The sequence below is a fragment of the Culex quinquefasciatus genome, chromosome 2, assembly GCF_015732765.1.
Source record: "Culex quinquefasciatus strain JHB chromosome 2, VPISU_Cqui_1.0_pri_paternal, whole genome shotgun sequence".
Lineage (NCBI taxonomy): Eukaryota > Metazoa > Arthropoda > Insecta > Diptera > Culicidae > Culex > Culex quinquefasciatus.
The window spans coordinates 184,720,352-184,864,530 of NC_051862.1; the positions used below are offsets into that span (position 1 = coordinate 184,720,352).

The 144,179-nt window shown below is 37.5% G+C and overlaps 6 protein-coding genes across 7 annotated transcripts in view; 3 read left to right on the top strand and 3 right to left on the bottom strand.

Moving 5' to 3' along the window:
* Positions 1–4,458: 4,458 nt before the first annotated feature.
* On the bottom strand, positions 4,459–110,040 carry LOC6031275 (serine/threonine-protein phosphatase 6 regulatory ankyrin repeat subunit B). Its single transcript, XM_038252714.1, is given in 17 exon segments — positions 4,459–5,398; positions 6,831–6,963; positions 9,285–9,413; positions 16,194–16,423; positions 21,560–22,253; positions 25,020–25,226; positions 25,387–25,923; positions 26,011–27,438; positions 27,638–27,940; positions 27,998–28,293; positions 28,352–28,565; positions 46,219–46,311; positions 55,891–56,007; positions 82,225–82,326; positions 99,338–99,439; positions 108,589–108,921; positions 108,924–110,040. Coding segments are annotated over 17 exon segments (5,304 nt in total). The 5' UTR covers positions 109,041–110,040; the 3' UTR covers positions 4,459–5,129.
* An 11,462-nt stretch (positions 110,041–121,502) lies between these two features.
* LOC6031271 (medium-chain acyl-CoA ligase ACSF2, mitochondrial) lies at positions 121,503–129,160 on the top strand. Its single transcript, XM_038255550.1, is given in 7 exon segments — positions 121,503–121,750; positions 126,360–126,582; positions 126,765–126,893; positions 127,651–127,877; positions 127,930–128,292; positions 128,348–128,848; positions 128,850–129,160. Coding segments are annotated over 7 exon segments (1,824 nt in total). The 5' UTR covers positions 121,503–121,661; the 3' UTR covers positions 129,142–129,160.
* A 509-nt stretch (positions 129,161–129,669) lies between these two features.
* On the top strand, positions 129,670–130,933 carry LOC119766437 (medium-chain acyl-CoA ligase ACSF2, mitochondrial-like). Its single transcript, XM_038250986.1, has 3 exons — positions 129,670–129,884; positions 129,939–130,609; positions 130,830–130,933. The coding sequence occupies exons 1-3, from the start codon at positions 129,670–129,672 to the stop codon at positions 130,931–130,933; spliced, it is 990 nt and encodes a 329-aa protein (XP_038106914.1).
* On the top strand, positions 130,896–132,986 carry LOC6031270 (medium-chain acyl-CoA ligase ACSF2, mitochondrial). Of its 2 annotated transcripts, none has more exons than XM_038255055.1 (5): positions 130,896–131,046; positions 131,110–131,264; positions 131,330–131,458; positions 131,523–131,749; positions 131,809–132,986. In XM_038255055.1, the coding sequence occupies exons 3-5, from the start codon at positions 131,339–131,341 to the stop codon at positions 132,971–132,973; spliced, it is 1,512 nt and encodes a 503-aa protein (XP_038110983.1). In that variant the 5' UTR covers positions 130,896–131,046; positions 131,110–131,264; positions 131,330–131,338; the 3' UTR covers positions 132,974–132,986. The 2 variants fall into 2 exon arrangements, with proteins under 2 accessions (XP_038110983.1, XP_038110981.1); XM_038255053.1 differs by having other exon boundaries at positions 130,904–131,046; positions 131,096–131,264.
* An 8-nt stretch (positions 132,987–132,994) lies between these two features.
* On the bottom strand, positions 132,995–138,871 carry LOC6031269 (medium-chain acyl-CoA ligase ACSF2, mitochondrial). The gene is made up of 8 exons (XM_038250987.1): positions 138,795–138,871; positions 138,417–138,741; positions 138,138–138,346; positions 137,979–138,080; positions 135,494–136,435; positions 134,642–134,864; positions 134,455–134,583; positions 132,995–134,396 (listed from the first exon to the last, which is right to left on the bottom strand). The coding sequence occupies exons 1-8, from the start codon at positions 138,818–138,820 to the stop codon at positions 133,008–133,010; spliced, it is 3,345 nt and encodes a 1,114-aa protein (XP_038106915.1). The 5' UTR covers positions 138,821–138,871; the 3' UTR covers positions 132,995–133,007.
* A 957-nt stretch (positions 138,872–139,828) lies between these two features.
* Positions 139,829–144,179, bottom strand: part of LOC6031268 (medium-chain acyl-CoA ligase ACSF2, mitochondrial) — an 8,447-nt gene continuing 4,096 nt past the window's right edge. The window contains exons 2-5 of the mRNA XM_038256371.1: positions 141,537–141,747; positions 141,348–141,476; positions 141,065–141,288; positions 139,829–141,008 (exon numbers count right to left, since the gene is read on the bottom strand). Of these exons, the coding sequence (XP_038112299.1) occupies positions 139,835–141,008; positions 141,065–141,288; positions 141,348–141,476; positions 141,537–141,747 (1,738 nt within the window). The 3' untranslated portion in view covers positions 139,829–139,834. The remainder of the gene's footprint in view (positions 141,009–141,064; positions 141,289–141,347; positions 141,477–141,536; positions 141,748–144,179) is intronic.

The following is a 144,179-nucleotide window of genomic DNA, read 5'->3' on the forward strand; positions in this document are numbered from 1 at the left end:
AACCGCACATTTTTGGCATAGAAATGACGAAATTAAGCTTGACCACCCCCTCAAACAAAAGTTCCATCCATGTTTGCTGAGCTGCTGCCACTGCTGTAACTCGGAGACCAAAAAGGGTCGTCATCTCCGAGATTCATTTTTCAAATGGCAATTTGGATGAATACATTATATTTCATAAATGTTTTATCTCTTCCCATTTCTGGGGGAGGGTTAGGTTTTTGCCGTTGGTTTTAGCTCCTTGCCAAAAGCAAGGGATTCGTCTCGGGCCAAAACAATAACTAGCAACAATCAGCAAAAGCTGACCAGGAGAGGGTGGTTGCTTTTTTTACTGGGATTTTTCCCAGCTTCGCAAAAAAGATGATAAAGAAGATATCGGGATTTTGGAGATCATCGTTTGGTCAGCGGGACCAGCCCACCCTCCACGTCAGGACGAGGGTGCAGAATTGGACCGGACGGAAATTTGGCCCCGGAGAAGTTTCTAATTCGATTTAACGACATATGGGAGGCGGAGGAGAAACCTTCTACTAAAGGTGACTTCTGAGGATGGTTGGTCCCCGTTGGGTCAATTTGCTGATTCGGGGATTGGTAGGTTTTTGTTGTTGGGTGAAATAAAAAATGAAACGATGAAAAATTTGATTAGGATTGCGGAATTTTATGCAAATTATATTCTTGAAGGATTTGTATGGAATCGACAAAAATGAGCAGAGGATTCTATGTTTTATTGTATTGGGCATTTTGATAAATAAATTGCAGCTTTAGTATTTCTCTGTGTATAAAATGTTTACATAAGATCAAGGGGTTTCCAGCATCGTGTCAAACTGGTCACTAATCCGGAATTACTTGGAATTTGAGCAAGTAATTCTGTAATTCCAGAGTAATCCTGGTAATTCCTAATAATCCCAGTAATCCTGGTAATTCCATGATTCTTGTTTGTGGAAACATACTTCAGAAAATAATAAAATATTGAAAAATAACCGTTAAAAAGATAATTTCGATAAACCTTTTATGATTCAATTTATTGCCTGTTAATTTTCATGTAAGAATCCAAAGTTATAGCTAGTACGGAATCATTTGGATTTTGAGAATTACTCCGCAATTCAGCAGTAATTCCTGTAATTCTGGAATTACCTAGTAATTCAATAGTAATTCGAGTAATTCCGTAGTTACTCAGTAATTCGTGTATTTCCCATCAATTCAAGTAAATCGGCAGAATGCATTTTGCTTTTCCTTGATGCCTTTTATGGTTGTAAGAAGTACAGAGCGGATTCGGAATGTCCGCAAATTTGGATGCTCTCTAATTCAAATGTATTCGGATGAAAAACAACTCAAACGTCAAAACCAGTTGTCAAACTGATGTTGATAATTACCCCATTATTCGACGATTTCCAAGTAGGGCGTCCAAGTTTCCCGGAAAACGTAAAAAATATATTATTTATTCCCGGGAAATTTTTAAAAACGTCATAAAATCTATGTTTTCTTTATATTTGTTATGTTTTTAAAATCATACGTTTAGCTCAATACTATTAATAGGATTGCACTTTTAGATAGTTTAAAACGTCAAAAACAGTTGTCAAACAGGTGTTGATATTTACCCAATTATTGGATGATTTTCAAGCAGGAAAAAATATTTATTTATTCCCGGGAAGATTTTGAAAAAGTCATAAAATCTATGTTTTCTTTATATTTGTTATGTTTTTCAAGCTTTAAATTCATAGAATTAGCTCAATATTAATAATATCAATCTAAACAAGGATAGCAGTTTTAAGATAGCTTAAACAAATTTGTGCTTTGTTGTGCTTTGAATTTTATATGCACTACGTTTCTAATTCAAATTAAATAAGTATTTTATTTTTTAATTATTTCTATATGACATGACTTAAACAGCTTAAAAATTGGTTTAAGATGTATAAAAAACAAAAATGACAACAAATAAAATGGTACCAATTTATGTAAAATTTTAGAAAAGTTTAAACATATTAATTTTAATACTAATGTTATTTCCAGGCCAAATTAAGATTTTTGTTTAATTCCGGGAATTCCCCGTACAACATATAAAAATCCCGGGAATTTTGTGCACTATTGCCAAGCACGTGGTTTTGTGCGTTTGACAACTATCATTCGATCCAATTCCAAAGACTTTTCTCAATATGCTGGACAGACATGCATCGGCACTATGAGCTCTTTCTAACGGCACTCAGCTTGTTCTAGATGGCATTTTCGTTTAAAGCAATGTTATGCTTGTTGCTAGGTAAAAATCTCTTGGTTTTGGCTTGAATAATGTGTAGAAAACATTGGTTCATTGGAAAACCCGATTTTAGCTATATTTTCATGTAAATGTTCTCTTAAGCTCTCAAGAAGAACGTCTTAAAAGCTCTTTGAGTGCAATTAAGAGTTCTTAACCTATATCTCAGTTGGGTTTCAAAATAATCTCTCAGGGTCTTCGGGAGCCTTGAAGACAAGCATAATTAGCGTATTCTAATCACTGGCACAACATGCTGGGTATCTTCTACGTGAAATGCCAAGCAAGTTCTTCTAAAAGAGGAGTTAGAGCGGATGCATGTCTGATGCTGGATGCTAGGCAGTAATTCCAAGTTATTTTTTATAATTTTGAGCAATTCTAAGTGGTTTCTGGAAAACCAAAGTAATTCTGGGAACTCAAAGTAATTCATGACATATTGCCAGTAATCTTGCTAATTCCATTTAGACTGGTCAGTAATCCTTGATGCTGGAAGCCCCTTGCATAAGATTATAAAACCGAAACAAAGAGAAACGCAAAAACGTTTCGTTTTCAGCAACTAAAGGTCTTATCAACAAAATTCAAAATAGCAAAATATAGAAAATTTTCTCAGCTGTTCAAAAATATTTTTTTCAAGGGTGGGCCAACATGTGCACTAATTTAAAAAAAATGAAAAAATGCGACTATTTTCAAAAAAGTTACATTGCAAATTGGATTTTACATCGAAAAATGAAGTTGAAAAATTCATAACTCGGTCAAAGATTTTTTGCATAACCTGCAAATTTTTGAAAAGTTGGCATTTTATGTCCCGTAAAACATATAAAAAAATAAATAAAAATAGTGTTTTTTTGGCAAATCTAGTTTAAGTGACAAAAAGTTAAATTAAAAATCACCAAAAATTTTTTTACCGTGCATCATTTTTTTCAGTGTAGTCTATATCCATATCTACCTCTTGTCCAAGACACCAAATCGATCAAAAAATTCCTTCAAAAGATACAGATTTTTGATTTTTCATACATCGTTTTTGTATGGACAGCTGCCAAATTTGTATGGAAAATTAAATGGACAAACTAATGATGAAAATGGTTTCTTCGGGCATACCGAAGGCACCAAAAAATTTTCAGTCGGATTAAAAAAATACAAAAATTAAAATTCTAAACAAAGACCGATTTCGTAGAGAATTACTGAAATGGATTCATTATTTTCCTAACAATAAGAAAAACATTTTTATTATTTTATCTGAAATTGTAGTATTTTTTAAAATCATAAGTCTGTTATATGCAAATCTACAAACAATTAATGATTTAAATCAGCCATGCATTTATATTTTAAAATATACGAAGAAACCATGATCGGTTCACGGATCGGTTTTGTATTTTTTTTTCAGACATTTTTAAAATAAAAATGTCATAAAACCAAGCATTAACCGGCTAGACCCTATGCATGCAATTCCTGTTTAGTATGTTTGTTATTCCTATCAGACAGTAACAATAACTTACGGCATGAGGTTAATAGTCAGGACCCGGTGCCTGCAATCCCCGTTACAGTTTATATGGAATTCCAATAAGAATGTAACAGAAAAATCAGGCTTCGGGTCCAGACTGTTAAGACTATATAGGAAATCTTATAAGAATGAAATATTTCTATTCGTTTTCAACCATATTTCCAAAACGAACTTGCTTTGTTAGAAGTCCCTCGTTTCATACTTTCAACATTCAGCAAACCATAAAACTTTATCACGAAATATTGCCACTGCTTTGACGACCATCTTGAAGATGGAGCTGATGCTGATTATAGCAAATTTTCAGCAAGCTATAATAATATACTGTGAAGAGCCCAATTCCAAGCGTTGGTTATAGCATGTTTCTTGGCTTACTTCGATTGTGTGATGTTTTCTGTTCGTGCTGTTCTTTGTTTCCACTTAGCGATGTTGAGCGTTTGCTAACGCTTAACCCTCTAACGCCCATGGTTACTCCAGAGCACCACTCATTTTTGGATTCAAAATTAAATTCCTCTGCAACCATTCATTTTTTCAACCTGGTTCAATCTGCATTAGTTAATATAGAATGTTAACCAATTACCATTAATTTTTTTTCCAATTTGGTCGATCCAGTTACGAGTAATATGGAAAAACGTAAAAAATCTCGATTTTGCTCTGGGCGGGAAGGGGTTAAACTTCAAGAGCAACTATGTTCAGTATTGAATCCATATTGAAACAACCATTTAAATGTTTTCATCATTGTAAAATATATTATTTTCATCTTGATCTTCCAAATGTACAAAGGTTTTTCTTTTTACAAATTTCTCCCACGAGCCAACCTCACGCTTCGCTGTATATTTACAAAGAAAAATACGCACTCTAAATTAATTTGTTCCAATTTGCCTAGCTGTGAACAACGCGCTCCCAAGAGAGCGGAAAGCGTTTTCGATTTTGCTTTAATTTGCATCTAACTAGCCTACTCAATTTAGAAACAGCATCCAAAAAACGACACGATTTTCTACAATTCCCCTGTCTGTCTGCCCTGGTGACAAGATAATTTCGTCACAGAATTGACATTTACTCTCCTGCTCTGAGTCCGAAAAGTTCGACCTAACGCTAGTTGCGCGAGATTAATGAAACGAAACTTTGGAGTTTTATTTACAAATGTTTTTACATGATTTTCGAATGATTGATGCTTTGAGGTACCTCTGCGTAGCAGGTAATTTTGAGCATTTTCTGACAGTTCAGTGTAAGCAAACTGTCAAAAATGCTTCAAAACCATCCGCCACGATCAGGTAGAAAATGCCGCAAGACCCCGCTAGTTTGACAGTTCGCTTCGCTTACACAACCATAAAATGTCAAACTCTCGAGTTCCTACTGTGGGTGACCCTAGCCTGCAAACTCATGGCCTGCCTAGACCTGGTTGGCGTTCACGTTGTTGCCCATCTGGCCCCCGCCACCGGCCTGCACGTTGACCTGCGACCCGGCCACGATCGAGTGGTTGTCCCCTTCGGAGTCCTTCATCGAGCCGCCGTCCTCGGAGTCGATTCCGACCAGCGCCCGGTACTTCTTGGAGATTTCCACCCAGTCGGCGACGTTCTCGATCCGGGTCGTATTGACAGTGGCGAAACTGACTTGCGAGCCGAGAGGAGACAGGTGCATAGCGGACATGGCGGTAGAATCTGTTTTGTTTTGTTTTTTTTTTTGTGCGTTTATTTTTTGTTTTTATTTGGTTTGAAGTTACGGGGGAGTAAACAACGGAAATAGGTTAGAAATCGTCGAATTGGCCGAAGCCGGCGAGTCCTCGACCGAGGCCACGGGTCCAATCCGAAAAGCTGACAGTAATGGCTCACTGGCAGCCTTTCAAATTTTGATTTCCAATGCCAATTAAGTGGGGAGGGGCTTTTCACCGTGGCGTCATGCGTGGACGGTCCATAGGACCGAGACACACAAAATTAAAAGCGGCCACCGTCAACTTTGGCCGAGCGCATGCAAAGCTGGCTTTTTATATTTTTTTGATTTGCAAACGCACCAGGCGGACACTTTCAAATTTGTGTGCAAATAAAAGTTTGGAGGAAGAAAAAATTGAGGAAAGAAAAAAGTTCAAATCAAATTACACAAACGCAAACGCAAAGCCTACTGCTGACTAGTTGTTGCACAGGGGAAGAAATCTGTCAATGGGAGTGCAAACATGGATTTACAAATTTTGAGAAAAAATGTGTTTTGAAATTATAAAATACACTGATATTATGCTTGTTTCAACTTATTTCCATCAAAATAAAGTTTTACAGGTAAAAATAGGTGCAGGTGGCTATGTTACACATGACCAATATGACAAAGAACTTCTCTTGTTACAACTTTACCAAACGCACCACATTGATCAGAAAACATTTATCTCAAGGTTCATTTTTTGATAAATTGTACATTTGATCTTTTATAAAACTGCTGCTTAGTCCACAAATAAATGTTTTTTTTTTTACAAATTTTGAAAACAATGTCATCGTGTTAAAAACCGTAAACGCATGTTTACAACAAACCAAAAACGCCGACAGATTCCTTTCCGTGCAGTTACAGTACCATGACATTACACTGGAGCTGCTTAAGGTTCCTAAAATATAGAGACAAACCAAACACGAATGCACTGAAACAAATCAACACTAGAAATCTAACGAGCGATTCATACTCAAATTGCAGTTACACAAAACTAGCGATTCGACTGAAGACAAGACAATGGATACTCTACTTGAGGTGTGTGATTGCAACTGTCCAAACGTATATTACTCCTAAGATTACAGAAATACCAAAAAACGGCTTCGGTAGTCTCCAAAAAGGCTTTCAAGCTACAACCTGCGTGTGACGATCGATCCCTACTAAGAAATCCTGCGGGAAGTATCTCTTTCTCAGAAACGGAAAATTGAAAGGAAAATATTGTCAAAAAGTTTAAAGAAGTTCATTCCAAAAATTATATCAAATGAAAAAAAAACATTCGAAGAAAAAAAAACATAAAAAACAAAAACAGGTTAGACGAAGGTAGAAAGGCAGAAGGATCTCGTAAAGCCGAAGAATAGTTTTTTTTTTCAGTATTTTGCTGCATGCTACCGAACACGTGCACACCTTTTGGAGCCACCTGACCTTTCTTCACTTTCGACAACCATTTCGCACCGGCTTTCGAGCGGGGACTTTGCTGGCCCCGGTGGAGGTTCATCATCTGCACCAGCGACGGTCGCTTCTTTTTCACCAGCTTGGCCTGCGGGATTAGAAGAACGGGATTGATTGTTGCTTTTTTTTTTGCTTTTCTTTTTTGCTTGATAGATGATCGCACGCTGGTGGAAATCTTTCGAAAGGTAAGTTGAAATTTCCTTTAAGCTTTTCCGCGTTGAATCGACATCAACGAGGAAATTTCAAGGTGCCAATCTGGGTTGGAAATATCTCAGCCAGCGCAAATCAAAAATATTTGTTAAATCAGAGTAGCTCTTGATCGAACAAATATTTTTGATACATTTCTACGGATCTAATTGTTCATGCATTAGTATCAACCCGACTTGAAATCGAGAACCTGCTGATAAGCTGATAAGAGACAGATGCTGCATTCTCTACACCGGGCAATTTCGTGCCTTTTGCATTGATCGTTTACTTTTCGTATAATTTTGAAAAATCAAACCAATATTAAATTAATTAAAAACAAAATATTTAACTGTGAATCCATTTCTCATTTCAAAATCTCTAATTATCATATTCATATCTTGGCACAAAATAGATGATTTATGTTTTAAATATTATAATTTTAATCAGAATAGCAAAGATAACATCTCACAACCATGTAGTTTAAAAAACTTTGAGTTTGACACTTCTAAGTTGTAACCATATTTGAGAATCCTGGTTTGAACTAAGAAATTCTTTGATGAATCATGAACCAAAAAAAAATATTTTTTTTTTTCAAATGTATTGCATTCCTATTTTCGGCCAGAATCAATGGCCTATCTCCGATTTTTTCAACATTTTCTTCTGAATTTTTCAATACATTTTTCTTTTTTTGTCTTCCTAAGCTTTCAAAATATTAATTTGTTAATTCTTTCTGAAATCAAATACGATTTAAATCTCGTAAATAAATAAAACTTCAATTGTTATTTTTGTTTAAAGCATCAATTTTGATTATTACGTATTGCTGTATGGTCCCATAATCCATACCAATTTTCCTGTAGGGTTTTCGTTGTTTATGGATGTTTTACAAGCGTTTAATCATTCTTTCTTAGAACATAACATTTTTGAAATTTCTCGCTTTAATATCATCCCAATTTTAACAACATTAAATATTGCCAATTTTGCAAAAAAAAGGGAAGGCACCGTACTTTAATTTAAGTTCAAAGCAATATTGAAATCTGTTTTAAAAAAATAAGTGCATTTTTAAAACACAAATTGAATTTATAACAAACCGATATTTTTAAATTCCAAATACAGAAAAAAATTGTACAGAAAAACATTTGAGATAAGAACTCATACACTTTTTTGGAAACTCGTATTCGTATAAATTTCCAAAAATAGCATTCAACACCTTACTTTGTTTGACTCCGATATTGCAAATAATGATAATTTGACAGTATTTTGTGTAACTTTGAGATTCAACCCAACAAATTACGTTTTTTTTAAGCACTAAAATTTAACTTCTTAACTTCATTAGTATCATAAGTATTAAATACGATATTTTTTTCGAAGAAAATAATTTTCTATACAATAAACTTATCATGAAAAAATAACATTAGAATTTATGGAAATTGGAAACGTAATTTTCAGTCAACTAAAAAATACTTTAAGAATTTACAGACAAAAACTTAAAAAATATAAATTTGCCGTGTTTTTACATTGCATTGCAATTAAAAACAATTTAATAATTTGTGTGAAAACTTAGATGTTGGCTTAGATCACAAAACTTCGTTGGACACCCGTATTGTATTTTACAAAAGAAAACCTGTTAAGTATTACATATCAAAATAAATTTATATTTAAAAATTGCATGTTACGAATTATTTTGCTTAACTCCAGTATTACAAATAATGATAGTTTGCAATTCATCAAACAATGCGTTTTTTGTGTTTTGTTGAGACCTAATACAAAAAAAAATTGTGGAAATAAAAAAAAATCATCTCATGACGAAAATTTTACATAATTTGATTAGTACAAATAAATACTAGTTATAAAAAAATAAATAAAAACATATTTTTAAGAGTTGCCAAAATTTTAAACAACTTTAACTCGCATTGTGCTTCTAAGATAATTTGAATCTTAAATTAAAGTTTTCAGACAACTTAAAGAATCGATCCGAAATTATTTCTTCATGAATAAACCTAAAAAAACTTTTTTTCCTCATGGAAAAATCTGAAAATGTATAAAGAACATTAGTTATAATACTTTTATTCAATTATTTACAAAATATTCCAGCATCAAGACAGTTACACATGTCGTTGTACTTCTAAGCAGCTTTTATCAGGTTTCTTAAGCCCCCTTACCTGAGGCTCTAAAATACTCACTATTTCTGAACCAAAACTGGGTTTCCACGCTGCCCCTACTCACCCTTATCTTTTCCACTATCCACACGAACCACGTCGTCACCAGGTTCATCGGCGACGGCGCCGTTGACGTCCGGTGCATGTTCCTGATCAGCTTCGACAGACCGTACTTCCACTCGATGTCCGATTGTGCCTAGAGGGGTTTGCGTTTGGGCCCGAATTTTTTTCCGAGCATTTGTTTCGTTTTGTGGAAAATGCGGAAAAGTGGACGCATAAAGGGGGAGAAATAGAGAAAGAGAGAGAAAAAAAGGGGAAAAGAGAAGCGGAAACGCTTGAAGCATTGAGGCGACTAAGCATTCTTAAGGGAGGGTACGTTCTAGATTGATTGTCAAAAGTTCTAAAATGGTGATTTTGAAGGTTTTTCGAAAGATAACAAATGATAAGAAAAAGGTGAGAAAATTGAAAGTGTAAAAAAGAGACACTTTTTCATAGAAGAAACAGCAATTTATTGGTCAATTAACGCACACCCACCAGGCCACTGACGAGTCGGAACAGACTCTAGGGTCTTGATGAAACTGGCCGCTTTTTTGAGGGTACGAGGCAGAGTTTAGAGGTCTTAGAGGCAGTTTAAAGGGGGGTGGGGTGTAGCAGTTAATTCCATCAACACCTTTTCCAACGAGGCGAAATCGTTCAAACTCGTCATTGATCCCACTTCGGCAATCGACAGAGACGGAAAATAGTCGGAAGAAGAAGAAGTGTTTGTGTGACAGTGGGACAGAACAGAAGAGGGGGAACCGGCGGAGTGGTGTGATTTTGGATTTGAATTTTGAAAAAGTAGATAAAAAAAATCATCGATTATTTGATCAATTTGAATTTGGTTTGATATCGTTAAGTTGTCGTTTAGTTTTTAAAAAATATGTTTTGGTAAAAATTCATCAATACATTTTAAAATAAAAAATATTCAAAAAACATAAAAACACTTTTTTTTGAATTAAAGAAGTGTTAATCAATTAAGGTTTCATCCATAAAGTACGTCACGCTAAAATCAGCCAAAATGTAAAAATGTTTTTTGTAACTTATAAGATACATTTTTTTGTTCTCCTAAAACATAACAATATGTTTTTTTAAGCCTAACAAAAAGTTTTAGTCAAATCAAAAAATTTAAAATAAAATATCATAAAATTTCTAAGAAAACAGCTCAGAAATTATATTTTTACCTGTTTTTAAGAATCTAAATATTTTTTCAAACATCTTTTGGTTAAAATGTGAGACGATGGAACAAACATTACCATTACTCTTTATTTTCAAGACTCGTTGTCTGAAAAATTGATAAAATAATAATTTTAAATAACAACAACAAATAAATCAGCTATGAAAAATATAATTATTCAAAATAAAAAGGACGGTACTTTAATTTTTTATTAGAACCAGAAGAACCAATTTTAAATTTTAAGAAACTGTATTATCTTCATGATTCACAATAAAACTATTGAGCAGTTTTCTACGAAATCGGTCCATTTTTTTAATTTTATTTTTTGTATGTTTAAATTCGGCTGAAACTTTTTTGGTGCCTTCGGTATGCCCAAAAAAGCCATTTTGCATCATTAGTTTGTCCATATAACTTTCCATACAAATTTGGCAGCTGGCCATACAAAAATGATACATGAAAATTCAAAAATCTGTATCTTTTGAAGGAATTTTTTGATCGATTTGGTGTCTTCGTCAAAGTTGTAAGTATGGATATGGACTACACTGAAAAATAATGATACACGGTAAAAAAAATTGGTGATTTTTAATTTCACTTTTTGTCACTAAAACTTGATTTGCAAAAAAAACAGTATTTTTATTTTTTTTTTATATGTTTTAGAGGACATCAAATGCCAACTTTTCAGAAATTTCCAGGTTGTGCAAAAAATCTTTGACCGAGTTATGAATTTTCGAATCAACACTAATTTTTTCAAAAAATCGAAATATTGGTCGCAAAAATTTTTCAACTTCATTTTTCGATGTAAAATCAAATTTGCAATCAAAAAGTACTTAGTGAAATATTCATAAAGTGCACCGTTTTCAAGATATAGCCATATTTAAGATTTTTTTAAAAAAATAGTCGCAGTTTTCAATTTTTTTAAATTAGTGCACATGTATGCCCACTTTTTAAAAAAATATTTTTGAAAAGCTGAGAAAATTCTCTATATTTTGCTTTTTTGAACTTTGTTGATACGACCTATAGTTGCTGAAATATTGCCATGCAAAGGTTAAAAAGCAGGAAAATTGATGTTTTCCAAGTCTCACCCAAACAACCCACCATTTTCTAACGTCGATATCTCAGCAACTAATGGTCCGATTTTCAATATCATAATATGAAACATTGGTGAAATTTTCCGATCTTTCCGAAAATAATACTTTTAAAATTTTCAAATCAAGAATAACATTTCAAAAGGGCCAGACATTTAATATTACGCCTTTCTGAAATGTAAGTCTTGATTTAAAAAAGTTGAAAACATATTTTTCGGAAAGATCTGAAAATTTCACGAATGTTTCACATTTTAACATTGAAAATCGGACAATTAGTTGCTGAGATATCAACGTTAGAAAATGGTGGGTTGTTTGGGTGAGACTTAGAAAACATATTTTTTTTTTGCTTTTTAAACCTTTGCATGGCAATATCTCAGCAACTAAGGTCGTATCAATTAAGTTCAAAAAAACAAAATATAGAGAATTTTCTCAGCTTTTCAAAAAAAAAATTTTTTTTTCAAAAGTGGGCAAACATGTGCACTAATTTAAAAAAATGGAAAACTGCGACTATTTTCAAAAAAGTAACCTAAAAATGACTATAACTTGAAAACGGTGCACTTTATGGAAATTTCTCTAAAGTACTTTTTGATTGCAAATTTGATTTTACATCGAAAAATGAAGTTGACAAATTTTTGCGACCAATATTTCGATTTTTTGAAAAAAATAGTGTTGATTCGAAAAATCATAACTCGGTCAAAGATTTTTTGCACAACCTGGAAATTTCTGAAAATTTGGCTTTTTATGTCCCCCAACCCGAGCAGACGGAAATAACTTGGGAAGAAAATTTTTTGATATTTGAAAAAACTACCCGGGCGGAAAGTGAGTTGGTGGATATAACTACGAACTATCTTGGCTTGTTTATTCGCATCTTGCTGTAAACTCTTCGAGTTATGACGACTTTTGAAACCGACTGCGTATCATGGAAAGTATATTCCATGATCATACTGCATTATCTACAAATGATATAGAGCTGTTAGTGGTAGTTTTTTTAGACTTAGCAAAAATTTCGACTTAGCAAAAATTTCAATTTCCGATACTTAGAATAATTTTCATGAGCTGATATTTTAAAGTTTGATTTTATTTTTGCTGGACTTTGACATTTTTGCGTATATTTTTTGATTCTTTACTTTTTACAGAAAAAGCATTTTTTTGGGACTTAGAAAATTTTCGGGAGTTTGGAAACATGATAAATTAGTTTGATGTTTATTTTTGCTTTGAACCAAAATTTCGGAAAAATCGACGAAATTACAGGAAATTTTTGTCCGATTTTTAAAAAACATCAGTTTGCTCCTAAAATAATGTCCCTAACAAAACTTCTTCATTGAAATTTTGAAATTCGAGAGTCGGTTTTTAATAATTATTGATATACCCCCTACAAAAATCGTTCCGGCACTTAGAAAATTTACGGGATCAGTATCACGACAAGATTTTCGGTAGAATTTATTTGATTTTTTGGACTTAGCAAAATTTTGGCTTTTAGCCAGTAAAATTTCGGAAAAATCGTCGAAATTACAGGAAATTTTCGTCCGATTTTTACAAAAACATCAGTTTGTTCCTAAAATAATGTCCCTAACAAAACGTCTTCATTGAAATTTTGAAATTCGAAAGTTGGTTTTTAATAATTATTGATATACCCCCTACAAAAATCGTTCCGGCACTTAGAAAATTTACGGGATCAGTATCACGACAAGATTTTCGGTAGAATTTATTTGATTTTTTGGACTTAGCAAAATTTTGGCTTTTAGCCAGTAAAATTTCGGAAAAATCGTCGAAATTACAGGAAATTTTCGTCCGATTTTTACAAAAACATCAGTTTGTTCCTAAAATAATGTCCCTAACAAAACGTCTTCATTGAAATTTTGAAATTCGAAAGTCGGTTTTTAATAATTATTGATATACCCCCTACAAAAATCGTTCCGGCACTTAGAAAATTTACGGGATCAGTATCACGACAAGATTTTCGGTAGAATTTATTTGATTTTTTGGACTTAGCAAAATTTTGGCTTGTAGCCAGTAAAATTTCGGAAAAATCGTCGAAATTACAGGAAATTTTCGTCCGATTTTTACAAAAACATCAGTTTGTTCCTAAAATAATGTCCCTAACAAAACGTCTTCATTGAAATTTTGAAATTCGAAAGTTGGTTTTTAATAATTATTGATATACCCCCTACAAAAATCGTTCCGGCACTTAGAAAATTTACGGGATCCGTATCACGACAAGATTTTCGGTAGAATTTATTTGATTTTTGGACTTAGCAAAATTTTGGCTTTTGGCCAGTAAAATTTCGGAAAAATCGTCGAAATTACAGGAAATTTTCGTCCGATTTTACAAAAACATCAGTTTGTTCCTAAAATAATGTCCCTAACAAAACGTCTTCATTGAAATTTTGAAATTCGAAAGTTGGTTTTAATAATTATTGATATACCCCTACAAAAATCGTTCCGGCACTTAGAAAATTTACGGGATCAGTATCACGATAAGATTTTTGGTAGAATTTTTTAGATTTTCAGGACTTTGCGAAATTTTTGCTCTCAGCCAGTTGAATATTTTTCAACATTTTGAAAAATTATTTTGATAAGAAACATTACCAGGCTTTTTGGAATTTTACTGTGGATTTTTTGACTTATGTAATTTTAGGAATATTTTCATAAACTTTTATTTTTAATTTAAAAAAATGGAATATAGAGACTTTGGATTTTTCGTGATTTGGAAAATTATTATGACATTTTGGCAATTCAACGCTTTCTCCACAATTTTTAATGAGTTTTTAAAGTAAAATAATTTTTCAACTTTGAAAAATCTTGTTTTGATGTAAGTGCGTATATTCCTGCAATATTACTCATATTTGTGAAGAGGAAGAAGGGGGGGGGGGGTGTCTGAATTGTGGCGGGGTGCATTAAAAACCAATAAAATTATTTTTGGGATCAAAATCTACTTTATGAACTTGATATGATTTTTGGAAGATTTCAGTTGTTTGCTACTATAAACTCAACTTGATGTGGCATTGTTGGTCAAATAAACTCAACAAGATTTTTCGCAGATACGCCTCGAACAATTTATGTTCGTGGCCATGTTCGGTTATCTCTTAACCATACCCTGGGGTGAACTTGACTTGTTCGTGTTTTTAAGAACATGGGTAGATTTTTCCAAGATGCAACTTTCTGCCCGGGTAGGCCAATAACATTTTATGTTATTTATAACAAGATTTGTTAATTCCCGTTATGATTTTTTTTTTTTTGTTATTGGATTGTTATTGTTATCACAGACTAATCACATTTTAAGTTATTTTTCGAACAAATCTTTGTTATTATTTTTTGTTATTTTAACAACTAATCCGATCATCCCAATAACAGTTTGAGGTATTCTTCCATAACAAAAAAAAATTTATTCCCAAGTTGTTCTGGCTTTCAATCAATATCAGACCGATAACAAATTTTGTTATGATAACATAAACTGTTTTTGAACTCTTATGCAAAACTTTCTGTTATTTTAACAGTATTTGTTATTGAAATGGCATGAATTTAGTTATTACCGTCTGTTCGGGAATATGTTATTTTTTTTTGCAAATCAAGTTTAAGTGACAAAAAGTTAAATTATAAATCACCATTTTTTTAACCGTGTGTCATTTTTTTTTCAGTGTAGTCCTTATCCATACCTACAACTTTCCCGAAGACACCAAATCGATCAGAAAATTCCTTCAAAAGATACAGATTTTTGAATTTTCATAAATGATTTTTGTATGGACAGCTGCCAAGTTTGTATGGAAAATTATATGGACAAACTAATGATGCAAAATGGCTTCTTTGGGCATACCGAAGGCACCAAAAAAGTTTCAGCCGGATTAAAAAGTACAAAAAAAATGAATGACCGAAATCGCAGAGAATTGCTCTATTGGAAAAAATGGGTTTAAAATACGTAATTCAATTTAAAAATATCATTTATGTATCATTCTTTTTAAGATATAGTTTTTGAAACAAAATCAATCAAATAAATCCAAGATCCAATAAAAAATACTTTTCAACATACAATTACCGTTGGATAATTCCAATAACACTTGAAATTAAATAGAAATAGTTAAAAGGTAACAGATAAAATGTTATACAATAATAAATGTTTTTTTTTATAAAAACTTCAATAAATAATTGAAAAAAGTAAGACGAACATTAAAAAAATTACCAAAAACCATTTTCAAAATAAATAATGAATTTTAAAGAATCTTAGATCATTGATCTATTTAATAATGTGCAAACTCCTTGACTTCATACTTGAAGTTTGCTCAAAAAAATTTCTTTAAATTTCCGTAATATCTTTTTACAAAATTGAACACACTTCCTTTAAGGTGATAATTTTTAACTGTAATAAAAAAAATGGTAAATCCCAATTTCAACATTGATCCAAAATAACTCCACTCGACGGTCCTAACAGAGGGTTAGAAGCCCGAAAGATGGGTGTGCGCCCTTACCAGAATAAACTACAAACTTTTTGATCTTGTTTTTTTTTGTGGGACGTCAGAACTTGTTCATGAGGATGGTGATGATGAATGAGTTAATGAATGATTAATACAGAGATAGCTAGTAGAGTGATGTGATGGAAAGTCGGGTGACGGGTGACGGGTGAAAATGTTTGAAAATTTTGTTGGATTTTTTTTTTCTCTAGGGAGAAACTTCAATTCGGTACCTGAATTCTCTGGTATGTATCTGACATCATAGCAATGAGCAGATTGATAAGTACAACAACTGATACCAACATGTAGATGCCGAAGACAATTTTGAACAAGTACTCGGTCCAATACGGTTGCGTTCGTTGCGTATTCGGTGTCATTTTATCAATTTGTGTTTGATCGGTGGTGGTTTGACCAAATACAGCGAAAAAGAGCAGCTCAAAGGACAGAATCGGATTCATGCGCACTGTTGTGGGTTTGCGGGTTGTTAGTTGGAAATAGAGGCATTTTGGTGTTGGCAGTGATGGTGGTATTAGTTGGTTGTTTTAAGAGTAGTAGAAGGAGGTTTGAGCAGCAAATCGGCATTCGGCAGGCGCGGTGGTAGTATTGGTGATTGGTGATGGTGGTCGTCGGACATTGGTCAATGGATTATTTGTATTTATTTTGGTTTTTATTCGGTGTTCCAATCGGGGAGGTTTTCAGCGGGTGGTGGTGGTAGGTAGTGGTGTCAGTAACACGCCCACGCACACACACACACGTAGTTGTAACAAGGGGAAAAGAGAAAAAAGAAGAAAAAGAAAACGGCTTTTAGGCACCTTTCCAAACTCGGGACGTACCTGGATGCGCTGATAAGTGTCCGACATCATCGCGATAAGAAGATTAATTAGCACTACTACGGAGACTAACATATAAATGCCAAACACTATCTTGAACAGGTTCTCGGTCCACTCGGGCCGGGTCGACCGCTGGGAGTTGATGTCGTCCGGCGAAGTCTGGCCGAACACGGCGAAGAACAGCCGCTCGAAGGCGATGATGGGCGTCATCGGAACTGTCGTGGAAAACTGGGCATTAGCTGGGGCACACTCACTTTGCTTCTTCCAGGATACTCTCTCTTTTTCTCTTTTCTGATTTTCCGAATTGGCTCTGATGATGTTGAAGTTTTTGTTGTTGTGGTTGGTGTTGTTGCAGGCAGGACAATCATTGTGCTGTTTTGTCCACGAACACTCGGTAAAGGCCAGTCAACACTGAAAGCATGATTCGAGCAGTTCAACTACGTCCTACATAAAAGAAGCATTCATAAATGGAGTACTTTAAGTTTTGGTACAAATTCCATTGACTGAATTATTGGGTGATTGAGACAAAAAAAATCAAACAGGAATAATTCCCCAGTATTAAGATACACATTAACACATTTGTCAAATAAAAAAAAAACGTTTTATAAATAGACAAAATATCCCGTTGGCATTAACAGTTTTTCTGTTTATTTCTAATAATAAATCTGTATCTAATCTGGGTCATGTCAAATTTGCAGACGAAGGTGATTTTTTTTTTACAGCAGATTTAAGCTTGTTGATCATATTTAAGCATAATTTGAATACTTAATTTTTAAAATTTTTAAATATTATCATTTTTTAAAAATTTGTACACACAGATATTTGTGATTTTTTGAGTTAGAAAAATCTGTAAAATACAAATTCATAAAAAATGCAACAAATTGTATTACCCAATCTCACTCCCATATGCAATGTCACCCTTATGACAATAGTTGGAAACTGGTCATTTTTCTGATATTATTTTTGAAAGGTCTAACATTTAAATGAAGTATCGATGAATGCAGTTTATAGAAAATGTCAATTCATTTTTTGGAAAATTGAAAATCAGAGCAAAATTTTTTGAGTTATCGGCATTTTAAAAATGAATGCTGTTCTGGTTGTCCCTTACAAAACTTACAAAAGTTTATTTTTCTTGCCTTCAATGTTTTTTAGACGATTTTGTTAGATTTTTTTTTAATATAGCAAAAAACAAATATTTCCAGAAATTGACACTCATACACTATTTTAAAAATCGAAAACTTGTAATTTTTCAATTAAGATCAAATTAAAAGTGACTAAATCTCCCAAATAGCGCATTTTATCAAAATTTTTAAAAGTGCTTTTCGAATGCAAATTTGATTGTTAACCCAAGAATGAAATAAAACAAATACTTTTGCATCGTTTTATTTTTTAATTTATTATTGTTTTTTTTTTATTTTTAAATGTATTTTACTGAAAATGTCACATCATTATTGATGATATGACCATAAAAATATTTTTAAAATTTGTCGTTTGATATCATGATATCATTACATTTAAAATCTTAATTTTTTTTATCAAGTATGAAAACTAGCTTTTTTAAAGAGCTGATCTTTCAATATTACGTATTAATCAAATGTTAATTTTCATTATCATACTTTCAAAATATTTTGTTCAAGAAGATCAGAAAATGTCGAAAGTGATTTATGTTTTGACATTGAAAATCCGAGATATCGGTATTATAAAATTGGTTGAAACTTACAGAACATCAATTTTATTGTTTCTTTTTATTAAAAAAGCTGTATCTCAAGAAAGAAAAGACAAATATTTAAAGTTTTATAGACAGCTGTTTGAAAAATTGGGCTCTAAAACGGCACACTTTATCATAATCTTCGTGAATTAGATACTTTTCGAGTACAAATTTGGTTCTACATTAGAGAGACAACTAAAGATGAAAATTGTGGAATATCCGTTGGAATTACTCGATTCCTTAGGCTAAATTAAGCATCTGTACCAATTCTGAGCCAAACCAGTTTAGCTTTAAGGGTCGCTCTTGAGCGTTGAAGTTTGCATCAGAAGTTTGCATCAGAAGTTTTGAAGAATGTATTGGTGAATGCAAATCATTTGATTTTTTCCTGAATGTGGTGTTAATTGTGTCAAAATTTCGGCTAAATTGAGATTCAAACATGATATTAAACCCTTTTGCAATGTTGACAAAGAGTGTAAAGCGATCCGAGTTGATCCTAAAAAGTCATTAGCGATTACAGAAGACATTTTTGTATGAAAAGATTTTTTTATTACTCTAAGCGATTTTGCTCAATTTTGCCAAATATTCTTAATTTTACCTAATCTAATCTAATCTGACAATATTCTTAATTTTACCTAAAGAATTAAACCAGGGGGTATGGAGTTATCTAAGTGCGCATGTATTTCGGGTACGTACACGAAGGGTCTTTATGTTAAATTTTTACCCACCAGCAAAAACAAATGATAAGCTAGAGTGCGTGAGATCGGGCTTAGATAACTTTTTACCTAAATTCATTTTTTGGTCACACCAGTCTACATCTTAAAATAAAGTAATTTTTTTTCTTGATATTCAATTTTTCCAAAAAATATATTTGTTCGAAAAATCACAAATTAACGGCATAATTTTGGTCAAAAAAAAAATTCAAACAATAACAATTTTGATCCCAAAAAAAAAACGAATTTCTAAAGTAGGGATTTGCAACTATTTTTTCTCAATGACCTTTACCAATACCTAAAACTTTGCCTTATGCCAAATCAGTTAGAAAATTCTTTCTCAAGATACAGATTTTCATCAAATTTTAAAATTTAGCAGCTGAAATTTCAATGCCATCAAAACAGATTTGAGCATATTGAAATGTTAGAGGATGCCCACACTTCGACCCTTACCCAATTTATTTGACCCCATTAGCTTTGCCAGAAATACTAGTAATTTTCCCTCTAATCTTTTATTCTCTTCTTATAATTGTTCCAATGTGTGAAACAAACAAAAACAAGAAGCTTTATTATAAACAGAATGATACAAAAATTGCCTGAATTTGTAAAATAATCTCCTTCCAGTCTTGAAGATGTCATGAAAATCCACATATTCATAATTGAGAATTGATAAAAATATTTATATGATTCAGTCAATAATTTTGATCCATCCAACGTACTCCATTTATCTAGATAAATTTCCAATTCGTGCAGGATGAGATGATATTACACATAGGCACAATTCTACTGAGTACAAGTGCGTGATTTTGCTAGACAAAATTAAAACTAAAAATGCAACAAAAACATAATCACACCAAAAAGCTCCCGCGTGCATTTTGTTCGGGACATTCCAAGCACAATCCGCCAATCCATCCGGACGAAATCCTTCTTTTTAGTTTCTGCTGATGAGTGCTTTTCATTCCGCAGCCATTTTTCGTGTGTGTTTGTGTTTTTTTTTTTGTGTTCCTCTAGTGAACATGGTTCCCAGTTTTCCCAGTCAGCCAGCCAACATGCCTTCGCGCGTGAGGTTCCATTCGCATCAGCTACCATACATTCGACTTACTTTTACTTAAGGGGAAGGGAGGTAAGCTGTATTGAAAACAAGAGTGCATTCCAACAACTACTTGAAAATTAAAGATTGGTAACAACCAGTAAGTAAAAAACAGTGAAAGGAAACAGGAACAAAAAACAAGCAATCAGTCAGAATCAGACAACGATTAAGGGGAGGAAACAACAAACACAGGCAAAGGCACTTACAAAACATTGAACGTATGTTACAACATGATCCAAATTTTGACACATCGCCATCACGGAAACGGGTTAAAATCATACTCAACTGGGGTTAGACTAGCAGCCGGCTGTTAACACGCGAAACAAGTATGCAACAACACGCACATTCCGAGCGAGCATCGCTTTAGGAAAAACTTAAGGTAAACACAGAGTTACTCTAGGCAAGGTGAAGAAACATAATTGACACTGAGAATAGTTTCGTAACTTTTGAGGCTTGGGCCGGCCACAAATCCGTGCAAATTCATGCCACATTCGCTTTGTTTTCTGTCAAAACTTTTGCATTGTGTTTTTTTTTTTGTCAAAAGAATTAATTTTGAAAGGTTTCGTGATTTTTCGAACTATCCTAACATTTCCGGTTGTTGGACAGAAAGAACCAGAATCAAAACTTACTGTCGGTTTTGTGCTTGCGCCGGTAGTCTGTAATCGGTTGGCCAGCGGCGGCCCGCTTAATGCGCTCAACCTCGTCGCTAAACAAATCTTCGTCGTCTTCATCTGATGGAAATAAATCATCTTCTGCGATAGGTAAGTGTGGAAAAAAGGGGTGGTAAAAGATAAGTAGACAGAAAGTAGAGTACGATATAAAGTGACATAGACGAGGACTACATGAAAAGAGTTAGGTTTTTGTTCGAAAAATGAAAGGTCAAAGAATGATTTTCAAATCATTTGTATCTTATGAAAAATATTTTCTTCGAATATTTGAAAACCACTACTTTGGACCTGACCACATGAGGATGACCATTGGTTATCTTCAGATGACAAGATGAATATTATCACATTCTACAATGTTATCACTTAACGCTAGATACTACCTGTTATGGTGACAAATACACAAATATTCTATAAAAGGGGGAAAGGTTCATGCAAATTTGGAAAATAAAACCGTTAATCAATCTTCTTATTTGTCGATCGCGCGCGCGCACCCTTCGGTCTCGGCTCATCATCGCGTGGCTCGTTAATCCGATGCAATTACTACTTACGCCAACTTTAAGAAACGTTCGGTCCCGGGGTCCGCCTCAACTTACCATCACTGAACACCTCCTTGTTCCTCGTAGCCAGTGGTAACCGCCGCACCTCGTCCTGGCTGAGATTGTGAAAGGACTGATTGAGGGCCACGATGTGCATCGAGAAGCCAAACACGAAGATGGCCAGCACGGCAAGAAACCGGGCCAGATCCTTCAGCAGATCCCCGATGATGATGGCCCACGGCCCGAACAGATGATGGAAGGAGAGAAAGTCCAGAATCTGGACGCAAGCCAGTAGGAAAGACAGCGCAAACAGCTGATTCCGGCAGTACAGCAGCGTTGGCCAGTACGTCTTTTGGACGTACAGCATGCCGGACACGTGCACCCCGACGCCGATCACGCCGAACAGCAACACCAGCACCTTGATACTTCCGAGACCGGACTTGTCACTCGGATTTGTCAGCTCGAACAGGAGCAACCCGCTGAGCCACACCAGCAGACCCCACTCGTACCAGTACGGCAGGAGGCTGGCCCGGACCACCGGGTAGATTGGAGTGATGCCCACGATCATCAGATGGATCATTAGGTAGATGTGCGAGGTCAGGTAGGACATGAACTTGATGATCGGCACCTTGTAGTAGTTGTGGCCCAGGGGCAACGTGAAGATGATCCACACCGGGGGGCACACGATAAAGCCCACAAACAGCAGCATTATTCGCCACGCCGTCCAGTTGAGCGTGCCGCGCCAGAGTTCCTGTAGTATTGAGGGGGGGAGGAATAACAACCGGGTATGATTAGTACGAGAGGGTTGAGCGATCGCGAGCGGTTTAGAGGACCTAGCTTTGTAAAGAGACACACCCTCTGTGTGGAATGGAACGATGAGAATGATTGTATTAAGATTTTGAAAGACATTTTGAGAACCTGCTGAAAATTTACTTTTTCATTAATTCAGTGGCGTTCTGAGTGCATGTTTTTAAATAAATGATTACTATGATCATACTTTTTGAAAATTTGACGTTTAGAGCACTTAAAAAAACAATTTATGTAAATATTTTGTATAGTCTTAAAGAAGAGGTCCTCCATTAGGGTGAAACCAAAAATTGATTTTTTCAGCAACCAATCAGCAACACATTTTTTGGGTTCCTTTTAGGGTCGTGGGCTAACCATAAAATTAACTCTATCGTCGTGAACATAATATCAGCTTTTTGAGCTTAATTTTAGTAACCAAGTGGCTCTTCAAATATTGACGATTAGTTGCTGATATTCAGATTTCTAAAGAATAAAAATTGATGACATTAGGTTATTTGTTAAAAAAGATGACAAACCAGCGAAGCATATGAAAACATGATTTTATACATCAAATGTGTATCATGGTGTATCATGGTTTTTGATACTGGATATAAAAAAATGATATCTAACCAGAATTGGCCACAAATTTCAAATCTCGATTATATTATTGTCAAATTGTTCATATCGTCGCTGTCTTGCTAACTTGTCGCACGTGCATTTTGGGCCAAATTGAGTTAAGATCGCCAAGCTACACTACCGTAAACATTTGTAATTATAACTCAGAAACCCGGCAACTAAATTTAACCAAACTTGAGGACAATGCTCAGAACGGTCAACCAAACAAAAGGTGTTTGTTATTGTTTACATTGCGTGCTCTCGGTTTTGTTTATTCAAGGTCAAACATCAAAACACGTTTTTCTCGGAACGTCAGAAAACGACTCACGACAAGACAGCGTAAATCTGGAGTTTTTTTGAAAAGGTCCAATAAACCAAATTTTCAGTTTTTGCTTTTTGGGTGTTTTTAAAACCGTTTTGAGTCAGGGGTATTAAAAAACACTCAAAAAGCAAAAACTGAAAATTTGGTTTATTGGACCTTTTAAAAAAAAAAACTCCTTTTTCTACATGTTTTAGCACTTTATTAGTCATAAGCAGTTGGAATTCGAGCGAGAAAAAGGAAAGCATTTCTCGCTCGCGAGCAAGGGAGAGAACTTGTAGTACTTTTCTCTTCTCGCTCGCACTCGCATTTTCGTTCGCGTTCTCGCTCTCGCCGCGCGCGCTCACGAGCGCCTCGTGCTAGCCGTTCGTCCTAAGCTAGCAATATGTTTATCAGGCTTACAAATGCGAACCAGGCGATGTTCGTTTCTAACACGTTCAACTTCTCGCGAACGGGCAATTCTGGCTCGCAAGAAAGCCCGTTCGTGAGCGGAGGAGAGCACGGGCAATCGGTGAGTTTCTCTCGGCAACTCGAGACTCGCGGCGAGAACTCGAGAGAGAGAGAGAGGACTTTTCTCGCGAGAGCGCGAGAATACCAACACTGGTCATAAGCAAGTATATTTCTAGAGTTTTTTTTTGTTGACAAGGTCCTATAACTTAAGCTATAAGCTATTGTGTTTCATATGTTTATTGGTCCTTTTCAAAAAATCTCTGGATTTTTAGAGTATTTTTCATACACGATATTTAATATTTTTTTTGTTAAACAGAAAATATATCAATTCACGAAATTGAATATATTTACATTTTTATATTCACATTTTTAGTGCAAATGCACCATACTCATGAATAAATTCCTTCGTAGTTCTCACACAGTTCGCGATTACGGGAATTGATTTTTTTTCTGTGTAGAGAGTTTATTCTCGTAATAATTTAAAAACAAGAAATGAATTAAGTTGTATATTTTTTTATATTAAGCTGAAATAACTCAGAACGCCACTGATTTTTTTCGGACAACTTTGCTATCTACCTTTTTACCGAGAGCTATTATCACGAATTTTGATGAATCTCTTTTTAAATCCGATGCTCTAAAATGTGGACGAAAAAATGGCAACATTTTCTGAAACAAACCTTTTGTGTCTTTTGATGATTCCTAACTGTGGGATATGATTAAACTAGTGATGCTTGTTTCTCATGGTGCATGTTTGTGTAAAACTGTGTTTTGTGTTGAGTTTATGGATGCATTGATATCAGATCTTAGATTAAAATTTGATTGTATTTACAGCATGTTTTCCACGAAGATGTAGTGACGTGGTGCAACCATCTCGCCGTTTTCCAACAAGATACAGATTGCATCACGTCCGGTTGGAATCCGTCGAAGATGGGACATTTTTCCTGATGACATTTTTTACAAACAATACAGTACAACAGTTTAGCTTCCAAATGGGGGGAATTGTGCGACAAAGCTAAACCGTAGTAACTGCACCTTCAACTTAATTTGGGGCTTCATCTTCTTGAAATAGTTTAATTTTGCAAATCTTGGTAACATGCAGTTCGTTCATTCCTTCCATCCAATGCGAGGGCTCGACGGTGAGGTGTTTGTGTGTATGAGTTTGTTGTGACAACCCGGACCACCGGAATGTCGTCCCCAGTGTCGGCAGAGTATCGGATGGACTTGGTGTTGATCGTGAGCAACAATGTGTTTGTGTCATTTGTGTGTTGGTGTGTAACATGCGTTTTTTTTTCAGAGGGGCTTGGGGCTTGGGTTTTGGCACATGGCATAAGATTACCTATGTTTTACCTGCAGATATCTTTGGACCACCGTGTGGGCAATCACCTCCTTCTGCTCGTTCTCGATCAGCACGTCCAGGAACTCCATGTTGCGCCGATCTGTGGCAGTTAGAATACGACCTGCCGAGTCTGCACCTGCGGCCAGCGCCAGCAGCTCGGTAGCCATCGTTTCGCACTGCTTGCCCGCAGAGATCAGATCTTTGGCTCGTTCCTTTTCCTGTTTTTTTGTTTGTTTTGTTTTCAGGGGTGTGCGCGAGGAGCACGATCAAGGCAAAGGTGTGGGGTTTTCAGGTTGGTTTCGTGAGGATTAAGGTTATAGTTACTAAGTTGTTCTACAGAAGCTGGAGAGTAATTTTGGAGAGTTCATGCAAGCTTACCTTAGTGGATAATACTATAAAAATGTTTGACAACTTTGCGGCAGTATCGACGGGGGCGGGTGAAACCAGAACAAACTCCTCGATCGGCTTGTTGTTGTGATTTTTCGACACGATCATCAGATTGTACACGAACCGTTTGTCCTCCATGAGTGCGTAGGTGTCGTGCTCCCGGTGCATCAGATAGCGGAGCACGTCGTTGTGGCCCTCGGCTGCCGCGAACCAGATCGGCGCACAGCCGTAGTTGGTTTCGGACTTGGGCGAACCGCCGGCTTCCACCAGCAGCTTCACGACATCCAGATGGCCGGCTTTGGCAGTGCAGTGCAGCGGCGTCCAGCCGTTCTTGTCGGAGGCGTTGATCTCCGAACCCTGGCCGAGCAGCACCTCCACCATCTGGTAATGGCCGTGCATAGCAGCGATGTGAAGGCCGGTCTTACCGTGCCGGTCCACGCTGTGCAGCAGTTCGGCCGATCGACTCAGCAGCAGGCCCACAATTGGCACGTGGCCACCGAAGCATGCTAAATGCAGGGGATTGTAACCCTGGGTGAGAGCGCAAAGATCGTTAGTGACATATTAGGTAAGAAGAGATATCAAGGCCAGAGGCGACAACTTGAACCGCATACTCACGTTTTCGGTCGTCGCAGCGTCGACCTGAACACCGGCGGAGTTGAGCAGCAATCGGACGACGTTCTCGTTGCCGGAGTACGCCGCCAGATGCAGCGGAGTCAGCCCGGACTCGTTCCCTAATTCGGGTACTAATGATGTGCCAGATGGAGAATCAGATTTAACCGTTGCGGGAACGTTTATGAGCAGCTCTCTCACGGTGTCGGCCTGACCGTAGTAAGCGGCAACGTGCAACGGCGTTAAACCCAATTTTTTACTGGACACCCTTAGCGAATTAGTGCTCCGCATCACCTCCAGCACCTGGCCGTGGCCGTTTTTTGCCGCCATGTGGACGGCGGTGAAGCCTGACTTGTTTTCGTCGGTACAGGATCCCCCGGCACGGACAAGGACCTTCACGACGTCGGCGTGGCCACCCTCGGCAGCAAGTTGAAGGGGCGTCGAGTCGGTCAGCTTGTTTCTCGTGGAGATGACACCGTTCCGATCGAATTTCATCAGCTCCTCTATCACCTTGACGGAGCCCTGCATCGCGGCAATGTGGGCGCAGGTATTGCCGTCCTTGCTGGTGGCCATCACCAAGTTCGGGTGCTGCTGGAGGAATAATTTGGCAACTTCGGAGTAATTGTTTTGGGCGGCCACGTGTATCGGCTTCTGGCCAACGTCATCCGTCGCGTCGATATTGGCACCAAGTTCTAGAAGTAGTTTACATACGTTCATCTGGCCACTGGCCGCGGCCAAATGAAGTGGGGTTTGCTTTCGCAGCGTCAGAATGTCTACGACGGCGGCGTGATCTCGAATGAGGAACTTGACCAGCTCCGTGTACCCGTTCATCGCGGCCAGATGGAGCGCCGTTCGGCCGTTACGTGATTTAGAATTAATAAACGCCTTATTGGTAATGAGTGCATCACAGACTTGTAGGTAGCCGTGCTCCGCGGCCAGGTGCAACGCCGAGCGTCCCTCGTTATCGAACACATCCACCCTAGCGTGGTTGGCCAGCAGTGTATTGACCAGATCCATATGACCTCGGTTACACGCGATCAACAACGCTGTCCACCCAACCGATGACTGCCGATTCATCGCTTTCTGGATATCCGTAGTCGAAAGGTGGGCTATCATCTCCGACAGGACATCGTTGTTGCCAACCACGGACACCACGTGAAAACATGTTTCCAGGGTGGACCTCGTCGACAGTGTCACGTCGGCACCGTTCTCCAGCAGCATCTTCACGATTTCTCGGTCCGCGTTCGGCGTCTTCACCTGGTCCTTTGTGATCTGACACGCGTAGTGCATCGCCGTCGCCCCGTCTTCGTTCGTAAAGTTCAGATAGTTGCGCAGAACCTCCTTGCCATGCTTCTCCAGCACAAAGTCTATCAGATGTCGCACAATCTCCGGATGACAGTTCCGCGTACCCAGGTGCAGTGGAGTCTCACCAATCTGTAGGGGTGAAAAAAAAACAACCTCACTGGATCATTTCAATCTTCAGCAAAGCCCCCCTCCCAACCCTCTCCCCATACACGATCAACCCACGAGAAGTGCGCTACGAGGTGCAGATCTCTACGATACAAACCAAAAATTCTGTGGAAGTGTGTGCCTCTACACCGACCGTCTACCGCGCAACCCCACGCTTTCTTACTTTCGACTTGACCAACGGATCGCCGTTATCCTCCAGCAGTTGGTCCATCGTCAGCACGTTCCCGTACTTGGCCGCCACGTGCACCGGCGTCTGCCCGTCGTCCGTCGTCTTGTTCGCCCCGGCACCGGACTTGAGCAACATCAGCGCGCACCGGTCTCCGTCCTTGACGCGGGCCGCAATGTGCAGGGGCGTTTCGCGCAGCTTGCCTCCTCGGACGTGCACCTCGGCACCAAACCCCAACAACGTCTCGACGACCGCCGGCTTGGCGGATTGAACAGCTATGTGGAGGGCAGTGTAGTTATCCTAGAGGCGAAGAGATGTCAGAATTAGCGGCTCTACATGCGATGCGACGCCACTCACATTGGTGGGCACGTCCACCCGCTCGCCCTTGTTCAGCAGGGTGCTGATGATGCCCACGTGGCCGTACTTGGCCGCGGTGTGGATCGACCGGGCGCCTCCCTTGTTCGGCATGTGCAGGTAGACGCCCTTCTTGAACAGCGTCGTCGCGCACTCGGCGTGGCCGTTCAACGAAGCGATGTGCATCAGCGTACTTCCGTCCTTTGTACGCTCGTAGATGCTGGCGCGGAATTTGTCCGCTAGGATTTCGATGATTGACGCGTGACCGTTCTCCGCCGCGAGATGCATCGGGGTTCGATCTGCAAAGAGGGCCAAGTTTCGTACTAACCTAGGACACAAACACCACTCGAACCTCACCTTGATTATCGATTATGGACGCGGACGCACGCACGGTGTAGAAGTACTTGACCATCGCCTCGTCGCCTTCGGCCGCCGCTATATGCAGCGCCGTCTGTCCGTCGCCGTTCTGGAGATCCACATTGGCACCGTAATCGACCAGGATCCGGGCCATCTCGACGTCTTTCCGTCGGGCGGCCAGGTGCAGTGCCGTGTCACCATTGTTGGTCGTGGCCTTAACAGGGAAGGCAGAATTCAAGGGTTTCGGGGAGGGATTTGACAAGAAAAAGACAGATATTAGAACCAACATAATGAAGAGTTCAAACTTCAGCTGAAATGAGCGGCACTATTTTACTTCATCCACGTCTAGCACGATTCCCCAACGTCGTCGCATTTGGGCAATTCAATGACGAAATCCAATCCGGAATGGGTGGGGCGTTGATGGGTTGATCACTACCGATGGGCTGCAACTCTGCGTTACACAACCTCCAAAATCATCTTCACCCAGGATGTCTTCAACACGCGTCAGTACCAATTCGCGACCTCACCGTAACTGTGCTCGACGGTCACCGATTCAGCTGGTTGAACCCCCCCCCCGGTTCAAGAACTCCAAGAACAAGTCGTCGAGCGAAATCAAAAAAAGCTGAAGAAGAGCTGGTCATTTTTTCCCAAGACTTTCCCCAAGTCATCGTCCAGGTCCCGTTCCCCGTATAAGGCGGGCATAACTCGGAAGGAAGCAAGAAAGGGAAAGTCCTCGGCGGGACTGCATTTTTTCCACCTTGTCAAGCTGGCTGACAATTTTCATCCGGTACCGCGAAGGTACCGTATCGGGATGACGGTTTGTAGCCCACTTGTAGTCATGTTGAGCAATTTCAACGTAGCCTCGTATGACGGTCGAAACGCGCGACTTTCTTTGCTCTGGATTAGCCTATATGGCTGTGAGTGTGGGTGGTCATGCTTGCAGCAAAGTGTTAAGCAATGTTTTGCCTGCCTGAGTTGTTTGTTTGTTAATCCATATCATTGTTTATATTGGAATATGAAGGTAGCAGGGTTGGTCTCGAGAATTATAGAAGACCTCTTCGAAATATTTTTTTTCTAAGAATTAGTTACAAAAAGCAATAACTTTAGTCAAAAGATCGATAAATCCTTAAATTTTATTTCCGTTATTTTTTAAAATATAATATAATAGGTATTTTCATAAATTTTTGATAAATTAACCGATAATTCAAACAATTTGATGTTAATTTTAAATTAAAAAAGGTAAAAAACACTCGAAATGTTTGAACTTATCTTTCTACATTAGTTTTACAGTACTTGTTCGGTAACTGGGCTGAGAACGTAGCCCAGTCACCGAATGCTGCTCGCTAACTGGGCTGAACGAAAAATAACGTGGGGACCACCGATGCAAAATATTTACGTGATTCAAGATTGGCCATCTTGAAATCGACCCAAGTGCTTGTTTACAAACCAGTTCCGTAAAAAATACGTTTTAACGTGTGTCCGATCGTTAGTACTGTTGCTCTACCTGTGCAAATCGCCTCCCCCACCGAGTCCTCATCCGCTGATGCTGCCGGTCTGCTGCTCCCGGCCACAGTTGGTCTAAAATCCACCGTCAAAATACGCCTCACCTAGCTCGCCACTAGGTCAGATTAAAAGCTCCTGCCACCGCTATTCCTGCTGCTGTTCTATCATCCAGAGGTAAACGAGTCCCTCCTGGAAACAGCGATCTCCGTGCTGCTGCTGCACGTTGAGTCTGCAGGTAAAGCTGTGCTGAGCAATCGTTGATAACAACTTTGGTATAATCAGTGCAATCGAAAATTGGATGTAACCTCATGTAACCAAGTTGGATGTAAATAAAGATCGTGCTGCCTTGTCGTCTTTCATTCATCCCCCCGGTACGCCCTGTCCAGCTGCGCATCTGCCATCTCGCTTCAAATCAGAGCTGTCACATCGAGAAGCTCGTTCTGTATGTATACAACGGGGAACTCTTCTAACCAACGTCGATCCAAGAGGCTGAACAACACCGCTGTAGCAACGTGACAAGGTGTGAGTATCGTGTCTGAGCAGCTTGAATGTGTCTTGAACCCATACGCACTACACACACACGCCTTTGTGTCCAAAAATTAGCGCCATCTATTGGTGAGCACTGCTCGCGTGGAAAAACTTCAACTTGCTCCTAAGCGTCCAAACGAGTTGAAAATGGGTGATACACGACTGAGTACAGCACTACCGGAAATCGCCGAGATCGTCCAGAACGAAATGAAAACAATTACCTCCAGCATTACTGAGAGCCAGCAGTTCATCTCCTCGACCTTCGATGATTTCGTTGCAAAGTTTACTGTTCTCTGCGACGAATTTAAAGCATTACGCCGAGAAAATGCTGTACTAAGAAATGCTCTGGAAAACCTTCAAGCTCAAACTAAAACTCTACAAACACGCGTTGACGATCAAGAGACCGCTGCTGATTCGCATCAAAAGTCGCTCCTTGCATCGCACGTAATAGTTTCAGGAGTACCGAACATTCCTAACGAAAACGTTGAAGCTACAGTCGAGAAAGTTGGCATCACCATGAACTGCCACCCCCTCCTGAAGCATGTCGTGTCGTGTGCAAGAATGAAGTCGATGAACGGTCAGCCCTGCCCTCCCATCAAAATCATATTCGACCACCCAGAAACAAAGACTGCTTTCGTGGAAGCAAAGATACGCTACGGGAAACTCCCTGCATCATCGATCTTCAAAAATATCCCCAACAACACCGGAAATGTGGCCATAAGGAACGAGCTATCCCCACTAGCAATGAAAATACTAAAAGAGGTGAGAAGCAAGCAGAAGAGTATTGGGCTTCAATACGTCTGGCCAGGTATGCACGGGGAAATTCTGGTGAAAGCAAACAGCTCTTCTAAGCCTATCAAGCTCAGGACTAACGCCGATCTTCGGAAGCTAATCTCAACTTCATGAGTGCAGCAAACCGTATCGTATGTCGTAACATTGTTAACAAGGACCAATGTACAATTTAACCTCACAAAACACCAAAGTTGAAACCCCCAATCTACCTATGTTTGCCACTGGAAACCAACTTCTGACGCTGCTGCAAATCAACATTCGTGGGATAAATAACCTAGAAAAACTGGACTGCTTTACTTCCTTCGTTGAATCGCTGAGAACCAACGTTGACGTAATAGTAGTTGGAGAAACTATGTTGAAACAGGAGAGATGTCAATATTACAACATCGCTGGGTTTAGCAGTGTTCATTCCTGTCGTAACCAGTCTTCAGGAGGACTTGCAATGTTCATACGCGACGGTATGGACTACACTATCAAGAAAAATATCTCGCACGACGGGTATCACCACATCGAGATGTCGATCAAGCTTAAGCATAAAACGTGCACCATTCACGGTGTCTATCGTCCGCCGGATAATGATCTTCCCCGACTGCTTGCTTTCGTTGAAGGCATTCTTGCAACGACTGATCCGATGTGCCCTACGTTCATCCTAGGAGACATCAATGTCGCCGTGAATAAACCAGCTGAAAATGATGTTCTGGAGTACCTCAACGTGCTTGCTTCATACAACATGTGCGTGACAAATACCGTTACAACTCGCCCGCTGAGCAACAACATTCTTGACCACGTTATCGCGAGAACAGACGATGCTGATCATACTCACAACTACACGATCGACTGCGATTTGAGTGACCACAGCTATATCCTGACGCAGTTCAAATCTCCACCTAAACTTCCACACCGCGTTACCTTGACTAAACCGAAGACCGACTACAGTTCTGTAAAGTGTGAATTTGAGCAATTTCTCCAAAACACTCAGTGGGAAGTTATGGAACCTAACCTGCGGCTAGCTACAATTGCTAATGTCTACAGGGAGATTAAGCATGCCCATACTACCGTCGTCACAGTTGAAGCTAAACTCAAAAAGGGTGACTGTCCCTGGTTTACGTTGGACGTTTGGGTGCTGATCCAAGTGAGGGACAATGCCCTGCAAAACTGGAAAGCCGACCGCCAAAACCCCCACCTGCGCGAGCTGCTTGATCGTGCAAACAAGTTACTTGCTGCAGCCAAAAGAAAAGCGAAACGCGACTTTCATTCAAAACTCGTCAACACCAATAACGCCAAACTTCTTTGGAAGAGGATCAACGAAGTTTTGGGTAAGAACTCGAAGCAGGATGCTGTCGTTTTGAAGGTCAACGAAAGCGAGGTAGCTGAGCCAACCATGGTTGCAACTCACTTTAACGACTATTTCACGACAATCGGAGCAAAACTCGCTGAACAATTGACGTCTACGCGGAATATCAACGAGTTCAACACGATCAAGACTTTACCTCGAATGGGTGGGTCTTTCTTCCTGTTCCCTGCCGCACCCGAGGAGATTGCACGTGTAATCAAGACTCTAGACCCGAGTAAAGCTGTTGGCCATGATGGGTTTCCAGTAACAGCACTAAAACAACACTCTGAACAGCTCTCCAAGATCTTAGCTTCAACTTTCAACGACTCTGTGACGAGTGGTACCTATCCAGAACATCTCAAGGAGGCGATTGTTCACCCTATCTTCAAGGGGGGTGATCCTACACAGATGAGTAATTACCGTCCTATATCTGTCCTGCCATCAATGAACAAAATCTTCGAAACCCTGTTGTCGTCACGGCTGACCAAGTTCCTGAGCAAACATAAGTTTTTCTACGAGATGCAGTACGGCTTCCGGAAAGGTTCCTGTACTGAAGTTGCTGTTCTAGATCTTGTGAATGATATCTCTGAGGTGATTGATCAGAAGCAAAAAGTTGCTGGATCAATTTTCCTTGACTTAGCCAAAGCTTTCGATACGATCGATCATGAGCTTCTTCTGGATAAGCTCAACTCGTACGGTGTTCGTGGTCTGGTGAATGATCTTCTTCGAAGCTACCTGTGCAATCGTCGACAAAGGTTAGTGTAAACGGAACTTTCAGCCCCGAACGTTGTATCAACTGCGGAGTCCCGCAAGGAAGCAATGTTGGACCGTTACTTTTCCTAATATACATCAACGACATGGCCAGGCTAAAGCTCCACGGTCGGCCCAGGTTGTTTGCGGATGATACTGTTGTGACTTATCGCAACGGTGGCGTACTAGAAATGGTATCCGACATGACTGATGACTTGGCCAAGATCAACGCCTTCTTGGAGAATAATCTACTATCACTAAATGCGAAGAAAACTAAAATAATGTTTTTCCGAGGAAGCCGCATGACAATATCACCTCACCCGAATGTAGAAGTGAAGGGCTGCTGTATTGACGAGGTCGAAACCTTCAAATACCTTGGGATACACTTGGACTCAACGCTTACTTGGAAAATCCATATTGAAAACCTGGTCAAGTCTAATGCGCCACTTTGTGGAATGTTCAGGAAGCTTTCTCACTTTCTTCCGCGACACGTGCTGATGAAAGTTTACTATTCGTTTGTGCATAGCCGGTACCAATTTGGAGTATCCATCTGGGGCTCAGCATGTGCGTCACATCTGAAGACAGTCCAGATCCAGCAAAACCGGTGCCTGAAAGCGATCCTGAAGCTGCCTTTCCTGTTCCCTACACTCGAACTTTACAATTCAACTCTTCACAATGCTCTACCTATTGCTGCTCTCCACGAACTCCAAACAACTATACTAACGCATCGCATGGTTAAACTGAAAGACATCCATCATAACTTCGAAATCCGCATGCTGAATCACCAACGTGGGATGAGAATCCAAGAACGTTTAGTCGTTCCCCGCTTTAGGACGGAATTAGGGAGGAGAAGATTTTGCTGCAACGGACCAAGAATGTACAATAATTTACCCGGTGATTTAAAAACAAGTGATCAACTTCTTAAATTTAAACAAAAGTGAAATTTTTCATCCGTGCCAACCTAGCTAGATACTTGTAACGTTTTTAATATGTATTGTAGTGACATGTTAGTGTAATCTTAGATAATGTAAACAGTACTTGTAACTAATCGTTACTGCAAAGAGGTTTTTTAGAGGAACGCAAGTTCATTGAGACCTTAAGTGCACACGAATTGTTAAACTCAAAATAAACGACTAATTTGATTGATTTGATTGATTGATTAAATAAAAAATAAAAGTTAATCAAATTTATTTACAATGCTTACTTTTCATATTTCATTAATTGAATTGAAATTACATAAAAGTTTGAAAAAAGTTTTTTTATTTATTGAACGTGATTTTTGCATCCAGTAACCCCTCGGTGATTTCAGTTTGTTTTGATTTTTTGAGTTTTGTCTGCTTTTTAAGTGGGCTACGGCCCAGTTATCGAGCGCCCAATTAAAAAGCAGAACAGTTAAACAACGCCCAGTTACCGAACAACTACTGTAATAAGTTTTGATTTTTACACGGAGAAAAAAGACTTCCCAAAATCGCGAACAAGCGTTCATGAAAATGGGAACCAAGAAAAAAATGTTCGAATGCCATGGTACGTTTTTGGAAATCGTTTAATGGGATTTGAACACTTTGTTCGTGGTTCCCATTTTCAAGAACGCTTGTTCACGATTTTGGGAACTCTTTTTTCTCCGTGTAGTGCGAGTCATGGAGTCAATATGACGGCACCTTCTCATTTCATTTTAAGGCAACAAGTTTTGGATAATAATTTCAATGTTTTCAAATTTAGCTCATCATAAAGCAATGCTAACTTAACTAAGGTTTCCAGAATTCACCCCTTTCACTTGGAAAAGCCCACTTAATTTTCCTCATCCCTACTCCATCCAAACAGTCCTCAACTACACAGAAAAAAAATATGTGAATTTACTCGACACGGAAAAAATGAATCACATGTAAACTCAGTTGATGTGAACTTGAGATTCGATGTAAACGGTTAAATCACACGTAAAATCATGTTTTTACGTATAATTTGTTGCAAATTTAAATCAAATTGCATTTGAATTTAAATGTTTGATGACGTGCAAAAGTGTTACATCATAAATGATGTAACAATCAGAAATATTTTTTTGTGTGTACGTACGGTGCCACTAGCTTGTTGCCCAGGCTAGTGGCAGTCTGTCCAGCAGTTTTTGTTTACAAAGAACCCTCGGTTAATTATAGATTTATTGCTCCAACAATAGCCCGCCTGGGACAAGGGAAAGAGGACCCTTCTCCTGCGAAAATTTAGTGCCCCTGGTCAGATAGCTTTTTTTTACCCCACGGTTCACTTCCGTCGTTGGACTTCTGCTTCAAGTCTTGAAAATAAACTGTAAAAAAATTTCACATATATTTTCACAAAAAAATAAGTCTTACGATGGGAAAAATGTAGTTTTACTTTTTCAACCAAATAACTCTTATTACTTTTTTTCTAGATTTCGAACTGTGCAACCTCAGACTTCCAAGCCAAAGTGAATGAACGAGCAGTCGACAAGGCGAAGGAATTCGCTAGTAGTCGAGGAGGACATGCTTCGGCGAAGGAAAACATACCCCGGGAATGGCCACTTCGTGGCAGTTGAAGAATGTGCCAAAGGGGAAGCTAATCTCGAAAGTGGGACTGTTTAAGTGGGAAGGTGTAAACAAATCATCACTTTTGCCATGTGTCTAAAAGTCTAATTTTGGAACTGAAATTAAGCACGTTAACGTTTGGCGAACAACGAGGAGTAGCTATTTACGACTTGACATTCAAAATCTGATCGGAAGTGTGGTGGGTGGTGCAAAAAAAATAACGCCTTGAAAAGGTGTAAATTAGATTTTAGCATGTTCACTTGATGGATTCTACTGCAGTGTTGCGTAAGGGAAGCAGCCTGTTTTGGGTGACGAGTTGAAGGGCAACTGACAAGGACAGTATATCTGCAAAGTCGTTACATTTTTCAGCATTAAAAGATAAATCTATAAATGTTTTCGAAAATACCTATAAACATAGGGCATTCCTTTGCTTACAGGTCCAGTTAACAAAAAATCTAGAAATATAAATTTAAAAAAATATTATCTGAGGAAAATTTTCAAGACGAGGATTGTCTGATCACGCCTTCCGTCGGATGGGGAAGTAAATGTTGGCCCGGTCCAACCTAGAGGTTAGGTCGTTAGCTCAGTCCAGGTGAAGGAATCGTCTCCATGAGTCCTTTCTCGACGAATCGTCTGTAGGCAGTTGGACTCACAATCCAAAGGTTCGAATCCCGGGGAGGATGGAAGCTTAGGTGCAAAAAGAGGTTTGCAATTGCCCCAACAATCAAGCCTTCGTACACCTAGTTTCGAGTAGGAATCTCGCAATCGAGAACGCCACGGTAATGCTGTAGAACAGTATTTCCCAAAGTGGGTATCTCTGACATGGCGGTAAGCCCGAATGTGCCCCACGAATAACTTATCGAAGGTGGGGCCTGGGTAAAAATAGTTTGGGAATCAGTGCTGTAGAGCGAACAATTTATTTCATACTGCCTTCATCGCACAGCAGTTGCCCCGACCCCTTTTCGATTTGCGTGAAACTTTGTCCTAAGGGGTAACTTTTGTCCTTGATCACGTAATCCCTCATGACAGAGAGGCGGTACGACCCCTTTATTTTTTAACATGCGAAAAAGAGGTGTTTTACAATAATTTGCAGCCTGAAACGGTGATGAGATAGAAATTTGGTACCAAAGGGACTTTTGTGTAAAATTAGACGCCCGGTTTGATAGCATACTCAAAATTTCGAGAAAAAAACGTATTTTTGATTGAAAAAAAAACACTATTTTTTTAACTCTGCAATTTTTCGTTAGTCAACTGTTAAAAAAATAGGATCATGTTATTTTAAGGAAAATGTAATGTACTTTTCGAATCTACATTAACACAAAAGGGTTATTTTTAAATTTAGAACAAAATTTTAAATTTTAAGATTTCGTGTTTTTTCTAAGAATAAAGTTGTAGAGGAGATAATTACAAAAAAATACATAAAAACATGAGGGGTTTGCTAATAAACATCACGAGTTATCGCTATTCTACGATTTTTTTTTTTTTTGAAAAGGTTGGTCGTCGTTAATCGTGGCCGTTCATGGTCACCCGCGACAGACACGGACGACGAAACAAAGAGAAACGCAAAAAGTAACTTTTTCAAAACTTGTTTTTGTAAAATCGCGATATCTCGTGATGTGTTTAAGCAAATCCCTTATGTTTATATATCAAAATTATTGTAATTGAAAAAATGACCTTTCTGAGTTAATGTAGATTCGAATAGTATATTAAATTTTCCTTAAAATGACATGTTCGTATTTTTTTTACAGTTGAGTAAAAAAACACTACTGTTTTTTTCAATCAAAAATACGTTTTTTTTTTCGGAATTTTGAGTATGCTATCAAATCGGGCGTTCAATTTTACATAAAAATCCCTTTGACACCAATTTTGATCTCATAACCATTTCATGCTGCAAATTATTGAGAAACACCTCTTTTTTCGCATGTTCAAAAATGAAAGGGGTCGTTCCGCTCCTCCGTCACGAGATATCAAAAAATGGACCTCAGATTCGTGATTAGGGACAAAAGTTACCCCATAGGACAAAGTTTCACGCAAATCGGAAAGGGGTCGGGGAGACTTTTCCCGATTTCGTGTGAGTTGGTAAAGTATTATCCATGTCCAATTAGTTTAATATCGGATCATAACACTTTTTGTGATAAAATAGACTCTAATTACGTTATTTATTAACAAATTTGTATTGAATGGGGTAGAATCAGAATAAAATTTAACTTTGAGGGGTTACTCAACTGGAACTGTAAAATGGATCTTTTCTTGTTTAATTCGCCTGTTTTTGAATTCTATTGGATGTTTGGTTTGATAAACCCAAATTGTTGTTCTTAATCTCAAAATTAAACATGTGGCTTATACAGAATCGAATCGTTCAACACAATTTGATTATTCAATCGTTTGATTAATGTATTGTCATACTTCGAAATTAAAATATTGTTAACTTTGCAAAGAATATAAAATTTCATAGCAGAAACTGATTTCAAACATCTGTTCTTGAACCAAATCGTCGCCATCGTGCTAACTTGTCGTACGTGCATTTTGGGCCAAATTGAGTTAAGAACGCCATTTTGTGCAGCTCACAATGCCTCACCTTTTGACCTTCACAGATCCTCAAAATTTGATTTCAATCCTGAGATATTCAATAAAAACCGAAAAAACTCCGTGCATTTTTGTCACTTTACATATGAAAGTAGTTTCAATCTTGTCGTGCTATCTTGTCACTCCATGAAAATTGATGTAAGTGCGACAAAAGGCCAAAGGGATTTCAGGTTAGAACACGTTTGTCGCACGTACAAGCTAGACTATCGTAAACATTTGTAATTATAACTCGGGACTTCAGCAACCAACTTCAACAAAACTTTGGGACAATGCACAGAATTGTCAGCCAAACAAAACGTGTTTGTTATTGTTTACATTGCGTGCTCTCGTTTTTGAATATTCAAGGTCAAACATTAAAACGCGTTTTTCTCTGAACGTCAAAATGGCGGGTGCGACAAGATAGCACGACGACGTCGAAATAGAACAATGCAGTACTTTAATAACAACTTCAAACCAACAATTCAAATGTTCGTTCATCGCCCCAAATGTGTCTAAATTACACAAAAAGGAGTCCAAGTTGCCTCATTTGGGTGTAATATGTTTGTATGGTAAAATTAAGTTGTTCAAATTTAGCGTGCACAGCTTTCTATGGGAATTTGTTTGGAAAAACCCATTTTTTGGATTTTGATACATATAAAATTCACATTTCACGCTGTACTAAAACAAGATTCATATTCGGATGCTCTAAAAGGTGCTCTACAACTTTCCCGAAGAGAGTATGGTGCTAACTTGATCCTAAAAAAAGATACAGCGTGTTCAAAACTCGTCTAAAACGTGTTTTTTTGTTCAAAATTCCGATTCGCTGTATCTTTTTTCAGGGGCAAGCTAGCAACATACTATCTTCGGGAAAGTTGTAGAGAACCTTCCAAAGCATCCGAATATGAATCTAGTGTTAGTACAGCATGAAACCTGGATTTTATAAATATCAAAATCCAAAAAAAATAGTTTTCCCATACAAATTTCCATAGAAAATTGAATCGCTTTGCGCAAAGTGAGGACTCAACCAATCGATCCCAAACTTTGGGGAGTTGTTTAGGACCCCGAAAGGAACTGAAAAAGTGCTGTGCTGGAAAATCGATTTTATATTACAACCTATTGCCTCATTTAAGGTGTCCCAATTGCACCACGATGTATGTTTGATTTTCCCTTCAGGGTTGTCCATATTACAGTCATGCCTCGGTTTTGCACGCCTCGGTTTTGCACTGCCCCGGTTTTGCACCGTTCAGCTGCCTCGGTTAAGTACGGCCCAGTGCTTAACTGAAGCATAGAGCTTATGGGATTTTGGCTATATGGGAGACATTGGCTTTAATCGTTTGAAAAATCATACAAACATCAAAAAATTATAGTGTTTTGGAATCGGGATGGTGTATTTTTCCTGTATTTCAAAAATGCATTTTTTCTCTCTAAAGAATCCAAAAATATATTGTTATTGCAATATGGGTATCAAATGATCAGATTTTTTCATACATTTCGTACATTTCGGATGTAATTGTCTGCCTGTGTGGATCAATCGGACCGCGCACTGGATTCACAATCCAGAGGTCGCCGGTTCGAATCCCGAGGCGGACGCAAATAAATTCTAAGTGTAAATATAGGTTTTCGGTGCCCTCTCCCCGTGCCATACCTTCACACTTAGGAGACTTGGGAGGCGGAGTCTTGTCGCAAAAAGAACGATACACGCCTGTGGATCCGTTGACGAAACCGCAAGGTCTAAGAGGGCCACATAATAAGGTGTTACGTCGATTCCGTTTCCGGATGTAATAACAACATTTTTAGAAAATACTCCAAATTTTCACAAAAGAGTATCGTGCAAGCAGTGGTGATGGGAAGATGGAATTTTGTGGTGTTCTCTTTGTGCTGTGTTCGTGTTCATGTTCGAGTCATGCATGCAGTGGGGGGTCATTGTGGTAATTAATATTATTGCGCGTCAGTATCGTGTGGGCAGCAGGGTCAGGAAGATGATTTTATTGTTGTGTTCGTTTTGCAATGTATTTGTATTAAAATCTAGCATGGCTTTTTGTGGTGATGGTATTGTTTTGGTGGTGGTGGTGATGGTGTTAAAAAACAAACGTTCAATTTACTAACATTGAGTCCAAAACCTCCCTACAAACATCTATACCACTAGGTGACGTAGAGATCTCTGCGCATTCTAGATAGATGTTTACTAACATACCTTCCAATCCCCGAGGTTAGCAAGGTACCGGCCAGGAGCCCCTTATCTTACTGGATAGTATTACACGCTCATCTAAAGAGGAAAACATGGTATCTCCCGTGTTAGAATATTGTAACCGGATGAGAGTCTAGTGCTATCATACGTTTAATTACAGTTAAACAGCAAGATAAGCGTTGTGCAGCCATCCGGAATTGTGCGACCTTTATTGCTAATGCTAATGCTAATGCTAATGCTAATACTCCAAATTTTCACAAAACTACGTTTTTTTGAAAAAATACTGAAAATTTAAATTTTTACTATATGGGTATCAAACGATCGGGATTTTTTCATACATTTCGAATGTAATTACAATATTTTTTGAAAAAACTCAAAATTTTCACAAAACTACGTATTTTTGAAAAACTTTTCAAAATTTCATTTTTTACATTATGGGTATTAAATAATCAAATCATTTTTTTCAAAAATATGTAGTTTTGTGAAAATTTTGAGTATTTTCAAAAAATATTGTTATTACATTCGAAATGTATGAAAACATCCCGATCGTTTGATACCCACTTTGTAAAAACGGAAATTTTGAGTAATTTATTCGAAAATACGTTGATTTGTGAAAATTTTGAGTATTTTCTTAAAATGTTGTTATTAAATTCGAAATGTATGAAAAAATCCCGATCGTTTGATACCCACATTGTAAAAACGGAAATTTTGAGTATCTTCTTCGAAAATTTGTAGTTTTGTGAAAATTTTGAGTATGTTCAAAGAATATCAGTTAACAGAACGATGCAAAATGAAGACTCGATTGAAATTTGTTTTTTCTTGCTGACCAGCTATAGGAGAGAATCATGGCAACGTCCAGCAAACAAAAACAAATAAATGTCAAACACCCTTCAAAGCTTCGTTTCTCAAAGAGAAAGGTCTATGCAAGCCATGAGAAAGTAAAATTATTGACAACCGGAATAGATATTTAAAGCAAATAGAATCCAAGGGACCGTCGAGGAAGAGATCCTTCAAGCAAGAGAAAATATCGAGGAATAAAGACAATCGAAGTATGCAGTTTGAAGGGACTGAAAAATTCATCGGTACATGGAGCATTATTGATATCGAGAAGATCGACAGCCAGAGAGTCGACTGTATTACATCCAAAATGTATGAAAAAACCTGATCATTAGATACCCATATTGCAATAATAATATATTTTTGGTTTCTTTAGAGAAAAAAATGCATTTTCGAAATACAGAAAAAATACGTATTTTTGTGAAAATTTTCATGAAATAACAATTTTAATGGATAGCTGACATCATCCCGATTCCAAAACACTATAATTTTTTATGTTTGCATGATTTTTCATACGATTAAAGCCAATGTCTCCCATATAGCCAAAATCCCATAAGCTCTGTGCCTCGGTTATGCACGCCTCGGTTTTGCATCCCCCATATGCGGTGCTAAACCGAGGCATGACTGTACCCCTTAAAGAATTGGGGATAATGTAGACAGCTTTTGATTTTTGCAATGAAAATTGGGTTTTATCCTAATTTATAGAAGTGGATGTCATAGGATAAAATCTTCAGTATCTCCTGGTAACATTCCTTAGGGTATCCAAATAACCTCACACTTCCCTACAATATTGAACTAAAACAAAACGAGAAAACTAAAAATTGCAGCTCATTACAAATTGGTCATAAATTTATTTTAAAAATGAATATCAACTTGATAAAAATTAAATCTCATTCCAAACTTAATTCAGAAATTAAATTCTACACACAAGCAGATGAAGATCCCATCGAAAAAAAACAGTAATTCATCCCTGCGTCATTTATTATGGCATATTTTGATCCGAATTTAAAGTTTGTCTGCTGTCTACTATCTTGTTACAAAGGGCATTTAGCACTTTAAGAGAAAATCGATTTTCAAAATTTGTTGGTAAACATTTTATGAACAATGAATGATGCAGTCAAACATTTTGAATCAATCAATTCATATACACCCAAAGTTAAAGAACGAGAGGATAGTCCTCACGAAAAGAAACGTGAGGAAAGTACTATTTTGCGAGAGTATAGTCCTCTCGCGTGTTCATTCGTTCATGGGAACAGTTCATCCTATTGAGTGGCTTATATGGACAAATGACCGCCATTTAGTCACCGAACCATGGTGGCCCATACGGCAAAGGCACGGTTCAATATGCCGAAGGTCATAGGTTCGAGTCTCGGTATCGGTACTTTTTTTTTTTTTTGATAGATGAACTTTTTTTGAAGATGAACCCATGAGTAAAGTACTCTCGTTAATTTCGGGATTTATCCTCTCAGTCCGCACACAGTACCATTTTACTACCGAATCGTGCTCTTTATCCTCTCGTATGCCGATGCCCAATTCTGGGTGTACTATCGCTAAACAAACGCTCCAAGTTTCAACTAATTTGATTTCACCAGTTAAAATATACAGTAATTTATGTAAACAAAGATCAGAAAAGCACGTATCACAAACTAAAATTTATATACTTTTTCAAGGCAGATCTGTTTTAAAACCGGATCTCAGTAATATGTACGGAATTTATTTCCAGATCGATCTTCCGACCTTTTGTTGGATAGATAAAATAATGATCTTCCCAACAAGTCTAATAAAAGTAATTTGTATTTAAATGGTTTAAAATAAAACATAAGTGAGACTGATTTCCAATCAGTTGAACAATCAGATTTAAATTCTGATTTTTTCTAGATTTTATCTAGATCTTTAACCTCATCACTTTTTAATCAGGAGTGAGAAACAGTTTTTTTTACTCTAACAAATATTTTTGCACAAAACTTCACCGTGTCTCCCATCGTTACGATGTAGCCCTAATTAATTGAACAGGTTACGCTACTCAGTACAAAACAAACAAAACACCACCACCAGGCCAAACTCTCCCGTCCCAAACGTCTGCTGTACCTGTCCAGCGCGTATCACTTCGTCGTAACTTTGACGTTTCGGGTTTGCAACAATGAAGCAAAACATGCCATAAAGCGCTCATTATTGAGTTTTTTGCACCCTCCCCCCCGTTTGCAGCCGTTCTCCACTGGCTTTGATTTTTTCGATGGTTGGTGTCAATGTGACTGTTTTCAAGGTTCAATTTTCCGACACCAGACAATGACGTTGCTGGGGGTTCACCCACTACCATCGATTTTCCCCAGTCGGGAAAGTGTGTGCTTGCTGGTGTTTGTATTTTAAATTAAATAAGCGGGAAATTCCGCTATTCCAAGATTCTCTAGAATCAACTGGTTTGCCAAACCATCCACCCGAGAACGAAAATGGTGAAAAGTTTTTCGCAATGTCGTGCCGAAACTCACACTTGCACAGGTGTTATTTTTCCGATTTGATCAAACAAAATCGGTTGGCGCCAATAATGTTTGGCGAAAAATGTCACGGTTACCACGTGGAAATTGGCACGACGAATAAAATCGTTATTTATTGCTTATCTTGGAGTCAATGTGTTGGTGTAAAGTACACCTCGACCGTGATGGGGGCTGTTTACGAAGGTCTTTTGACTGAACCACTTTTAGAACTATGAGTTTTGTAAAGTATTTTGTAATTTTTAGTTAAATAAATGATTCAATTTCAAATAAACTATTCCAAACTGAAGATCAGTATAAATTTCCATATTGCATATCACAGTCCAAATTCCATGCAACCCGACTCCTGCCCAGCATTTTTCAATCATTTTCGCACCATTTCAGTTCAGCATTAACTACCACCAGGTGGAAATCACACTCACAGTCACTGCGCGGGATAGGAGGGTGGGCCGGAAAACACAGTTAAGGAATCCATTTCACGGCCTGTCAGCAACGGAATTTGAGTCCCGGTGCTTGATGGATTTTGCCTTTCTGGTGGGGTCGTCGAGCGCAGTTACGATTTTCCAAAACATGCACACACACACATAGATACACTTGCACTGGTATAAATAGAGTCACACATTGTTGTTTTCGTCGTCGTCGCAGAGTATTCGCCAAGGGATGATAATGGAGGGTTGCAATAGGGTATCCAGGAAATTGATTACTATTCAATAAAATTATTTTATTTATCATTATCTAGAAACAATAATATTTTTATTTGTTAATTATTTTAATTGAAATTTATTGAAATTTACTGTCAAATGTCTGTCAAAAAGTGTTTTTTATTTTCATTTTGTTCTAAAAGTGCCTCGAATTTCTCTTTTTTGTAAAAGTTAACCCTGTATTGCTGCGTTTAGAATCTGATTTTTGAATGTTTGCTCAGATGCTTTCTCTATGTTTGGTCGTAGAAGGCGTGGAATGCGAACCCAACAACATTTTAGAAGATAAAAAATCCTGAAAATATTCCTGAAAAGTTAGGTTTATAAAATCACCCTGATCGGGAACAACCCTAAATTTAACCCTAACCAACAGTTGTCTCTTTCTATTTGCAACAACTTTTCTCGAAACACCAATGCTCCGAAACCTCAAAACTTTTCGGAAAATTCATTTTCCACTTAATTTTTGCGATCTGGACCACTGTGCATTGCAATGAAAAAACTATTGGAAAATGCTCATAAGTTTAAAAAAAAAGTACGATTTGACGAACACAAAAATTTTGCCAAAAAAATGTTTTTGCGGTTTTGTACATCGAAAATTCATCAAAAATTCGAATATTTTTTTCAATGAACCAAAACATGCTAACATGATGTTAAACGTAGGAGAATTCTTTTAAATTAATTTCAGTTGATTTTCATTCAAAATTCGTTTTTTTTAAATAGCCTTCTGATTTTTTAGGCCGGCTTTGAAGGGTGACCAAAGCATTAAATAAAATTTGAATCAGCCTTAGAAAATTTGAATAAAAACTTACCGATCATTTCATCAGTATGAGTAAATTTGATTACACTCTTGTCATTAGTTTTTCCTCTACTTTATAACATTTGAATACATAAAATTGATTTAAACTTGGTGCTTATCTTACAAGAACATTTCTGGAGTTTTTTTTTTTTTTGAATAGGTCCAATAAACCTAATTGTCAGTTTATGCTTTTTGGGTGTTTTTTAGTACCCCTCAAGCCGGTTTCAAAAACACCCGAAAAGCAAAAATTTGAAATTTTGTTAATTGGAACTTAAAAAAAAAACTCCAGATTTTTATTAAAATATGTTGGCATAATAAATCAAATTTGAGAAAAATAACAATAGTCTTTTAGTTAGTAAAAAAAATGCCTATCAAAACACTTGCTGCATTCTTAAACATACTGACCATGTTACAAAAAAAAAGAAGAACAAAGTTAGAAGTTTGCTTTTGTCAATTTTCCCGGACACCCTACTGCTCGGAGGTGGAAAAGGAAAAGGGGTTCACAGATGGCGTTTGTTGGTTGCGATTTCAAGTAGATAGCCTACTTCTGATGTGTGTTATGTGCTATCCGGGAGGTTATGGACGGTGTTTGTGATGTTCATCAATTTTTGTTTTGCATTTATGATTTCCTGCACTTTTCACATGGTATTCTCGTACGAATGTGAGGTTATGGTTGCACGTGGTTACATAACACGATTCTTCACGAAAAATACTGGGTTTTGAATGATTTCACTAGCACTTTCCGATTTCTTTCTCGTTCTGAAGGTGGGGTTTGTCTTTCAAGGGATATGTTTGTGTGTTTGTAGGTATGGTGTGGTCATTTTTTGGGGGATAAATGGTTGGGCTTTACTCACCTTCAGTTGATCTGCCGTTTGTGCCGAAAGGAGCTCCCTGCACATAGACTGGTTACCAGCCTCGACAGCAAGCAGGAGTGGTATTTTGCCTTTCTGTAAAAAATTGATCCTTACTATATCTTGCCAACATGGCTTATTTTTGCTTCTGCTTGCTGCCGCAGCTCTTCTTCTTTTATTCAGTGTCAAAAAATTGGTGGCCAGCTTCTGAACTTCAACCCGGTTACTAGGAATGGCCACGGTCCCTCCGCGTCGCGGCTGAACCGGACTCTTGCCAACCGTAGAATTTCGTTTGCCAGCAGGCCCGCCCACGCTGCGTCTCGGCGGTCCAAGGTTACTGTTCTTCCGAAGTGACACCGACCCCTGACCACTCGGCCCTGGCACTGGCCCCGGAACAAGTTGAGGTGGACCACTTTTGGTGCCTTCCGGTTCGGCTGCTTCATTTACCTCAATATTTTGCGCCAGAATGGCCGCCTGGAAGTCCACGCCGAGCGCCGACGTCGGCGTTCTGGAACCAGCCTCCGAGATCGAACCCTCGGGCGATCCATTATTTCCGGTGGCCGCCGCCGACAGCACTGCCGCTTTGGCCGGATTAAACTTCGCATACTTTGATTGTACATTCTGGAATCGCTTCACGACGTTAGACATGGTCTAACCATACCAACTGTCATTCTGAAACTACTGATGGGCGCAATTTCGCTTCGGCTCATTTCAGCGAAAAACGCGGGCTCGCGATTCCGGAATCGGTCGGTATTTATGCATACACACAGCGATACCAACGGAGTACCCTCCCCCCTTGGAACCCCCTGCTGACCCACCGTCAAACCAATCGGCATAACAACACCAAAATATCAAGAATGAAGCTCGCCCCGGTTGAAACCCTGAATCGGAATTCATAACCTCACTACCAAACAAACAGACACTCGCGCGGGACTGTCCTCGGTGAGGTGGTGCCCTCCAGGGGTGGCCTCCCCGACCGTCGTCGTAGCCAAAGTCACGGACCACCGTTTCGATGATAGGTTCGGGAATCATTTATTTTTGCCAACTTTTTTTCTAAGCTTCGCTGTATTTGGTGGAAGAAACAAAATATTGAAATTTTTGCAAATAAACGGATATCTATATCGTAGGACGACGCCGGATTGGGCGCAGTGGCGTAGGTTCGATTGAAGGATTTTTTTATTTATATTTTTATAATTTTCGATTTAATGTATGCAACATTGTAAAAAATACACAAAAAATGTATAATACATACCGGCGAAAAAATAATAATCTAAAGAACTGAATGTATTCAATGTGTAAAACAATTTCAACTGTCTAACATTACAAAAAAAAATATTCTGGGTTGGCCAAAATAATTATTAGTTGAAGTCAAAACTCGATGAACACCTGAACTACTTAGCTAGCGATAAAGTCGGAAATGTGAAACATTTTTTCAATTTTGGATTCATTTCAGCTGCCTCCAAATTGCCTTTTCCATAATTGTATCAATAGATTTAAAAAATGAATAAATTACCATTTTTCAGATCTTCAAAGTGATAATGCAACGATTGATGAGTTCTTATTTTAAATAAAATTATAAATTTCTATATCATTAGTGTTTAATTAGAATTTACCAGTTCTGCTCCAGGATGTTACATTTGCAATTCAGAGTTCATAAGTGGTGGTGCATCTTTCTCTCTTGAGAAAAATAAATGTTGAAAAAAAACCCATGGTTCATGAAAAAATATCGAGCTATTTCCAAAATTTATGTTTTGTTTGAAAATTAAAACATGCTTTAAAAAAAATCTCAACTTGTCATATTTTCCTTGTTTACTTATCTTTAATAGTAGTTTATGCAACAAGTTGCAAAAGAGGATTTTTCAGCACGAGTCGTACATTTATCCAACGAGGTTCACCGAGTTGGATAAAAACTAAGAGTGCTGCAAATATCAAGTTTTGCAACGAGTTCCATACAACATTTTTTGCAATTCCAAGAAACGCACACTGAGTGAAATTTTAAGTCAAATTTTCATGTATTTTGTCAATAAATCGTTTAAATCAAAAAAATGTTGAAAAGTGATACTTTTCGAAACAAGTGCTGAAAAGTTCAACTTTTCAGCACCCATTTGAGTGTTGAAAAGTAGAACTTTTCAGCATTTATTTTGAAAAGTGTTGCTATTCGATTCTGTTATTTTTGGTACAGAAAAGTAGGCTATTTCGTCGTTCAAAAATGACAGGAAAAGTGAGTAGTTTCACGACGGAATTGCAAAAAATATTTTTATTTTATTATAGACATATGTCCAAAGTCCAGAGGGAAATCAAAAGAATTGATGGGCCCTTATATTAGCACCTGGCATACGGTGAAAATCTTTGTAATAAGGAATATCGGAAAGGAAAGATTTAAAACAGGATACCCTACCTTTGAAACTTGCAAAATTGGTTATTTAGAGTGGTTGAGGGTCGGATATTATTTTTAATATTTTTGTTGAAAATAATAAAAATTAAACAAATTCAACAAAATTTTAATGTTACAACAACAACTTACAACAAAAGATAGAAAAAAAAATCATAGCAATTTCTTAATGTGGGTTCCCAGAAATAAAAATGGAGAAAAACAGAATGATGAATGAATGATAAATACATTTTGATTTTTCTAAAAAAAAGTCATCCTACAAATTCGGAACACCCACAAATTTGGAACACTTTTGTGGTAATTTGTCAATAGGATGCAAAATGCAATTTTTCTGTCGTCCCTGCTATTTTTAGGACCTTTATTTGGACATTCTCTTGCTATTTTACTAGTAAAAATAGTAACTTTTGAACAAAAAACCTAATTTCAAGAATTTTTTATCCAGAGCAGCAAAACACTGCCTCCAAATTGCCTTTCCATAATTGTGGGATGTTATTGTGCCTCCCACAATTGGGGAACACCTGAATTTAACTGATATTTTCACAAAAAAAAGTTATCAGACCACCTTTAGAACATCACTAAGCTTGAGTTTTATTGGTTACAGAGTGTGAAGTCATTTTTTTGTAAAAAAATGTGTACTCCTGGAGAGATCCAAACATTGTTTACATCCGTAAGAAAAAAGTCTTCCGAATTTGACGATTTCAAGGGTCCATTTTTTCTTTAAAAACGTGATATAAAACGTAAAAATGTCAGCCGGACTATACATCAATCGAAAAATCGCAAGAAAAGCTTTCGCTTGAAGGAAAAAGCAAATCGATTATCTATGATTTGTTGAACATTGGCAGATCTACAGTATGTAAAAAAAGTATTTACACCCCTTGGGCACTATGCACATTTTGTGATGAAACATGTAAAAAATTTAAAGTTTGACAGGAACCTAGTACTACGTTTTGTTCAGAAACTCATGCCAAACATTATGCTACAAAAAGCTCATGAAAAGATGATTTCTATAAAAAGTTATATAACAAATACTATTACGAAAATAAAAAAGGTGCAAAAAAAGTTTGTACACCTTTCGAAAAATTAACATAAATAATGTTATTTGTTGACAAATCACCATAAATCCAGTCTCCCAACTCCAAATAGGCATCCTTGACTGATTAAAAAAATAATTTGGATTGAATATAAAGTTTACTAACTACCTAGTATAAAAGTTTTTATAACTCTGGAAATTCTATATAAAACTTATCTAAACTTAATTTTGCAAATTTTTAATTCAACTAAATGTCAATATATTACCATAAAATTGCAAAATAAACATTTTGGAGTGGGTATAACACCGTTTTGGGGGTATTTGTATCGATAGAATAGATTTTTCGTTGGAATTTCGTACCAACCCGGAATTACGTCGTCGGAAAATCCGCCGGCATCTGAACCGGTTTACAATTCACAAGTCAACCTATGTGGAATCGGAAAGGGCATAAAATTTCCGATCTTTTGATACCCATACATTCAGGTTTTCTATAAAACCCACGTTTTTAAATACCTAAGCAAAAACGTTGTTATGGTTTCGTTTGAGCAACCTGCCAAAAATGTATGGAATTTCGTAATTTTTGTTCTCATGGATCAAACTTACTTTTTGCCCAGGTATTTAAAAACGTAGGTTTTAAAGAAAACCTAGATGTATGGGTATCAAAAGATCGGAAATTTTATGCCCTTTCCGATTCCACATAGGTTGACTTGTGAATCGTGGACCGGTTCGGATGCCGGCGGATTTTCCTACGACGTAATTCCGGGTTGGTACGAAATTCCAACGAAAAATCTATTCCATCGATACAAATACCCTCAAAACGGTGTTATACCCACTCCAAAATGTTTATTTAGCAATTCTATGGGAATATATTGACATTTAGTTGAATTAAAAGTTTGCAAAATTAAGTTTAGATAAGTTTTATATAGAATTTCCAGAGTTATAAAACTTTTATACTAGGTAGTTAGTAAACTTTATATTCAATCCAAATTATTTTTAATCAGTCAAGGATGCCTATTTGGAGTTGGGAGACTGGATTTATGGTGATTTGTCAACAAATAACATTATTTATGTTAATTTTTCGAAAGGTGTACAAACTTTTTTTTGCGCCTTTTTTATTTTCGTAATAGTATTTGTTATATAACTTTTTATAGAAATCATCTTTTCATGAGCTTTTTGTAGCATAATTTTTGGCATGAGTTTCTGAACAAAACGTAGTACTAGGTTCCTATCAAACTGTAAATTTTTTACATGTTTCATCACAAAATGTGCATAGTGCCCAAGGGGTGTAAATACTTTTTTTACATACTGTATAACTGTTCCGAATACGAGGAATGACTGTAGACCTTTTTTTTCGAGATTTTTAATTATATATTTTCTTGTTTGTATATACTTTTTCCATGCATTCCCTTTTTAAGTTTTTCAAAAAAAGGAACCATGCAATTTCGTGAGCTGATCATGATAAATGAACATCTTGTGAACATCTATACAAATGGAATTTTGGATTTTTTAAAAGTAATAGTTTAATGTTAAAAAATACTCTCGAAAAGACGAGAAAATTTGCAACAATTTTAATTTTTTGACAAATTTGTTCAAACTACTGTTTGCTTAATAAAGCCGTTTTAAATCTAAATTTTGCGATTTTTTTTCCTAGTGTCACTACGAATAGCTCTCAAAGTATTGGTTATATTTTCAAAAAAATTGAGCGATTTTCTATTCACTTCTATGAAGATATTTCAATATTTTCATCAAGGCTTATATTTGAAAATAACAAATAACAGCTTAAGGATTTTTAAATGTTAGATGAGAAAAAAAATACAATGAAAAGTGTATTTTCGAAAACGTATAAAATTTCTTAAGAAGGTGTTTAAAATTTCGTGTTTTAAGTTATATGTACAGTCCAGACTCGATTATCCAAAGGCCTCGGAAAAATTTCACTTTGGATAATCAAAACTTCGGATACTCTCTTTATTTTGATTGTTTAGTTTAAGTATTATAGTCTAAACTCCTTTATCAAAAGTTTCGATTGTCCGAAGTTTTTTTTTTTTGTATTTTATTTATTTTCTAATTTTAAACATCTAATTTGAGTTCTGCGATCCCATTTTAGTAAAATTTGAATGGTTGCAAAATTAAAATAGGAGTTTATGCAACATGTTACAAAAAGAGGACACGCGTCGTAAATTTATCCAACGAGGTTCACCGAGTTGGATAAAAACGACGAGTGATGAAAAAATCAAGTTTTGCAACGCGTTTCATGCAACGTTTTTTTGCAATTCCGAAAAACACCCTTTGAACAGAATTGTCCATGCATTGAGCCAATGAATCGTTTGAATCAGTGTTGCAAATGAGTGATAAAAAAGCTATCAATAGATTATCTCTGCACCAAAAATATCCGAGAGTATAGCGGCCGTCACTGTAGCTTGTGAGATCTCTTCTTGTGTCTCGTGATTCCCAGCGATGTCATTCTTTCTCTATCACTCCTCCCCTTTTCCTCGACTATGCGCTCTCACCGCTGAGTCTCTCAATCTCTCCGAAAACTGCAATGAGAGAACGCGAGATGGCGATTAGGAGCCGACCACGCATGACGTCCTGTTAAACTGCGTTTGCGAAATTGGTTTTGTGGCGGCTTTTGTGGTTAAACGCTGTTACGGTAGCATGATCGTGGAAGCGGGAATGAGAGAGAAAAGGAAAATGTCAATCGCGAGTGGGTAAACACGAAAACGTGTTCGGCTATGTTCGGCGCTGAGAGGTTCAATGAAGAGAGAAGAGCAGTTGAATTTGAGGCATGAATATTCAGGCGAGATAATTGTAGTTGCTGAGAGCTGATACTTTGATATTTTAACAACCCTGGTTTGAATCAAAAAAAAAAATTTGAAAAGCATAACTTTTCCAAACAAGTGCTGAAAAGTTCATCATTCAGCATCAATTTCAGTGCTGAAAAGTAGAACTTTTCAGCATTTGTTTTGAAAAGGGTTACTATTCAATTCTGCTATTTTTGGTACTGAAAAGTAGGCTGTTTCGTCGTTTAAGAATGACAGTTAAAGTAAGTAGTTTCACAAATTGCAAAAAAAAAATGCATTTTTTTTAAATTTCATCATCGCTAAAATGCCCATCTTGGATTCAAAAAATCAAAATCACTTTAGAGAAGTTCAAGAGTCACTAAAGCTCAACAATCAAAAATGAGACAACGAAAAAATATATATTTTTTTCGTGATTCGATTAACCGAAGTTTCGATTATTTGCCAAGGCTCTCGGATAATCGATTCTGGACTGTACACCTAGGCTACTGTAAATTAATTTTAAATCCAAGATGGCGACCAAAAAGACGGTGATAAAATTTTGAAAAAATCCATTTGTTAATTTATAAATTTGACTAAAATTGACTAAATTTGACTAAAATAGGGTCGCAGAATTCAAATTTGGTGGTAAAAGTATGAAAATAAAAAAATACGAAAAACTATATTTTTTGTTCATGAACTTTGGATAGTCGAGTCTTGACTGTATAATATTTCCTTGAGATCAATTTTTTTATTGCGAGTGCCAAAATGCAATCGAAGTTGGATCTGAAAATCTTAAATTTTACATGAAGAATGAACTTTAAATAAAATAGATGTATCGGTAAAGTTTCATAAATTTCAAGCAAATTTATGTAAACACGAAGGATTACCAAGTTTAGTGAATTTAGTCAAAAAGCTCGGAAATTTTAATGCTGCTTGTTGATAAAAGTCAATTCTTGTCCATGTTTGCGATTCTGTATGGTTCACTGTGAGTATTGCCCTACAAATAAACACCCAATCAACCGCGATACACTTTCAACACCCGCTGGCCACCAGTTAGTAGTGCAATCAATCGAACCACACGCGATCAAATGCTTCGAAACCTTGTGCCCCAAAAAATCTACCCATCCCTCTAGCATACAACCTGATCACGTTGAAAAAGATAAACACCACAAGCATAAAGCATAAAACACATTTCTGTATCGAAAAATAAAACTCCACTCTCCCCTCCCAGACTGGGTGGCAGACGCATTAAAAGAAAAAGACTAGCACCGTGACATGCGTGACAGTCGGGATTCTTTTTCCGACACTTTTCACCTAGTTTTCAACTGCTTTTCTTTTGGTTTCGCACGCTAAAACTTTTCCACGTTACCTCATCACGCCTCAACAAGTCAGCTTGGCGAATGTTGAAGAACGATTTTTGTCTGGGACGTAACCTCATATTTTGGCGGAGGAAGTCAACTTGGAACTGACCAGTTGGGGACATTTCCGAGGGTGGTCAAGCCCAAAAGGCTCGATCAAGATTTGGGTTGGTCAGGAAGTTGGGCAATGCTAATTAAGGTGCAAGTTGCACTGTTGTGGCAAAAACAACCATTTTTGCCTATTTGAAATGAACTTTAATCACGCAGTGCTGCTAAAAGTTGACCAAAGTTGGAGGGTAATAACGTACCTAGCCCATTTGGCCTATTATGAGAAAGTTCGAAACTCACCCAAGGTGAACAAAACGTGTCAAAAGTAACATATGGCCGTTACTCTTCACGATGGATTCCGTTATTGATCCAACTGAGCCTGGTTTTTCTGGCACTGGTGTGAGGGCTCAACATGCAAGTTGATTTGCCTAGTGTGAAGCTACGTTTACACGTGCAGTAAGTAGCAATATGATTGCTCCCAAATTCAAACAAATTGATATTTTATGAGAAACAACTGAAGATTTCTCCAAAAGCAACCATTTAATGGGCGTAAAGTTCGCGCCAAAACCTGACACGGCCAAATCTATTTTTCTTGGAGAAAAAAAAAACTTCCAGAATCAACTTTTTGGCGCGCGTAAAAAGTTTCAGGTTCACGGAAGACCCGACTCAACGAGGGTGGAAAATTTCAGAAAAGTCTTACGTAGGGTAAAGGAACCACAACTGTCACTACCAAACATTCTTTTTAAATGTTGTTTAAAATTAATCATGAAATGTTTTTAATTTCCGATCTCATGCAACAAATTTCATAGAAAAGTAAAGAATATTTTTTTTAGTTAATACAACTTTACTCTATACTTATTCCCGATTGAAGCAAAATAATCATAAAAAAGTGCGCCAAATACAGTACCGACACCGGATATCGATCCGTTGTTGACCCGAACATTACCGAACCGATTGTTCATGAATGTGTTGTCCGTGTAGGCGTATTGGTGCAATCGAATCCATTGGCGGATATGGATTTGGAAAATGGAGGAGAAATCCCTGTAAAAGTCGTATCAATGAACTGCGCACACTTGTAAAGTTGTCAACGATTACTTTTACTTAAGAGACTTCAACGAAAGGTAAGAGTGGAAGTTTTTAATATTCTTAAAAACATCAAACTTTTTTTTTAATGACATTTCCAGAATTTTGTATGAAAGTTAAAACTTTGAATTTTAAAATATCTCATTATTGGTCAGGAGGTTTCTTGGTCCAAATGAACTGATATATATTTTTTTATTTGGACTCCCAGCCATGATAGAATTGTTCCAAAAATTTCAATGTTCGAAAAAATGTCAAAATCTTATTGTTTTTAAAATCCATCCATAACTTCTTATCGTTTTAACCGATTTTAGCTCTCCTGTGCATTTAATGACTAGCCTAATCTAGTATAATACCGTTTTGACCGTGTTTGGACCAGAGAGTCTTATTAAATTTATATTGTGTTGGTGTCAAAACATCAGTTATAAAAAGATTAAATTTTGGTTCAATATTACATATTTTCCAAAGTAATTTTACCACTAATGACGCAAATAAATTTTTTTTGTTGGTGTTTACCTCTAATAATTATTCGGTGAAAACAAATCAGTAAAAAAAAGTTAAAAAAAACAATCGATTCTCGAAAACCACGCAATCCCCTTTTAGATACTTTTACACTATGTTGCCCCTGAATGTAGGTCGCGTGAACAGTCCCACCTGTCAATTGTTTATCACCCATCGAACCACTCCCCACCCACCCTCTACTCATTCCCACATTGTCAAAATTCCACTAGAAAAATAAGCATTACAAATACCACCAGAAACAAACTGTTACCAATGGAGACCTTTGTAACGCGATTCAAACAATGTGTACTACACTCCGAAAAATACTTCCGTAAATTGCGCGTGTCTTACTTTCGACCCTTGATTCACACTGAATAGTAGAAGAAGTAGCAGCAGCAGTAGGGCAGCACCTGATTGAGGCATTCACGTTAACGAGAGATTAGCTGTGATTAGCTGAAAGATAATTGTCAGCCCCGCAGCAGTACTTACACCGTCAGTCTTTGCTCGAATATCCTTACCGGCCGCCGTCAACAGAGCCCGTAAAATGGCGGTTGCAGTGCCGGTTTGTCTACTAGCTACCAAGTGAACAGCCGTTTGTTGCCGTGACTAATTGGGTAAAAGAGAGGAAAAAAAAGAGGGTAGAACAAAATACACAGATTAATCAACGCGGAAAGCTGGTTGTTTCCCTAAGAAAAAAAGCGAGGCTCAGCTTGACTGCAGTGACTTCATAATCGCGCGGAAACCCTCCGAATCCTGCCTGTAACTTACCCCCGGCGGGCCAAGGAGCCCCTCCGGTAGCAGTTCGCCCACGTACTGCTCATCCTCGCAGACCAACCGTTGGAAGATCTTGAAGAACGCTTCCTCCTTGGCCACCTGCAGCTGTTGCTCTTCCTCGACGGCATTGAGAATCGCTTTCTGTAAGGGGGAGGAATGGTTACGTTGTGGGAAACGGCTGCAGCTAAAGAGGAGCTTTGCTGGCCGCATCGATCGTGTTGTGGGGATTTTTAAGAGACATAAATTTTACTGTTTCTGGAATAACTGAAGCAACATTTTTTTGTTGGTTTGGTAAAAATAAAAATTGAAGAGTAAAATTTTTTATTATAAAATAAATAGGAAAACTTTTACTTAGCATGGTTTTCAAAAATAGAAACTTTATTTATATCTTCAATCGAGATTTTAAGTGAATTTACTGAATTAACCGTCGAAAATCATAGAAAAAATAAAGTAATGACAACTATTTATGCATCAATAGTTCCGTTTTAAACAAATAAACGTTCAAAACGAGATTTTTTTTTAATAGGTTTATACTAGAAATTGCAAAATATGTCCTATCAACATAATCAGACCATATGACTTGCTTGGTCAAATGTGTTGTTTTTTTAAGATTCTGAATTGGATACGAAATTTAAGGTTGATCAAGTGGTTGAAGTTCGCAAACATAATATTCAATTTTAATCACGTTAAGAATATTTGTCTATTTTCTTTTTAATTTTCAACAATTTTTAAGCATTGAGAACATTTTAATCAAGTTTTTTTTTATTTAAGTTTCTTTTGTATTTTCTTGATTGTATAGCATATTACGAAATTGATTATTAAATAAATAGCAATTTTTCCAATCACTTACTCAATACATAGGGATAATTCTCTGTACCTGTCTATAATCTAAACAGTAAACACAAAAACATGCCTCATTGCACCAATAATACATTTTCTAACTATTCATTGTTTTTTTTTTTTTTGACAACTCATTACCGCCTTATCCTTTTTTCTCTTAGCTCTGGCCGAGTTCGAAAAAAAAAATCCATTTTCTCAATGTCTAATGAATTTAAAAAAATATATGCATTCCAACTACGTACAGCTTTTGAAAGTTGCATTGAAAGATTGATAATAAAAAAATCCCACCCACCTCCCAGCGACCCTTCAAAATGGCCCGAAAAATCATGGGCAAAAAAATCCTTAAACTTCGAAATTTCAATGGAAATTTAAGTGCAATCAGCTGAATTCAATTTGAATTCATTTTGAGCATGTTTGGGTTGTAAATCATCATTGTAAACATCTTTTGAATTTTTGAAAATTTTAGATGTGAGCAACTCTCTAAGAAATCGGCCGATTTCAACCATTTTTATTTTTTTTTTATTTGACCTCAACTTAAAATATTTTTTTCAAAAGGATCGAAAAATTTCACGATTGAAAATCGGACCATAAGTTGCTGAGATATCGTCATTAGAAAATGGTGGGTTGTTTTGGTGAGATTTAGAAAACTTCAATTTTCGTGTTTCTTTTTCTTAAAGCGGCTCTATTTCAGCAACCCGAGGTCTAATCTTCAATATCTCTTAGACAATTTTATAGCAAATTTTCTGAACTTTAAAAAAAATATTTTTAGAAATGGTTACTCATGGTTACTATTTTTAAAAATCAAAAAAACTGCTAATATTTCGCTAAAATCGAACATTCGGTGGCTATATCTTGAAAACAGAGCCCTTTATCAAAAAATCTGTAAAGTACTTTTTGATTGAAAATTCAATTTTGCATTAAAAATAATGTCAAATTTGTTTTTGCATAAAACTTCGATTTTTTTCCAAAAATCACTATTTTTTTACCAATTCATAACTCGGCGGCCATGTTTTTCTATGGCTCAAAAGTTGCGGATTTTTGTCCCCTAAAACATATCCAAAAATCTCGTAATTCAAAAAATATGTATTTTGGGAAATCGAGTTTTAGTGAAAAAAAAGTTGATAAAAAAATCTGCAATTTTTTTTCGTGTACCTATTTCTTTTTTTTCAAAAGTCTTCAACAATACCTACAACTTTGCCGAAGACACCAAATTGATCAGAAAATTCACTCAAAAGTTACAGTTGTTTGAATATTTACATACAATTTTTGTATGGACAGCAGCCAAAATTGTATGGAAACTTATATGGGTGTACCAATGACGCAAAATAGCTTATTTGGTCATAGGAAAGGCCCCCACAAAGTTTGAGCCAAATAAAAAAATACAAATAAAATCCATATCCGGTTTTGGTAGAGAATTACTCATGTGTAGAATCGCAAAAAGTTTTTTTTTTTGCATTTTTTTTTTGTTTTCGTAAAATTATACTTTTTTTTGAAAAATAATGATTGCAAAACAACTGAACTAGTGTAAAATGCATTTTAAAACTCTGTTCTCATTGAAATTTTGAGATTATGGCATGGTATTTATATTTTTATGTTTTTGTATTTTTTGTATTGATGAGGACTGTGCAGAACAATTAAGTTTACGAAAAACCTGCCGATTTTGTAATGTTTTATTTTCGAGATATTTTGACATGTTTTAGGGGACCAAACCTGCAATCTTTTGGAGTCATAGAGAAGTATAGTCAAAAATTTCACCACCAAGTTACGATTTTTTGAAAAATAGTGATTGTTGGAAAAAATTAAAATCATACGTAATATTTGTTTAGCCTTATTTATTATGTTAATTTAAAGTTGTTGTCGAAAAGAACTTTACAGATTTTTTTAAGGGCCCCGCTTTCAAAATAAAGCCACCGAAACTTGGATTTCAGATAAATATTTGCAATTGTTCGATTATTAAAAATAGTGACCATGTGTGACCATTTCTGAAAATATATTTATTGGAAAAATCAGAAAATTTAAAATGAAATTGTCGAAGAAACATTGATTATTGGACCTCTGGTTGCTGAGATACAGCTGCTTAAAGAAAAATTAATAGGAAAATTGAAGTTTTTCAAGTTACCCAAACAACGCTCCATTTTCTAATGTCAATGTCTCAGCAACTAATTGTTCGATTTTCAACGTTAAAAATGGAACACTCATAAGATTTTCCAATCGTTTCAAACACAATATTTCACTGAAATCAAACTTTCGGTGGATTTTTCTTGAAAATTAGGCACTTTATCAAAAGATCTGTTGTGTACTTTTCGATTGCATATTTCAATTTAAATAAAAAAAGAACAAACCAGTCGCATTTGACGTGGTTCCCATACGGTGCTATTGAATTGTTTGAAGTTTCGATAAGTAGTTCAAAAGTTATGTATAAAAAATTGTTTCCGCATATTTTCGGAAATTGAATAAATGGCAGGAAATCACACTAAATATATATCGTTGGTTAGGTCATCAGAAACCATTCCAACGAGCCCAAAACATTGAAGATCTGGCAACCCTGCCGCAAGTTATGTTCATTTACGTGATCTTTATGTACTTTTTTGTAGCCGGATCTCACTTGAATGTATGTAAACTAAGTCTAGATCCGATTTCCGACCCATCGTTGAGTATGTTATCAAAATACCTTTCCAACGAGTACAAAACATTGAAAATCTGGCAGCCCTGCCTTGAGTTATGACCACTTAAGTGATATTTATGAACTTTTTTGTAGCTGGATCTCACTTAAATGTATGTAAACAATGTCCAGGTCCATTATCCAACCCTTGTTGGTTTAGTTATAAAAATATCTTTCCAACGAGTCCAAAAAATTGGGAATCTGGCAACCCTGTCTCAAGTTATGACCACATAACTGATATTTATGAACTTTTTGAAGCTGGATCACATTTAAATGCATTCAAATGATGTCCAGATCCATCATTCAACCTTTCATTGATTAGGTTATAAAAAGACCTTTTCAACGAGTCTAAAACATTGACGCTCTGGCAACACTGCTTCAAGTTATGACCGCTTAAGCGATATTTATGTACTATTTTTTAGTCGGATCTCACTTAAATGTATGTAAACAATGCCCTGATCGATTATCCGACCCATCGTTCCGAATCTTAGAAAAAATGATGAAATTTGTATCTGAAATTTGTATCTATGCGGGTTTTGTCCCTTAAAACATTAAAAAATCCAATAAAAAAAAATTTATGAATTTTGGAAAATTGAGTTTCAGTGAAAAAAATATGAAAAATTGGCAAGATTTTTTTCCGTGTGTCTTTTTTTTCTAAATAGTTTTCATCAATATCTAATACTTTGCCGAAGACACCAAATTGATTAAAAAAATCCTTCAATAGTTTCAGGTTTTCAAATATTTTCGTATGTATTTTTTTGTATAGACAGCTCCCAAAATTGTATTGAGACTTGTTTGAGCTCATAGGAAAGGCCCCACAAAGTTTGAGCCAAATCAAACGATAAAAATGGTCGAAATCGGTTGATTTTGGAGAGAATCGCACTGAACGGTTACATCGTAGTATTTATCAAACTGGTTTCCACAAATATTTACACCATACATCACTCGCAATATCGAATCCTTCATCTTCATTTTGGCCCTGAACTTATCCATGCTGAATGTCTCAAAATCCTCTCCTTGTGATCAAGTAGCAGTCACTTTCCAGCTGTGCACAATTTTGTAAACAGAGCACTTTATCACACTGCACTAGTCCATGTGCCACCACACGGCTGTGTAGTTCAACTAGTCCTACTTTGGTGCTTCTAGTGAATGCAATTCGTGTAGTCAGCCGGAACCTTCCGAAAAAAAAATCCGGAATGAAGAACACTAATGTGACCCTTTAGCCTCGATTGGCTGTTCATTTTTTTTTTTTTGCTGCCATCGAGTGGCCAACGTTGAAAAGTTTGGGGGTTGAGCTAAATGTTGGATTACGAATTTAGATCACTGTCAAAGTTGGCAAAACTATGAAGTTTGGTCTAGATTTGATTTAGCGTGGGAGTCAGATAGCATTATGTGCTTTCACTAGGGTGCAGTTACAGGACCACCCTAACTATTACGAAAGGCTGAGGAAAATAAATTCAAAATTGATATAAGTGCAGCATTCTCGAGCCAGTAATCGATCGCACGGAATTGAAAGTCATGCTGAGGCAGCTGAGCCGAATTCATTGCAGTTAGTAACTCTTTGAATGCACTTACTGGATTTTTGTGTAACTTAGTTGATGTTCAATTAAAAGTTTGTTTGAACTTGACTGAATTTTGCACAAATTTCAGCCTTCGTTTTTAAAAGGTTCATTCCACTAAAAACTACTCACAAGCCAAACAATGTTCACACTAATATGTGTAAGATACGCTCATTAACACGACCCGCCGACAACTGAAAGCTCCAGTTTTCCTTTGCAAAGCTTACCCAGGTCTCGGCTTGGTTCAAATCGAACAGCTTGGAAAACAGCTCCATTTCGGACCAAACCCGGATCGACAAACACACGAAATTACCGTTCCGTAAACTGGCGTAATTCGTCTGCCCCGGGCTTCATTCATGGCGAAAGTTTGCGCCAAATCCACGAGTAAAAGGATTCTCACCCATCGTGGAAATTACCTCCCAAGCTTGAGTCGATTGAACAAAGGAAAAAGTTTTCCCCCCTCAGCACAAAACAAATCAAATTGAAGTGCCACGTTTACTACGTTCTGGACGGAGATTTTCGCCTTGGCAAACAGGAAGTCTAGTAGATTCCTTCCGCTTGAGTATGGGGAAGGCGCGCGCAAAATCCATCATGCACGAATCAATTTCAGGCCACTTTCACTTGGTGCGAGGTAAGGTGATGTATGTTAGGCCCAAACAATTTCACGGAATTTGCATCAAAATAAACTCAACATGGCAAAGCAAACCTTTCGACTATTTTGTTTGTTGTTTCAAATGGAAAAATAACTATGGGAACTGTGATTTCCATGCAAATGGGAAAAGTTCTCACCCATGTGCAAACTAGGGGAAATTCTCGTATCTTTGGCAGGTTAATCACTCGCACCTAATTCCATCCAATTTGCTGATTTTCACTATTTAAACAACTAAATTTGCAAAACTTTTGATATAAACTTGCTTGCTCACTTCTTATTGAGCTATTTATCACTCGATTTCAGTTGAAAACGCTTTTAATTAGCTTTAATTGAATGTCAAAGTTCTTACCTGCCAACATTAGAGGCACGCTGGAATTAGATGCTGTTCCCCTATATTCGATTCCATTCCATTCCATAGTGAAATTATGGAGTGATCTGGAACAAAGCAGCATGTTCAAGTTGAAATTTGGAACGCATTTCTGTAACATGCGTTGCTTTTGAGTGACACTTGATCTGAATGTTTTAAAAGGTTTTAAAACCAAAGCTCACAGACTTTTAAAATTTCGAAATCCCGAATATTAGGCTGATTTTTATTTGTAATGAAATTTCGTAACGTGGGGGCAGGGTTCGAAAAATCATTTTTTTTTTAAATTACGTAATAAAAGAACGCTCCTAATAAAACAAAACAAAATAGGTGTACCACTTGGCTTCAAAGTTCAAATGGGATTTAACCCGTAAAATCAGTAAGTTTTGTTTTTTTTTGTGTTTTGAGTTGAGCCACTTAACGGTTTTTTTTTTAATTTTGCATAGCTCAGGCATGGAAAACTATGAATTAACCATTTTTTTTTTCTAATTTCAATCGATTTTAGCTGTTTTGGACGCAAAAGAAAGTTTAAAAAACTAGACTAACATTTGAAAAGGCCGTAAGAAAAAATAAAATGCTGTTTTGAAGGTCTCGGTACTAAAAAGCCTTTGTCTGAAATTACAGTAGATGTTCGGTAACTGGGCTGAGAACGTAGCCCAGTCACCGAATGTTGCTCGTTAACTGGGCTGAACATAAAATAACGAGGGGACCACCGATGCATAATATTTCCCAGATCAATTATAAAAAAAAATTAATCAAATTTATTTACAATGCTTATGTTTCATTTTTCTTTAATAGTGACTTGAAATTATATAAATTTTAGGAAAAAGTTTTTTTTATTCATTAAATACGATTTTTGCATCCATTAGCCCCTCGCCCAGTTAAAGAACAACTGATGTATTTTTATCGGATTTCTCGGTCAATTTTATGCAATTTAAAATAAATGGTGATTCCAAGATACAATGTTTTGATACCAATCTGAGAACTTGTTTTTTTTAATCATGCTGTTTTCGTGGAGAATTGCTGAATAATCGTTCTGGTACTTATTGATTTGCATTATTTTATGTGTTTATAGTTTTTTTTATAGAATCGAATAAAACAGGCTGCTTGTTTACCAAATTTCATTGATGACAATAGCAAAAAAATAATTTTTATAGAAAATAAATTTGTACCTACTTGAGTTAAATGATCAAAGGAACTAAATGATATTTGCAACATATGCATATAAATAAAATTAGACTGTAAATAATTTTTAATTTATAATTTGGCTATCGATAAGCCCTAGATCTATCAAACAAAGTAGAAAGATCATACCTTACCTTGCAATTTAATATTGAAAATTTCAAACACTTTTGAATAATGTCAATTGATCAGAAACATATCTAGTTTGTCCATAAAGATCATTTTTGTATTTATTTCTTTTTATTTAATTCCAAGATTGTTGAATAACATCTATTCATAGTCTACATCTAAACGCGATGATCTTTAAAATTGAAAAAAAAATCTTTGTAAAAATAACAATGAAGGCTGCAGTTCTTAGTTGTATTGTTAAACTTAAAACATTGGTGGATTTTCTGGAAACATTTCATCGCAAACAACATGTCAGGCGTGTTGGTGAAGATGTGTCATTTCGTTACCAAGTAAAAAGCAAAGCAATCCACTTTAACGACCCCCGGGTCTTTTGTGGGTTCTGTTGCAAGTTTCTGCTCATTTCTAGGCGTCCCTAGGTTATGTGTGGTGTGTCAAAACCTTTTTTACGCAAATGGACCGACGTTTTACTTCCCCATCCGATAGAAGGCCAGGAGGATAAGGTGGAAATCGAACCCGCGACCTACAGAAACTTAGGGATCGGCAGCCGAAGCCGCTAACCACCGCGCCACGAGGCCCTCGTTACTAAGATAGTGAAATTGAATCGATAATCTCTAGCAGGAGATATATTTATTGTGAGATACATTCTAACCACCAGAATCTGGGGCAAATCAGTTATGTAGAAACAAGCCTTGTCCGACAAACTTCGTTCTGCCTTTTTTTTCGTTTGTTGACGTTTTTTGCTTATTCAGCCTCCTGTGATCAAAATTTGATTTTACGTAACTTTTTCCATACAATTTGCCGATGCTTCGGAATCAGTTCCAGAGTGGCCAAAGTGTCAATCAGTTAGCATATACATAAACCTTCCTTAGGCTTAACCGAACTCAACGCAACAAAGAACACCTCGATCCGACGCTCCGTATTGAACTGATTCGCGTTCGAACAAAACCGTCGAAATTTTAGTTAGCTATATGTATTTTTATTTTTAGGAAAGCGACATTATTTTTTCAAGTTTCGCTTGTCAATAAATATATTAATATGAAACTTATTCTTTCTTATTTATATTGGACAAGTTATTGTGGTTGATTTTAAATCCAGAAAACAAAAAAGAACATGAAACGTAAAATTTTAAATGCTTTAAAGATATTTAAAACCTGTTGCCCCTGTTCAGAATGTAATCTACATTATCACCAATGAATGGAAAATGATCAATTGTATGATTCCAAGGTTTAAAACAGTAACATTTTTTTTTGGAAAAAAATGTTAGGGACCATCCGTAAACCACGTGGTCACTTTGGAGGGGTATGGCGAATGTCCACGATCCATACAAAAATGTTTCTTTTGTATGGATAATTGTCCACGAGAGGGGGTAACAGATTCCCAAAAAAGTGTCCACGTGGTTTATGGATGGTCCCTATAACGACTTTTTCATAAATATCGCGGAACCCGAGAAAATTCAAAACTTGGGAAAATAGGACTCATTATCAAGTACAATCCAAAATCCAAACATTCAATATTACGCCATTTTGAAATGTTAGTCTCGATTAAAATTTTTTGGAAATATTGTATTCAAAAAGATTGGAATTTCACGAATGCTTCATATTTTAACATTGTACATCGGAACATTAGTTGCTGAGATATCAACATTAGAGAGAAAGGGGGCAAAAAAATAAATATTATATAAAATTCAAATTACAAGCCATGGTCTCAACATTTGAATGAAAAAAGTGATTTAAAATGCATTTTACACCTGCCCAGTTGTTTTGCAATCATTAGTTTTTAAAATATCCAAGTATTGAAGAGATTTTTTTTTCTCGTCGAAAAAAAACTTTTTGCTGTACATTGGAATTTCACAAAAATTAAAAATATTTTTGATCGATCACAGACATGCTAAATATGGGTTTAATCGCAGGAAATTGCATTTCTAATGGTTTTCAGTTGGCTAGACTTCTATTTCCTTAAAAATTTTGAAGTTTTTGAGAGACATTTTTTTTCCCCCTGATTTTTCGGACCGATTTTGAAGGGAGAAGGGGTGACATAAACTTTGAAAAATATTTTCAACGGCAAATCTCAGAAAAGTTGATATTTGATGTCCATATCAGAAAATAAAAAAAATAAAAATCTCTATTTTTGCAAATCAAGTTTTAGTGAAAAAAGTGAAATTCATAATCACCAAAAAAATTACCGTGTATCTTTTTTTTCAGTGTAGTCCTTATCGTTATCAATAACTTTGCCGAAGACACCAAATCGATCAAAAAATTCCTTCAAAAGATACAGATTTTTGAATTTTCGTAAATCATTTTTGTATGGACAGCTGCCAAATTTGTATGGAAAATTATTTGGACAAACTAAATTTCAAAAACTATTTTAACTTCTTTCAAGAATTCTCCTAGGTGGGGTAAAATTACTGAAACAAATGAATGTTTGAACTAGTTTATTTACTGAATTGAAATCAAAAGTTTTGTTGTTACTAGTTTGACGATATAAATATTCTTTGCTAGTCAGTTAGTTGTCCCATAAACGAAACTTGCAGCCAATAACACGAACACGAATACACGAACGCAAATGTATGTCTTATAACAATGCATCGCAATTGTATCTAGACATTTTTTTTTTTTTTTTTTTAAATTTATATTTATTCAAATTTCTTTTCCATGTACATTCATTCAGTTAAAATATTATTGAGTGTCCAATCACAAATGATGACTTTTCACCTCAATTTTAAATACTAGCAACTTTCATTTATTCATGAAATATTGTAGCTTTCGCTATTCAGTGATTTCAAATGTAGGAGGTCCTACATGTACAAAAGGGAAAAGGGATACCTTAAAACTAACTTATAAACTATATAAAGAGCGGATCAATGCAGCTGAAGACTGCAATGATTTTTGTCGAAATGCATCAATTATCTTATTGGACATAACATCCAAAGTGTCAACTTCGGCTAATTGATGAAGTTCACTGGTGCTGAACCAGGGAGGAAGTTTCAGAATCATTTTCAGAATTTTGTTCTGAATCCTCTGAAGTTTTTTCTTCCTGGTTAAGCAACAGCTTGTCCAGATCGGCACAGCATAAAGCATGGCAGGTCTGAAAATTTGTTTATAAATTAACAGTTTATTCTTGAGACAAAGTCTAGAATTCCTGTTTATAAGTGGATACAAACATTTAATATATTTGTTACATTTAACCTGGATACTTTCAATGTGATCCTTGTAAGTAAGGTTTTGTCAAAACCAAGTCCAAGATATTTCACTTGATCCTCCCACTTTAAATTTACCTCATTCATCTTTATAATGTGATGACTTTTGGTTTAAGAAAATCAGCCCTTGGTTTGTGAGGGAAAATAATAAGTTGAGTTTTGCAGCATTTGGAGTAATTTTCCATTCTTTCAAATAAGAATTGAAAATATCCAAGCTTTTGTAATCTTCTTGTGATGACACGAAGGCTTCTGCCTTTGGCGGAGATGCTTGTGTCATCAGCAAAAAGTGATTTCTGACATCCTGGGGGCAAATCAGGCAAGTCAGAAGTAAAAATATTGTATAAAATTGGACCCAAAATGCTTCCTTGAGGGACGCCAGCACGTACAGGTAGTTGATCAGATTTGCTATTCTGATAACATACCTGCAGAGTACGATCCGTCAAATAATTTTGAATAATTTTCACGATATAAATCGGAAAATTAAACCTTTTCAATTTCGCAATCAAACCTTTATGCCAAACACTGTCAAATGCTTTTTCTATGTCTAGAAGAGCAGCGCCAGTAGAATAGCCCTCAGATTTGTTGCTTCGAATTAAATTTGAAACTCTCAACAACTGATGAGTAGTTGAATGCCCAAGGCGAAATCCAAACTGCTCATCAGCGAAAATTGAATTTTCATTAATGTGCGTCATCATTCTATTAAGAATTATTCTTTCGAATAATTTACTAATAGATGAAAGCAAACTAATGGGCCGATAGCTTGAGGCTTCAGCAGGATTTTTATCCGGTTTCAAAATCGGAATTACTTTGGCATTTTTCCAACTACTGGGAAAATATGCCAAATCAAAACATTTGTTGAAAATTTTGACCAAGCAACTTAAAGTTGCTTCTGGTAATTTTTAATTAAAATGTAAAAATGCCATCCTCACCAGGGGCTTTCATATTTTTAAATTTTTTGATAATAGATTTTATTTCATTCAGATCCGTATTAAAAACTTCATCTGATGAAAATTCTTGTTCAACAATATTCTGAAATTCTATTGAAATTTGATTTTCAATAGGACTCAAAACATTCAAGTTGAAATTATGAGCACTCTCAAACTGCTGAGCAAGTTTTTGAGCTTTTTCCCATTAGTTAATAGAATATTATCACCATCTTTTAAAGAAGGGATTGGTTTTGAGGTTTCTTAAGAACCTTTGAAAGTTTCCAAAAGGTTTGGAATAAGGTTTAATTTGTTCGACATCTCTTGCGAACTTTTCATTTCGCAGGAGAGTGAATCTGTGGTCAATAACCTTTTGCAAATCTTTTGAATTCGCTTCAGTGCAGGATCACGAGAACGTTGATACTGTCTTCGGCGAACATTTTCAGACGAATCAGAAGCTGAAGATCGTCATCAATAATGGGAGAATCAAATTTGACTTGGACTTTAGGAATAGCAATATTCCTAGCATCCAAAATTGCATTAGTTAAAGATTCCAAGGCTGAATCAATATCAGCTTTGGTTTCTAAAACAAAATCATGATTTAAATTATTCTCAATATGATGCTGATACCTGTCCCAATTAGCTTTGTGGTAATTAAACACAGAACTATTGGGTCTGGTAACTGCTTCATGAGAAAGTGAAAAAGTTACTGGAAGATGATCAGAATCAAAATCAGCATGAGTCACTAAAGGACCACAATACTGACTTTGATTTGTCAACACCAAATCAATTGTTGATGGATTTCTAACAGAAGAAAAGCAAGTTGGCCCATTCGGGTATAAAACCGAATAAAGACCAGAAGTGCAATCTCTGAACAGAATTTTACCATTGGAATTTACTTTTGAATTATTCCAAGATTGGTGTTTGGCATTAAAATCACCGATGATCAAAAATCGAGATCTATGCCGAGTAAGTTTATTCAAATCCCCTTTGAAATAATTTTTATTTTCCCCAGTGCATTGGAATGGCAAATATGCAGCTGCAATCATAATTTTCCCAAAAGAAGTTTCAAGTTCAATGCCCAAACTTTCAATAACTTTTAACTTAAAGTCACGTAACGTGCTATAAGTCATACTACGGTGGATAACTATTGCAACTCCACCGCCATTTCGATTCATTCGGTTATTAGTTATAACTTTATAATCTGGATCACTTTTCAAATAAGTGCCAGTTTTTAAAAATGTTTCGGTTATAACAGCAACATGCACGTTATGAACTCGTAAAAGTTGAAAAATTCATTTTCTTTCGCTTTTAAAGAGCGAGCATTAAAATTCATAATATTGATGGAATTACTTAGATCCATGATTAAACTTCAGGGTAAGAACAACATCATTCGCAAATTTTAATCCAATCTGGATAGCTTCCATCATGGATGTAGCATTACTCATTGTTTGAATCAAACCAAACAGTGAGTTTTGCAAAAAGTCATTTTTCAAACGTAACATCGCCGAGATCAGAAGATCCCAAAGCGTTGCCAGCAGAAACATTTTCAAATGAGATTTGAGGTACCTGCCCAATTTCAGAAAGATTGGTAGAGGATTTAAAATTCGTGGATGAACCCGAAACGACGTTAGCATAAGAAATGCCATTGTTGTTACCTAACTTTTCCACGGTAGGGGTATTTCTAGAATTGTTCGAGTGAGACAGCACGAACGTTTGATTTAAAGATGCAGGTACAACCTGACTTTGAGAAAATTTCGGTTTGGATTTCGGCTGATGCTTAGCACGAGAATCCAAAACCTTTTTCTGATGGGGCAATCCCAAAAATTTGATTTGTGATTTCCACCACAATTTGCACATTTAAATTGGGTGACTTCTTTCACGGGACAATTGTCCTTGTCGTGAGAAGAATCCCCGCAAACCATGCATTTTGGAACCATGGCGCAATGATCAGTACCGTGACCGAATGCCTGGCAACGCCGGCACTGGGTCAGATTCTGGCCATTACCGCCATGTTTCTTAAAATGCTCCCACTTTACCCGTACATGGAACAAAAACTGAACTTTGTCCAAAAGTTTCAAATTGTTGATTTCATTTCTGTTGAAATGAATCAGATAAAATTGTGAAGTCAAACCAAAGCGAGAAATATTCCCGTTTGATTTTTTCTTCATTGGTATTACTTGGGATGGGGCAAAGCCAAGCAACACCTTAAGTTCGTTTTTGATCTCATCCACCGACAAGTCGTTGGAGAGACCTTTCAAGACCGCCTTGAATGGCCGAGCATTCTTGGTCTCATACGTGTAGAAATTGTGTTTGTGGTTTTTCAAATAACCAACAAAAGTTTGGTGATCTTGTAAAGATTCCGTCAACAAGCGACATTCTCCTCTTCGACCAAGCTGGAACGAAACTTTCAAATTGCAAGTTTCCTTGCAATTCTTCAGTTGCGTTCGAAAGCTGGCCAAATCGGAGACGGAAGTCACTACAATTGGCGGAGCCTTTACTCGTTTCTCGACGGCAGAAGGCTCAGTACGAGGAGAAGGTTCCATGTCTTCAGTTTCGGATAAAACACCGAAACTGTTTGTCAATGGAATTGGAGGATTGACCTCACATTCAGAATCAGAATCAGACCTCAGAAGAGGCTGTTTTCGTTTTCTGTTGCCGATAGCCGGTTTAGCGTTCAAACGCTTCACCGACGTAACGACCAAATCTTCAGAAGATTTGCGTTTACCTTTGTTTTGACGCATTTTGCAAGCAAAGTTCTCTTAAAAGATGGCTTCGTTTGTAAAATACAACAAAATTTCAGGTGGGGTTAGTCTTGAAAAGACTGTTTAGAATTTTGGAAAATAACTCAGGTAGTCTTTAAAAAGACTGTGAATTTTGTTTTGAAATAACTCTGAGCTTAGGTAGTAAAAAATACCGCAGCTCTAGTGTCCGTTCACCACGAAGGTTCGCAAGACACTGATTGTATCTAGACATTTCACTGGTGCGTGAACCATCAACAAATCATTGCTTCAGTTTTTTTCCTATTGTCAATCAGGCTTCCAACAGTCTACATAGTGACAGCAGATTTTCGCAGTATTTTAAATTGAACTCCACTGCGGAGTTAGCAATCATCGACTGTTGAAACGTTTAAGATTGAACCGTTCAACTTGTTAATTTTGTTCTACCGAACGATTTCCCTTGATGTTTTTAGGGTTAATAAACATCATTGAACCTTTTCATTGAAATAAAATCCTTAATGATTTATAAATCAGGTTTGATAACGAATGAAATCAAATAACCCAACATTAACGGTACCCTTACAATGAACCACCATTAAAATTTCAATTTACACCGCTCCAAAACCAACCCGTCGACAGTTATGACTCTATAATGACTGCTGCTAAAAATATCCAAATTTTCGACAGCCCAGCCAAGGCTATCCGACAAGAACTAACACTAGCACCCCTTCTATCTTCCGGTTCCGAATGCTTCTCGAATCAACGAAAACAAAACAAAAACTAGTTAATTGATTTCCACGATGGTCACTTTAACTGAAACACGATCGATGCGGCACAGCATGACTTCACGCGCGTTTCACGCCGCACCTTGATCTTCCAAGCTTTTGTAAGTGACATGCCCTGCTGCAGTATTCTCAGCGCTAGTAGGTAGCAATTCCGGTACAAGCCTTGCGCATAGTTCCAGCAATGTTCACAACTCCTCGGAAGACCGTCACGACGAGAGTGGTGTGCTTCGGTCAGTTCCTGAAACAACAACACTTCGGCCGGCAACCATTCGCGGCCAAGCATGGGTGCTTCCTGGTTTCAGCTGCAGCAATCCGGTCGCGATGCTTGGGGGTTAGTATCCTTTCAGGCGTAAAGCGGCCAGCACTGACATCTCGCGGGCAGTAGCTGAAGCTGGCGCTGGGAGAACTTTTTAAGGATTTCGATAGGTGGCACTGCACGTTACAGTTTACTGAAGTAACACACGGCACGATTGGCACCCAGGATTTCCTGTGGCACGTCACGGAATTGGTTTTGCGGTAGCCGTTTAGCGGGTACTAAACAAACACGTGTCACGAATGAACGCTTGATTGGTACACTTGTAAAAAATTGCAAACTTTTCCAAAATCTTACATAATCACTACTTAATACAAAAGACACTTTAAAAAAACACACACTCCCAACCAAGATATCACATTCCGTCTAACAACTCGCGGCACATCGGAATCTTCCAACGCCGGAAGTGCTTCGCTGCTCGACGCGGAACTTGGTGCAGCAAAACGTCTACGGTTGGGAAAAGCCAAACTCCTACTAAATTAAATGTGCAAGGGGAAGGCCCCATCTTCCGACATTCGGGTTCCGCGGGGCTGAAGGCTATAAAATCATAACAATCGCGACACGATAGAAAAAATCGCGAATATATTCCGCTTCGGTTGTGCAAATAGCAACGAGACATCGGAAAACAACCTGGCGAACAAAAAAAAAACAGAAAACGACAAACCCTATATCGCTATATCGGGCTGAATTGAAGCCTCTTCGAACAACTTTTTTTATATTTTATATTTTTGTTGTTGTTGCTGTTGCTGCTGCACCATCGCCGTGAAACCATCCCTCGACACACAATAATTCATAAACGTTTCCGACCCTTAGGCAGTGGGGGTTCGTTTGTGTTGGTTGTCGGGATTCGGGGGTTATAATATTCAATGAACTAGAGACGAGCTCGCGAAAAACTAAACTTCAGACGACGTTCGAATTGCATACATTTGAGGTGAAGGGGCGCTATTGGGGGATGATCGTGTGAGGGGAGTTCATGGCGAGACAATCAATGGCTGCAAAGAAGAAGGGTAGTTTGTCAATCCAGAGAGGTGCGGTGTTTGAAGGGATAATGAGGCTGAGTTACAATGTTGTAATAATCGGAATAGGGCTGTAACAGTGGTGTAACAGCTTTCACTCCCAGTAGGCCTGAGTTCAATCACAGTTGACCTGGTGGTATTTTCGAGACGGGATTTGACTAATCACGCCTTCTGTCGGATGGGGAAGTAAACGTTGGCCCCGGACTAACCTAATGGTTAAGTCCTTAGCTCAGTCCAGGTGTAGGAGGCGTCTTCTTAAAAGAGAAATCAAACATATGAACTAGAGTGCAGTGCAGTTAGGTTTCAATTTTCAGCAACCCATCAAACCGAAAACATAGCCCAAACTATACCCCCACCGAACACCACATTCACCCTTTTCATCGCCAATTCACAAACACACAGCCAAAAACGTTCCCTCGAATTCTTCACACCCACACTCCGTTACTCCATTCCCCAAGGCACCGTTCCAAGGATCATCAGTTCAGTTTCATTATCTCGTACTTTCATTGGGCGGAATTGGGGTTTTCGTGGGACTTTGACTTTCGCCGTTGAACAAAAAGAAAGAAGCAAGAAGATGGTGGTGGGCGGAGTTCTTTAATACGATTGTCGAGCACAAGCATAAAGTGCATGACTTGTGCAAATTTGTCATTCCCTCAATTCATCGTCAAGAGTGGTGAACTTTGCCAAAAGAGTGGGGGAGAATTGTGGAACAGCAAACCTTGCCAAACGTAAAATGAGGACAGAGACGGTGGTTTTGAGGGTTTCTCTGAACGAAAAGATTTGAATAACAAGCCCCAGGAATTATCACTTTCTTTAAATTTTACAATTTATAAAAATTTAAATGTTCAATTTTTCAGCAATTATATCGAAAAATAATACTTTTTAATAGTGTGAGTTTTCAACTTTTCGTGACGCCAGATCCCGGGCAGACGGTAATAACAAAATTAATAATATTTCAATAACAAATCCTGTTAAAATAACAAAAAGTGTTATTATTTTATCCTGAAGTTCAACTTCAAGAAGAAAAAATAATAACAGTTTCTGATAAAATAACAAAATTTGGTATTGAAGTGCTATTACATTGAAAATGTTTAATAACACGCTAATAAGAGGAAATGTTATACATTTCAAAAACTATCCTTATAACAAAATTTGTTATTCGTTCGGTATACTGACTAAGAAATAAAATTACCATAAATCGCACAAATGGAAAAGTTTCTAAGTGTCCATAACACAATCTGTTATTATTTTTTCTTTTGTTAAATATGTTTAGATCTTTGGGATAATTTTGACTAATTTCGTCAGGGTCATTATTTTGGCCATGAAATGGGGTCCTTAAGCTAAAATTATTCTAAAAAGTTGAAATTTTGAAAGTTGATTTTTTTAATTATTTGATATACCCCTTAAGGGACTTTGCTTAAATTGGCTAGAACTATGGGATAATTTTGACCAATTTCGTCAGGGTCATTATTTTGGCCATGAAATGGGGTCTTTAAGCTAAAATTATTCTAAAAAGTTGAAATTTTGAAAGTTGATTTTTTTTTTATTATTTGATATACCCCCTAAGGGACTTTGCTAAAATTGGCTAGAATTATGGGATAATTTTGACCAATTTCGTCGGGGTCATTATTTTGGCCATGAAATGGGGTCCTTAAGCTAAAATTATTCTGAAAAGTTGAAATTTTGAAAGTTGATTTTTTTTTAATTATTTGATATACCCCCTAAGAAATTTTACTAAAGTTGGCTAGAACTATGAAATAATTTTGACCAATTTTATCGGGGTCATTTATTTCACCATGAAATGGGGTTTCAAGCTAAAATTAATCCGATAAAATTAACTTTTGAGAGTTCATATTTTTTTAAATTTTGTTATATTCCCTAACAGAATTGATTTATTTATTGAGAATTTTTGAAGCGTGAATAACTAAAACTGTTATTATTTTCACAGAGCCAGGAAGTCGGAGCTGACGTTGAAGTTCGAGCTGGAGTGAGACCTCGGAGACTGCATCGGATTCAGCAAATTTTCAGCAACTTTTACTTGGAGTCGGAATCTGTGAAGTCGGGTATTTTTAGAGAGCTGAATCGTCGTTGATATCCTGCATTCAGAGTCGGAGTTGTCTTCAAAGTATGGATTCAAAGTCGTTTGGAGGTACCCGACTCTGCAGCCCTGACTAGTACAGAGGAGTTATGGCAACTGCAGGTTTATTTGCAAATTACAAATAAACCAAAACAATAACTTTTTTTGTTATGGAGACATACCAGTTCAATAACATTTTTGTTATTATGCTGCTCCACCTCTCCGCACAAAATAACAAATCTTGTTATTCCTTCATGATTCCTTCTGTGTTATTGGTTTGTTATTGCAATAACAACATAATAACAGTTTAAGTTATTTTTCGAACAAATCTTTGTTATTGATTTTTGTTATTTTAACAACTAATCCGATCATCCCAATAACATATTTCGATCTTCTCACAATATCAAAAACTGACCTTCCCAAGTTATTTCCGTCTGCTCGGGATGGATCATATAGGGTATATTATCCATTAGAAGACCCCTTTCCTATAGTGGTCCTGAAGGTTTTTTTTGATGAAAATTGCAATAAAACACAGTGTTAAGCGGGCTGCTTTTATGACTTTAGTAAATCGAAATAAAATTAATTTTAGAAACTTCACATAAGTATAACCAGGTACTTCTCAATTTCGAGCAAAATTAAGGGGCTCCAAAATGGGACAAAAAAAAACTATTTTTTTTTTTCAAAAGTGGACCTAACTAGCAAAAACTAACTTAATCCACCTATGTGGTTGAAGCCATCCTCACAACAATGGCTGTACACAAGTTTCATCTATTTTTTAGATCCGGCTTCCAAAAAGTACATCGATATCACTTAAGTGGCCATATATCGAGACAGGGTTGCCAGATCTTCAATGTTTTGGACTCGTTGGAAAGGTCTTTTGATAACCTAACCAACGATGGGTCGGATGATGGACCCGGACATAGTTTACAAACATTTAAGTGAGATCCGGCTTCAAAAAAGTATATCAATATCACTTAAGTGGCCATATCTCGAGACAGGGTTGCCAGATCTTCAATGTTTTGGACTCGTTGGAAAGGTCTTTTGATAACCTAACCAACGATGGGTCGGATGATGGACCCGGACATAGCTGTACACAAGTTTCATCTATTTTTTAGATCCGGCTTCCAAAAAGTACATCGATATCACTTAAGTGGCCATATATCGAGACAGGGTTGCCAGATCTTCAATGTTTTGGACTCGTTGGAAAGGTCTTTTGATAACCTAACCAACGATGGGTCGGATGATGGACCCGGACATAGTTTACAAACATTTAAGTGAGATCCGGCTTCAAAAAAGTATATCAATATCACTTAAGTGGCCATATCTCGAGACAGGGTTGCCAGATCTTCAATGTTTTGGACTCGTTGGAAAGGTCTTTCGATAACCTAACCAACGATGGGTCGGATAATGGACCCGGACATAGTTAACATACAGTTAAGTGATATCCGGCTTCAAAAAAGTACATCAATATCACTTAAGAGGCCATATCTCGAGACAGGGTTGCCAGATCTTCAATGTTTTGGACTCGTTGGAAAGGTCTTTTGATAAGTTAACCAACAACAGGTCGGATGGTGGATTCGGACATAGTTTACATACATTTAAGTGAGATTCGGCTTCAAAAAAGTACATCATTATCACTTAAGGGGCCATATCTCGAGACAGGGTTGCCAGATCTTCAATATTTTAGACTCGTTGGAAAGGTCTTTTGATAACCTAACCAACGATGGGTCGGATGATGGACCCGGACATAGTTTACAAACATTTAAGTGAGATCCGGCTTCAAAAAAGTATATCAATATCACTTAAGTGGCCATATCTCGAGACAGGGTTGCCAGATCTTCAATGTTTTGGACTCGTTGGAAAGGTCTTTTGATAACCTAACCAACGATGGGTCGGATAATGGACCCGGACATAGTTAACATACAGTTAAGTGAGATCCAAATATATGTGAAAACACATTTTTATACATAGCTTTTGAACTACTTATCGAAACTTCAATCTGTATAAAACTCGATCTATGGGACTCTAAACCAAGTCGAATGCAACAAGTTCGGGTTAAATCGGTTCAGCCAGTGCCGAGAAACATGAGCTACACACACACATACACACACACATACACACAGACATTTGTTCAATTTTCGATTCTGAGTTGATAGGTATACATGAAGGTGGGTCTACGACGTTTTTATACGAAGTTCATTTTTAGAGCAGGATTATAGCCTTACCTCAGTGAGGAAGGCAAAACGGAGAAAACTGTACGCTTGAGCAATATCTTTTCTGAAACACACAATAAAATCTATTTTAAATCAACTTAGGCCATTGCAAAAATTCTTCAAAGTTTATGTCCCTCGACTCACACCAAAGTCGAGGAAGGGGCAAAAAAAGTTTAAAAATTGAATTTTTGCAGTTCTGCTATGAAACTGTAAACTTTTCCTGTTCTTCGGGAGAGACAAAACGGCCTACTTTTCCTCACAAAAAACTGTGCTGTAAAGTTGTACTTTTCAGCACTGTTTGTAGTGTTTGTAACTTTTCAGCACTGTTTAGAAATGTATCAACTAGAGGAAAAGAATGTATTTCCATCGGCACCTGATTTTGGTATATTTGCTTCTAAAAATCATTTTCATCGGATATCGAATGAAAATCAGTTTCAGAGGAGAAAATCTTGATTTTTTCAGCACTCGTCGTATGTATCCAACTCCGTAAACCACGTTGGGTAAATATACACTGAAATAAAAAAAAGAACCAAATTCCTTTATTCTAGGAATTTTGCCTCTTTTCCTTATTTAGTAACCGGATTTTTTGGATTACTTAATAAGGAAAGGAGCCAAAATTCCTACAATTTAGGAATTTAGTACTTTTATTTTTTTCAGTGTACGACTCGTGCTGAAAAAATCTTCTTTTTGCAACTAGTTGCATAAACTATTATTATGAGCCATTTGCAATCAATAGTTTCCAAAATATCTAATTATTTACGAAAATGTTATTATTTGCGAAAAAACAGTTTTTGCGATGCTGTGCATTGGAATTTTATAAAAATTCAAAATATTTTCAATCCTGCCCAATCATGCTAAATATGATTATCAATGCAGAAAAATGTATTTTAGATTGTAAATCAGTTGATTTGACTTCTATTTTAATTAAAATTTTGAAGTTTTTTGAAACAAAAAAACGTGTTGCCCCCTGATTTTTCAACCAATTAGGAAGGGAGGGGGGAGGGTGACATAAAATTTGAAAAATATTTGCAACGACCTTAAATGCATATTTGTTCAGTAATGAATACACCCAAAGTTAAAGAACGAGGGGATAGTCCTCACGAAAAGAAACGTGAGGAAAGTGCTATTTTGCGAGAGTATAATCCTCTCGCGTGTTCATTCGTTCATTGGAAGAGTTCATCCTATTGAGTGGCTTATATGGACAAATGACCACCACTTAGTCATCGAACCATGGTGGCCCATACGGCAAAGGCACGGTTCAATATGCCGAAGGTCTTGGGTTCGAGTCTCGATACCGGTACTTTTTTTTTGATAGATGAACTTTTTTTGAAGATGACCCATGAGTAAAGTACTCTCGGTAATTTCGGTATTTATCCTCTCAGTCCGCACACAGTACCATTTTACTACCGAATCGTGCTCTTTATCCTCTCATATGCCGATGCCCAGTTCTGGGTGTATAAATATTAATGTTTTTTTTTGTTAAAAGTACTGAAGTTTCTGAAATCATAAGAATTTAAAATAAGTTAAAACTATTGTTTATTAAAATTCAATCAAAAATAATAATTGATGTTTTAATGTTATTTTTTCTCAATATAACACACTTACAAAACATTTTTTGAAAATAATAATACATGTTTTAATCAGTTTAAACATATCTATTTTTTTTGGTAAACTAAACATAAAAAAGTGTTTATATGTCTGTTAGGTTTTTATGTCGATTTAAGTCATATTAGTCACAAAGCATACATGTTTACAAGGAAAAGTGAGCAAAAGCCCTCTTTTATTTGTTTTATCTATCATTGGACCCAAACCATGCATAAAAACATCAAACATCTACCAATCGGATTATGGACCGAGATCCACTATAGGAAGTTTTTTTTTGTGTTTGCAAAAATTGTATTTACATGTAGTGTGCAATAGGGGAAAGTGGGGCAAGTGTAACAAGCTAAGGAAATGCTCGTAATAACCCATTAAAATGTTAAAAAACCTGTCGGATTTTATTATAATCATCTTATTCTAGGTCTTGACTAAGACTTTGTCAAAGCAAGTTTTTAAAAAATCCTGTTTTTTAATGTAAAAAATTGATTTTAAAAATTTTGATTTTCCGTACGTTCTTCTCAACTAGTGGGGCAAGACGAACAACCCGTTGGGGTAAGAGGAACAATGCATGAAAAAACATGTTAATTTGCTAATAATTGAACTGTTATCCCTCAGATACATCAGATTAGAATGTATTTGAAAGGTTTCTTCCATTTTTAGATTAAATAATAATGTTTTACTAAAAAAATTATCGTTTTTACGAAAAAAAATATTACTTAGATGATAAATAGTAAATTTTCATAATATCACTATTTTTTGTATGGACAATTTTTTTTAACGATTGTTAATCAGTTTTTAAGTACTTTCATGTATTTATTTCCCAATAAAATATGATGTTGCAGCAATCCGTATTTTTTCCATAATAAAAATCCATATGGTACACTTGCCCCACCAGAATAAGATTTTTTGAAAGCTCTCAACAAAAATAACCAAAAGTTAAATCATACTTTGTAATAGGTGCATGGCATTGGTAGGGACACTACTGATCTAGGAATCGGATTTTTTGCTGTGTATATAAATGCATCAACATCTTTTTTTATCAATCGTTCTTGAGAGCAAATATTAATCTCATTTTGATAAAAAGATTGATGGGGTTTCAGTAGTTCTTCAAGAGCTTAAGGGACTTAAAGGACAGAAGCGTTACCAACAGGCTATATGGCTCGGTCATATTGAACTTATTGGTTGAAAAATTGCAGTAATATCGGTATCATGATGTTTAAAACTCAATCAGTATTTGGAAGCTTCAGATTTTGTATAGGTTCATGCCTTTGCCATCAAGTTTTTGACTCCAAATTACTAAACTTTTTATTTTTCTACACTTATGAAATAAAAATGTTTTCCTAAAGATAACATCTCCTCTTGATTTTAAGACATTTTTTCTGGGTAAAACAGACGATAACGATTCAATGAATTAACGAGTTCACGTCAGTGGGGGTAACTATGGATAAAAAAACGATACATCTCTGGAAATTTCTAAATAAAAGATAAAAAATTAAATAAATATCGTGAAACTTGTAACTAACGTTTGTTTTTAAATAATTTACCTACATTTACTCAAGTGAAAGTAATTGGATCAAAATAAGTTATCCAACAGTGTTAGTTGGTTAGGGAATTGTATTGACATGCTAAAATGTTGGAAATGGATTATAGTAAAAGGTAGATTTTCCAAAACGTTATTTTGTCCAAAAACGTACCTCAACTTTAGACAGCTGCCAAAATGACAGAATTTATTCTAAGAACGAGATTTTTTCAGCAAACCCCCAGACTCAATGTAACCCCAACAATATATGCTGTGATTTGTTTGGCGGGTTTCAAAAAGCATACATGCCATACGGCGGGATATAAAAGTCATTGTTTTTATTGTTGACATTAGTTTACATGAAGAATTTGGAAGTTTTTCAATAGGTTTCCTAAGCTTGAGTACTTTTACACAGCATCCTATGTTTTATGAAATCCCTACTCAGAACTTCCTTTAAAAACTTACTCTGGAAATCATCTCAACTTAATATTAATTTACATGTAAAATCTAAAACAGTAGACTTACATAACCAAACATGTATATTCTGCCGCTCCAATCTAGTCCGTTCCATATGTAAAAAGTCAGTGCTGAGATATTGCCGTGAGAAGCCCAAAAAATGATTCACCTTTTTTACATTTCTAATCACAAATTTTTACATACTTTTTCAACAACTATTTCAACATTGGTTCAAAAAGTACCCCTATCCTAAAATTTACCCAAAAAATTTTAAATTTTAAGGTAAATTTGGTAAATTTTCGTGCTGGGACTGACCTGACTTTATTTATTTGTCAATAAAGGCAAGTCTGTCTGTTTATCAAGGTAGGCTTGAACATTCACAACAGAAATTTGCCTGTCATTTGTTGGTTTGTTTTGGTAGTTTCCCAAGTTATTTTTATCAAAGATTTAAAAGTTTGATTGTTTCAGGTTAATTTAATTCGGCAGATGATTTTAGAAAATTTCCTGGCTACAAAAATGTGACCAGCAACGTTGTATTATTTCTTTACCTTTTGTAGCAGAACAAATGAATATTTGATTGCATGTATCAACATCCGGACCCTTGAATTGAGTGACCCAGAATCGTTGAACGGAAGGGGAACCTAATCCAGAACCAGACCATGGATATTCATTCAAGAAGGAATAGTACTGATTTATCTGAATATTAGCTTAATGGTATGTAGTTTTTTTTTATTACTGTGGTTATCCCAAGCATGAAGAAAAAAGGCAGGATAGGTTTTCGACTATCGACAAAATTCAAAATGTACCGTAAACATGACAGCTTTATGTGTTTTGAAGTTCTGCTAGTACTTAGGTACATAGTCTGTACAAAAATAATAATTACACAATTTTTTCTATTGACTTGTGATACATTTCCATACAAGGAACTGACTTGCCTTTATTTTATTAAATAGGCTTAAAGTAGATGTTAAAACAAGACAATTCTTAGGTTTATCTCAAAATCGACAAAAATACATATGGGACGGACTTGCTTCGAGTGGCAGTATTATTCATGTCACTGATTCCAAAATAAATGACCTTAATGGTGCACAGCAACCAAAGAAGTTGCTGTCTGCTTAGTCCAAAATTGAGAATCTTACGGACCCAATCCGGGAACAATCTATTTATTATTTTGTAGACAGTACTTTAGGGGATTAATCAAAAAATATATCGATAGTTCCCTAATTTTAAGATAATTAAACATGCGTAACAAAAATCTTGGTACACAAAGTTAACAGATTCGATTTTATACTAAGATTTTTTAGAAAAGTGAGAAATGTTGTCGAACCGTTTATTCTAGTACCAGTAACCCTGCAACCAAAAATAATGCTTTATTTCTTCGTGTCAATTGGTTTTACAACGTAATGTTACAAGCAGTTCTAGTGGGAGCAAATAGCTGTCCCAAAATCGCGTTCGTGACAATGCAAAACACAGACATTCACCTAGTTTGAGCTTTGTTAACTTGTAATAATCTAATACCGTTGATAATTGCTTTCCCGTCGCACAACCGAGACGATTGATGGGGTCAAAGCAAGATGGGAAATTTTGCACTCTCGTCAGTTTCGCGATAGTAACGCATTAACAAAGTAATAACTCCATCGAATTTCCATAAATCAAGACCACCCGCCTCCCTACCGGAGGGGTTTCTCCTTCAACCTGGAATTATAAAAGGTGTGCTCGATATTTATGCCGAATCACTCGATTCGCAGCAGGATTCGGTTTTCCACTTTCGAGGTCAGGATGTAATCAAGCTGAGTGGTTTCCACTTCCAAGGGAGCCAAGGGAAAATCTAGTTCAATACTTACCCCTCCCATCGAGTATGGGTCGACGCCACGCTTATTTAAAAGTAATTTAACTACATCCTCTCTAGAGAACATGGAAGCAATATGTATCACATTGTAATTGTCCTAAAAGAGAAAGTCATTATTAGTGGTGGTATTATTTTCTATTTGAGTAACATGATTTGCGATATGTTTTCATGGTGGTTTTGATTAACTTGGAGTTTTGTAATTATTCAAGTCACAATCACTGAAACATCCATTAGACTATTCCGCAGTAAAATTCTGCGCTCCTGGTGAGCTCCAAATTGCTTTCATGAGGGCATCAAATTTCGTCATAATTATCCACACTAAAAAACAGGCAGGTTCTTTGCCCAAACCATGCTCAACAAGGTACAACCCTCTAATAATAAAGCAATAACATGCACATTTACCCCCTCAATGAACACCGGTCTTTACAGGCCACGGGTGAGCCATCTTAAGGGAGAGATCAGCAACGTCCGATAGAGACCGAACTATTGCATGCAAAGTTCAGCACTATACTAGCCCATTCGGCACACGTGGCCATCAGGTTAATAGGTCACTGGTTTTTTTTTGTGGGAGGTGAGCATTTGCCAATCATCATAGGAGAAGGGTTGTGGGGAGGAAATTGGTTTCATTTGAATGAGTAATGTTTAAGTTAAATGTAGATGAATTCCCTAAAGAATAAGCCATTTAAAAAAACTTATTGACCTAAATTTGTACTTTTTATCATCAAACACTAAGCTTAGCTAAAACACGAACGGCTAAACCGTCCTAACGCATATTTTTAAGGAATATTATTAGATCAGATAATAATTTGTTTGGATTTCCAATAAACCAATCAAATTTCTAAAAAAATTGTTTTAACAATAGTTATCAAAATAGTTTTAAATGGCAACAGTCAGCCATAAAATTGAGCAAATTTAATCAATTTAAACCGTACACGATGACCGCTTGAGTTTGAAGCAAGGCCTTTTTTGTCACGCCACTTTCAACCTCCTTGAAAACTTCCCTTTGAATCACTCCACTCTTCGCAATTCTTCATAATAAATTTCCCATTAGCTCACCACCAAGCCCAAACGAGTGTACTGCACCACAAGCACCGTTAAGCATGCAATTTTCCGAAAAAAAGCATCACTCTTATCGCGATGATATGCGCACCTCCCCGGGGTTAAGAGGGAAGGACGAAAATGAATTAAAGCCATGCTCTCTGAAAAGGGTTGTTCGTGAGGCCAAGGAAAAGCGAACTGACCAACAGATTGGCCCTGAACTGCAAGACCACTGGTTGAAATGTTAAAAGTTGCCCGAAAAGTTCAGCCGGTAGGAGGGATATTTTTTCTGCTTCCAGTTAATAGCAGATTGCTATCAAATTTGGTTGGACTTAAAATAAATAGTCAGGGGAAGAATTCTTCTTGGAAAAAGAAAGTTTTCCCGCAAGTTAACATAAGAAGAAGGATAATTGGCAAGACAAGAAAGATTTATCACTGCAGCTGTACAACTAAATTTGAATATTTTTTGGACTTGGGAGACGCCTTCCTCAGTCTTAAAATTAATGTTTGAAACAAACGGAAACAAATTTGATAAACTGAGATTTTTCGTGCAGATTTCATCAAATCAGATTTTTTTAAAGTTCATCTCTAAAAAATCAAACCAATAATAACTAATTGAATTATTACACGATGAATTGCATCATGTCACAAAGCTCCCTCCCTCAATGCTCTAATAGTTGCGGTCAATCCATTTAAACGCTCGTTACAAAGGAACGCAAAAAACAGCTCTGGTAAAAATAGCACTTTCTCAGAAAATAAAAGAAGGGGGAAAACTCCAAGTCAATTGACTTGGTCAGATGGTGTAGCAGGGCACACCAGAAGCAAACAAAATTACACGCAAAACCTGTTGCATTTTCTAAATTGTTGTGTTTTATTCAACGCCATGGAACGAAAATACACCTCACAATAACAAAGAACGGGGGTGGCAGTGGGCTACTGACGCTTTCTCATAGCCTTTTCCAGTTCGGCTCGAACTCTCACGGTGTGTTGGTGAGTCAAACAGGTGTGAAAGAGGTTGTCTCATTCGCACCTCGTGGCGCCACCTTCCAGTGGGATTTCCACTGGAAAAATAAATAAGCTTTCTCGGGTTTGCTTTGGCGTTTTGGAGGGGAAAAGTTTCCAGTGGAAAGCTTTTGTTTATGTTTACGGTTTGAGGTTATTTCAGTGCGGTGGACCTTTTTCTGCAAAAATCTTTTTTTATAAGCTACTGTTTGTTAAAAATGCAGATATTCATTCGTAAATCACAATGTTGTGTTGACTTGAAATGGTAAAATATAACATCTTTTTGTGTAATTTTACCATAGTTGAGTAAATAAATGAAAATACAGTCATGTCCCGGTTTGGCACACCTCGGCTTAGTACTGCCCCGGTTTTGATTCGCTCAGCTGCCTCGGTTAGGGCGGCCTAGTGATTTACTGAAGCACAGAGCTTATGGAATTCAGGCTATATGGGAGACATTGGTTATAATCCTATGATACATCATCTAAACTCCAAACAAAAATACGTACTTTACCTGCATCTTGAAAATGCAATGTTTCTCGAAAATATACTCAAAATTATTGTTATTGCAATATGGGTATCAAATGATTGGGTTTTTGCCTTCCTCACCTCAATGAGGAAAGGCTATAAAATCACTCGAAAAATGAACTTCTTTATTAGACCTCGTAGACCACCCTTCACGTATACCTATCGACTCAGAATCAAATTCTGAACAAATGTCTGTGCGTGTGTCTGGATGTGAGTCCGTGCACCGAAAAATATGCACACGATTATCTCCGGACTGGCTGAACCGATTTGGACCGTTTTGGTCTCATTCGATCCGTCTTGGGATCCCACAAGACCTTAGTTAATATTATGAAGTTTAAAAAAGTACTTCAAAAGTTATGCTAAAAAACTATTTTAGCTAAACTTTCGAAGATTGTAAAAAGCAGGGCTGCGGAGTCAGGTCATATTTTAAGCGACTCCGACTCCGACTCCGACTCCGGCTTTCTGGGATTAGCCGACTCCGACTCCGACTCCGGCTCCGGCTTTCAGATCAAACCGACTCCGACTCCGACTCCAACTCCGGCCCACCAACTCTAGCCGACTCCTACTCCGACTCCGACTCCAGCTTTCAAAAAATGGTTGGCTCCGACTCCGACTCCGACTCCACATAATTTTAAATATTATTTCGAAAACATTGATAAATAGGATTATTTAAAAACTCTTTCAGTGGAAAAAAAACTGTAAAAAAGTTTCTAGTTCTACAAATTTAGTCGTTATTGAAACAGAAATAAAAAAAAACGCCAGTTTTAAAGGCATTTTCAGAAGAACTGTTTGGTGAATAAATTTGGATTTATTTACTTAACCTCGATTTTTCATTAAATCAATGATCATTGAAAGAAAGCTGGCCTTGATTATTGATTTAACATATAAATTCAACTTGCTCACTTTTATGTTGACATTTATAAGAAGCACAGTGACTATCAAAGTCACCTTTTTTTTAAATAACAATTTTAAACGAAACTATTTTTAAAGCTCCATTGAAATTTTTAAGACGTACATGGACATCACGCCAAGGCTGAAGAAATTTATTATTACAAATCAATGTATCTAAAAAAATCATCGTGGTAAGAACGCTAAAGGGGTCCTTTTCAAATATCCGTGACCTAGAAAATATTTTACCTCGGAATTTTGGATATATTTTAATTTTTAATTTTTTTATATATTTAAAAGGAGGCGCGGGATACTTCGTGCATCTTCACCTGAAACGAAGCTTAATGAATGGTCGTGCGCCTCCATAAAAATATATGAAAAAACGTTACTTAATCCACCTTTAGGTGGTTGGTGCCTTCCTCATATTCATAAAGTCAATACATTCAGTAAAAATAGCAACATTCCCCCTTAACATGTTTAACAAATCAACTTTATTACTCATTTCTTTTGATAAGGTTCGCAGACCATCAATATTTCTGGCTCATCGGCAAGGTCTGATAAAAATACCTATCCAACGATAGTTCGCATGGAAGATTCAGACAATATTTTTATCACAATATCTGAAATCAAACCTCTAAAAGTGTATAAATAACACTTAAGTGCCAATAACTTTTAATAGGGTTGTCAGATCCTTGATGTTTTAGGCTCATTTGAAAGGTCTTTCGATTATCTAACTAACGATGGGTCGCATGATAGACCCGGACATCATTTTTACTGAAATATCTGAGATCCGGCCTCCAAAAAGTGTATAAATAACACTTAAGTGCCAATAACTTTTGATAGGATTGTCAGATCCTTGATGTTTTAGGATCATTTGAAAGATCTTTCGATTATCTAACTAACGATGGGTCGCATGATGGACCCGGACATCATTTTCATTGAAATATCTGAGATCCGGCCTCCAAAAAGTGTATAAATAACACTTAAGTGCTAATAACTTTTGATAGGATTGTCAGATCCTTGATGTTTTAGGCTCATTTGAAAGGTCTTTCGATTATCTAACTAACGATGGGTCGCATGACGGACCCGGACATCATTTTTACTGAAATATCTGAGATCCGGCCTCCAAAAAGTGTATAAATAACACATAAGTGCCAATAACTTTTAATAGGGTTGTCAGATCCTTGATGTTTTAGGCTCATTTGAAAGGTATTTTGATTATCTAACTAACGATGGGTCGCATGATAGACCCGGACATCATTTTTACTGAAATATCTGAGATCCGGCCTCCAAAAAGTGTATAAATAACACTTAAGTGCCAATAACTTTTGATAGGATTGTCAGATCCTTGATGTTTTAGGCTCATTTGAAAGGTCTTTCGATTATCTAACTAACGATGGGTCGCATGATGGACCCGGACATCATTTTTACTGAAATATCTGAGATCCGGCCTCCAAAAAGTGTATAAATAACACTTAAGTGTCAATAACTTTTGATAGGATTGTCAGATCCTTGATGTTTTAGGCTCATTTGAAAGGTCTTTCGATTATCTAACTAACGATGGGTCGCATGATGGACCCGGACATCATTGTCATTGAAATATCTGAGATCCGGCCTCCAAAAAGTGTATAAATAACACTTAAGTGCCAATAGCTTTTGATAGGATTGTCAGATCCTTGATGTTTTAGGCTCATTGGAAATGTCTTTTTAATACCTTTCTGAAAATGTATAACATGACAGGGTTTCTTACAAAAACCACCCTTTTTACAATCTTCCGGACATATGCCAAAATCGTTTTTTTAGCATAACTTTTGAAGTACTTTACTAAACTTCATAATTTTCAATAGGGACTTATTGGACCCCAAGACGAATCGAATGAGACCAAAACGGTCCAAATCGGTTAAGCCAGTGCTGAGATAATCGAGTGCATATTTTTTGGTGCACAGACCCACATCCCTACACACACACACACACACACAGACATTTGCTCAGAATTTGATTCTGAGTCGATAGGTATACGTGAAGGTGAGTCTACGAGGTCAAATTTAGAAGTTCATTTTTCGAGTGATTTTATAGCCTTTCCTCAGTAAGGTGAGGAAGGCAAAACTTAGAATTGGATAAAAACAAAAATCCACAGGATAAATATTTTCTAGATCACGGATATTTTTCTATCTTGAAATCCTGTCCTATCCTGAAATCTTGAGATTTGTTCAACGATAATTTGCAACAATATCAAAATAGTTTGCCTAAGGATCAACATTCTCAGACAATTTTAATTTTTTGTACAAAGTTTTAAACAAAATGCGCATGTTGAGTTCCAAGTAATAGATTGCTATAATCGTTGAATATTTATTGGAAGAGTTATCCGGTCAGTGATTTTTTTGTTTTCGATTTCCATAAATAGTTATTTATTATTTATATTTTTGATATACCTCGTAACTTTTTTCCTGAACATTGATTTTCTTAAAACCACCAAGACATTCACTATCGTGGTATAAAATGACTGTGTGTGTACTTTTTTCAGAAAGAACTTGATTTAATTTGGTCAAATTTGAGTTAAAAGGGTACATAAATATTGGCAAAAGGATGCAGTCAAAAATCAATTAAATATTTCTGACTACAAAACCAATATTGTTTTTTTTTTTTTTGAGTTATGATGATACTACATTCTTGGGTAAGAGCTGATTAACAGGTTATCATTTAGTGATCTCTAAAAAAAATAAAAATGGCAACGCAGCCTTTTGGAAAAAAAAATAAAAATATAAGAAGTTCTGTAAATTAATCTGTTTTATAGCAAATACTTAAAAATAAAAAAATAAACATAATTCAACATGTTGAATTTAAGATAACTTCGACTCCGACTCCGCCTCCGACTCCCGCTAATAAAATTTAGCCGACTCCGGCTCCGACTCCGACTTCAGCTGTTCGAGTTTTTACGACTCCGACTCCGACTCCGACATCAGGCTTCCCAAAAAGACCCGACTCCACCGACTCCGGCTCCGACTCCGACTCCACAGCCCTGGTAAAAAGGGTGGTTTTTGTAAGAAGATTGAAGATCTGACAACCCCATCAAAAGTTATGAGCACTTAAGTGTTATTTGTACACTTTTTGAGGCCGGATCTCAAATATTTTGATGAAAAAGTTGTCCGGATCTATCATGCGACTCATCGTTGGATAGGTAATCAAACGAAATTTTCAACAAGCACAAAAGATTGAAGATCTGACAAACCTATCAAAAATTATAAGTACTTTAATGTTTTTAATAAACTTTTTTTGAGGCCGGATCTCAGATATTTTGATAAAAATATGCGAGGAAGGCACCAACACTCTAAAGGTGGATCAAGTAAAGTTTTTCATACATTTTAGAGGTGGGCAAAATCGCTCTTTTTTAGGAGCCGCTCATTTTCGTTCGCTCTTTAAAAAGAGCCGCTCTTTTGAACGGCTCTTTCGCTCTTTTTCAAAATTTGGATGAAAAGGGTTTTTTTTTTAAATCGTGTGATTTTATAAATTATTTCACATTGGACTTTTATAACTTAGGCCGTAACCAATATTTTTCGAAGTTTATGTCCCGCAACTTTGGTCAAAGTCGCATAAAAAATATAACAAGCCATGGTTTGAACATTTTAATGAACAATGAGTTTTAAAATGCTTTTTACACATCCCCAGTTGTATTGCAATCATTAGTTTTGAAAATATTGAAGTATTGATGAACTTTTTAATCCGAAAAAAATGGAATTGGAAAATCGCTATTAATTTTAAAATTGCGTTTATTGCTGCAAGAAATGAACTTTTTAATGCTACAGTTTTTGAAAATTCAATAAATTCTATTTATAACAAAAATCATGCCATGTTGAAACGGTTCTTTCAAAAGACCGGAGTTTAAAAAAGAACCGCGGTTCTTTTTTTGTGAGCCACGGTTCGTTCGCTCTTTTCAGTGAACCGGCTCTTTGAGCGGGTCGCTCTTTTTTTGCCCACCTCTAATACATTTCGAAAGTTATAACAATATTTTTGAAACTTAAAATTTGAAAATATTCAAAAAAATAGAAAAAAATAGTTTTGTGAAAATGTTGAGTATTTAAAAAAAATAAAAACTTTGGAAATGTATCAAAAAATCGCAAACATTTGATACCCCTATTCTCCGCCAACTCACACAGCAGTTGCCCCGACCCCTCTTCGATTTGCGTAAAACTTTGCTCTAAGGGGTTATTTTGGTTCCTGATCACGAATCTGAGGTTCATTTTTCGATATCTCATGACGGTGGGGCGGTACGACCCCTTTCATTTTTCTGGTTTTTTACTAAGACACGTTTTTCAGTAATTTGTAGCTCGCAACGGTGAAGAGATAGAAATTTGGTGTCAAAGGGACTTTTGTGTAAAATTAGACGCCCGATTTGATGGCGTACTCAAAATTCCGAAAAAAAAACGTTTTTTTCATCAAAAAAAGTCAAAAAATAGTTTTAAAATCGCTGCCACTTCCCGTTACTCAACTGTCAAAAATCGTGAGGCATGTCATTTAATGGGAAATTTAATGTACTTTTCAAATCTGAAATAACCCAGAAGGGTCATTTTTTCATTTAGAACAAAATTTTTCATTTAAAAATTACGTGTTTTTTCTAACTTTGCAGGGTTACATTTTAGAGTGTAACAATGTTCTACAAAGTTGTAGAGCAGACAAAAACAAAAATTTTGATTTATGGACATAAGGGGTTTGCATGTATTCTTCACGAGTTATCAGAACTTTCCAAACATGTGTTTTGAAAAAGTTATGATTTTGACCATTTTTTGGCAAGTTTTTCGAATTTTTAACCCCTAAAACTCAATCGTGTGCGTTTGAAAGTATTTTTTTAGGAAAGTTTAGGTAATTTTGCACCCCTTAGGACAAAGTTTCACGCAAATCGAAGAGGGGTCGAGGCAACTTTTCCCGATTTCGTGTGAGTTGGTAGAGAATTACCCATCAAAAAATCTCGAACATTTGATACCCGTATTGTAAAGACAGAAATTTTGAGTTTTTTTAGGTACACCCAAAACTGGGCAACGGTTGTCCGAGAGAATAATGGCCTCGAGACGAAAGAATAGTGGTACCATTTACGGACACAGAGAACACAGCTCGAGATGGGCGAAAGAATTATCCTCTCGAGGTTCATTTGCAAAAAAAAGTTCATCCGTCAACACAAAAAACTCAAAGTGTCGACTACGGAAATCGAACCGTAGACCTTTGAAATACTAACCCAAGGACATTACTGCCTCGGCCAACACAGTTTGGTGGCTAAGGAGTGGTCAAATGTCGATGTATGACACTTGTTGGAGATTTATTGTATCAATTAACTAATGAACTCATTTGTTATGGTGGTGTGAGTTGATAAAATTATTCTCTCGATTTTGGCTCTGAGCCCTCAATAAATTTTGAGATAACGATTCTCTCGACTCGGAATTTTGGGTGTAAATACATAGTTTTGTGAAAATTTTAGTATTTTTAACAAATTTTGTTAAAACTTTTGAAATTTATGAAAAATCTCGATCATTTGATACCCATATTGAAGCAAATAAAATTTTGAGTATTTTTTTTCAAAAATACTAAGTTTTGTAAAAACATTTAGTATTTTCAGAAAAAATGTTACTTCCGAAATGTAAAAAAACAGAAATTTTGAGCTTTTTTTGAAAAATGCGTAGTTTTGTTAAATTTTCAAAAAAAATCAAGAAATTGTGTAATAACTTTCAAAACGTATGAATAAAATCCTGATTGTTTGGTTTCGATATTGTAGCCACAATAATGTTGAAGGAAAAATTGCTTTTTCAAAATACAGAAAAACGTCTCAAAATGGGCTATCTACACAGTGCAATTTTGATTTTTAAATCTTCCGAACAATCAAATCTTCAAAACACACCTTCAAAATGTTGATTTTAAAAAAATCTTTTTTCCTCGAGCCATCAAAAGTGAGTTTTGGAGTCAAGTACATTTTGCCGAACTGAAATCGGAATTCCAAGGAGTCAGATTCGCATTAAGGTCTTTTCGAGGAAAATAAACTTTAGAATGCTAAGGTTGGAGTCAGAAAAAACTTCATAAAAGATGCAAAAATTCTGAAACCTACAGAGTAAAAAAATGGAAGGTTTAATATTACCTCTTTTATGATGCATTATAATAAAAAAGTAATAAATTTACATATTTTAGATGGAAAATTACATACTTTTTTCTGAAATGAAAGATGTATCCATTCCCAGGTGTAATATTACCATGATAAACATATTGCTTTATGACAATTTGATAGAAACTTAATAAAAAAAATCATGGTAAAAATGTGTTTTACCAGTTTTCTGGTGTAATGTCACTTTTCAGTCTTAATTGAGGTAATCAAACGATATCATTGAACAGGCACACAAAAAGTAATAGTTGTTTCAAAAACTACATGGAAAGTTTCACATTGTTAGGAACTTGAGTTGGAAGGAAAATATCTTTTGAAGATTTCTGTTAGGTATATCCTTCGTCTAGCGATAGAATTAGGTTCAGTAGTTATGCTCTTGACTGTTGCTCTATAATTTTGGGTTGTGGTTATTCGGTTTTCAGTCATAAAGCCATAATAAAAGACAGTTACCAATTTACCCAAAACCCAAAAAATAATAAGAAAACAAACTGTTTTTGTAAGTAAAACAGTATAACAATATTTTTTAGAATCCTTGAAAAGAGCAATAAAATTGCCGAAGCGTCGAAAATTAAAACTATTTTTTTACTGCTAACGTCATGATTCGAATTCCCAGACGCTTCGAAACCCGAACACTTCATCTTGTTTTATCAATTATTTGGATATAAGTTCGCATTATGAATGTCAAAACTGTGTTATTTGATGAATTCCAACATCAACTTTCATTTAAAGTTTGCCAAAGTAATTAAATACAATTAAATTATATGTTTACCAAAAATGCGAAACATTTCACTTGAAATAGGCGTTCGAAGCACCGGGAAGGCAAAGCAGAAATTTATGGTTTTGATTTCCTTAAATTCTAGCAAATTTTTATATAAATATCGATTGTTTTGATGTTAACAGCTTATTTGAGACCTAAAGAATGCCATTCACTAACATTTCAGTCGAAATTTGTGCGATTAATAAGTTAAATCGAGTGTCCGGAATTCGAAGCAAAAGTGTCCGGATTTCGAATCAGCATTTATCAGTGTGCGGGATTCGAAGCACAACAAGCCATTTTAATTTTAAAATTCTGATAAAAAATTGTTAGAAAAGACCTATTTTGCATGCATTTTCTAACTGACTGTTAATACTACATCCTGATGATATTTCTTTATTTCCAACTTATTACATGATGTTTTGTCAGCTATAACAAAAATGATATGCTACTAAGTGTCCGGATTTCGAATCATGACGTTATGTGACTGAAGCCGAAAAATCACAACCTAAAAATTATAGGATTAGGTTAAATTAAACAATTCTCTAATTGTTCTATTTTAAAAACTTTTAAATTCACACTTTTTGTGATAAATTACTTTACCAAACTTTTTGAGAAAATTTGCAATCATGTTTAAATATAGATACATAATCGAGTGACACACATAAACATTTGCTCAGAATTTGATCCTGAGTAGATATCTTGAGTTTTTTTAATAGGTCCTATAAACACATGAAAGACAATAGCTTATAGGACCTGTTCAAAAAACTATTTACATGTATATGTAAAGGTTGGTTTACGAGGTCTAATCAAGAAGTTAATTTTTCGAGTTATATGATAGCCTCTCCTCAGTAAGGTGGGGAAAAGTAATTATGATGCCGGGTAGTAAAAAAATCTATTTAAAACGCCAGATAATTGTTACGTGATAAAAAATCATTAAAAAATAAGCCACTTCGACATCATCATTCCGGAACATCGTTAGGTCCTAATCCATTTCCACAGAAAACCCAGGCCAACCTCAACTAAATCACACTAATACCCGGCACCATAATTCACCGCCCAAATTATGTTACCAAAAAGTGCGTCTGTCTCAAAGTACCACCAAAAGTAGGCCCAAGATAACAAAACTCCGGGCGGTAATACAAAAACAAAAGCCTTTTGGTGTATGCTAATGAGGAACCGCGCGAAAATCGTCGCCAGACCACGTGGCGGCCACGTCTCGGCTGGCGTCCCAGGTGTTGAATCTGACGGGTCGCTTTTCCTCACAACCACCTCACAGGGAATTCGTTTTCCAATGTTGCTCCAACAAATTTTCGGTTGTATATAGAAAATCTTTTTGTTGTATTTGTGAAGCCCGCAGATCCTGCGAAAGCAAAACAAAAATCGCAAGAAATCTAGATCTTGAGCACACACAAACTGTCAAACAACCTTATGAGTTGGGAACGACAAAGAAGGGGGTGGTCAAGCAAGGTGGAAGGAAAGGGTGATTATTACATGGAAAACTTAACTACCCCCCGCAAGAGTGGTGACTTGGACAACAATCACTGCTGGTTGAGCATTCGTGAAGGTATGTAGTTCACGCCGAAATGTAAAACGGGGTCACGGCCTGCGGCCAAAAACAGCTTTTCCCCTGCTGCTGCTGCTGCTGCTGGGTTGAAACCAACATCGACTTTCGTCCTGCCGCGATTTTCGGGTTGAAAGTAATAACACGGATTGAGATTATTCTTTGCTTAATAATACTGAAGTTAAAATGATGTCAAAATTGAAGAATGTTTTGCCATTGTTGCCAATTTTTTCAAATCATTTTTAAAGAATTTAAGCAAAATGGTACGTAAATATTCGAAAATCTGAATCTGAAGGATAAATTTTCTGATCGTTTGTGTGACTTCGATTGTAGTTATTGAGCAACTCTCTACGAAATCGGCCGATTTCGACCATTTTTATTTTTTGTATTTTTTTATTTGACTTAAACTTTTCCCACAAACATTGAATATTACGCCCATTTAAAATGCTAGTCTTGATTTAAAAAAATTCAAAATATTTTTTTCGAAAATATCGGTAAATTTCACGAATTTTTCATGTATTAACATTGATAATCGGACCATTAGTTGCTGAGATATCGTCATTAGAAAATGATGGGTTATTTTGGTGAGATTAAGAAAACTTCAATTTTCGTGTTTCTTTTTCTTAAAGCGGCTCTATCTCAGCAATCCGAGGTCCAATCTTCAATGTCTCCTAGACAATTTTATAGAAATTTTTTCTGAACTTTTCAAAAAAAAAAATATTTTTAGAAATGGTCACTCATGGTCACTATTTTTAAAAATCAAAAAACTGCAAATATTTCGCTAAAATCAAACTTTCGGTGGCTATATCTTGAAAATGGAGCCCTTTATCAAAAAATCTGTAAAGTATTTTTCGATTGCAAATTCAATTTTGCATTAAAAAATAATGTCAAACTTGTTTTTGCATGAAACTTCGATTTTTTCCAAAAATCACTATTTTTTCAAAAATTCATAACTCGGCGGCAGATTTTTTGACCATGTTTCTCTATGGCTCAAAAGTTGCGGATTTTTATCCCCTAAAACATATCAAAAAATCTCGAAAATAAAAAAATACGTATTTTGGGAAACTGAGTTTTAGTGAAAAAAAAGTTGATAAAAATTTTTTTTTTCCGTGTACCTATATTTTTCTCAAAAGTCCTCAATAATACCTACAACTTTGCCGAAGACACCAAATTGATCAGAAAATTCACTCAAAAGTTACAGCTGTTTGAATATTTACATACCATTTTTGTATGGACAACAGCCAAAATTGTATGGAGACTTGTATGGATGCACCAATCACACAAAATAGTTTATTTGGTCATAGGGAAGGCCCCCACAAAGTTTGAGCCGAATCAAAAAATACAAATAAAATCCATTTCCGATTTTGGTAGAGAATCGCTCTATTAACTATTCAGAAAAAAATCTTCACGGAAACAAAACTGAACATTAAATATTTTTTTCCAAAATCCATATTTTTATAAATTTTCAAATTGTCTGACCCATAGTATTCATACAAATCTTGCTGCCGAGTTATGATCTTTTTCAATTGAGTTCATCGAAAAAATAGAAATCCATCATAATATTATTTCAATATAAAATCAAATTTCCATTTGGAAAGAACTTAAATGAAAATTTTGATAAAGTGCGCCGTTTTTGAGGTAAAGCCACCAAGTTTTGATTTTAACTAAAAACTCTAAGTTTTTCACGTTAGTACCCATAAGTGACTTTTCTGAAAATATGATTTCTTGAAATATTCAGAAAATTTCCATAAAATTTGTAAAACAATGAAGATTCTTCCTGAAAAAATCAGAAAAATTAGCTTTTTAAGTCTCAACCAAACAGCTCCCCATTTTCTAATGCAAATATCTCAGCAAATCACGGGCGAATTTCCAAAGTTAAAAATTTAAATGTTTGTAAAATGTTTCTTTGAATTGTATTTAAATATTAAAATTCACACTTTCATTTCAAAACAGAATTATATTTAGCATTTTCAGCATTTATATAAAAATAAAAATTTTGAAAATAATTACATTTGAATTTATTTTTTATTAACAAATAAGTCTTATTTAATAACTAACTCACGATAGTTTGAAATTGGTGTTACCCTCCGTCATGACCTCCAGGGCACTGATGTGCATTTTCTCTAAAAATAAACTGAATTCTCAATGTTTTTAAGTTGAGAGCATTTATAGGCTGTGCAGATGAAAATTAAAAGTATTTTTAAAATTGATTAATAGTAAAATGGTCGAACATCGGTCAAACAAGAGCAATTCTCTACGAAAAATGTCTTTTTTTATTTATTTTATTATTGTATTTTTTATCCGGCAGAAACTTTAAAGTGCCTTTGGATTGCCCAAAGAAGCCATTTTGCATCATTAGTTTGTCCATATAATTTTCCATACAAATTTGGCAGCTGTGCATACAAAAATGATTTATGAAAATTCAAAAATCTGCATCTCATGAAGGAATTTTTTGATCGATTTGGTGTCTTCGGTATATTTTTTCAGTGTGGTCCATATCCATACAAACAACTTTGCCGAAGACACCAAATCGATCAAAAAATTCCTTCAAAAGATACAGTTTTTTGAATTGTCATTAGGGTAATTCTCTACCAACTCACACGAAATCGGGAAAAGTTGCCCCGACCCCTCTTCGATTTGCGTGAAACTTTGTCCTAAGGGGTAACTTTTGTCCCTGATCACGAATCCGAGGTCCGTTCTTTGATATCTCGTGACGGAGGGACGGTACGACCCCTTCCATTTTTGAACATGCGAAAAAAGAGGTGTTTTTCAATTATTTGCAGCCTGAAACGGTGATGAGATAGAAATTTGGTGTCAAAGGTACTTTTATGTAAAATTAGACGCCCGATTTGATGGCGTACTCAGAATTCCGAAAAAACGTATTTTTCATTGAAAAAAACACTAAAAAAGTTTTAAAAATTCTCCCATTTCCCGTTACTCGACTGTAAAAAATTTTGGAACATGTCATTTTATGGGAAATTTAATGTACTTTTCGAATCTACATTGACCCAGGAGGGTCATTTTTTCATTTAGAACAAAATTTTTCATTTTAAAATTTCGTGTTTTTTTAACTTTGCAGGGTTATTTTTTAGAGTGTAACAATGTTCTACAAAGCTGTAGAGCAAACAATTACAAAAATTTTGATATATAGACATAAGTGGTTTGCTCATAAACATCACGAGTTATCGCGATTTTACGAAAAAAAAGTTTTGAAAAAGTTACTTTTTGCGTTTCTTTTTGTTTCGTCGTCCGTGTCTGTCGCGGGTGACCATGAACGGCCATGATCGATGACGACTAACTTTTTCAAAACTTTTTTCGTAAAATCGCGATAACTCGTGATGTTTATAAGCAAACCCCTTATGTCTATATATCAAAATTTTTGTATTTGTCTGCTCTACACTTTTGTAGAATATTGTTACACTCTAAAAAATAACCCTGCAAAGTTAGAAAAAACACGAAATTTTTAAATGAAAAATTTTGTTCTAAATGAAAAAATGACCCTCCTGGGTCAATGTAGATTCGAAAAATGCATTAAATTTCCCATAAAATGACATGTTCCAAAATTTTTTACAGTCGAGTAACGGAAAATGGGAGAATTTTTAAAACTTTTTTAGTGTTTTTTTTCGATGAAAAATACTTTTTTTCGGAATTCTGAGTACGCCTTCAAATCGGGCGTCTAATTATACATAAAAGTACCTTTGACACCAAATTTCTATCTCATCACCGTTTCAGGCTGCAAATTATTGAAAAACACCTCTTTTTTCGCATGTTCAAAAATGGAAGGGATCGTACCGCCCCTCCGTCACGAGATATCAAAAAACGGACCTCGGATTCGTGATCAGGGACAAAAGTTACCCCTTAGGACAAAGTTTCACGCAAATCGAAGAGGGGTCGGGGCAACTGCTGTGTGAGTTGGCGGAGAATTACCCATTAATCTTTTTTGTATGGACAGCTGCCAAATTTGTATGGAAAATTATATGGACAAACTGATGAGGCAAAATGGCTTCATGGGGCATACCGAAGGCACCAAAAAAGTTTCAGATGGATTTAAAAATACAAAAAAATTGAATTACCGAAATCTCAGAGAATTGCTAAAAAGTGATTCAACTCAGAATCAAAGCAAAATCTTAGTAAAAATATGTGCGGTGATATGTTGATCAAAAATATAATTTGTTTTTTTTTTACTTCGGCTAAACGGATTTTATCCAGATTTAATTTTTGTTTCGAGCTTTATTAAGTTCTCGAGTAATGCAGGCAAACAATGTTAAAAGGGTTGATTTTCAAGTCTGGTTATTTTTGCAAAAAGTTTAACAATGCAAATTATTATTTGAAAAGATCAGAAAATATCACGATGGAAATAAGTTTTGATTTTTCAAAACGCAGGAAAAGTTAAAATTCAAAAGTTAAAAGTTATATTTCACAATTTGTGGCAATTCCAGGCTTTGATAGCCAACTTAACTAAAACAAGTTCCATATACTTATTATATTCGTCTCTCCAGTCTCGATCCCGACGAGCTGTCGTTGAACTTTACCGCAATGCTAATCAACGCCAATACTAAAATTCGATGAAAATAACCTTTTGTTGGGCACTTTTCTTTATCACTAGTTTTTCCCCTGACCTGTCAACGGGGTTTCCCTCCACCAATCTCTAGCAGCAGACGCAGACGAAGAAGTCGTTTGAAAAGGAAATAGCCGCGCTTAATCGCGATGCCGGTTTGACCGACCGTTTTCGTATGTAGTTCAGGTTCGAGCTCCGTGTGGGTGGTTTTTGGGGGGAAACACTACAGCTCCCCTTTTTCTACTTTTTTTGGCCATTGATTAGCAGGAGTGTGTGTGCGGAGGGTGCTCTTGACTGATTTTAATTTTATGGAGATCTTGAAACACTTTCCGTTGTGTTTTGGCCGTTCTGCTTTGGCTGTGAATTTTCAAGGTTTCCCTTCTTGAACCAAAAGTGGCGATGGCATCAGATGATTGTGCGGTGTAACAGGTTTATTGGAAAACTTTTTTGATTAGGTTTGACTTGGAGGTTGAGGTTCATTTCAGTCTGAATTTGTAGTCAAATCCGGTTTGCCATTTTGCAACCTTTTTTTTGTTGTGAAATGTTGTAAGAAGCAGATATTTTTTTATCAAACAACCATGAAACATTATCGCAAATCGCATGTCCAAACAAAGGTTTTCAACCGTCCGGTAATACTTACGTTATTTCTAGCTCCGACATCAGATCCAAGTTCTATAAGCCTATCTAAGATTGGTGTCCGGTTATCCTTGACGGCATACATTAGTGGTGTCATTCCGGTGGCCTGCGAAAAACAGCATTGTTTGGGGAAAAGAAAGAAAACGATGAAGAAAATTACTATCAAGAAAGGTTATACTTAAACGTAACGGTCAGATATTGGACTTAACCAATGAACGCTATCCGGTAGCGAAATTATGAGAAAATATAGTTTGTCTAATACTCGAGTTGTGCTCATACAGAATATGTTGATTAATTTAAGAAGACGTAATAATTTACGGCCAAAACAAGGACTCTTACCCTTTATTCGACACACGTAAGGACACGGTTGGCGAAACACATTTTGTTTGACTAGATGAGATTTTAAAAACTAGCACTAATCGCTTCCTTCGTTAGTTGGTCGCACCCCTAGTTGAGCTAAGCCTAAGGCCTCAACCGTTCATAGCCCCTGCAGGGTCGGAAGGAAGGAAGACGGTTTTCATACGAGTTGCCATTCCGCCTATCGGTTGGCCTAAATCTGGCCTTCGACCCGGCTCGACTTGGCGTGGTCAGCAACAGCACCTTGTGATGGTGGCCAAAAGGAAGTGGAGTTTTTTTTTCGCCAATCTTCGACCAGCGTGACATGCAACATGGCCTGATGACCGAAAGGCTTCGTCGTCCCCTCTTCCAGATTTTGGACTTTGAACGGGTTTCTACCAGTAGCGTTTAAGCTTTCAGGTCGTCGGCGACAATTAAACAAATTGCTTTCTTCGGGATTGGACACGGTTATTGATAAAAATGAGAAGGCACACTAAATGTCGTATTGTGACGTTAATTTCATGGAATAGGGCGAGCGATTGTGGTTAACAGTCTAATCGACGATTCATGACGATTATTTACATACCGAAAAAACTTACCCTGCAAATTCAACACAAAGTCACAGTAAAGTTAAGTAAATTTTTCCCAGTTCCTGAGGAGAACACTCTTGAAGAGTATCGGGCCGGCATTTACAAAGCAGATTCAGCGGCAACATTCCATAAATTGCCTTCCTAAGGTGTCGTCCAGCTTGTGACGAGGCATCCCTTTACTAAGCAATCGAATCCTGAAGAGAAACAATCGCTAGTTGTGTTGGTCCAAGCCGGGATTTGAACCCCGATCTACCGCTTACCGCGTTACCGACTAGGCTACGTGACTAAATTGTACTCTAGTTTCTAGAGCTTTAAATGTTTCAAGTTAAGAAATTGATTTACTTTTATAGTTGTTTTGTTAACTTCCAAACGGAACCAAACAAATATTTCATATTATTGTGTAAAACATGGTCAACCGTAAACCATTCTGACTTTTGGCAGCAATACTTTATTTTGCTATAGAAATCAAAATAGTAGAGGCCTTGGAGACGTTTTTTGTATCAAACTACTCTACCCACACTCGGCTATTTTCAAGATTTTCTAAACTACGCTCAAAATATGATTAGTCACAAGCCACTATGTAGGAAGCAGCTCGGTTGTAGAGTACCACTTAAATTAGTTCTAAATTTGCATACTAATGTTACGAAGCCGATGACACTGTTGCTAGCAGCAATCGTTTGAGCCTATTTTAAATTTGATTTCGTTAGTGTTGTTGGTCCTCTAATGTAGTAGATAACGTCACAAAATATGAATAATGCAAAATAGTCGTCCTTTTTTTTTGCTGTGCCACGACATTTGTCGTAGCCTTTTCTAATTTTATACATCTGCTGCAGGAAAGACGACTTCTGACCACCCACAAATTGACATTTTCCCCCCAGCTTATCGCCATAACTCCAATTCCTGGCCTCAACATTCTAGGCATGCGAAAAAAATGAATTGCAGTGACATTTGAAGCTAGTGGCACTAGCAGGTATGACCTCATCGGGAAATTATGAGCACTGCACCGTGGCATCAGATTTTTCCACCAGAAGGGTGCAGCTTTTATCGTCAACTTGAAAGGTTATAGGACCGCGTTCTGGGAAACCTTTGCTGACCAAGGAATCTTGAGTTGGATGGTGGGTTTCCTTTGTTTGCCGATTGCAGTTCTATTCAAATGCTGAAAATGAGTTTTCCTGCAGTAATCGCATTTTAACGACATTTGCAGATTTCTGCTGTAGATTTGTTTAGTAGAAACGCACTGTGCAACAGTCAGAACTGAGTTGATATGCTTTCTTTGTGTTAATTTACCCCCTTTCAGGGCAATAAGTATAAGAAACTAATCGTGAAAAGATTGTTTCACGATAAGCCAAGTCGTCCTTGAGGTCGGGATTCCTCTTCTTTGAAACCACCTCACCACGTGGCGACCAACAAACACACTTCAACTCGAAGGGCTCGTGCCAGACCACCGTTAAACAAGTAAACATAATTTGCGCTAAATTTAGCATTCGCAATTTGCTTGATTTATTGCTAACTAGCCTCGGGCACACCATCTTTCCGTGCAATCGTGATGACCACTGGTAGCCCCCCCCCCCTTTAATAACGGGGCAGTAAGCTGATTGTTTTAACTTTTCGGAAAATTACAATCAATTATAAATATAATAATTTTTCAAACGATCATTTAAATAAATTTTTAATTTTTATTATTTGTTACCGATTATTTTCTTTAAACAAATGTTTAAAAACATCAACTCAAACATAAATTTATTACGTCGTTGCAAATATTTTTCAATGTTTATGTTGAAAGAAAAGTTGAAGACCATTCTCAAAACGAGGTATCAGATGCATATTTTTAATGAAAGACTATTGTTAGCTTTCATTTTTTTTTCAAGCATTTCGAAATTCTTATCTTTGAACAAGTTCAAAATAAGGTTTTGTATGAAAATCTAAATCTCACAAAGCTTTGAGGAACTGCTCATGCAATGCTCATGGGTTACTGATCAGTCTAAATGTAATTACCAGGATAACTGGCAATATGTCACGGATTACTTTGCAGAATTGCTAAAATTTATAAAAATAATTTGGAATTACTGCCTAGCTTCCAGTATATTGAGAAAAGTCTTTGGAATTGGATCGACTGACAGCTGTCAAACGCACAAAACCACGTGCTTGGCAATAGTGCATCTATCCCGGGAATTTTGTGCCAGGATTTTTTTTTAAAACCGGTATTTCCCAAATCTCGAGAATTTTTATATGTTGTACGGGGAATTCCCGGAATTACACAATTTGTAAGTTTAATCTTTTCTAAAATTTTACATAAATTGGTACCATTTTATTTGTTATTATTTTTGTTTTCTAGACATCTTAAATCAATTTTTCAAGCTGTTTGAGTCATAACATATAGAAATGAACTAAAAATAAATATTTTGAAGATACTTATTTAATTTGAATAAGAAATGTGGTGCAAACAAATTTCAATGCACAACAGAGAACAACAAAAATTCGTTGAGACTGTCTGAAACTGCTATCTTTGTTTATATTGATATTAATAGTATTGAGCTGGTGGCAGTGCGTGGCCGAATGATTACGCTGTCCGCTTTGTAAGCGGATGATTCTGGGTTCGATTCCCATCAGCTGCAACCTTCCATCGGATGAGGAAGTAAAATGTCGGTCCCGGCCTTGATTGTTAGGCCGTTAAGTCATTCCAGGTATAGAAGTCGTCTCCATGCCATAAGTACAAACAACACACCAAACCAAAACCTACTACGGTGGAATCGCTGGCGGCGGTTGGACTCGCAATCCAAAGGTCGTCAGTCCAAACACTGGGGTGGAAGGTTCCTTGGAGTAAAAAGAGGTTTGGGTGCTCTCCCCATTCAAGCCTTCGGACTCCTAGGTTCGAGCAGAAACTTGCAATAGAGACCACAAAAGACCCGGGGGTCGTTAATGTGGATGGTTTGATTTTTTTTTTGGGTATTGAACTAAAAGTATGATTTTAAATCATGAAAAACATAACAAATACAAAGAAAACATTGATTTTATGACTTTTTCAAAAATTTCCCGGGAATACAAATATTTTTTCGTTTTCCGGAAAACTTAAAACCCGGGAAAATTGGACACCCTACATGGAAATCATCGAATAATGGAGTAAATATCAACATCAGTTTGACAACTGATTTTGACGTTTGAGTGCTTTTTCATCCGAATACATTCGAATTAGAGAGCATCCAAATTAGCGGACATTCCGAATCCGCTCTGTACTTCTTACAACCATTAAGGCATCAAGCAAAAGCAAAATTTCCCTTTAAAAAATTGCTAGTAGTTACTTGAATCAATGGGAAATACACGAATTACTGAGTAACTATGGAATTACACGAATTACTAAGGAATTACCAGGTAATTCTAGAATTACAGGAATTACTGCAGAATTGTGGAATAATACTGGAATAACTGAATTACTAACTCAAAATCCGAATGATCCCGTAGCTATAACCTTGGTTTCTTGCATGAAAATTAATAGGCAATAAATAGATTCATAAAAAGTTTATCTAAATTATCTTTTTAACAGTTATTTTTTTATTATATTATTATTTTCTGAAGTATGTTTTCACAAAAAAAGAATCATGGAATTACCAGCATAACTGGGATTATAATGAATTACCAGGATTACTCTGGAATTCCTCAATAAATCCGGAATTACAAAATTAGTTCCTCAAGTTCCAAGTAATTCCGGATTAGTGACCAGTCTGACACGATGCTGGAAACCCCTTGCGCTCAGGTTTAAGAAAATAAAAATGAAAAAATCCTTCAATTAATTTCGTATAAACTATTAATTTTTTCTTAATCATTCTCAAACCCTTAGCACATTTGTATCATAATTGTAAATCTTTATCAAAATTAAGAAATCAAATAATTAAGTAAATACAATTTATAACTCAAATAAAAGAACTCAGTAAACGAGCCACAATAATTTATTCTAATTGTTTGAAAGTGGGTAACTGTGGCACGCGTGTGACTCACAAACAATGCGGAACTTTAAACGATATGCAAATTCAGCATAATTTAAACAGCAGCCTTTGCTAACACAAGCTTGCGACAAGCGATGAATGAAAAATTAAGATTTAATTTCAAATACTCGAAGCCATTGTTTAATAATCAAGATGCAAAAAGCAACTGGAAAACATTAAATAATTTTTGGAGTCGACAATAATTTCAAATCATAAAAAGTAGGATGATAATCATAAAAAGGTTTTGGGTGTATATCAGAAAAAAACTATTTTGGAATATATAAGTAGTTTATGAAACAAGTTGCAAAAAGAACATTTTTTTGTAATTCCGTTGTGAAACTAACAACTTTTCCTGACATTATCGCATGACAAAAGGCCAAATTTTCTCTACTAAATAGAGAAGAATAGAAAAGTAATACACATTTAAATTAAATTTTAGACACAAGTGCTGAAAAGTTCTATTTGAAATGGGTGATGAAAAGTTGAACTTTTCAGAACTTATGTCGAAAAGTTATGCTTTTCAATATTGTTTTGATTTTATCGATGAATTGACTGAACACATAGACAATTGACCTAAAAATCTATTCAAGGGTGTATTGGAATTGCAAAAAATGTTGTATGGTACGATCCGTACATTTAACCAACGAGGTTTACCGAGTTCGATAAATAGACGAGAATCTTCTATTGCAAAACAAAAGGTTTTTCTAGTACGGGTCGCACGTTTATCCAACAAGGTTCTTCAAGTTTGATAAATATTATGAGTGCTGAAAAAATCAAGTTTTGCAACGAGTTTTCATACATCATTTTTAGTAATTCTGAAAAAAAAAACCCTTGAATGGAGTTGTAAGTCAAATGTCCATGTATTTATTTGGAAAAGTTTTCTATTCGCTTCTGTTTGAAGTGTTACAAGGGAAATGCAAAAAAGAATTTCAAATACTGTTTTCAATAATCATGCAACAGTTTGAACAAAAGCAAGACTCTCAATTAAAGTATCATGACTCAATATAGCCGAACTTGCGTGAGACCATTACACTACACTATTAAACATTTTTTTCTGAAAAAAAAACTTGTCTGTAAAACTAATTAAAAAAGTTGCACTTGTGCTTTCATACATATGTGATATTTTAAAAAGAAAGAAAACATCAGAATTTGTAAAAAAAAAAGAACATGTTCCTTTACATTTATCTGACTGTGTACTTTTCCAGGCAACGTGCCAAGGCACAACACGTGTGTGTGTAATGTGCGTGACAAGAAACGTCACCCGTAGAAAACCCCACTGACAGGGAGGTTTCCATGCCTATGTGGCCACACGAAGTGGCATAAATTTTGCCCCACTTTTTCGCACAACTCCTTTCCCGAAGCCGCGTTCCAAGCGGTTTGTGCTGGTCAAGTGGCAACTGCTAGGTTCTGCTAAGTGTCCTTCGTCATGCACTTGCCTTTGCTGGCAACACTGGCCAATGAATCAAAATTTCGATGCAGTATTTCAAGATATGCTGAGTGTCGTTCGTGTGTTTTGCTTTTAAATACTCGCTACCTTTGAATGGCTAATGTGGTCACCGGACTACAAATGCACGTTGCATAAGAACAGCATGCAGTATTATGCAACCGTGGCGGTCAAATCGCAAGGATTTTCAGTGGTGCAAAACCGTCCCCAACCGGTGTCTCAACATTGGCCGCCAGCAGTGTTGCATAAATGTGCAAAAAGGGCGAAAAAAGGATCGACCTCAAATGCAATGCAATGGTGGTGGGGTAGGACCTTACGATTGTAATGCTAAAACGGTTAGTTGAGTGATTTGCAATGCAGAAAACCTGGCGCGGTCAATGAACTTGGCTGATATACGAGGGGTATTTTTGTACGTTTGTATAATAGGAGTAAGCTCCAGGAATTAATCTTATTTTGTCTACATAGACTACCTTAAAATGTTACTCTCAACCATAAGGACTAATAACAAAAGTTGTTGTCTTTTTGAACCAAAAACCACTTCTGGAATAATTTGTTTTGATTTGAAAATTCGCTTAATTAGCTCATCATCATAAAAAATTGAACCAACAAAAATGCTACCACCGATATTTATAAGTGAATGAGAGATCTCATGTCTCTATAATCTCTTTTTTTAAATAAGGATGAAGAAATAAATATGGGTATTTTTAGCAGATCCCATTAATTTTTATAATAAATTGAAAATTTCTGATAATTTCCAGAAACTTTTCTTTTCTACAACAGAATGAAATTTTAAAGACTTTTCATAAACATGTCTGATATGATTTTGTTTTAATGATCAGGTTTTTTTTAAGACGCAATTTGAAACATCAATTATTACTCGAGAGTTTCAGTTTTCTAGGGCCAGGTAATTTTAGTTTTAATTCAAAATTTATTATCTTAAAAGATTTCAATTTACCCAACAAGATAAAAAGATGTGTCTTCTGTAAATTGAAATTAAATTGGAATTTTCTCAAAGTATTGTGGTCGAGTTTTGTTTCCAAGATATGTCAATTTTAAAACAGTGATTTTTTTTTTTAAATTGACAAAAATCGCGAAACTTTGAGGCGGTGTCACAAAATAAGGGTAGTCTGATTTTGCTGAAATTTTGGATTCTTGCAAATAATATAAACAGCTTCGCCAGGTTAAAGCATGATCAGAAAGAGTCCATTTCGAATTTGAATGTTTTTCGTAGAAAGAAGGGGTGAAACTACTAATATGGCTTTTTTCTAAACAATTAATTACGCAAAATAACCGTTTTTGCAATTTCGTCGGGAAACTGCTTACTTTTCCTGTCATTCTTGAACGACGAAATAGCCTACTTTTCTGTACCAAAAATAACAGAATCGAATAGCAACACTTTTCCAAATAAATGCTGAAAAGTTCTTGTTTCGAAAAGTAACACTTTTCAACATTTTTTGATTTAAACGATTTATTGACAAAATACATGAAAATTTGACATAAAATTTCACTCAGTGTGTTTTTTTTGGAATTGCAAAAAATGTTGTATGGAACTCGTTGTAAAACTTGATTTTTTCAGCACTCTTCGTATTTATCCCACTCGGTGAACCTCGTTGGATAAATGTACGACTCGTGCTGAAAAAATCCTACTTTTCTGTACCAAAAATAACAGAATCGAATAGCAACACTTTTCCAAATAAATGCTGAAAAGTTCTTGTTTCGAAAAGTAACACTTTTCAACATTTTTTGATTTAAACGATTTATTGACAAAATACATGAAAATTTGACATAAAATTTCACTCAGTGTGTTTTTTTTGGAATTGCAAAAAATGTTGTATGGAACTCGTTGTAAAACTTGATTTTTTCAGCACTCTTCGTATTTATCCAACTCGGTGAACCTCGTTGGATAAATGTACGACTCGTGCTGAAAAAATCCTCTTTTTGCAACTTGTTGCATAAACTTTTATTTCGGTTTTGTTATAAATGTTTAACCCTTTCATTTGAACATGAAATAAATATTTTTTAACCAGACCATACGAAAATTAAAGGCATGTTATGGGCTTTTTCATTTTTGGGTCGTATCAGGCCTGAAAGCGTTAAGGGTACACAGCAACCAAGGAAGTTGTTGTCTTCTTATTCCAAAATTGTTGAACTAACACACTCAATCCTGCAATAATTTGATTATAAAATTTCACGAATTGTGAATTGAAAAAGTAGCTTAGATGATGAATATGGTTGATGTGCACCGTTAAATGACAAAAATGCCAACTTTTCAGAGGTCAAAAGTTGGTCAGAATTCATGACTCTAGTTTAAGATATTAAATCAAAATTCCAATCGAAAAGTTCTTTACATAAATTTGGACATCGTGCACACAAACATTTGATATGATAAAAATTAAACCAAAATCGTAAAATTGGCAACACTGCATGTTGAATTTTGACTAACTGGTCTTATATCTCAAAAGATGTCATTCTTTGTTATCCAAAACATATCCTAAAATTGTATTATTCAAAAATGGTTATTTTGTGTAATCCGTTTTTTTTTGTGCGAATATTTTTCAAGATTTTTCACTTTTTCCTACAAGTCCTAAGCAATAGCTACAACACGGTCAAAGACACCAAATGGATCCAGATGGATACAGATTTTTGACATTTTTATAGCCTTTGCTGTGGACAGCTGCCAAAATGGTATGGACGAACTGATAATAATTTTAAAATATGAGTTTCTCTTGAAATTGCATTGCTAGGATTTCAAATATCGATGCCTCTGTGCTCTTTTGTACTAAGTTTCAACGTCAATTAATTCAGGTGAATTGACATGGAAATCGTCCTTTATAACCCGCTATTTTCAAACATCATCTTCTATATCTACAGCGATTGTCCCGTGATTCCCCGCCCCGCCACTCACCGGATCCATCACCCCTGCGAGCGGGGTCAGGTTGGCATCGTCACCGCCGGCCGCCACCGCCTTCTCCAAGCCTTTCAGCACAGCTTCAACGGGAGCCCACTCGCTCTTCATGGCCAGGGTAAGCACTTTCTGGGCACCGTCGCGGACCGTCGCCCCGGCACTGCCGGGCTTCGATGGCTGCGACGGTTGCTCAGGGTCAGCCTTATCCGTTTTTTTGTCGCCATTTGCACCAGCGGAAGTGGCGTCCTCCTTGGTGCTGCCTGAGGCGGCCGCACCAGCACCGGAATCCGCTTCTGCCTTGGTGGTGGCTCCCGGTGCGTCACTATCACTGGTCGGCTTTTCGGTGGCCCCTTGCCAGCCGCTCCGGGTCCGCCGGGTTTCTTGCCACCCGGAGCACCGGTTCCTCCTGCGGTGCCACCCGCCGTTGGCGGGGGCTTCTTCGACTTATCCATAGTTCTTGTGAACGATTCTTCCTCTAGCACCGGTTATCTTTACGGCAGGTCACTTTCACCATGCTTCCTCGAGGTGACCATAACTATCTACACTGTCGGAGGACATCATCGGTATTGCTTCCATTGCGCGAATCCACTCAGGGAAAACTGAGTTTTCGGTTGTTTTCCCGTTTTTTTGTTTTCTAGGTTGCAGTAAAAATCAATCCACGGCACATGAAAAATCGATGCTTCCAACAACCCACACGGCACAACACAGCTATCCTTAAAGGGCTCTGAGTTTGCCAAATCCACGCGGCACTGATCTACGAAGATTGTTTTCAACTGGAACTATTTACAGACACTATTTACAAAACAACTTTGCAGCAGCAAAAATCAATTTCTCAACACACTTAACTGCTGTGCTGATTTTCTTCCCCCAATCCTTTGGGTTCTGGAAGGAAAAGTCGACGAACACGACCATTCTCTTGCACAATCTCTACTGAAATGGCCACACTGCCGTCGAGAACTGCTCATGGTAGGTCCGCGCGAACATCTCATTAACACACTTTCGGCCCGCTACTTGAACTCCTTTTTCTTGACCACCACCACTAGACCGAACACTACCCAGTGCTTCGTGTCATGTGATTATTATGTTTCTGTTCCTTCGGACGGGTTCTGCTGGCCCAGTCCCGCTCCTTGTTCTTCCACACAACTACTACTGCCTCTGCTGCCCCCACAACACTACTGCCGGAGCTGCCTGCTGCAGTCAATGGACGCGGTCCTTATGTAACAACCAAAATCACGGCACCTCACGGAATCCTCACGGCTCTTATGTACTGTGTTACGTCGATTCCGTTCCTTATGTACAACCGCGACTACGCGAGTAGGACCCCCCAACTTCTTCAGGTCCACAGAAACGAGACGGCACTATCCTTCCAGGGGATACCTTCCAGCCAACCGGGTCCAGAGCAGTGTAACCACTGTGGGGAGAACCGCGCAAAACCTGAACCGTCCAACTCGGCGTCTCGTAGCAGTCTGACAGGGTCGTCAACGGGCACGTCACACATGGCCCCCCAAGGAACCCGTCCACCCAAAGGAGCCACCAATACCAACGTAACCCCACCCAAGAAGCCCGTACGCAACTTGGAAGGAATTCGCAAGGAAACCTCGCGACGCCACCGCGGTTGCCTTGGAGAGCACCATCCTTGGCCACCAATACCAACGAACGCCAACCACATGCGTTTGGGGCACGTGTGTGCACGTGGCACCACTGGACGAAAGCTTGTCTCTTGTTATTCGACTATAAACAAAACTCAGCTGCGAAGCTGGTGGTTCCTTCCGTAGCGCCTGTAGACAGCATTCCTGTAACACGCCGTTGTGCGATGTAACGGAGCTTGGCAACGACCGTTGGAATGGAAAGAAGTTTTATTTTTGAATTGAATTATGCTGCACGTGGCGTGTGGAAAGGAATTGCAACGATTTTTGGAGTTGTGTCGTGAGCAACTATGGGGGGGGGGGGGGGGGAATAAATCGCGTTGCACGTGGTGTGAAACATTGTTGCAATTTGCACATTGCACAATCAGTTTTAACTTTTATTCCATGTTCTCAATAGAATCTTAATTAACAAAATTTGCATTTGAACACTGAAAAAATCAAAAAAAAAAATCTTACGCGTTATTCGAAAAGACCGAGCCTCTCTTGCCAAATGGCCAAATGTCAGAAATCGGAAACTGTGGTATGTTGTAATGTAACAATAAAAAAAACAAAACACGATGAAAAATAAATACCGTCATCAGGGGTAACATTGATATGGGGGGGGATGATGGGAATGGGAATGGGAATAAGTAGAACTTAAAAGTCAGAATAGAAATGTGTAATATTTCTTCCAAAAATGTGTAAAACTACATCTTTTCTGGCTAAATTCCACTTATTCAAAAATATGCCAGGGTTTTATTTTAACTTAGGCCGATGCCAACATTTTTTGAAGTTTATGTCCTTTGACTGGCAGTGCGTGGCCGAATGGTTACGCTGTCCGCTTTGTAAGCGGATGAGTCTGGGTTCGATTCCCATCTGCTGCAACCTTCCATCGGATGAGGAAGTAAAATGTCGGTCCCGGCCTTGGTTGTTAGGCCGTTAAGTCATTCCAGGTGTAGGAGTCGTTTCCATGCCATAAGTACAAACAACACAGCAAACCAAGCCTACTCCGGTGGAATCGCTGGCGGCGGTTGGACTCGCAATCCGAAGGTCGTCAGTTCAAACACTGGGGTGGAAGGTTCCTTGGAGTAAAAAGAGGTTTGGGTGCCCTCCCCATTCAAGCCTTCGGACTCCAAGGTTCGAGCAGAAACTTGTAATAGAGCCCACAAAAGACCCGGGGGTCGTTAATGTGGATGGTTTGATTTGGTTTTGGTCCTTTGACTCTGACCAAAGTCGAGGGGGCAAAAAATCTAAAAATTTAAAAAACGAGGCATGGTTTCAACATTTCAATGAAAAAAGTGATTTAAAATTCATTATACTCCTGTCCAGTTGTTTTGCTATCATTAGTTTCTAAAATTTCTAAATATTGACGAAAATTTTATTTTTTGCGAAAAATATTTTTTGCGGTGCTGTACATTGGAATTTCATAAAAATTCAAAGCATTTTCAAACAAGCCCAAACATGCTTAATATGATTATCAATGCAGAAAAATGCATTTTTAATTGTTTTCAGTTGTTTAGACTTTTATTTGCATGTAAATTTTGTAGTTTTTTTGGAAAAATATTTTATTTGCCCCCTGAATTTTCAGACCAATTTTGAAGGGGGGGGGCGACATGAACTTTGAAAAATATTTGCAACGGCCTAATAAGAAATAAAAACACAAAAAAAAAACCTTTCAAATTATTTTTAAATGTGTAGAATGCTCTCAGATCAGGTGTGAATTTGTATTGTAATAAAAAAAAACAATAATTTAACAGAATGGTATTCCGTACAAAATCACAACCTCTTAAATCTTGCATGCAAGTTTATGAAAACATTTATGAGAAATCAAACTAGATTGTATTCAACATAATTCAATCCGATTTCTTATAAGATATTAATGTTCTAAAGATTAAACTTATTTAAAGTAAATAAATGATTTTGCAGCCCGGGTCTTAAAGTAAAGAATCCGGAGTTGGAAATGTGTGCTACACAATCAAAAAATTCTGACGAAATGATCGATTTGAAAAAATAATTTCAGAGTTTGTCACATAAAATGTTCATAAAACATATTTTGAAATATTGTTTTATACAATATTTCAGATGTGCTCTCAGATCAGGTGTGAATTTGTATTGTAATAAAAAAAAACAATAATTTAACAGAATGGTATTCCGTACAAAATCACAACCTCTTAAATCTTGCATGCAAGTTTATGAAAACGTTTATGAGAAATCAAACTAGATTGTATTCAACATAATTCAATCCGATTTCTTATAAGATATTAATGTTCTAAAGATTAAACTTATTTTAAGTAAATAAATGATTTTGCAGCCCGGGTCTTAAAGTAAAGAATCCGGAGTTGGAAATGTGTGCTTACACAATCAAAAAATTCTGACGAAATGATCGATTTGAAAAAATAATTTCAGAGTTTGTCACATAAAATGTTCATAAAACATATTTTGAAATATTGTTTTATACAAATCATTTATTTACTTTAAATAAATTCTTTTGAGAAAACCATTCTGCCCTGTTTTTTTAAGTTCAAAGTGTACGTGTTTTTGGGGACCTCAAACTTCATGCTTCTCCTCGAGTTGAGCCTGCACAGCCATTTTTGTCAATTTTTGTAAGTCAGTGTAATCATTGAAAAACAAATCAACGTCGTCGTGCTATGTCTACTGTGTCTTGTCGCACCCGCCACATCGACGTTCCGAGAAAAAACGCTTTTTAATGTTTGACCTCGAATAAACAAAAACGAATGCACGCAATGTAAACAATAACAACCACGTTTTGTTTGGCTGACCATTATGTGCAATGTCCCGAAGTTTGGTTGAAGTTGGTTGCTGGAGTCTCGAGTTGTAATTACAAATGTTTACGGTAGTCTAACTTGTACGTGCGTCAAACGTATTCTGACCTGAAATCCCTTTAGCCAGTTGTCGCACTTACATCAATTTTGAGGATCTGTGAAGGTCAAAAGGTGAGGCATTGTGAGCTGCACAAAATGGTGTTCTTAACTCAATCTGGCCAAAAATGCACGTACGACAAGTTAACACGACGGCGACGAAATTTAAATCATATCAATGTCACTCTGGTTAATGGTTTTTGAAAAATTCCTAAAATTTGTCCAAAGATTTTTTGCAAAGATTTCGATATTTTCAGATTTTTGTAGAGAAGTAGTGAACATTTAGGTCATAGATATATTAAATATATATAATGATTATTTCGAAATTAGTTATTATTACTCATTTTTAACTTTTTTATTTTTATTTTTTTGCTTATTTTTACTAGGTTCCTTTAGGTACTGCGAACAGGTTGGGACCGGGGATCATAAACAGTTACACAAAATAAAATAAAAACACAATCAAAACAGAAACCGTGGGTTAGGGTTTAACATTTTCAATTCCAATTTATAGATTGATATCAAAAACAAATAAAAAAAAATCAAACCATCCACATTAACGACCCCCGGGTCTTTTGTGGTCTCTATTGCAAGTTTCTGCTCGAACCTAGGAGTCCGAAGGCTTGAATGGGGAGAGCACCCAAACCTCTTTCTACTCCAAGGAACCTTCCACCCCAGTGTTTGAACTGACGACCTTCGGATTGCGAGTCCAACCGCCGCCAGCGATTCCACCGGAGTAGGTTTGGTTTGGTGTGTTGTTTGTACTAATGGCAAGGTGACGACTCCTACATCTGGAATGACTTAACGGCCTAACAACCAAGGCCGGGACCGACATTTAACTTCCTCATCCGATGGAAGGTTGCAGCAGATGGGAATCGAACCCAGAATCATCCGCTTACAAAGCGGACAGCGTAACCATTCGGCCACGCACTGCCACTAACTGATATACTGATATATTGATATACTAGTTGTTAATTTGATGGTAGAGTTGTTCTGTGCATTTTACAAATGTTTTAAAAACGCTATCATTTATCAGGCTAAAAGATGACCGTGCTTTTACTTTAAAAAAATACAATTGATGATGATACACTACAAACTTGGTAAAAGAGGATAAACAATCATAATAAAAATGCTTCAAAAACAGATTCCACTCCACCGACTCAGGGTCCGACTCCAACTCCACAGCCCTGTTTAAAATACTCTAACACAGACTCTCCAAAATGACCCGTCTCCTTCAACTTCTTTGACTCTACAAAGTTGTTGCAAATCAGCCAACTCCAACTTCCAGACTCCAGCTTCTGATGATAGAATCGTTGAATCTGATTCAAAATTCTCTCTGACTCCGAGTTTTCAAAAATGCCGATAGCTTTGACTCTGACTCTTCAGCGCTGATTTTAAAAGATTTTCCCCAAAATATTGAGATAAAGCATCTAAATCGACGCCTCTGTGCTCTCTTGTATTAAACTTGCTGGTTATCGAAATAAAGACAAATGCATTTGCTGGAGTAACAAGCCATCAACTATTCAAATCTGACTAAAATGGGGTCTCAAAACTGAAATTTGATGTGATAAGTGAAAAAAATTAAGCCTTTAGATAATCGAGGCTTCGGATAATCAAGTCAGTTCTGTTATTAAACTCATTGACTTTTTTTGCACTGTACAGTGAAATCAGAAAAAAAATCGTCTTAAATTTTTAATCGATTAAATGTTTTAAAGTGTGGATCTCAATGTATCGATCACTTAACATAGTTTTTATATCTTTTTTAAATATCATTTTTATGAATTCTTTTTTTGAACTTTAAATCCATGAAGCCAAAATCCATTAAAATAAATAAATGTCTGTCCTTAAGAGTTCCATTGTAGAAAACCCCTACAAACTATTTAAAACTGCCACCGTTTCACTCCACGTGCAGCAACACACCTCACAAAGTGTTGCAAAACATTCCACGCCTGCAACGTGCGACACCCCCCAGCAACAGCAACCCCAACTCAGGCGACGAACTTTTGACCAAGTTATTCCCGGTGGCTTGGATATAAATAAAGCTTCACGGGTTGCCTTCCCTTTCCACGCCGTGTGTGTCGCTCGTGCTTGAAGCGCGGAAAGGATTCCGTCAAGGGGGATATTTTTCGCTAATTTGCATAATCGATTCGTTGGGGTTTATTTTTCTTCATTTTTTTGTTGTTGTTTAGTTTTGTTTTATGTTTAGTTTGTAAAGGTTTGTAAAGGTGCACTAAGAATAGGTACACGATTTCTTATGTGAACTTATTTGTGTTTGCATTTTAATATAGTTAAAAAAAAGGTTTACAGAATATTTTTTTATTTATTTGTATAATTCATTTATAAACAAAAGAGGTATAATTTTTTAATTGGCCACCTTAGGTGAAAACTTAACATTTGGAGTACGACATGATAGTTGATCCGTTGCAACGCGTTGGTAGCAACATAGTCAGTGGATGTCTTGCAGGGCGTATGCATGTGTGGGAATGTTTACTATGCAAACATTTTAGCAAAGAATAGACGGCTCCTCGAAGTGATTTATACGCAGACAGGAGGATAACTCAAATGGTAGGTGTGTGTTGGTAAATAAAGGAGTGTTGCGGCAAGGGGATTTGAATGATGACTATATGGACATTGAATATAGTGACGTGATCAAGGAGGAAAAGAGGGTTATACAAAAATTATTTTATTGAAATAATATGTTTATTTTAAAGCATTATGTGTTCAGTGTTAAGTGTTCAGTTTTGAGTGTAAATTATTAAGTGTTCAGATTTCATTGTTCAGAGTTCAGAGTTCAGTGTTCAGAGTTTAGTATAATATGTTCAGTGTTTAGTGTTCAATGTTCAATGTTTAATATTCAGTGTTTAGTGTTCAGTGTTCAGTGATCAGTGTTCAGTGTAAACTGTAAAGTGTTCAGTGTTCAGTGTTCGATGATCGGTGTTCAGTGCTCTGTGTTCGGTGTTAAGTATAAAGTGTTCAGCGTTCAGCATTCAGTGTTCAGTGTTAAGTTTTCAGTGTTCAGTATTCATTTAACAGTGTCAGTATTTAGTTTTAATTGTTCAATATTCATTTTTTAGTGTTTAGTGTTAAATTTTCAGATTAGTTTTGAGCGTGAGTGATATCTGTTAGCTTTTTAATGTTGAATATCATTTGAGCATGCGTTTTATTTTATTTTATTCAAAATCTTTAAACCCCAATTCCCCCAATCCACCAATCGCGTAAATATAAACCGGAAGTACCCGATATCCACACGTGTTTCGGATCATCAACCGACCATCATTCCTGAAGAAGCCTCCCCCCAAGTTAGCGCAAAGCCGGTTGCTAGAAACGAATTTTGTTTAATCGAAATATTTATAGACACTGCTCTCCGATGGGTGTGCGTTGCAAGTCACAAGTCACTCCACCCAAATAACTTCCAACTGAGTTGTGAGGATGGCGCCAAAATGCGTACGGGTACGAGCCACAACAAAACGCTAGCCATGAATTGGCGTAAAACGGTCTAATGAGACAGTGCCTGCATGCAAGCTTGGTGGGGGTCTGAAAAGGAGTGTTGGGGTAGGGGGGAAGGGATAAACTTGTATATTTTAGGCTAGAGTGGGTGGCCAGTGAAAGTGGTTGGTATGCGTAACGCAATTCTTTATGATTGGGGGGGGGGGAGGGAGTTTGAACTAGCGATGATGAGAACTTTTTTTACGGCACGCTATGGTTAGCGTGAGAGTTATATTTATATAGGTTTTTTGGGTTATTTAAATTTTTTACACATATATTTTAAGGACAGAGTATTGCGGAAAAAAGCTCTGCAGCAGGCAATTTACCACTAAAATTGTTCTTTATACCTTCCTGATAAAACATTGTTGCCTTCTTAGTGACTTTCAAGAAAACGTTCCAAAACTAACTTTGAAAAATAAACTAAACTATTCACAAATATACGGATCGGTCTATTGAATTCTATTGACAAACAGCTTCCGTGTACGAATTTTTGGGTGATCCAAATATGCTCATTATTGGAGTTTCTTAAAAATCTGTAAACCAGCAATACGAAATACAATCAACAGTTTTGCTGTTAACCTTACTGCGACCAAATTCCCAACAATCGACAGGATTCCTTAACAATGATTGTTTGATCGTTTTCCATGCCAGTAATGGAGTATTTACAGCCCCCAAAACGACGACGACGGTGTAACGCAATCAGGCCTTTATCGGTTTTCAACCGGGTCCCCTCCCGTATCATGTCTGCCAAACTAGTTCGAGGGTAATCTATTCGGTGACTTACTTTTGCTTTCGTCGACCTGTCTATAAAGTTTTACTTTTATTAGGGAGCATTCTTTTTTGCCTTTGCTTACTTATGATCACAATTATGTTTACAGCCTTCCTATTCTTTATTTTCTCTTTCGTTTTCGCCCGACTATATTATAAAGTTATGCTACTGTCACCATTTATGTTCAACCCATGTTTATGTGTGACGGTATCCAAGTTCCCGAAAATAACTAAAATAGATTTATGGTATTTACGTCTGTCGAGAAACTGGCCCAACTTTTGGAACGCAAAGGTAAGAATTTATAAACTCAACTGTTTACGATTAAACAGTCAGACAACACCATCAACAGTCTTATCAGCTTTTGCGGAAAGTAACAGTAACGTTGATTCCCAGCCGCAATTGACAACAAGCCACAGCTCGTCCAAGTCATGAACCTCCAGATTGGCACTTGACGGAACACACAATAATGAGTGCGATAATTTCGGACTAATCTTATCGTTTCGCCGGATATGTAACGATAAAGTCAGATTGATGAACTGCCTGAAACCGGTTATTAATGTCGGAACACGCGTTGGAAGGAGTAACCAAATAAAGGCTGTGATAAGATAGGCGTTGGAAATTTCATTGTTTTCATATCGCTTTTTGTGGGCAAATTTGCGTTTCACGTTAAGTGTGATTATATTTTTAAGTCATGTTTCTGTAGATTATTTGTTATGTGTTAAGTTATGAAATATATTAATAAGACATTAAGAAAACTTTGTCATCAAGATTGTACTGTCGATTAATGTTATACTGAAAATTTAAAATAAAATGATTCTATGCGTTAGAAAAAATTATAAAAATAGTTTAAAAACATCTACATTTTTTTAAAGCATGCTGCAGATATATTTGAAGTTTATGTCCCTCGACTCTGACCATATCCGGGGGGGAATAGATGAAATAGCTTTACACATGATAGATCCGGACAATATTTTGTTCAAAATAACTGAGACCCGTCACGTTTAAATTGTAGAAAAATGCGTAGTGGCTTAGCCTGGAACAAAACATAAAAGTCTACATAGTTACACACTAAGAAAAAATACGTGTAAATTTACGTCTAATTTGATGCACATAACTGGAGTGTCAAATAAAACGTATAATTACGTCTAATTACACGCTATGAATTGGTCGTGTAATATTACACGCTTGATTTTGAATTGGCCGTGTAATATTACACGATTGATTTTAGGAACGTGCGTTCATTGCGATTGGGAAATCTTATTGGATTCTACGTTTTCTCATTGTACACAAAGAATGCATCTTGTTTACGAAAACTCATTCTTTTATTTGTACAACTCCAAAATCATCGACTCAATACACATGCCAGTCACATTTTTCTGATGCCTTCACCATTCACTTGCCATTCACAGTGCATTTTATGTTTATTGTTTTCAACCGAATCGTCGATCGTTTTCACTTCACAGTTTGGGCTTCCTTTCCTCTTCCTAACAAAAATCTGCTCCAACGGCACTTTTAATGATCCCTCAAGTGAAACGTTACTGTTTCCTCGTTGTTACGGATCAATCCATGGTTCTGACTACTATCTGCTGAAAAATTAGTCTGAATTTCACAAGACACAGATAAATTCCACCAAGCTTACCTTGTTTACCAGTTTATAATTACTTTGGTCGCCAGATTTGGAGAAGATTCCGAAGAATCTTCTCAAGAACAATTTTCTACACGTTGGTAAATATGGCGGTTGCTGCGATGATTCATGGAACTGTCAAGAACTCAAAACTGGGTTTGATTAGATGTACGATTACATCAACTTTAATGTAACGTTACATCTAATTCGATGCTCCAGTTATGTGCATCAAATAAGGCGTAATGTTAGGTTTTTGTGACGTATTTTTATGTTTTGCAAAATGTAAAGCTAAATCAATGGGAATTAGATAAGTTTACGTCAAATTAAACAGAGATTTACATCAATGTTACAATTACACGATCAGATTTTACGTTAGATGAACGATTGCGTTAAATGTAAAATTCAATTTTTTTAGTGTGTACATATAAATAAAATATACAAAATTTTGTGAAAATCACAGCCAAAATTGACCCAAAAAAAAACTAAACATTGGCAAAGTCACATAAAACAAGTCAAAGTCCTTAAATCTTGTTATATTTTTACAGCTATTCTTTCCAAAGTGTGATAAAGAATCAAAATTGGTTAAAAATTGATTTTTAACTAACGCGTAGGGTGTGGTTGTAGAGGAATAAGGCCGATGCAAATATTTTTCCGGGACCGTGGTGTAGGGGTAAGCGTGGTTGCCTTTCACCCAGTCGGCTTGGGTTCGATCCCAGACGGTCCTGGTGGCTATTTTCGAGACGAGATTTGTCTGACCACGCCTTCCGTCGGATGGGGAAGTAAATGTTGGCCCCGGTCTAACCTAGAGGGTCAGGTCGTTAGCTCCCCTAGTAACATTTTTAAACTTACAGGTTTTATCATGGTTCTGAAAACCCTCATACGACCTAAATAAGCTTTTATGGCCAACATAAAACCTAAAATGTTACTAGGGTCGGTCCAGGTGTAGGAGTCGTCTCCCTGGGTCCTGCCTCGGTGGAGTCGCTTGTAGGCAGTTGGACTAACAATCCAAAGGTCGTCAGTTCGAATCCCGGGATGGATGGAAGCTTAGGTGTAAAAAGAGGCTTGCAATTGGCTCAACAATCAAACCTTCGGACACTTAGTTTCGAGTAGGAATCTCGCAATCGAGAACGCTGTAGAGCGAATAATTTGATTTGATATTGAAATATTTTTCAAAGATTCTGTCCCTTGGCTCTGACCGGGTTCAAAAACATAAAAAATATAAATATTGAAATAACAAGCTATAGTTTCAACATTTGCATGGAAAAACTGTTTTGAAATGAATTTCACACTAGTTAAGTTGTTTTGCAATCATTACTTTTCAAGAAATTTAAGATTTGACGAAAAAAAAATAAAATATAAACATTTTGCGATTATAAACATCGACAATCGACACTTTTAAGATAATTTACTAAACTTCATAATTTTTGACAGGGACTTATGGGTCCAGGCAGGATTACCAGGTCAAAATTTAAAAAATCTGGCTTAGCATCGATTAAAAATCTGGAAAAAATCTGGCAGACGAAAATCAAACAATTCTGAATGGTAAAGGGGAGGGTGGATATGAATTAATTGAAAAAAAATGTTGAATTTAGATGGTTTAACTTATTTTATGATTTAAAAATGTTGAATTATCATTTTCTTCAAGAAAAACACATTTAATTTATTGATTTTTAGTTAAATTCGTTAATTTTAATAAAGCAGTTTTTCAAAATGGGCACAAAGTGAAAAATCTGGCAAAATTTGTCAATATTTGTCGCGGAGAACCTTGGGCCCAGGGTCCAGTAAGTCAAATTCAAAAAAAACTTTTTCGCGTGATTTTATATTCCTTTCTCAGTCAGGCGAGGAAAGCAAAAGGAATTATAGCAAAACTCAAAATATTTTTAATCGTCGAACGGGGAAGTAAATGTTGGTCATGGTCTAACCTAGAGGTTTGGTCGTTAGCTCAGTCCAGGAGTAGGAGTCATCTTCCTGGGTCCAGTATCGCTGGTCGGCAGTTGGACTCACAATCCTAAGGTCGTCAGCTCGAATCTTGGGGTTGATGGAAGCTAAGGTGTATAAAAAGGGTTTGCAATCACCTCAACAATCAAGCCTTCCGACACCTAGTTTTGAGTAGGAATCTCACAATAGATAACGCCAAGGCAATGCTGTAGAGCGAACAACTTATCAATTGCTCTCATTAGTGTACCATCTGTCTGCGGCTCGTGATTTTTCAGATGTCTGTCTGTCATGAAAACATTCAATGCAAACCACAAAACGCACACTGTGTATAGGTAATAACGCTGCAATCATGACGATGACGTTTGCCGCAAACTAACGCCGAGCAATTCATTCATATTCATAAACGCATTCTATTCCCTTTTTTCACACTCATATGGTCACCGCACCACACACTTACATGTCGGGGACGCCCTATCAGTCGGTGAATGAAGCCAAGGCGAGCCCTCACTCGCTGCTACTCAAACTAACTCCGCGGGGTTGTGGTTGTGTGTAGATTTATTCTGTTTACAAGCTGAACTTGAGCCGGTTGCGTTTGATTCGACTCAGCCCACCAGTCGTCGTCAGTCTTTGGCGAGTTGTCGCTCAAAACAGAACGTTTCGGCTTTGAAAAGCTTTGATTTTGTGGTTGAATTAATTTGAATTTCTTGTCTTTTACCTTACTTCAAGTCGGTTAAGTTCAAGTGAAACGCAATAAAATGAATTTCATTAGTTGTCGTGCAATTACCCGCGTGAAGGATAAAACCCACGTGATATCACAAAAGTACGCGTCCCTAATCACCCCGAGGTAAAATATATGAGAAATCAGCCAGCAACAACAAGATTATATAATACATTATTTCAATGTGCAGAAAGTTCATTGAAATGTCGGATGATTTCTGATAACATTAAGTTGGCATTATGCGACAGCGTGATTTGAAAAAATTGCATGATTACAATTTGTGGAGAACGATATTCGAAAAAACGGTAACTTGTAGTACAAAGTGAATAAGAAGCGAAAAAACAGATCCTAGACAGGATTCAAACACGTGCCACCCTCGTCTCTAGCAGGACACTCTACCCTTAAGCTATCGTGATCCAAACAAAAAATCCAACAGCAGAAACTTATCTAATTTACTGCGTGGCACAGTACCAGTGATTTAGATGTGAAAATTTCATTTCATATTCGTAGACCATTGAGTGAATCAGATAAGATTTAGTATGGTGTTAGATAAATCGTTTTGTGACTTTATGAAATAGTGATGCAATTTACCTGACAATTTTCCTCATAATTAAATCAGTGTTCTAAGGACAACTGATACTTGTAAACTGGTTTAAGCACCTGATTCCAATTATAGCCTGATTACCTACATGATCAATGGCGAATTCACTAGTAGCAATTTGCTTGACATGTGAGATAAATTAGAACTGTCCCGAAATGCACAAAGCCTTTCCGCGTGACTAGTTACGCTGCCCTTCGAAGGTTGTGCAATTAACTATTTCAAGATTGAGAACTTACTCTAGTGCAGCTCCTTAAGACTTTAAACTTCATTTTATTATTAAAATCATGATATTCGGGGGTTTTCTAAAGGACATTGGTAGAACGAAAAAACATGCTGGTTTTGATGGCCATTACAATGACAATAAAAATAATAGACAAAAATAAATAACTTTGAAAATTTGGGCGAAGTCTGTTTAGGGTTAAGGGTCGCTTTTTATCGTTGATGTTGGTAAAAAAAAATCGTTTCATACAAAAACGTCTTCTTTAAATCGTTAATAACTCGTCAGGGTTAACTCGGATCGTTTTGCAGTCTTCGACAATGTTGTTTGTCATAATTTTACATTAGACCTCACACTTGACAATGATCTGAAACATTTAACGCCACCTTTTGACGGAATTTTGACATTTTTGCATTTCCCCATACATTTTTTTCGAATTTTCCCATACAAACTTCATCGATAAAAAGAGACCTCGATTTTGCTTTTAATTGTCACAGTTACTTATTTTTACCTAAACAATCGAGCCAGAGGGTTTTTAATACGATTGCCAAAATTTTCAGTTTTCCTTGTTACCCTACACAGTAAAAAAAATCATGGTAATATTACATCAGTCAGCAAAAATGTGTAATTTTACCACTCTTCTGGTGTAATGTCACTTTTTCAGTCTGAATTCAGGTAAAATTACATCAATAAAGAGGATCAATTTCAAAAATTACACCTTCCAAATTTATACATTTTTACTGTGCTCAATTATACAAATCCTTTGTAATTTGTTGGTGATGCACAATAAACTAATATCTTGTTTTGCGTTTCTCATTACGAAAAACCTATAATTTATTCAATAATTTCAATGAGGATTTCAGAATATTTTGACAAAAAAATCCGATGGTAAAATCGCATGCAAAAGCAAGCACATCACCTTCGTCAAAATAAACACTTAATATTACACACTGCATGTACAATTTTTGCAAACACAAAAAAAAGTTGCAACCGACGGGATTCAAACCCAGCACCAACAGTAAGGACTGGCGCCTTAGCCCACTCGGCCATCAGACCGATGAATAGCCGTTAGGATAAACGCATACATGAGCTTGACATTTTGGTCAAGTAGGTTTCCCATACTGATGGGCTGCTTCTTTCAGGGCGTAAAATAACATAAAATTGCGTAAAATAATGCAATATTTATTTTACACCCAGCACTTTTACACGCAGCTGTATTACTACTTTTTTAGCTGCCCACTTACCATCCTTGCCCTGATAAAAAGTCTAACTAAGCTATCCAAAATTACAAATAAAATTACTATTACTATTAAAAATAGTGCTATATCATAAGAAACCTAGGTTTAAGATACGATTTGAAATTTTAGAGTCGATTTTATCAAATATCAGTGATTCTACCGATGTACACAAGTGTTCAGAAAAAAATCAATTTATGTTGCAATACAGTTCGACAGAACGTGTAAGACAGGCATCAAAATGACTACAGGTGATTCAAGCCAGCATTTTTTTTTGTTTACATTCAGACACTGGCACTGATTTGCATTTTCGAATAAAATTAAGTCCAAACCAGTTAGAACCAGTTCTGAAATTTTGACCGGCTGACTCGTGTCAGAATCTTGAAGAATCCACAGCGCAAAAGAAAACTCGTTCCACCATGATGAGGCAAGTTTATCAACGAGCAGCTGATGTTACAGGATTTCGGGTCAGCATTTGATGGAGTCATAAAACATGCTCGGATTTAGATTTTTTTAGTGTATTTTGGTAGATGTTGAATTGTATCGAACCCCATCTCATTTTTCAATCAAACTGTGATTTGTTTTTTTTTTTTGGCCTTAACTTGACGAAGTTTCGGATGATCTAGAAAATCGTAAACCATGTAAATTTGGTGTAGCTGTATAGCTGACTTCATAACGATTTTAAAACACTATAAATTTGTATAGTTTAGTTGATTTTTTATAAAAATATAGCCCATGTCTCCCATATAGCCAAAATCCTATAAGCCCATATTCGGAACGGATTACAGATCGGCTGATGTTTAAAAAATCATAGAAAATCGATAGTTGAACATAATGATTTGCTTTTACCTTCATGTGAAAGCTTTTCTTGCGATGTTTCGAATGCTGTATCGAACATCTGCAAATTTTAACTTTTATATCAAGTTTATGAAGAAAAACTTTGACCCTTGAAATCCACAAATTCGGAACACTTTTTTCTTACGGATGTAAACAAACTTTGGATCTCTCCAGCAGAACATATTTGTAAAAAAAAATGACTTCACACACTGAAATCAGTGAAACTCAAGCTTAGAGCGAGTTGTGGCGCTATAACCACGGCATATAGTGTCCAGGGCATTCGTGGAAATACGATGTCCCATCCATGAGGGTCCCGGAGCACCAAAACTTCTTAGCATGGTGCTCCCAACGATTCATTGCCTAAACAAACGGGAACGTGAGCGTGAGATCCCCACGTTTCTTCCACCCCTGTAGATTCAGAACTGTGTTGTTGTTTGATCATTTATGCTCAAATTCAATCCAATTCAACGAATCATTTTTGCGGTAAACTTTACGCAGTTGGCCTGGCCGCTTTAGCGTTTACGATGTTTCATTGCAATTTAATGCAATGGGGCACTGCAAATGTTAATAATGACAAGAAGATGCTAGGCGTTAATCAACCTAAGGCATTCTCCAGGATGCCCTCGAAAGACTGGCTGCGATAGGGTTAGATTAGATTAGATTAGATTAGAAATCAGTGAAACTCAAGCTTAGTGCTGTTTTATCCATGGTCTGATAACTTTTTTTGTGAAAATATCAGTTAAATTCAGGTGTTCCACAATTGTGGGAGGCACAATAACATCCCACAATTATGGAACACGCAATTTGACAGCAGTGTTTTGCTGCTCTGGATAAAATAGTCTTGAAATAAAGTTTTTTGTTCAAAAAGTATTAATTTCACTAATGAAATAGAAAGAGAATGTAAAAATAAAGGTCCTAAAAATAGTAGGGTCGACAGAAAAACTGCATTTGGCATGCTATTGACAAATTATCACAAAAGTGTTCCGAATTTATGGGTGTTCCGAATATGTGGGATGACTGTACCTCGCATATGCAACTCTTGCAACATATTCGAGGCGCTCTTATACGAGGTTTAACTGTATTTGATAATCAAAATTTATCAAATTTTATGCCATTATTTTTTTTAATTGGAATCAACAATTCTGTAGGAAAGCAACATGATCTTATATAAGAATTCTCTAGTTTAGCCGAAAATAAATGTTGGGTTTTGTTTACTAAAACTTTTAAAAATTGCTTTATGTCGATTTTACCGATTTTTTCGTCTAAAAAGCATGGGAAAATACCTTTAACTGAGAGCATGTTTAAATTGTTTAAAAGAGAATTATGGTGGTTTGTCATTGTTGCATACAAGCAAAAATTGCATGCAATATGGAAGAAGTGATCAGCACTAATTCTCCATACAAACTTTGGAGGAAAAGCGTTCAAACTTTAATCAAACTGTACTTGTGTATTTTTTCATTTGACAACCTTTTTTAATTGAATTCATTGAAAAAAAAAAATCAAAATCTGAAAAAAATTCTATGGCTATTATTTTTAAACTTGATCAGACAATAAGATGCTTAATACCAATCGACCCTTTACACATTTGTGGTGACTTCAGCGAACAAAATATATCCAGGCACTCAGATTATTGTTTGGTTATACTGAATATCGATCATAACATTATCTCTCAGACCTGTAACGTTATCATCCCAGCATTATTGCTGGCGATTACACTTCGATTAAATCGAGTTAATTAACAAAATGTTCATGTTTTGGTTAGCACTGCACTCTATGCCCGAATTTATTTTGGTCGTTCAGTGCCATTAAATTAAGTTTCCTGCCCCTTTTCACCCCATTTTCCAGATTTTATCACTCCTCAAAGCCCCTCCGCTGCGCTGGCGCCACGTCCTCCGGCCTCGCGCAGGAGCAGTCCCAAAGCTACATCCACCACATCGGCAAGGAACCGCTGGTGTACCGGAACGTGGGTCAGCACCTCCGCCTGGCCGCCGAAAAGTATCCCAACAACGAGGCGATCGTGTCCTGTCACCAGGCCCAACGGCTCACCTACTCGGACGTGCTGGAAAAGGTAGTCAAATTAGGCACTCAATAGGAAGCAAAATGGGATTATAGACGAGGAGCGTTCCCCTATAGGGTCGGCGCCAGCCTCGTAATCCCGTTTGTCTCGTCTAATGAGATTTCCGGCGCCGGCCAGCCCAACTAATTGGAGTGTGGTGTCCTTATGTCGTCTTTTTGTGTGTTTTTCCACAGGTAGATCGCATCGCTGCGTCCTTCTATCAGCTGGGCCTTAAGAAGGGCGATCGCGTCGGAATTTGGGCGCCCAACGGAACCCAGTTCTACCTGTCGACGCTGGCGGCCGCGCGTGCCGGGATGATTTCGGTAAGGCATACTCTAGTCTGTTTAAAATACGTTTGTTTTTATAGTGGTGATTGGAGTCAGTATTCTGCTGGGATGTACTGTAAGAACTTTTTTTCGCTCTCTCTGTCGTCCTTGATCTGGTTCGGGTTCTTTTTATGGTTTATTAGTTGTTGCTTGATTGCTGTGTCAATACAATAAGAGCATTTTTCGGAGCCAACACTATCGTCTCTTTCTGAATATTGTGCTCCATAAATTCTGAAAATTGTGTCTGTAACGAAATTTTGTACAAACGTGTTCTGATTACCAAAAACCTGATTTTTGAGAAAAAAAAGTCTTCTTAGGAAAACTGCTAGCAAATATGTTAAACACGTCGACTTAAAATGCAAAAAACTACAAATTTAAAGTTTTATTCACCGAAATCCACCACGAACGTATCAGTACTCGAAGTCAAGTTCAAATTTGGTGGAATAGTTGATACCGCAAAAAAAAAACAAAAATTTAGATTTTTATCATTATAGTTTACTAACAAATTTTTCTTTGAATCTTTAAATAACATCTTCAAGTCCTCAATTTCTTTGTATTTTTGCTTATTTCATAACCATTTCTTAAAAATATTCAGCTATTTCTGTTGCTCCTGTAAAACAACTCATCTGCATGAACTGTCAAGTCAAGTGTTTTCGCTTCCTGTAGCATGGCATGTACGTACCTAGAAGTTTTCTTTTCTGGTTTCTTCACTCTTTCAACTGTTAAACCAAAACCCACCACCCAACAACCACAGGTCGTCATCAACCCAGCGTACCAAATTCCGGAAATTGAGTACGCCATCAAAAAGGTGGGCGTCAAAGCAATTTACATCCCCGAGCGTTACCTATCGCAAAGATACTACGAAATGCTGGCCCAACTGGCCCCCGAATTGGCCACATCCAAACCAGGCGAACTCCAAAGCTCCAAACTGCCCTCGCTATCTGCGGTCATCGTTGACAGTGAGTCGGGTGGAAAGCTACCGTAAGTCGTTGAATCGGAGGTTTTTTAAGTTGTTTAATTAATTCAATTGCAGAGGAACCGTTCAATACCAGGACCTGTTCACGCTATCCTCTTCCGAGGATCAGTCCAAAATTGAGTCCCTGCAGTCGCAAATCTCCCCCGATAGTGGAGTCAACATTCAGTTCACGTCCGGAACGACCGGCCAACCTAAGGCTGCCCTCATGTCCCATTACGGCTTCGTCAACAACGGCATCCACATCGGGTTCCGGAACGAGTTCAACCTCAAAGATCACCGCATCTGTGTTCAGACGCCCTTTTTCCACGTGTTCGGAATGGTCATCGGCATTGTGGCCGCGATGAGTTACGGCACTACGCTGGTGCTTCCGGGACCGGGGTTCAAAGTGGCCGAGTCGTTGGAGGCAATCGATAAAGAGAAGTTAGTGTTGGGAAGGATTTTTGTTCAATAGAAGGCTAACAAACAATCTTTGCAGATGCACTGTTATCTACGGAACACCAACCATGTACGTCGACTTGGTGCGAAGAGTCCGGGAAGCGAACATCAAGCTACCTCCGATTGATCTGGCCGTCACGGGTGGGGCGATCTGCTCGCCAAAGCTTTTCGAAGACATCCAGGAGGTGTTGGGAGTTCGACAGGTGAAAACTGTCTTCGGTATGACGGAAGCATCGGCCGTGCTGTTCCAATCGTTGTTCAACGAATCCAAGGATAAGGTTTTACAGACCGTTGGTCACCTGCACGATCACTACGAAGCGAAGGTGGTGGACGCGAATGGAAATACAGTCCCGATGGGAGCTCCCGGAGAGCTGTGGGTTCGTGGCTACGGAACCATGCTCGGGTACTGGGGTGATCCTCAGAAGACCAAGGAAACCATCGACGTGGACAAGTGGCTCAAGACTGGGGATCAATTCGAGCTGCGGCCGGATGGCTATGGGAAGATTGTCGGTCGCATGAAGGAAATGGTCATCCGTGGAGGAGAACATCTACCCGAAAGAGCTGGAAGACTTTCTGAACACGCATCCAAAGATTCTGGAGACGCACTGCATCGGGGTTCCGGACGAGCGGATGGGAGAAGAGCTTTGTGCATACGTGCGACTGAAGGACGAAGGTCAATCGTTGGAACACGCGGAAATGAAACAGTTCTGCAAGGGGAAAATCTCACACTTTAAAATTCCCAAGTATTTACGGATAGTGGACGAGTTCCCGAAGACAGTGTCCGGAAAGATTCAGAAGTTCAAACTTGTCGAACGTTTTAAGGCTGAGAATTAATAAATAAATGTGACTGCAATTGTTTGAATACTTTATTTGAAGACTTAATTCTTATTGCGTTTACATCAATACAAATATCTAACATCCTTTCCAGGTTGGCATCAATCCGGCCTTCCAAGCACCCGAGGTAGAGTACTCCTTGAACAAGGTGGGAGTCAATGCGCTTATTGCTGCGGAGAGTCACCGGAATCACAACTACTACGAAACGCTTACCAAGATCATCCCAGAACTGGCAAACTGTCCGAAGGATTCCCTAAACTGCTCAAAAGTACCAACACTTAAAACTGTGATTATCGATAACGAACGATCTTCCGGATCTCTTCCGTAAGTAAAGATTCATTCCACAGCTGTCTTCTTAACAGGTTATTTTTTCCGACCAGTGGTACCTTCTCATTCCGAGACCTGCTCACGCTATCAACCCCTCAACAAGCCGCTACTATTGAATCTCTACAGTCGGAAATCTCACCGGACTCGGGAGTTAATCTGCAGTTCACTTCGGGTACTACCGGACAACCGAAGGCGGCCTACATGCATCATTACGGATTCGTCAACAACGGTATTCACATCGCCGTGCGCAACGAGTTTGATCGTAGCCTGCATCGGATTTGTCTCCAGGTACCATTGTTCCACGCGTACGCCATAGTGGTCGGTATCATGGCCGCGCTAACCCACGGAACGACCTTAGTCCTGCCGGATTCCGGCTACAACCCGCTGCAATCGCTGGAGGCTATTGTGAAGGAGAAGTAAGAGTTCCTTAAGCTATCTGATAGCAATGATTCTAAGACCCTTTCTTCTAGATGTACAACAATCTACGGCACCCCGACCATGTACGTCGACCTGATCAAAGCGGTTCGGGAGACCAATTTCCAGATGCCAGCGGTGGAGCAAGCCGTCACCGGTGGAGCATCATGTTCGCCCAAACTATTCCAGGACATCCGAGACGTGCTGCGTGTCCGTAAACCCAAAACTGTCTTCGGCATGACGGAAGCTTCCGCCATTTTGTATCAGTCACTGTTCAACGACGATGGGGATGAGCTGTTGAACACGGTTGGACACGTTACCGACCACTACGAGGCTAAGGTTGTGGACAGTGCTGGGAACACGGTGCCCTTTGGAACGCCCGGTGAGCTGTGGGTTCGTGGATACGGGACTATGCTGGGCTACTGGAATGATCCGAAGAAGACGAAGGAAACCATCGACGTGGACAAGTGGCTTAGAACTGGGGATCAGTTCGTGCTGCGGGCGGACGGGTACGGGAAGATCGTTGGACGGATCAAGGAGGTCATCATACGAGGTGGAGAGAACATTTTCCCGAAGGAAATTGAAGATTTCCTCAACGCCCATCCAAAGATACTGGAGACACATTGTATAGCGGTTCCGGATGAACGCATGGGAGAAGAGGTGTGTGCGTATGTTAGGTTGAAAGACGGCAAGGAACAATTGGATCTGTCGGAGATTCGTGATTATTGTAAGGGGAAAATTGCTCACTTCAAGATTCCCAGATATCTTAGAATAGTCCAGCAATTTCCGAAAACAAATTCTGGAAAGGTTCAGAAGTTTTTACTTCAGCAAATGTTTGCCAAAGAATGTTCTAAATGATACAATAAAAAGCCATATTCAGACCAAACATTGTGTAATTTATTCTTTTAGATGAATTAGTCCGAATTATCTCTGTTTTACTACTTCAGTTGTTTACAATCAAACAAACTACGAGAGAGTGATAACATCATCAAGTACGGTGAATGTGGAACAGCTGAGCCGAACCCTGTATCAGTCTTCAATCTACCGCTGAGCGTTCAAGTCAGCTCTCCCAGAGAACACAACAGCTCCGCCAACGCTTATAATTGAGTCAATCAACATGCTGCTATTACGGCGCATTAAACTCAAAGTCATTACAGGTCGCAGGTAATTGAGCATCTAATTATCGCCTTTTATGTTAATCTGTTGATCCCAGTTACGCGTCCGCAGGTCTCAGCTATCACCGATGCGAGGGAAAGTATCCGCTGGTTCGCCGTAATTTGGGCCAACACCTCGAACTAGCCGCAGAGACATTTCCCAATCGGGAAGCGCTAGTTTCGTTGCATGAAGCGAAGCGGCTAACGTACTCCACGGTGCTTGATAAGGTATTGGAGTGTAAACACTATTGATTTAAGTTTTGATTCAAATGTTTGCGTAATCCACCGAACAGGTTGACCGTATGGCAGCTTCGTTGTTCCAGCTGGGATTATCTAAAGGTGATCGTGTAGGGATTTGGGCACCCAACGGAGCGCTGTTCTACCTGTCAACGCTGGCTGTGGCGCGTGCTGGTATGATATCGGTATGTAGATGATGATGACATTCAAATTCACAAGTAGTTCTAAAGTAAACAAATACTTCAAAAGGTCGGTATCAATCCAGCCTATCAAGTACCGGAGCTGCAGTACGCACTCAACAAGGTTGGCATCAAGGCACTTATCGCTCCAGAGCGCTACCGAAGTCGCAGTTTCTATGGAATGATCTGCAAAGTAGTTCCCGAACTACTAACTTCTCATCCCGAAAAACTGAAAAGTTCCGCCGTGCCGTCGCTTAGTACGGTGATCATAGATGTCGACGATAAACGTGCACTTCCGTAACGTGGAATTTTTCTACTAATTAGTCAACACGCTCTAACGAAAGCATTCTTTCCAGAGGAACGATCGGATACCAAGATCTGCTCAAGATCGCCCCCAAACAAGAACAAGCCAAGATATCCTCGCTTCAATCATCGATCTCACCTGACAGTGGGGTAAACCTCCAGTTTACATCGGGAACCACCGGGCAACCGAAAGCAGCGCTTCTATCGCACTACAACTTTATCAACAATGCTCTTACCGTTGGTGTTCGAAACGGATTCGAAGAAAACCGAAAGCATCGAATATGCGTTCAAAACCCTTTCTTCCACGTTTTCGGCATGGTAGTAGGAATCACGACTGCAGCAGGTTACGGCTGTACCTTGGTGCTACCTGGACCGGGCTTTAATGCCGAGGAATCGGTACAGGCCATCATCAAAGAAAAGTGCAACGTAATCTACGGAACGCCCACTATGTACGTAGATCTCGTCAACAAAGTTCGGGAATCGGGAGCGAAGCTGCCTCCTGTCGACGTAGCAGTTACGGGAGGTGCACCCTGCGCTCCAAAGCTCTTTCTGGACATCCGGGACGTTCTCGGCGTGAAGCAGGTCAAAACGATCTACGGCCTGACGGAAACCACCGCCGTATGCTTTCAGACACTTCCTATTGATTCCGAGGAGAACATTCTTACCACAGTGGGACATCTGGGAGATCACTGGGAAGCTAAGGTGGTTGATTCCGAAGGAAATATGGTCCCGTACGGAAAACCCGGAGAACTATGGATGCGGGGCTACGGAAACATGCTTGGTTACTGGGGAGATGAAGCCAAGACGAAGGACACGTTCGCCGAAGACAACTGGCTCAAGACTGGCGATCAGTTTGTGCTGCGGGAAGACGGTTATGGGAAGATCGTGGGTAGGATCAAAGAAATGGTTATCCGAGGTGGCGAGAACATCTACCCGAAGGAGATTGAAGATTTTCTCAACTCGCACCCGAAGATTCTCGAGACGCACTGTGTTGGCGTTCCGGACGAACGGATGGGCGAAGAGATTTGTGCGTTCGTGAGGTTGCGAGACTCTTCACAGACCATGGATCGTGCTGAGCTGAAGGATTTTTGCCAAGGGAAGATTGCACACTTTAAGGTGCCGAGATATGTGAGGGTAGTGGAGCAGCTGCCCAGGACGACTTCGGGCAAAATACAAAAATTCAAGTTGCTGGAATCATTTTTGAATAATAAAGACTGAATTTCGGATAAATCATGCACACATTGTTATGGGTCTATTTATTTTCTTTGTTATACATTGCTAGCAGTTGAAACTTTTGAATCTTTCCAGAAGCTGTTTTCGGGAACTGATCGACCACACGTAAGTGCTTTGGAACCTTAAAATGGGCTATTTTTTCTTTGCAGAACTGTTTAACTTCAGCCACGCTCAGCTCTGTATTGCTCGCAGAGTCCTTCACCCTGACATAAGCGCAAACTTCCTCCCCAAGTCGCTCATCCGGAACTCCAATGCAGTATGATTCAATGATGTCTGGATGGGTGTTCAGCAAATCTTCAATCTCCCGTGGATAGATGTTTTCGCCTCCTCGAATGATGACCTCTTTCAAACGACCAACCACATTGCCGTACCCATCAGGTCGTAGTACAAACTGGTCTCCAGTCTTATACCAACGATCGCGATCCAACACTTCCTTCGTCTTGTCTTCGTCACCCCAAAATCCCAGCATGGTTCCGTAACCTCTCACACAGAGTTCACCAGCCATCCCGAACGGAACGGTGTCCCCGTTCCAATCAACCACTTTTGCCTCGTAATGATCGTTCAACCGACCAACCGAACCCATAGCAATATCAGTATCATCCTCGCGATCGCTCATGAAGATCGTTCCCGCCGTTTCCGTCATCCCGTATGCGATGACAATCCTTTTCACTGCCAACTCATTCTGAATATTTGCCAGTAGCTCTGGTGAACACGGAGATGCTCCGATTGTGGCCACATCCAAAAGTGGTAGGCTTATTGAACCTTTACGTAGCTCGTTCAGCATATCCACGTACATTGTGGGTGTTCCGTACACCGTTCTACATTTCTCTTTAACAATTGCCTGCAACGTTTCACCGGCGTTAAATGCCACTCCCGGAACTACTAGCGTAGAACCGTAGGTCAAGGAAGCAGCGGCCCCAAAAGTCAGTCCAAACACGTGGAACATGGGTACCGTGAGACAAATCCGCTGCTGGTTACGATCGAACCCCATCCGGTACGATCCCTGAGCTGCATTGTTCAGCAAACCAAAGTGAGACAGCAGGGCGGCCTTTGGTTGGCCGGTAGTACCAGAAGTGAACAGAAGACATGCACCACTGTCCGGATTGATTGTCCGTTGGGTCGATTCGATGTTTGATATACAATGCTCGGTGGGTAGGTTGATCAAGTCCGACATTGAGATTGTTCCAGTATAGCTTTTTTCGGACGCGATGATCACCGACTTGAGTGATTTTACTCGAGACGAGTTCAAATTACCTGCGGAGCTTCCTTCCAGGTCGGGCAACAGTTCTTGCAGCATGGCTATGAAATTCTGAGATCGGAAACTGTCCACCGCTACAAGAGCTTTAAGCTCAACTTTGTTAAGCGCATACTCTAACTCGCGCAGTTGAAGTGCTGGATTGAAGCCGACCTATTTAAAGATATAAATGAGCATGTCTCAATATAAGACTAGGAATTCGAAAACCTACGGAAATTAGTCCAGCTCGGGCCGCAGCGAAAATCGTCAAATAGTAGGCCACTCCATTCGGTGCCCAAATCCCAACGCGATCACCCTTCTCAAGGCCAAGCTGATGAAACGCCGCTGCCATGCGGTCAACCTAAATATAAAAATCTGCTAGTAGTTTCATGAACTCTTTTTCTCTCCATCAACAATACTTTCTCCAGAACATCGCTGTACGTGAGCCGCTTGCCTTCGTAGCACGACACGATGGCTTCCTGGTTTGGAAACTGTTCTGTAGTCAGACGCAGCTGCTGACCCAAATTTCTGTACACCAAGGGTCCTCTCAGAGTGTGCTGCACATAGCTTTGCTCACTCTCACGCGGTTGGACGATCGATGTTCCAATTGATTTGCGTATATTCAACGAGTCGTGGAAGAACCTAATGGAATTCCAGAAAATTAGACGAGTATAACTTGTTGGTTAGAGCTGTGAGATGAATTCAAAGCACTTGATAATGCTAATTGCCTAAAGGCCATTCACTGAGATAACAGTCTAATGGATTATCATTTCGGCAATTTGCGATGTCACCTTTGAACTCAGCACGCAACTCGCGATATCTATTTACCTGCGTGAACACACATGTTTAACTTTGATCATATTTCCACTCACGACTCGATACATGTTGAGAACAAATAATGTAAGTCAACCAGCAGTAACGATGGGAAATAACAACTAATTTAGTCAAGGCATTAAGTATACTGGCGGCTTCAATTTTCAGACGCTCTCTGTGATGATAATGAACCGAGTAATGAAATCATGACTCTTGAATGAACAACCGGTTCAAAGCGATAACCCTTGGCGAGTAAACATCACTTCAATGACTTTTTCTTTCTCTCTTTTTTGCATAATTGTAATAATTAATTTTGAACTTCTTTATTTTCAGCTATCTGCTTGTCAAACATTTCCAACAGCTCATTCTTTTTAACCTTCCCAGAAGTCGTCGGAAACTGTTCTACTTTACGTAAAAACTCAGGAATTTTAAAGTTTGCTATTCTGCTCTGACAAAACATTTTGATTGCATCCAGATCCAGCTTGCGGCCCTCCGCTGTATCCTCCACTCTAACAAAGGCACAAACACGCTCGCCCAGCCGTTCATCTGGAACTCCGATGCAGTATGACTCTAAAATTCCCGGATGTGTGTCTAGCACATCTTCGACCTCTTTTGGGTACACATTATCGCCTCCTCGTATGATTATGTCCTTGATCCTTCCAACGATCTTACCGTAGCCATTCTTCTTCAGGATAAATTGATCTCCAGTTTTAAGCCAACCATCTCGCCCTAGTACTTCTTTTGTCTTGGCTTCATCGCCCCAAAATCCCAACATAGTTCCAAACCCCCGGAACCACAATTCTCCAGGAGTTCCGAACGGAACCGTGCGTCCATTTTGATCTACGACCTTTGCTTCGCAGTGATCGATGATCTTACCCACGGAGTCCAACGCTGCCTCTACTGGATCCCCGCGATCGCTGACGAAGGAACTGCTGGCCAGCTCTGTCATACCGTAGCCAGAACGAACGTGTTTCACTCCTAACTGTTGATGAATGTCTAGCATGAGCTGAGCAGAACAGGGTGATCCTCCAACGACAGCCACTTCAACAGGTGGCAACCTGGTGCGTTGAAGTCGTAACTCTTCCAGTAGATCCACGTACATCGTGGGAGTTCCGTAGATTGCGGTACACTTTTCTTGCAAGATCGCTTGCACAGAACTGCGCGCGTTAAACTTGGCCCCCGGTAGTACCATCGTTGATCCGTAATCCATTGAACCAATAATTCCGTCAATCAGCCCGAACGCATGCGAGAGCGATACCTGAACACAAATCCGGTGATTTGTACTGTCCAGTTCATTTCTATAAGACGTGATAGACGCGTTATTGATTATCGAAAAGTGCGACAGAAGTGCGGCTTTCGGTTTTCCGGTTGTTCCGGATGTGAACAGCAAACACGCTCCACTGCACAGTGGTCCAGATCGCAAAATTAAGTGGAAAATGGATTTTCCGAAAAATGGTGACGTTTTGGAGCTTTGGTGTCTTCAGAAGAGTTGTTGCAACTGGAAAGGGGCAACTTTTGGTTTGGTTTAAAATTAGGGTGGTTCACGATTAGGGTGATTTTGAAAATCTAACTTTTCAAGGATATTTTGGGAATTTTTTGTCTTCTATAAAGTTGATAGGCTTGCCAATCAAGCAACTTTGTCGAAGACACCAAAATTTATCTCGTAATCTACGCCTTCTATGACCAAATTTATAAAAGCATCTGAGCAAACCTTCAAAAATCAGTTTTTGAACGTGGCAATTCAGGGTTAACTTTTAGAGAAAAGTGATATTCGGAGCACTTTTAGAGCTCTACAAAACAAACATTTTCATTTTTGACATGTCAATTTGGACTTAAGGGTCAAAGTTACAGCCATTTTAAGGTAAAGATGCAAATTTAAAACTTAAATATCTCAAAATGGCGCAAGCCAAATTTTAAGCACTAGGTTGCATTTGAAAGAAGAGATCTAGCACTACAAACGCTGAAAAAATCTCAGGGTGTTTTTCTTTAAACTTGAGATATCTTCATTTGAAAAGTCTAATTTTCAAGGAAAACCATATGGGACCACCTAACGAAATTCGAAAATTGTCCAAATATATGTTTTCCATGTAATTTTGCCCGCTGAATCTGAATCTGCCCTCAGAATTGAGCCAAAATGTCAACAAATCGATTTTTGGTCATATTTTGGGTTTAAATGATAATTTTACATGGAAACCCAAAATATGACCAAAATCGATTTGTTGACATTTTGGCTCAATTCTGAGGGCAGATTCAGATTCAGCAAAATTACATGGAAAAACATATATTTGGACAATTTTCGAATTTCGTTAGGTGGTCCCATATGGTTTTCCCTTGAAAATTAGACTTTTCAAATGAAGATATCTCAAGTTTAAAGAAAACACCCTGAGATTTTTTCAGCGTTTGTAGTGCTAGATCTCTTCTTTCAAATGCAACCTAGTGCTTAAAATTTGGCTTGCGCCATTTTGAGATATTTAAGTTTTAAATTTGCATCTTTTTACCTTAAATGGCTGTAACTTTGACCCTTAAGTCCAAATTGACATGTCAAAAATGAAAATGTTTGTTTTGTAGAGTTCTAAAAGTGCTCCGAATATCACTTTTCTCTAAAAGTTAACCCTGAATTGCCACGTTCAAAACTGATTTTGAAGGTTTGCTCAGATGCTTTTATAAATTTGGTCATAGAAGGCGTAGATTACGAGATAAAATTTTGGTGTCTTCGACAAAGTTGCTTGGATTGGCAAGCCCATCAACTTTCTAGAAGACAAAAAAAAAATATTCCTGAAAAGTTAGATTTTCAAAATCACCCTAATCGTGAACCACCCTAATTTTGAACCAAACCAAAAGTTGCCCCTTTCCATTTGCAACAACTCTTCTGAAGACACCAAAGCTCCAAAACGTCACCATTTTTCGGAAAATCCATTTTCCACTTAATTTTGCGATCTGGACCACTGTGCACTGTCGGGAGATATAGATGATTGGAGGGCTTCGATCTTCGATACGTCTTGCTCGGTACAAAATTGAAACAACTCTTGAAAGTTGAACGTTCCCCTGGAATGAAAATGACAGTATAAAAATGATTACAAGCGGAATAAAAGTAATGTTTACGGAAATCGTTCTCCTGCAGAATCTACAACCACCAGCGTCAGCGAGGGAACACGCGCCGATTGAACATATCCAGGTGAACTTGCCAGCAGTTCCGGCACCACCTCTTTGATCGTTTCAAAGAAGGAATCTCCCGCGATCAACGCCTTTGCGTCAACTGTTTTCAAAACATGCCGCAACTCACGTGCCTTCAGCGCTGGATTGATTCCAACCTTGAACGAGCAAAAACAATCTTACGCTGATAACGATCACCTCAACAGCCACGGTGATTGAACTACTTACCAAGATCATTCCGGCTCGGGCCACCGCAAGACTGGTTAAATAGCTGGTGGAACTATTGTGGGCCCAAATTCCAACGCGATCCCCACTTTTCAGCCCCAGCTGTTGCAGTCCCGCCGCCAAGCGATCTGCCCTTTCCAGCACATCGGAGAAAGTCAACCGCCGGGCCTCATGGCAGGACACTAGGGCCTCCCGGTTGGGGTACCTTTCGGCGGCCAGTCGGAGGTGCTGACCGATGGTACGGTACAGCAGCGGCCTTGGACTGATGCAGTGCACATAGCTCTGGTCAGATGGGGAGTTGCGAAATCGGACAGCCGTTTGGAAGAACCTGGTGGCGAAGAATTATTACTTTCGTAGTTTGAAAATTCTGTTTTGATTTACCGTTTAACAAAAACTTGTCCCAGCATCACGATTAACGCTACAAAACAAAATTAGCGGATGATACAGCTATAAAATTACTACTGAACTAGCAGCTCTGAGCACAATCATAAGACTGAAGATGGAAAGTGAAAATAAATTAGCACACCATCGATCTGATTAATTGATTAGAATAAAACTACTTTCAGTGAGCATGAGGGTGGCAATGATTTTAAACAAACTGTTTAGTATTATACAAAAAACAAGATTTCATTTTTGAATAATTTAAATATGATTTAAAAAAATTTGGCTAATGGCTTATGAGCACCCCTAGTGTGCTCCCATTGATAGAGAGATTCATAGTAATCTTGTTTTGTGGCTGCATGTGCAACTTGGCCTACATTGAGTTAAAAATGTAGTTTTAAAAGCTTCACTTGTTGGCAAAGAAGCATAAACCATGGAAATCGTGAGCCCTCTTCTGTTGTCATGATTTGATTTGAATAAGTAAGGATAGTAGAGTATTGATGTTGTAAGTGTTGATTTATATAGTTTTTGCCATAATCATCATTATTCATTAGATAGATGAGTCCAAAAACATTGAAAAATTAAAAATACATTTTTGAATTTTCTGCAAATAGCGTGATCGGGACAAAATGCACCGCTGTCACCGCTGTGATGCTCCACAGCGGTGCATCTAGTGGTGACTAGTGAAAACTGCTTTAACCCGGTGCATTTTGCCCCGTTGTTGTGGTGCATTTTGCCCCAAAGTTGGGGTGCATTTTGCCCCGCATGGTTATTTGAAATAAATCAAAAATGTTTATAGAAATTTGATATTTTCGATCAATTTTGTAGTTTTTTCAAGACTTTTTTCACATGGATGACAAAGAATATTAGTTATTTTGGAACATCAAACAAAATTCTTCCATGGAAATGCTGTTATAGTTGAAAAATCACAGTTTTCCCTTTGGGGTGCATATTACCCCCTCTCCCCCTAATATAATTTCTTTCAATTAAGAAAACATGTACCATGAACCCCAACGGCACAACTCAACACAAACTCCATTTTAATTTTCTTTATTTTCCATCAAAAACAATTCCAGCAACCTAAACTTCTGTACCTTTCCGGTCGTTGTCTTCGGTAACTCCTCGACCACTCTCAAATGCTTGGGGATCTTGTAATGTGCCAGCTTATCTTTACAAAATCGTTTCAACCGGTCCATATCAAACTGCTGACCCTCCACGGAATCGACCACTCGGACGTAAGCACACACCTCCTCTCCAAGCCGATCGTCTGGAACGCCAATGCAATGAGTCTCGAGCACCTCCGGGATTGTGTTCAGAACATCCTCAAGCTCTTTCGGGTAGATGTTCTCGCCACCACGAATGATCATCTCCTTCAGTCTTCCAACTATTTGTCCGTATCCGTCGGGTTGAAGCACAAACTGATCCCCCGTCCGGAACCACCGGTCATTGCTGAGAACTTCCTTCGTTTTTCGTTCATCACCCCAGAATCCCAGCATCGTTCCGTAGCCCCGTATCCACAGTTCACCCGGAGTTCCAAAAGGTACAATGTTTCCTTCACGATCGACCACCTTGGCCTCACACTGGTCCATGATTCGACCTACCGTCTCCAGCGATGACTCAGTTGAATCACCACGATCGCACAGAAAAGTAGCACAAGAAGTCTCCGTCATGCCGTAACCGGTTCGAACCTGGCGAATCCCCAGCTGATTTTGGGCATTTAGCAGCAGCTGCGGAGAACAGGACGCGGCCCCGAAGATCGCAAGATCCATGGGGTGCAAGTCGACGTTATCCTTGCGGGACTCTGCGAGCATGTCGACGAACATCGTCGGAGTTCCGTACACTACGGTGCACTTTTCTTTGTTGATCGCCTTTAGCGAGTCACTTCCCTTGAATCCAGCACTAGGTAGAACCATCGTTGATCCGTAGTTCAGCGTCGAGAACACACCAAACACAAGCCCGAACGCATGGAACAAAGGAACGTGAACGCAAACGCGATGATCCTTGGTGTCCAGCTCGTTCCTGCGAGCGGCCTGAGTTGCATTGTTGACCAATCCAAAATGGGACAACAGAGCGACTTTCGGTTGACCCGTTGTCCCGGATGTTAGCAGCATACATGCCCCACTATCCGGACATATACGCGTTTGCATAGACTCAATATTCTTGATTTGCTGCTCCGTCGGAAGCTCCAGTAGTTCGAACATGGAGAAGGTTCCTCTGTAACAGAGTTCAAAGGTAAGTTTCATGGCATATTCGACAGCACGTTCACTTACGGATAAGATCGCTCTTCACAGTCAATGACAACCGTCTTCAACGAGGGAACCCTCGAGGACTTCAACTTTCCAGGGACACTACCAGAAAGCTCTGGGATGAGTTCCTCAAGAACATTGTAGTAATTTCTCGTTCGGAATGACTCAGCCATCACCAGCGCTTTGACACCAACTTTATTAAGTGCATACTCCAGCTCGGGAACTTGATACGCCGGATTGACTCCCACCTGGATTAACAATGAAATGTTTTCAAATTACAACCTCTCTTTCAGCAAGCTTCATTTACCGAAATCATCCCGGCACGTGCCACCGCAAACGTGGCCAAATAGTAGGCCGAACAGTTGGGCGCCCAAATGGCCACGCGATCACCCTTTTCAAGGCCAAGCTGATAGAACGCTGCGGCCAGTCGATCTGCCTGAAATTCAAATTTCAATTAAAAAAAAAGTCAATGTTGACTTGATCATGAACCTCCTACCTTTTCCAGCACTGCCGAGTACGTAAGTCGGAGACCCTCGTGGCAGGACACGAGCGCCTCATTGTTGGGGAATTTTTGCGCAGCAAGCTTCAAATGTTGGCCAATCGTTCGGTACAGCAGGGGAATACTGTCGGTGCACTGGATGTAGCTCTGGTTTTGCTCGCACAGGCTGGTCGCAGAATGGCGCAGCTTTTTGGAGCTGGGGAATAATCTGAAGGGGGAAGATGGTAAATTTCACGTTGTTTTACTTGATGATGTTTTAAAACTAAGATTAAATTAAAAATGCACCTATTTTGAATCGAGATTGATAATATAATTCTGCGAAACATTTTTTTTTTTTTGGCCGTTCGAGATAATCTCTTAGTACTGAATGCTTCAAGCATTCATTGTAATCTTCATAACTCGGAGTCAGCAAATGGTGAGCTTGTTTGTGAATTATTTGATTGTGGTGCTTATCTTAAGAGTAAGAGATGTATAGAATAAAGAGTGAATGGCAAGCCGCAAGCATGAATAGCAGGGTGGGTACGTTTTTCAAAAAGTTCTCGGATCAAGTTTTAGTATGGTTCCCCTTGTAGGGCATGCCCATAGGGACTTTCATGCCAAATATCAGCTCATTTGGTTGTAAACTGGCTGCGCGCATCAGGGTTAAAGTTTACATGGGAATTACTATGGGAAATTTGAACTTTTTGTTCAAACGCTCCTACAGGTCTGGGAAAATAACGCGCCAACTTCTGGTATGGTCAGGCCTATGGGGAATGGTCTGGAGAACACTTTTCCCGAAGAGGGCATATGGATTCGTTGTCCCTAGACCTGGCGCATCAGCAAACAATCCGATGTCTCCGGAATCAACGGTTTTCCCTCAAAAAGCATCAAATTTTCCTTAGCATGCTATGAAAGCTTGGTGAACACCGCGACGCCATATGTCAGACAGCTACCACGTGGTTGAAATATTTGCAAAAAAATCAAATTTGCTATGCAAAGATTTTGAATTCGACTAAATAATATCAGGATTACTCGAAATAATCATTTCCTACTTAAAAGAAGGTTTGCAATTAAATATTCCAGCCGTTTCTCACCCACGTGGTAGCTGTCTGACATATGGCGTCGCGGTGTTCATCAAGCTTTCATAGCATGCTAAGGAAAATTTGATGCTTTTTGAGGGAAAACCGTTGATTCCGGAGACATCGGATTGTTTGCCGATGCGCCAGGTCTAGGGACAACGAATCCATATGCTCTCTTCGGGAAAAGTGTTCTCCAGAACATTCCCCATAGGCATGACCATACTAGAATTTGGTGCGTGATTTTCCCAGACCTGTAGGAGCGTTTGAACAAAAAGTTCAAATTTCCCATAGTAATTCCCATGTAAACTTTAACCCTGATGCGCGCAGCCAGTTTACAACCAAATGAGCTGATATTTGGAATGAAAGTCCCTATGGGCATGCCCTACAAGGGGAACCATACTAAAACTTGATCCGAGAACTTTTTGAAAAACGTACCCACCCTAATGAATAGCTCACTCAAAACTCAATTCATGCGATGACATTAGTGAATACATTCATACATCGTTATTAACTTGATTTGTACAAATTCTCTTTAAATTTAAGAATCAAACCTTAAGATAAACCAGTGATTTAGGTTCTATGGAAACAATTGATTTAGAGATTTTTCATAATAAGAATGAATCCAACTTACGTCCCTAAGCGTAAATTTGCCAGCATTCGAACCGCGCTCAACCCTTTTCAAGCTTACAGCACCATACTGGCAATTTGAAATATTTCTCATTCTGGACACGCACCGCACTGCTTTTTGCTGGAGGAGTGAATGTTTCTTTCGATGTCTCGAAAATCGATACATGTTATTCATTTTCATTTAACATTCAATCTCTCAACCCCTCAAACAAGTTGCAACGGTAATTTCAACTCGCTGGTTCTCCAGCATAACTCAACCAGTCGGGACGATTCTTTGTTCCAGTGATTTGTACAGATGTCTAGTTAATCCTAGAACTTTGTAGAATTTGATTTGATCAAATCTGCAATTTTTACGATCAAAAACATCATTCCACCTTTTTTTTGCGCGTTTAAAAAAAATGCCCAAAATTCCACGGAAACCGGCGCGATAAAAATATGTTGTAACGATATTATTGATCACATAAATTACAGATTTGATCTGATCAAATTCTGTAAAGTTCTAGGATCATCTAGACATCCTTACAAATCACTGGAAAAAGAATCGTAACGATTGATTGAGTTATGCTCGAGAACCAGAGATTGAAGTTAGGGTTCGTGCATAAACCACTTGGCCTTTTCGAGAATGTTTGACCTTCGGCAGGCAGCTTGTTGTTGAGACTTAAAAAAATTGTAACTAATATTTTTTTTTAAAATAGAGGTTGTTATTGAAACGTAATTTTTTCTTAAAATTATTTTTATTAGGTCCTTTTTGGTGCTGGGACCTGGTTAAGACCGAGTCGACTTTTGTAATTACGTTTTTCATAAAGCTAAGAGTCGCAGTTGTAGTAAAAAATGTTGATTTTTACCCGTTTTTTGTCAATTTTCTCGATCACGCGCGCGGCGCGTTGAAAAACTTATTTTTAATGTTTAAAGAAATCATATCACCGAATCTTGTTAATGGATATTCGCAATTTGT

Excerpts from the sequence above, each read along its gene's own strand:
- LOC119766437 (XM_038250986.1), top strand. The coding sequence starts at position 129,670 with ATGCATCATTACGGATTCGTCAACAACGGTATTCACATCGCCGTGCGC. Across the intron at positions 129,885-129,938 it reads GAGGCTATTGTGAAGGAGAA|ATGTACAACAATCTACGGCA; the intron begins GTAAGAGTTCCT and ends CCTTTCTTCTAG. Across the intron at positions 130,610-130,829 it reads GTCGGAGATTCGTGATTATT|TTGTTTACAATCAAACAAAC; the intron begins GTAAGGGGAAAA and ends TTACTACTTCAG.
- LOC6031270 (XM_038255053.1), top strand. The coding sequence starts at position 131,000 with ATGCTGCTATTACGGCGCATTAAACTCAAAGTCATTACAGGTCGCAG. Across the intron at positions 131,265-131,329 it reads ACTCCACGGTGCTTGATAAG|GTTGACCGTATGGCAGCTTC; the intron begins GTATTGGAGTGT and ends TCCACCGAACAG. Across the intron at positions 131,750-131,808 it reads GACGATAAACGTGCACTTCC|AGGAACGATCGGATACCAAG; the intron begins GTAACGTGGAAT and ends CATTCTTTCCAG.
- LOC6031269 (XM_038250987.1), bottom strand. The coding sequence starts at position 138,820 with ATGCTGGGACAAGTTTTTGTTAAACG. Across the intron at positions 136,436-137,978 it reads TCTCCCGACAGTGCACAGTG|TGGAGCGTGTTTGCTGTTCA; the intron begins GTCCAGATCGCA and ends ACCACTGTGCAG. Across the intron at positions 134,397-134,454 it reads CCCGAGCTGGACTAATTTCC|GTCGGCTTCAATCCAGCACT; the intron begins GTAGGTTTTCGA and ends ATCTTTAAATAG.